The 127,826-nt window shown below is 50.2% G+C and overlaps 1 protein-coding gene across 1 annotated transcript; it reads left to right on the top strand.

Annotated features, from left to right (window-relative positions):
- The first annotated feature begins 6,316 nt into the window (after window positions 1–6,316).
- On the top strand, window positions 6,317–101,674 carry LOC142286281 (uncharacterized). The gene is made up of 7 exons (XM_075333340.1): window positions 6,317–6,406; window positions 56,210–56,359; window positions 87,480–87,656; window positions 87,733–87,924; window positions 88,036–88,197; window positions 89,902–90,025; window positions 96,489–101,674. Exons 2-7 carry the CDS (start codon window positions 56,282–56,284, stop codon window positions 99,053–99,055), a joined length of 3,300 nt encoding a protein of 1,099 aa, XP_075189455.1. The 5' UTR covers window positions 6,317–6,406; window positions 56,210–56,281; the 3' UTR covers window positions 99,056–101,674.
- The last annotated feature ends 26,152 nt before the right edge of the window (window positions 101,675–127,826 follow it).

Here is a 127,826-nt window from a genome sequence, read left to right as displayed (position 1 = left end):
ACACACACACACGGCCCCACACACACACACACACGGCCCCACACACACACACACACGGCCCCACACACACACACACACGGCCCCACACACACACACACACGGCCCCACACACACACACACACGGCCCCACACACACGGCCCCACACACACACACACGGCCCCACACACACACACACGGCCCCACACACACACACACGGCCCCACACACACACACACGGCCCCACACACACACACACACACGGCCACACACACACACACACACACACGGCCCCACACACACACACACACACACACGGCCCCACACACACACACACACACACACGGCCCCACACACACACACACACACACACGGCCCCACACACACACGGCCCCACACACACACACACACACAGGGCCCCCCTTTGCCCCCACCAAACGTGCAGCGTCACCCCTTGCCCAGTGCGACCCCAAGAGAGAGACTGCACGTCGGGGGGGTGGCTCGCAGGGAGAGAGAGGCTGCACGTCGGGGGGGTGGCTCGCAGGGAGAGAGAGGCTGCACGTCGGGGGGGTGGCTCGCAGGGAGAGAGAGGCTGCACGTCGGGGGGGTGGCTCGCAGGGAGAGAGAGGCTGCACGTCGGGGGGGTGGCTCGCAGGGAGAGAGAGGCTGCACGTCGGGGGGGTGGCTCGCAGGGAGAGAGAGGCTGCACGTCGGGGGGGTGGCTCGCAGGGAGAGAGAGGCTGCACGTCGGGGAGAGGCTGCACGTCGGGGGGGGGCTCGCAGGGAGAGAGGCCCCGCGAGAGCCCCCACAACACGCACCACTGCCCCGCGAGAGCCCCCACAACACGCACCACTGCCCCGCGAGAGCCCCCACAACACGCACCACTGCCCCGCGAGAGCCCCCACAACACGCACCACTGCCCCGCGAGAGCCCCCACAACACGCACCACTGCCCCGCGAGAGCCCCCACAACACACACCACTGCCCCGCGAGAGCCCCCACAACACGCACCACTGCCCCGCGAGAGCCCCCACAACACGCACCACTGCCCCGCGAGAGCGCACAACAACACGCACCACTGCCCCGCGAGAGCCCCCACAACACGCACCACTGCCCCGCGAGAGCGCACAACAACACACACCAATGCCCCGCGAGAGCGCACAACAACACACACCAATGCCCCGCGAGAGCGCACAACAACAAGCACCACTGCCCCGCGAGAGCCCACAACAACAAGCACCACTGCCCCGCGAGAGCCCACAACAACAAGCAGAACTGCCCCGCGAGAGCCCACAACAACACGCACCACTGCCCAGCGAGAACCCCCCAAACGTGCAGCGTCGCCCTCCGCGAGCCCCCCCCCCCTTAAACATGCAGCGTCACCCCCTGGCCACTGCGATTCCCCCAAACATGCAGCGTCACCCCCTAGCCACTGCGAGCCCCTCAAACATGCAGCGTCACCCCCTGGCCACTGCGAGCCCCCCAAACGTGCAGCGTCACCCCCTGGCCACTGCGAGCCCACCAAACGTGCAGCGTCACCCCCTGGCCACTGCGAGCCCCCCAAACATGCAGCGTCACCCCCTGGCCACTGCGAGCCCCCCAAGCGTGCAGCGTCGCCCCCTGCCCAGTGCCAGCCCCCCCAAACGTGCAGCGTCGCACCCTGCCCAGTGCCAGCCCCCCCCAAACGTGAAGCGTCGCCCCCTGCCCAGTGCCAGCCCCCCCCCCCCCCCCCCAAACATGAAGCGTCGCCCCCTGGCCACTGCAAGCCCCCCAAACATGCAGCGTCACCCCCTGGCCACTGCGAGCCACCCCAAACGTGCAGCGTCGCACCGCGGCCAGTGCGAGCCCCCCCAAACGTGCAGCGTCGCCCCCCGGCCAGTGCGTGCCCCCCCAAACGTGCAGCGTCACCCCCCGGCCAGTGCGAGCCCCCCCAAACGTGCAGCATCATCCCCCTGCCCAGTGCGATCCCCCCCAAAACGTGCAGCATCGCCCCCTGCCCAGTGCGATCCCCCCCAAACGTGCAGCATCGCCCCCTGCCCAGTACGAGCCCCCCCAAACGTGCAGCGTCACCCCCTGCCCAGTGCGAGCCCCCAAACATTCAGCGTCGTCCCGTGCTCAGTGCGAACCCCCCCAAAACCTGCAGCTTCGTCCCCTGCGATCCCCCCCCCAAACGTGCAGCATCGCCCCCGGCCAGTGCGAGCCCCCCCAAACGTGCAGCGTCACCAACCCGGCCAGTGCCATCCCCCAAACGTGCAGCGTCGCCCCCCGGCCAGTGCGAGCCCCCCCAAACGTGCAGCGTCGCACCGCGGCCAGTGCGAGCCCCCCCCCCAAACGTGCAGCGTCGCCCCCCGGCCAGTGCGAGCCCCCCCAAACGTGCAGCATCACCAACCCGGCCAGTGCCATCCCCCCAAACGTGCAGCATCGCCCCCCGGCCAGTGCGAGCCCCCCCCAAACGTGCAGCGTCGCCCCCCGGCCAGTGCGAGCCCCCCCAAACGTGCAGCATCATCCCCCCGGCCAGTGCGAGCCTCCCCAAATGTACAGCGTCATCCCCCCGGCCAGTGCGAGCCCCCCCAAACGTACAGCATCATCCCCCCGGCCAGTGCGAGCCACCCCAAACGTGCAGCGTCGCCCCCCCCCCGGCTAGTGCGAGCACCCCCAAACGTACAGCGTCATCCCCCCGGGCAATGCGAGCCACCCCAAACTTGCAGCGTATCCCCCCGGCCAGTGTGAGCCCCCCCAAACATGCAGCCTCACCCCCTGGCCAGTGCGAGCCCCCCAAACATGCAGCCTCACCCCCTGGCCAGTGCGAGCCCCCCAAACATGCAGCCTCCCCCCCTGGCCAGTGAGAGCCCCCCAAACATGCAGCCTCACCCCCCGGCCAGTGCGAGCCCCCCCCAAACGTGCAGCATCATCCCCCCGGCCAGTGCGAGCCTCCCCAAATGTACAGTGTCTTCCCCCCGGCTAGTGCGAGCCCCCCCAAACGTACAGCGTCATCCCCCCGGCCAGTGCGAGCCCCCCCAAACGTGCAGCGTCGCCCCCCGGCCAGTGCGAGCCACCCCAAACGTGCAGCGTCGCCCCCCGGCCAGTGCGAACCCCTCCAAACGTACAGCATCATCCCCCCGGCCAGTGTGAGTCCCCCCCAAACGTGCAGCGTCGCACCGCGGCCAGTGCGAGTCCCCCCAAACGTGCAGCGTCACCCCCCGGCCAGTGCGAGCCCCACCAAACGTGCAGCGTCACCAACCCGGCCAGTGCCATCCCCCCAAACGTGCAGCGTCGCCCCCCGGCCAGTGCGAGCCCCCCCAAACGTGCAGCGTCGCCCCCCGGCCAGTGCGAGCCCCCCGGCCAGTGCGAGCCCCCCCAAACGTGCAGCGTCACCAACCCGGCCAGTGCCATCCCCCCAAACGTGCAGCGTCGCCCCCCGGGCCAGTGCAAGCCCCCCCCAAACGTACAGCGTCGCCCACCGGCCAGTGCGAGCCACCCCAAACGTGCAGCGTTGCCCCCCGGCCAGTGCCATCCCCCCCAAAAGTGCAGCGTCGCACCCCGGCCAGTGCGAGCCCCCCCCAAACGTGCAGCGTCGCACCCCGGCCAGTGCGAGCCACCCCCAAACGTGCAGCGTCGCACCGCGGCCAGTGCGAGCCACCCCCAAACGTGCAGCGTCGCCCCCGGCCAGTGCGAGCCCCCCCAAACGTGCAGCATCGCCCCCGGCCAGTGCGAGCCCCCCCAAACGTGCAGCGTCACCAACCCGGCCAGTGCCATCCCCCCAAACGTGCAGCGTCGCCCCCCGGCCAGTGCGAGCCCCCCCAAACGTGCAGCGTCGCACCGCGGCCAGTACGAGCCCCCCCAAACGTGCAGCATCGCCCTCCGGCCAGTGCGAGCCCCCCCCAAACGTGCAGCGTCGCCCCCCCGGCCAGTGGGAGCCCCCCCAAACGTGCAGCATCACCAACCCGGCCAGTGCCATCCCCCCAAACGTGCAGCGTCGCCCCCCGGCCAGTGCGAGCCCCCCCAAACGTGCAGCGTCGCCCCCTGGCCAGTGCGAGCCCCCCCAAACATACAGCATCATCCCCCCGGCCAGTGTGAGCCCCCCCAAACATGCAGCGTCGCACCGCGGCCAGTGCGAGCCCCCCAAACGTGCAGCGTCGCACCGCGGCCAGTGCGAGCCCCCCCAAACGTGCAGCGTCACCAACCCGGCCAGTGCCATCCCCCAAACGTGCAGCGTCGCACCGCGGCCAGTGCGAGCCCCCCCAAACGTGCAGCGTCGCACCGCGGCCAGTGCGAGCCCCCCCAAACGTGCAGCGTCGCACCGCGGCCAGTGCGAGCCCCCCCAAACGTGCAGCGTCGCACCGCGGCCAGTGCGAGCCCCCCCAAACGTGCAGCGTCGCCCCCCGGCCAGTGCGAGCCCCCCCCAAACGTACAGCATCATCCCCCCGGCCAGTGCGAGCTCCCCAAACGTGCAGCGTCGCCCCCCCGGCCAGTGCCATCCCCCCCAAACGTGCAGCGTCGCCCCCCGGCTAGTGCGAACCCCTCCAAACGTACAGCGTCATCCACCCGGCCAGTGCGAGCCCCCCCAAACGTACAGCATCATCCCCCCAGCCAGTGTGAGCCCCCCCCAAACGTGCAGCGTCGCCCCCCGGCCAGTGCGAGCCCCCCCAAACGTACAGCATCATCCCCCCGGCCAGTGCGAGCTCCCCAAACGTGCAGCGTCGCACCGCGGCCAGTGCGAGCCCCCACAAACGTGCAGCATCGCCCCCCGGCCAGTGCGAGCCCCCCACAAACGTGCAGCGTCGCCCCCCGGCCAGTGCGAGCCCCCCCAAACGTGCAGCATCACCAACCCGGCCGGTGCCATCCCCCCAAACGTGCAGCGTCGCCCCCCGGCCAGTGCGAGCCCCCCCAAACGTGCAGCGTCGCCCCCCGGCCAGTGCAAGCCCCCCTAAACGTACAGCATCATCCCCCCGGCCAGTGTGAGCCCCCCCAAACGTGCAGCGTCGCACCGCGGCCAGTGCGAGCCCCCCAAACGTGCAGCGTCGCACCGCGGCCAGTGCGAGCCCCCCCAAACGTGCAGCGTCACCAACCCGGCCAGTGCCATCCCCCCAAACGTGCAGCGTCGCCCCCCGGCCAGTGCGAGCCCCCCCAAACATGCAGCGTCGCACCGCGGCCAGTGCGATCCCCCCCAAACGTGCAGCGTCGCACCGCGGCCAGTGCGAGCCACCCCAAACGTGCAGCATCGCCCCCCGGCCAGTGCGAGCCCCCCCAAACGTGCAGCGTCGCCCCCCGGCCAGTGCGAGCCCCCCCAAACGTGCAGTGTCACCAACCCGGCTAGTGCCATCCCCCCAAACGTGCAGCGTCGCCCCCCGGCCAGTGCGAGCCACCCCAAACGTGCAGCGTCGCCCCCCGGCCAGTGCGAGCCCCCCCCAAACGTGCAGCATCATCCCCCCGGCCAGTGCGAGCCTCCCCAAATGTACAGTGTCTTCCCCCCGGCCAGTGCGAGCCCCCCCAAAACGTACAGCGTCGCCCCCCCGGCCAGTGCGAGCCCCCCCAAACGTGCAGCGTCGCCCCCCCGGCCAGTGCGAGCCACCCCAAACGTGCAGCGTCGCCCCCCCGGCCAGTGCCATCCCCCCCAAACGTGCAGCGTCGCCCCCCGGCTAGTGCGAACCCCCCCCAAACGTGCAGCGTCGCCCCCCGGCCAGTGCGAGCCCCCCCCAAACGTGCAGCATCGCCCCCCGGCCAGTGCGAGCCCCCCCCAAACGTGCAGCGTCGCCCCCCCGGCCAGTGCGAGCCCCCCCAAATGTGCAGCATCACCAACCCGGCCAGTGCCATCCCCCCAAACGTGCAGCGTCGCCCCCTGGCCAGTGTGAGCCCCCCAAACGTGCAGCGTCGCACCGCGGCCAGTGCGAGCCCCCCAAACGTGCAGCGTCGCACCGCGGCCAGTGCGAGCCCCCCCCAAACGTGCAGCGTCGCCCCCCGGCCAGTGCCATCCCCCCCCCAAACGTGCAGCGTCGCACCCCGGCCAGTGCAAGCCCCCCCAAACGTACAGTATCATCCCCTGCTCCGTGTAACCCCCCATAAGACACTTACCTTATTGAAGCCTGAGACATACACGAGCTGCAGCCCCCAACACAGACAGGAGACACTGCTCTGTGCCCCCAACATCCAGCCTGACACCCCAGAGCTATAACTAATGAGGAAACGCTGACTCTTCTCCACCTCAGGGTCAGGATCCTCCGCTCTGCACTGAGGAGTCCAAGCACTGCCGCTTCCCGCCCACAGATCAGCACGGCACTGAGAAAGCCCCGCCTTTTCCGGTGACATCATGATTTCATGAAATCACTCCTCCCACCTCAAAAAATCAACTCCGATCTAGCCTCTACCCTGGTGTCAGCCGCAGTACAGAGGACATCTACACACGCTGCGGCTCCTGTGGTGCGGTATGAGGTGAGGTGAAGCTCCCCGGTCACACAGTGCGGTGTGGTATCTGTAGTTGTATAGTGATTTCCTCGCATTCTGTGACCGCAGACGTCTAATCCCCCGGAGCGCGCACAGCACACACTGTCAGCACTCTGCTGTAGTCATGTGACCATAAGGATGTTATTTACATTTTATTGCCGACATTCTGTCTCCAGGTGGAGGGACGGCCCCCTTGTCTCTTCTGGAGATTGTACCTGTCTGTCTCCAGGTGGAGGGACGGCCCCCTTGTCTCTTCTGTAGATTGTACCTGTCTGTCTCCAGGTGGAGGGACGGCCCCCTTGTCTCCTCTGTAGATTGTACCTGTCTGTCTCCAGGTGGAGGGACGGCCCCCTTGTCTCCTCTGGAGATTGTACCTGTCTGTCTCCAGGTGGAGGGACGGCCCCCTTGTCTCCTCTGGAGATTGTACCTGTCTGTCTCCAGGTGGAGGGACGGCCCCCTTGTCTCTTCTGTAGATTGTACCTGTCTGTCCCCAGGTGGAGGGACGGCCCCCTTGTCTCCTCTGTAGATTGTACCTGTCTGTCTCCAGGTGGAGGGACGGCCCCCTTGTCTCTTCTGTAGATTGTACCTGTCTGTCTCCAGGTGGAGGGACGCCCCCTTGTCTCCTCTGGAGATTGTACCTGTCTGTCTCCAGGTGGAGGGACGGCCCCCTTGTCTCCTCTGTAGATTGTACCTGTCTGTCTCCAGGTGGAGGGACGGCCCCCTTGTCTCTTCTGTAGATTGTACCTGTCTGTCTCCAGGTGGAGGGACGGCCCCCTTGTCTCTTCTGTAGATTGTACCTGTCTGTCCCCAGGTGGAGGGACGGCCCCCTTGTCTCTTCTGTAGATTGTACCTGTCTGTCTCCAGGTGGAGGGACGGCCCCCTTGTCTCTTCTGGAGATTGTACCTGTCTGTCTCCAGGTGGAGGGACGGCCCCCTTGTCTCTTCTGTAGATTGTACCTGTCTGTCTCCAGGTGGAGGGACGCCCCCTTGTCTCCTCTGGAGATTGTACCTGTCTGTCTCCAGGTGGAGGGACGGCCCCCTTGTCTCCTCTGTAGATTGTACCTGTCTGTCTCCAGGTGGAGGGACGGCCCCCTTGTCTCTTCTGTAGATTGTACCTGTCTGTCTCCAGGTGGAGGGACGGCCCCCTTGTCTCTTCTGTAGATTGTACCTGTCTGTCCCCAGGTGGAGGGACGGCCCCCTTGTCTCTTCTGTAGATTGTACCTGTCTGTCTCCAGGTGGAGGGACGGCCCCCTTGTCTCTTCTGTAGATTGTACCTGTCTGTCCCCAGGTGGAGGGACGGCCCCCTTGTCTCTTCTGTAGATTGTACCTGTCTGTCTCCAGGTGGAGGGACGGCCCCCTTGTCTCTTCTGTAGATTGTACCTGTCTGTCTCCAGGTGGAGGGACGGCCCCCTTGTCTCTTCTGTAGATTGTACCTGTCTGTCTCCAGGTGGAGGGACGGCCCCCTTGTCTCCTCTGTAGATTGTACCTGTCTGTCCCCAGGTGGAGGGACGGCCCCCTTGTCTCCTCTGTAGATTGTACCTGTCTGTCTCCAGGTGGAGGGACGGCCCCCTTGTCTCCTCTGGAGATTGTACCTGTCTGTCTCCAGGTGGAGGGACGGCCCCCTTGTCTCTTCTGTAGATTGTACCTGTCTGTCTCCAGGTGGAGGGACGGCCCCCTTGTCTCTTCTGTAGATTGTACCTGTCTGTCTCCAGGTGGAGGGACGGCCCCCTTGTCTCTTCTGTAGATTGTACCTGTCTGTCTCCAGGTGGAGGGACGGCCCCCTTGTCTCTTCTGTAGATTGTACCTGTCTGTCTCCAGGTGGACGGACGGCCCCCTTGTCTCTTCTGTAGATTGTACCTGTCTGTCTCCAGGTGGAGGGACGGCCCTCTTGTCTCCTCTGTAGATTGTACCTGTCTGTCCCCAGGTGGAGGGACGGCCCCCTTGTCTCCTCTGTAGATTGTACCTGTCTGTCTCCAGGTGGAGGGACGGCCCCCTTGTCTCCTCTGTAGATTGTACCTGTCTGTCTCCAGGTGGAGGGACGGCCCCCTTGTCTCCTCTGTAGATTGTACCTGTCTGTCCCCAGGTGGAGGACGGCCCCCTTGTCTCCTCTGTAGATTGTACCTGTCTGTCTCCAGGTGGAGGGACGGCCCCCTTGTCTCTTCTGTAGATTGTACCTGTCTCCAGGTGGAGGGACGGCCCCCTTGTCTCCTCTGTAGATTGTACCTGTCTGTCTCCAGGTGGAGGGATGACCCCCCTGTCTCTTCTGTAGATTGTACCTGTCTGTCTCCAGGTGGAGGGACGGCCCCCTTGTCTCCTCTGTAGATTGTACCTGTCTGTCTCCAGGTGGAGGACGGCCCCCTTGTCTCCTCTGTAGATTGTACCTGTCTGTCTCCAGGTGGAGGGACGGCCCCCTTGTCTCCTCTGTAGATTGTACCTGTCTGTCCCCAGGTGGAGGACGGCCCCCTTGTCTCCTCTGTAGATTGTACCTGTCTGTCTCCAGGTGGAGGGACGGCCCCCTTGTCTCTTCTGTAGATTGTACCTGTCTCCAGGTGGAGGGACGGCCCCCTTGTCTCCTCTGTAGATTGTACCTGTCTGTCTCCAGGTGGAGGGATGACCCCCTTGTCTCTTCTGTAGATTGTACCTGTCTGTCTCCAGGTGGAGGGACGGCCCCCTTGTCTCCTCTGTAGATTGTACCTGTCTGTCTCCAGGTGGAGGATGACCCCCTTGTCTCTTCTGTAGATTGTACCTGTCTGTCTCCAGGTGGAGGACGGCCCCCTTGTCTCCTCTGTAGATTGTACCTGTCTGTCTCCAGGTGGAGGGACGGCCCCCTTGTCTCTTCTGTAGATTGTACCTGTCTGTCTCCAGGTGGAGGACGGCCCCCTTGTCTCCTCTGTAGATTGTACCTGTCTGTCTCCAGGTGGAGGGACGGCCCCCTTGTCTCTTCTGTAGATTGTTCCTGTCTGTCTCCAGGTGGAGGGACGGCCCCCTTGTCTCTTCTGTAGATTGTTCCTGTCTGTCTCCAGGTGGAGGGACGGCCCCCTTGTCTCCTCTGGAGATTGTACCTGTCTGTCTCCAGGTGGAGGGATGGCCCCCTTGTCTCCTCTGGAGATTGTACCTGTCTGTCTCCAGGTGGAGGGACGGCCCCCTTGTCTCCTCTGTAGATTGTACCTGTCTGTCTCCAGGTGGAGGGACGGCCCCCTTGTCTCCTCTGGAGATTGTACCTGTCTGTCCCCAGGTGGAGGGACGGCCCCCTTGTCTCCTCTGTAGATTGTACCTGTCTGTCTCCAGGTGGAGGGACGGCCCCCTTGTCTCCTCTGTAGATTGTACCTGTCTGTCCCCAGGTGGAGGACGGCCCCCTTGTCTCCTCTGTAGATTGTACCTGTCTGTCTCCAGGTGGAGGGATGACCCCCTTGTCTCTTCTGTAGATTGTACCTGTCTGTCTCCAGGTGGAGGACGGCCCCCTTGTCTCCTCTGTAGATTGTACCTGTCTGTCTCCAGGTGGAGGGACGGCCCCCTTGTCTCTTCTGTAGATTGTTCCTGTCTGTCTCCAGGTGGAGGGACGGCCCCCTTGTCTCCTCTGTAGATTGTACCTGTCTGTCTCCAGGTGGAGGGACGGCCCCCTTGTCTCTTCTGTAGATTGTTCCTGTCTGTCTCCAGGTGGAGGGACGGCCCCCTTGTCTCTTCTGTAGATTGTTCCTGTCTGTCTCCAGGTGGAGGGACGGCCCCCTTGTCTCCTCTGTAGATTGTACCTGTCTGTCTCCAGGTGGAGGGACGGCCCCCTTGTCTCCTCTGTAGATTGTACCTGTCTGTCTCCAGGTGGAGGGATGGCCCCCTTGTCTCCTCTGGAGATTGTACCTGTCTGTCTCCAGGTGGAGGGACGGCCCCCTTGTCTCCTCTGTAGATTGTACCTGTCTGTCTCCAGGTGGAGGGACGGCCCCCTTGTCTCCTCTGGAGATTGTACCTGTCTGTCCCCAGGTGGAGGGACGGCCCCCTTGTCTCCTCTGTAGATTGTACCTGTCTGTCTCCAGGTGGAGGGACGGCCCCCTTGTCTCCTCTGTAGATTGTACCTGTCTGTCCCCAGGTGGAGGGACGGCCCCCTTGTCTCCTCTGGAGATTGTACCTGTCTGTCCCCAGGTGGAGGGACGGCCCCCTTGTCTCCTCTGTAGATTGTACCTGTCTGTCTCCAGGTGGAGGGACGGCCCCCTTGTCTCTTCTGTAGATTGTACCTGTCTGTCTCCAGGTGGAGGGACGGCCCCCTTGTCTCCTCTGTAGATTGTACCTGTCTGTCCCCAGGTGGAGGGACGGCCCCCTTGTCTCCTCTGGAGATTGTACCTGTCTGTCTCCAGGTGGAGGGACGGCCCCCTTGTCTCTTCTGTAGATTGTACCTGTCTGTCTCCAGGTGGAGGGACGGCCCCCTTGTCTCCTCTGTAGATTGTACCTGTCTGTCCCCAGGTGGAGGGACGGCCCCATTGTCTCCTCTGTAGATTGTACCTGTCTGTCTCCAGGTGGAGGGACGGCCCCCTTGTCTCCTCTGGAGATTGTACCTGTCTGTCCCCAGGTGGAGGGACGGCCCCCTTGTCTCCTCTGTAGATTGTACCTGTCTGTCTCCAGGTGGAGGGACGGCCCCCTTGTCTCCTCTGGAGATTGTACCTGTCTGTCTCCAGGTGGAGGGACGGCCCCCTTGTCTCCTCTGTAGATTGTACCTGTCTGTCTCCAGGTGGAGGGACGGCCCCCTTGTCTCCTCTGTAGATTGTACCTGTCTGTCTCCAGGTGGAGGCACGGCCCCCTTGTCTCCTCTGTAGATTGTACCTGTCTGTCTCCAGGTGGAGGGACGGCCCCCTTGTCTCCTCTGTAGATTGTACCTGTCTGTCCCCAGGTGGAGGGACGGCCCCCTTGTCTCCTCTGTAGATTGTACCTGTCTGTCTCCAGGTGGAGGGACGGCCCCCTTGTCTCCTCTGGAGATTGTACCTGTCTGTCTCCAGGTGGAGGGACGGCCCCCTTGTCTCTTCTGTAGATTGTACCTGTCTGTCTCCAGGTGGAGGGACGGCCCCCTTGTCTCTTCTGTAGATTGTACCTCTCTGTCTCCAGGTGGAGGGACGGCCCCCTTGTCTCCTCTGTAGATTGTACCTGTCTGTCCCCAGGTGGAGGGACGGCCCCCTTGTCTCTTCTGGAGATTGTACCTGTCTGTCTCCAGGTGGAGGGACGGCCCCCTTGTCTCCTCTGTAGATTGTACCTGTCTGTCTCCAGGTGGAGGGACGGCCCCCTTGTCTCTTCTGTAGATTGTGCCTGTCTGTCTCCAGGTGGAGGGACGGCCCCCTTGTCTCCTCTGTAGATTGTACCTGTCTGTCTCCAGGTGGAGGGACGGCCCCCTTGTCTCCTCTGGAGATTGTACCTGTCTGTCCCCAGGTGGAGGGACGGCCCCCTTGTCTCCTCTGTAGATTGTACCTGTCTGTCCCCAGGTGGAGGGACGGCCCCCTTGTCTTTTCTGGAGATTGTACCTGTCTGTCTCCAGGTGGAGGGACGGCCCCCTTGTCTCCTCTGTAGATTGTACCTGTCTGTCTCCAGGTGGAGGGACGGCCCCCTTGTCTCTTCTGTAGATTGTACCTGTCTGTCTCCAGGTGGAGGGACGGCCCCCTTGTCTCTTCTGTAGATTGTTCCTGTCTGTCTCCAGGTGGAGGGACGGCCCCCTTGTCTCTTCTGTATATTGTACCTGTCTGTCTCCAGGTGGAGGGACGGCCCCCTTGTCTCCTCTGTAGATTGTACCTGTCTGTCTCCAGGTGGAGGGACGGCCCCCTTGTCTCCTCTGTAGATTGTACCTGTCTGTCTCCAGGTGGAGGGATGACCCCCTTGTCTCTTCTGTAGATTGTACCTGTCTGTCTCCAGGTGGAGGGACGGCCCCCTTGTCTCCTCTGTAGATTGTACCTGTCTGTCTCCAGGTGGAGGGATGACCCCCTTGTCTCTTCTGTAGATTGTACCTGTCTGTCTCCAGGTGGAGGGACGGCCCCCTTGTCTCCTCTGTAGATTGTACCTGTCTGTCTCCAGGTGGAGGACGGCCCCCTTGTCTCCTCTGTAGATTGTACCTGTCTGTCTCCAGGTGGAGGGACGGCCCCCTTTTCTCCTCTGTAGATTGTACCTGTCTGTCTCCAGGTGGAGGGATGACCCCCTTGTCTCTTCTGTAGATTGTACCTGTCTGTCTCCAGGTGGAGGACGGCCCCCTTGTCTCCTCTGTAGATTGTACCTGTCTGTCTCCAGGTGGAGGGACGGCCCCCTTGTCTCTTCTGTAGATTGTACCTGTCTGTCTCCAGGTGGAGGACGGCCCCCTTGTCTCCTCTGTAGATTGTACCTGTCTGTCTCCAGGTGGAGGGACGGCCCCCTTGTCTCTTCTGTAGATTGTTCCTGTCTGTCTCCAGGTGGAGGGACGGCCCCCTTGTCTCTTCTGTAGATTGTTCCTGTCTGTCTCCAGGTGGAGGGACGGCCCCCTTGTCTCCTCTGGAGATTGTACCTGTCTGTCTCCAGGTGGAGGGATGGCCCCCTTGTCTCCTCTGGAGATTGTACCTGTCTGTCTCCAGGTGGAGGGACGGCCCCCTTGTCTCCTCTGGAGATTGTACCTGTCTGTCTCCAGGTGGAGGGACGGCCCCCTTGTCTCCTCTGGAGATTGTACCTGTCTGTCCCCAGGTGGAGGGACGGCCCCCTTGTCTCCTCTGTAGATTGTACCTGTCTGTCTCCAGGTGGAGGGACGGCCCCCTTGTCTCCTCTGTAGATTGTACCTGTCTGTCCCCAGGTGGAGGACGGCCCCCTTGTCTCCTCTGTAGATTGTACCTGTCTGTCTCCAGGTGGAGGGACGGCCCCCTTGTCTCCTCTGTAGATTGTACCTGTCTGTCTCCAGGTGGAGGGATGACCCCCTTGTCTCTTCTGTAGATTGTACCTGTCTGTCTCCAGGTGGAGGACGGCCCCCTTGTCTCCTGTGTAGATTGTACCTGTCTGTCTCCAGGTGGAGGGACGGCCCCCTTGTCTCTTCTGTAGATTGTTCCTGTCTGTCTCCAGGTGGAGGGACGGCCCCCTTGTCTCCTCTGTAGATTGTACCTGTCTGTCTCCAGGTGGAGGGACGGCCCCCTTGTCTCTTCTGTAGATTGTTCCTGTCTGTCTCCAGGTGGAGGGACGGCCCCCTTGTCTCTTCTGTAGATTGTTCCTGTCTGTCTCCAGGTGGAGGGACGGCCCCCTTGTCTCCTCTGTAGATTGTACCTGTCTGTCTCCAGGTGGAGGGACGGCCCCCTTGTCTCCTCTGTAGATTGTACCTGTCTGTCTCCAGGTGGAGGGATGGCCCCCTTGTCTCCTCTGGAGATTGTACCTGTCTGTCTCCAGGTGGAGGGACGGCCCCCTTGTCTCCTCTGTAGATTGTACCTGTCTGTCTCCAGGTGGAGGGACGGCCCCCTTGTCTCCTCTGGAGATTGTACCTGTCTGTCCCCAGGTGGAGGGACGGCCCCCTTGTCTCCTCTGTAGATTGTACCTGTCTGTCTCCAGGTGGAGGGACGGCCCCCTTGTCTCCTCTGTAGATTGTACCTGTCTGTCCCCAGGTGGAGGGACGGCCCCCTTGTCTCCTCTGGAGATTGTACCTGTCTGTCCCCAGGTGGAGGGACGGCCCCCTTGTCTCCTCTGTAGATTGTACCTGTCTGTCTCCAGGTGGAGGGACGGCCCCCTTGTCTCTTCTGTAGATTGTACCTGTCTGTCTCCAGGTGGAGGGACGGCCCCCTTGTCTCCTCTGTAGATTGTACCTGTCTGTCCCCAGGTGGAGGGACGGCCCCCTTGTCTCCTCTGGAGATTGTACCTGTCTGTCTCCAGGTGGAGGGACGGCCCCCTTGTCTCTTCTGTAGATTGTACCTGTCTGTCTCCAGGTGGAGGGACGGCCCCCTTGTCTCCTCTGTAGATTGTACCTGTCTGTCCCCAGGTGGAGGGACGGCCCCATTGTCTCCTCTGTAGATTGTACCTGTCTGTCTGCAGGTGGAGGGACGGCCCCCTTGTCTCCTCTGTAGATTGTACCTGTCTGTCTCCAGGTGGAGGGACGGCCCCCTTGTCTCCTCTGGAGATTGTACCTGTCTGTCACCAGGTGGAGGGACGGCCCCCTTGTCTCCTCTGTAGATTGTACCTGTCTGTCTCCAGGTGGAGGGACGGCCCCCTTGTCTCCTCTGGAGATTGTACCTGTCTGTCTCCAGGTGGAGGGACGGCCCCCTTGTCTCCTCTGTAGATTGTACCTGTCTGTCTCCAGGTGGAGGGACGGCCCCCTTGTCTCCTCTGTAGATTGTACCTGTCTGTCTCCAGGTGGAGGCACGGCCCCCTTGTCTCCTCTGTAGATTGTACCTGTCTGTCTCCAGGTGGAGGGACGGCCCCCTTGTCTCCTCTGTAGATTGTACCTGTCTGTCCCCAGGTGGAGGGACGGCCCCCTTGTCTCCTCTGTAGATTGTACCTGTCTGTCTCCAGGTGGAGGGACGGCCCCCTTGTCTCCTCTGTAGATTGTACCTGTCTGTCTCCAGGTGGAGGGACGGCCCCCTTTACTCCTCTGTAGATTGTACCTGTCTGTCTCCAGGTGGAGGGACGGCCCCCTTGTCTCCTCTGGAGATTGTACCTGTCTGTCTCCAGGTGGAGGGACGGCCCCCTTGTCTCTTCTGTAGATTGTACCTGTCTGTCTCCAGGTGGAGGGACGGCCCCCTTGTCTCTTCTGTAGATTGTACCTCTCTGTCTCCAGGTGGAGGGACGGCCCCCTTGTCTCCTCTGTAGATTGTACCTGTCTGTCCCCAGGTGGAGGGACGGCCCCCTTGTCTCTTCTGGAGATTGTACCTGTCTGTCTCCAGGTGGAGGGACGGCCCCCTTGTCTCCTCTGGAGATTGTACCTGTCTGTCTCCAGGTGGAGGGACGGCCCCCTTGTCTCTTCTGTAGATTGTGCCTGTCTGTCTCCAGGTGGAGGGACGGCCCCCTTGTCTCCTCTGTAGATTGTACCTGTCTGTCTCCAGGTGGAGGGACGGCCCCCTTGTCTCCTCTGGAGATTGTACCTGTCTGTCCCCAGGTGGAGGGACGGCCCCCTTGTCTCCTCTGGAGATTGTACCTGTCTGTCCCCAGGTGGAGGGACGGCCCCCTTGTCTTTTCTGGAGATTGTACCTGTCTGTCTCCAGGTGGAGGGACGGCCCCCTTGTCTCCTCTGTAGATTGTACCTGTCTGTCTCCAGGTGGAGGGACGGCCCCCTTGTCTCCTCTGTAGATTGTACCTGTCTGTCTCCAGGTGGAGGGACGGCCCCCTTGTCTCTTCTGTAGATTGTACCTGTCTGTCTCCAGGTGGAGGGACGGCCCCCTTGTCTCCTCTGTAGATTGTACCTGTCTGTCTCCAGGTGAAGGCACGGCCCCCTTGTCTCCTCTGTGGATTGTACCTGTCTGTCCCCAGGTGGAGGGACGGCCCCCTTGTCTCCTCTGGAGATTGTACCTGTCTGTCCCCAGGTGGAGGGACGGCCCCCTTGTCTTTTCTGGAGATTGTACCTGTCTGTCTCCAGGTGGAGGGACGGCCCCCTTGTCTCCTCTGTAGATTGTACCTGTCTGTCTCCAGGTGGAGGGACGGCCCCCTTGTCTCCTCTGTAGATTGTACCTGTCTGTCTCCAGGTGGAGGGACGGCCCCCTTGTCTCTTCTGTAGATTGTACCTGTCTGTCTCCAGGTGGAGGGACGGCCCCCTTGTCTCCTCTGTAGATTGTACCTGTCTGTCTCCAGGTGAAGGCACGGCCCCCTTGTCTCCTCTGTGGATTGTACCTGTCTGTCCCCAGGTGGAGGGACGGCCCCCTTTACTCCTCTGTAGATTGTACCTGTCTGTCTCCAGGTGGAGGGACGGCCCCCTTGTCTCCTCTGTAGATTGTACCTGTCTGTCTCCAGGTGGAGGGACGGCCCCCTTGTCTCTTCTGTAGATTGTGCCTGTCTGTCTCCAGGTGGAGGGACGGCCCCCTTGTCTCCTCTGTAGATTGTACCTGTCTTTCTCCAGGTGGAGGGACGGCCCCCTTGTCTCCTCTGGAGATTGTACCTGTCTGTCTCCAGGTGGAGGGACGGCCCCCTTGTCTCCTCTGGAGATTGTACCTGTCTGTCTCCAGGTGGAGGGACGGCCCCCTTGTCTCCTCTGTAGATTGTACCTGTCTGTCCCCAGGTGGAGGGACGGCCCCCTTGTCTCCTCTGTAGATTGTACCTGTCTGTCTCCAGGTGGAGGGACGGCCCCCTTGTCTCTTCTGTAGATTGTGCCTGTCTGTCTCCAGGTGGAGGGACGGCCCCCTTGTCTCCTCTGTAGATTGTACCTGTCTGTCTCCAGGTGGAGGGACGGCCCCCTTGTCTCCTCTGTAGATTGTACCTGTCTGTCTCCAGGTGGAGGGACGGCCCCCTTGTCTCCTCTGGAGATTGTACCTGTCTGTCCCCAGGTGGAGGGACGGCCCCCTTGTCTCCTCTGTAGATTGTACCTGTCTGTCCCCAGGTGGAGGGACGGCCCCCTTGTCTTTTCTGGAGATTGTACCTGTCTGTCTCCAGGTGGAGGGACGGCCCCCTTGTCTTCTCTGTAGATTGTACCTGTCTGTCCCCAGGTGGAGGGACGGCCCCCTTTACTCCTCTGTAGATTGTACCTGTCTGTCTCCAGGTGGAGGGACGGCCCCCTTGTCTCTTCTGTAGATTGTGCCTGTCTGTCTCCAGGTGGAGGGACGGCCCCCTTGTCTCTTCTGTAGATTGTACCTGTGTGTCTCCAGGTGGTGAGACGGCCCCCTTGTCTCCTCTGTAGATTGTACCTGTCTGTCTCCAGGTGGAGGGACGGCCCCCTTGTCTCCTCTGTAGATTGTACCTGTCTGTCTCCAGGTGGAGGGACGGCCCCCTTGTCTCCTCTGTAGATTGTACCTGTCTGTCCCCAGGTGGAGGGACGGCCCCCTTGTCTCCTCTGGAGATTGTACCTGTCTGTCTCTAGGTGGAGGGACGGCCCCTTTGTCTCCTCTGTAGATTGTACCTGTCCCCAGGTGGAGGGACGGCCCCCTTGTCTCCTCTGTAGATTGTACCTGTCTGTCTCCAGGTGGAGGGACGGCCCCCTTGTCTCCTCTGGAGATTGTACCTGTCTGTCTCCAGGTGGAGGGACGGCCCCCTTGTCTCCTCTGTAGATTGTACCTGTCTTTCCCCAGGTGGAGGGACGGCCCCCTTGTCTCTTCTGTAGATTGTACCTGTCTGTCTCCAGGTGGAGGGACGGCCCCCTTGTCTCTTCTGTAGATTGTACCTGTCTGTCCCCAGGTGGAGGGACGGCCCCCTTGTCTCTTCTGGAGATTGTACCTGTCTGTCTCCAGGTGGAGGGACGGCCCCCTTGTCTCTTCTGTAGATTGTACCTGTCTGTCTCCAGGTGGAGGGACGGCCCCCTTGTCTCTTCTGGAGATTGTACCTGTCTGTCTCCAGGTGGAGGGACGGCCCCCTTGTCTCTTCTGTAGATTGTACCTGTCTGTCTCCAGGTGGAGGGACGGCCCCCTTGTCTCCTCTGTAGATTGTACCTGTCTGTCCCCAGGTGGAGGGACGGCCCCCTTGTCTCCTCTGTAGATTGTACCTGTCTGTCACCAGGTGGAGGGACGGCCCCCTTGTCTCTTCTGGAGATTGTACCTGTCTGTCTCCAGGTGGAGGGACGGCCCCCTTGTCTCTTATGTAGATTGTACCTGTCTGTCTCCAGGTGGAGGAACGGCCCCCTTGTCTCCTCTGTAGATTGTACCTGTCTGTCTCCAGGTGGAGGGACGGCCCCCTTGTCTCTTCTGTAGATTGTACCTTTCTGTCCCCAGGCGGAGGGACGGCCCCCTTGTCTCTTCTGTAGATTGTACCTGTCTGTCTCCAGGTGGAGGGACGGCCCCCTTGTCTCTTCTGTAGATTGTACCTGTCTGTCCCCAGGTGGAGGGACGGCCCCCTTGTCTCCTCTGTAGATTGTACCTGTCTGTCCCCAGGTGGAGGGACGGCCCCCTTGTCTCTTCTGGAGATTGTACCTGTCTGTCTCCAGGTGGAGGGACGGCCCCCTTGTCTCTTCTGGAGATTGTACCTGTCTGTCTCCAGGTGGAGGGACGGCCCCCTTGTCTCCTCTGTAGATTGTACCTGTCTGTCTCCAGGTGGAGGGATGACCCCCTTGTCTCCTCTGGAGATTGTACCTGTCTGTCTCCAGGTGGAGGGACGGCCCCCTTGTCTCCTCTGGAAATTGCACCTGTCTGTCTCCAGGTGGAGGGACGGCCCCCTTGTCTCTTCTGTAGATTGTACCTGTCTGTCTCCAGGTGGAGGGACGGCCCCCTTGTCTCTTCTGTAGATTGTACCTGTCTGTCTCCAGGTGGAGGGACGGCCCCCTTGTCTCCTCTGTAGATTGTACCTGTCTGTCTCCAGGTGGAGGGACGGCCCCCTTGTCTCTTCTGTAGATTGTACCTGTCTGTCTCCAGGTGGAGGGACGGCCCCCTTGTCTCTTCTGTAGATTGTTCCTTTCTGTCTCCAGGTGGAGGGACGACCCCCTTGTCTCCTCTGTAGATTGTACCTGTCTGTCTCCAGGTGGAGGGACGGCCCCCTTGTCTCTTCTGTAGATTGTTCCTTTCTGTCTCCAGGTGGAGGGACGACCCCCTTGTCTCCTCTGTAGATTGTACCTGTCTGTCCCCAGGTGGAGGGACGGCCCCCTTGTCTTTTCTGGAGATTGTACCTGTCTGTCTCCAGGTGGAGGGACGGCCCCCTTGTCTTCTCTGTAGATTGTACCTGTCTGTCCCCAGGTCGAGGGACGGCCCCCTTTACTCCTCTGTAGATTGTACCTGTCTGTCTCCAGGTGGAGGGACGGCCCCCTTGTCTCTTCTGTAGATTGTGCCTGTCTGTCTCCAGGTGGAGGGACGGCCCCCTTGTCTCTTCTGTAGATTGTACCTGTGTGTCTCCAGGTGGTGGGACGGCCCCCTTGTCTCCTCTGTAGATTGTACCTGTCTGTCTCCAGGTGGAGGGACGGCCCCCTTGTCTCCTCTGTAGATTGTACCTGTCTGTCTCCAGGTGGAGGGACGGCCCCCTTGTCTCCTCTGTAGATTGTACCTGTCTGTCCCCAGGTGGAGGGACGGCCCCCTTGTCTCCTCTGGAGATTGTACCTGTCTGTCTCTAGGTGGAGGGACGGCCCCTTTGTCTCCTCTGTAGATTGTACCTGTCCCCAGGTGGAGGGACGGCCCCCTTGTCTCCTCTGTAGATTGTACCTGTCTGTCTCCAGGTGGAGGGACGGCCCCCTTGTCTCCTCTGGAGATTGTACCTGTCTGTCTCCAGGTGGAGGGACGGCCCCCTTGTCTCCTCTGTAGATTGTACCTGTCTTTCCCCAGGTGGAGGGACGGCCCCCTTGTCTCTTCTGTAGATTGTACCTGTCTGTCTCCAGGTGGAGGGACGGCCCCCTTGTCTCTTCTGTAGATTGTACCTGTCTGTCCCCAGGTGGAGGGACGGCCCCCTTGTCTCTTCTGGAGATTGTACCTGTCTGTCTCCAGGTGGAGGGACGGCCCCCTTGTCTCTTCTGTAGATTGTACCTGTCTGTCTCCAGGTGGAGGGACGGCCCCCTTGTCTCTTCTGGAGATTGTACCTGTCTGTCTCCAGGTGGAGGGACGGCCCCCTTGTCTCTTCTGTAGATTGTACCTGTCTGTCTCCAGGTGGAGGGACGGCCCCCTTGTCTCCTCTGTAGATTGTACCTGTCTGTCTCCAGGTGGAGGGACGGCCCCCTTGTCTCTTCTGTAGATTGTGCCTGTCTGTCTCCAGGTGGAGGGACGGCCCCCTTGTCTCCTCTGTAGATTGTACCTGTCTTTCTCCAGGTGGAGGGACGGCCCCCTTGTCTCCTCGGGAGATTGTACCTGTCTGTCTCCAGGTGGAGGGACGGCCCCCTTGTCTCCTCTGGAGATTGTACCTGTCTGTCTCCAGGTGGAGGGACGGCCCCCTTGTCTCCTCTGTAGATTGTACCTGTCTGTCCCCAGGTGGAGGGACGGCCCCCTTGTCTCCTCTGTAGATTGTACCTGTCTGTCTCCAGGTGGAGGGACGGCCCCCTTGTCTCTTCTGTAGATTGTGCCTGTCTGTCTCCAGGTGGAGGGACGGCCCCCTTGTCTCCTCTGTAGATTGTACCTGTCTGTCTCCAGGTGGAGGGACGGCCCCCTTGTCTCCTCTGGAGATTGTACCTGTCTGTCCCCAGGTGGAGGGACGGCCCCCTTGTCTCCTCTGTAGATTGTACCTGTCTGTCCCCAGGTGGAGGGACGGCCCCCTTGTCTTTTCTGGAGATTGTACCTGTCTGTCTCCAGGTGGAGGGACGGCCCCCTTGTCTTCTCTGTAGATTGTACCTGTCTGTCCCCAGGTCGAGGGACGGCCCCCTTTACTCCTCTGTAGATTGTACCTGTCTGTCTCCAGGTGGAGGGACGGCCCCCTTGTCTCTTCTGTAGATTGTGCCTGTCTGTCTCCAGGTGGAGGGACGGCCCCCTTGTCTCTTCTGTAGATTGTACCTGTGTGTCTCCAGGTGGTGGGACGGCCCCCTTGTCTCCTCTGTAGATTGTACCTGTCTGTCTCCAGGTGGAGGGACGGCCCCCTTGTCTCCTCTGTAGATTGTACCTGTCTGTCTCCAGGTGGAGGGACGGCCCCCTTGTCTCCTCTGTAGATTGTACCTGTCTGTCCCCAGGTGGAGGGACGGCCCCCTTGTCTCCTCTGGAGATTGTACCTGTCTGTCTCTAGGTGGAGGGACGGCCCCTTTGTCTCCTCTGTAGATTGTACCTGTCCCCAGGTGGAGGGACGGCCCCCTTGTCTCCTCTGTAGATTGTACCTGTCTGTCTCCAGGTGGAGGGACGGCCCCCTTGTCTCCTCTGGAGATTGTACCTGTCTGTCTCCAGGTGGAGGGACGGCCCCCTTGTCTCCTCTGTAGATTGTACCTGTCTTTCCCCAGGTGGAGGGACGGCCCCCTTGTCTCTTCTGTAGATTGTACCTGTCTGTCTCCAGGTGGAGGGACGGCCCCCTTGTCTCTTCTGTAGATTGTACCTGTCTGTCCCCAGGTGGAGGGACGGCCCCCTTGTCTCTTCTGGAGATTGTACCTGTCTGTCTCCAGGTGGAGGGACGGCCCCCTTGTCTCTTCTGTAGATTGTACCTGTCTGTCTCCAGGTGGAGGGACGGCCCCCTTGTCTCTTCTGGAGATTGTACCTGTCTGTCTCCAGGTGGAGGGACGGCCCCCTTGTCTCTTCTGTAGATTGTACCTGTCTGTCTCCAGGTGGAGGGACGGCCCCCTTGTCTCCTCTGTAGATTGTACCTGTCTGTCCCCAGGTGGAGGGACGGCCCCCTTGTCTCCTCTGTAGATTGTACCTGTCTGTCACCAGGTGGAGGGACGGCCCCCTTGTCTCTTCTGGAGATTGTACCTGTCTGTCTCCAGGTGGAGGGACGGCCCCCTTGTCTCTTATGTAGATTGTACCTGTCTGTCTCCAGGTGGAGGAACGGCCCCCTTGTCTCCTCTGTAGATTGTACCTGTCTGTCTCCAGGTGGAGGGACGGCCCCCTTGTCTCTTCTGTAGATTGTACCTTTCTGTCCCCAGGCGGAGGGACGGCCCCCTTGTCTCTTCTGTAGATTGTACCTGTCTGTCTCCAGGTGGAGGGACGGCCCCCTTGTCTCTTCTGTAGATTGTACCTGTCTGTCCCCAGGTGGAGGGACGGCCCGCTTTTCTCCTCTGTAGATTGTACCTGTCTGTCCCCAGGTGGAGGGACGGCCCCCTTGTCTCTTCTGGAGATTGTACCTGTCTGTCTCCAGGTGGAGGGACGGCCCCCTTGTCTCTTCTGGAGATTGTACCTGTCTGTCTCCAGGTGGAGGGACGGCCCCCTTGTCTCCTCTGTAGATTGTACCTGTCTGTCTCCAGGTGGAGGGATGACCCCCTTGTCTCCTCTGGAGATTGTACCTGTCTGTCTCCAGGTGGAGGGACGGCCCCCTTGTCTCCTCTGGAAATTGCACCTGTCTGTCTCCAGGTGGAGGGACGGCCCCCTTGTCTCTTCTGTAGATTGTACCTGTCTGTCTCCAGGTGGAGGGACGGCCCCCTTGTCTCCTCTGTAGATTGTACCTGTCTGTCCCCAGGTGGAGGGACGGCCCCCTTGTCTCTTCTGGAGATTGTACCTGTCTGTCTCCAGGTGGAGGGACGGCCCCCTTGTCTCTTCTGGAGATTGTACCTGTCTGTCTCCAGGTGGAGGGACGGCCCCCTTGTCTCCTCTGTAGATTGTACCTGTCTGTCTCCAGGTGGAGGGATGACCCCCTTGTCTCCTCTGGAGATTGTACCTGTCTGTCTCCAGGTGGAGGGACGGCCCCCTTGTCTCCTCTGGAAATTGCACCTGTCTGTCTCCAGGTGGAGGGACGGCCCCCTTGTCTCTTCTGTAGATTGTACCTGTCTGTCTCCAGGTGGAGGGACGGCCCCCTTGTCTCTTCTGTAGATTGTACCTGTCTGTCTCCAGGTGGAGGGACGGCCCCCTTGTCTCCTCTGTAGATTGTACCTGTCTGTCTCCAGGTGGAGGGACGGCCCCCTTGTCTCTTCTGTAGATTGTACCTGTCTGTCTCCAGGTGGAGGGACGGCCCCCTTGTCTCTTCTGTAGATTGTTCCTTTCTGTCTCCAGGTGGAGGGACGACCCCCTTGTCTCCTCTGTAGATTGTACCTGTCTGTCTCCAGGTGGAGGGACGGCCCCCTTGTCTCTTCTGTAGATTGTTCCTTTCTGTCTCCAGGTGGAGGGACGACCCCCTTGTCTCCTCTGTAGATTGTACCTGTCTGTCCCCAGGTGGAGGGACGGCCCCCTTGTCTTTTCTGGAGATTGTACCTGTCTGTCTCCAGGTGGAGGGACGGCCCCCTTGTCTTCTCTGTAGATTGTACCTGTCTGTCCCCAGGTCGAGGGACGGCCCCCTTTACTCCTCTGTAGATTGTACCTGTCTGTCTCCAGGTGGAGGGACGGCCCCCTTGTCTCTTCTGTAGATTGTGCCTGTCTGTCTCCAGGTGGAGGGACGGCCCCCTTGTCTCTTCTGTAGATTGTACCTGTGTGTCTCCAGGTGGTGGGACGGCCCCCTTGTCTCCTCTGTAGATTGTACCTGTCTGTCTCCAGGTGGAGGGACGGCCCCCTTGTCTCCTCTGTAGATTGTACCTGTCTGTCTCCAGGTGGAGGGACGGCCCCCTTGTCTCCTCTGTAGATTGTACCTGTCTGTCCCCAGGTGGAGGGACGGCCCCCTTGTCTCCTCTGGAGATTGTACCTGTCTGTCTCTAGGTGGAGGGACGGCCCCTTTGTCTCCTCTGTAGATTGTACCTGTCCCCAGGTGGAGGGACGGCCCCCTTGTCTCCTCTGTAGATTGTACCTGTCTGTCTCCAGGTGGAGGGACGGCCCCCTTGTCTCCTCTGGAGATTGTACCTGTCTGTCTCCAGGTGGAGGGACGGCCCCCTTGTCTCCTCTGTAGATTGTACCTGTCTTTCCCCAGGTGGAGGGACGGCCCCCTTGTCTCTTCTGTAGATTGTACCTGTCTGTCTCCAGGTGGAGGGACGGCCCCCTTGTCTCTTCTGTAGATTGTACCTGTCTGTCCCCAGGTGGAGGGACGGCCCCCTTGTCTCTTCTGGAGATTGTACCTGTCTGTCTCCAGGTGGAGGGACGGCCCCCTTGTCTCTTCTGTAGATTGTACCTGTCTGTCTCCAGGTGGAGGGACGGCCCCCTTGTCTCTTCTGGAGATTGTACCTGTCTGTCTCCAGGTGGAGGGACGGCCCCCTTGTCTCTTCTGTAGATTGTACCTGTCTGTCTCCAGGTGGAGGGACGGCCCCCTTGTCTCCTCTGTAGATTGTACCTGTCTGTCTCCAGGTGGAGGGACGGCCCCCTTGTCTCTTCTGTAGATTGTGCCTGTCTGTCTCCAGGTGGAGGGACGGCCCCCTTGTCTCCTCTGTAGATTGTACCTGTCTTTCTCCAGGTGGAGGGACGGCCCCCTTGTCTCCTCGGGAGATTGTACCTGTCTGTCTCCAGGTGGAGGGACGGCCCCCTTGTCTCCTCTGGAGATTGTACCTGTCTGTCTCCAGGTGGAGGGACGGCCCCCTTGTCTCCTCTGTAGATTGTACCTGTCTGTCCCCAGGTGGAGGGACGGCCCCCTTGTCTCCTCTGTAGATTGTACCTGTCTGTCTCCAGGTGGAGGGACGGCCCCCTTGTCTCTTCTGTAGATTGTGCCTGTCTGTCTCCAGGTGGAGGGACGGCCCCCTTGTCTCCTCTGTAGATTGTACCTGTCTGTCTCCAGGTGGAGGGACGGCCCCCTTGTCTCCTCTGTAGATTGTACCTGTCTGTCTCCAGGTGGAGGGACGGCCCCCTTGTCTCCTCTGGAGATTGTACCTGTCTGTCCCCAGGTGGAGGGACGGCCCCCTTGTCTCCTCTGTAGATTGTACCTGTCTGTCCCCAGGTGGAGGGACGGCCCCCTTGTCTTTTCTGGAGATTGTACCTGTCTGTCTCCAGGTGGAGGGACGGCCCCCTTGTCTTCTCTGTAGATTGTACCTGTCTGTCCCCAGGTCGAGGGACGGCCCCCTTTACTCCTCTGTAGATTGTACCTGTCTGTCTCCAGGTGGAGGGACGGCCCCCTTGTCTCTTCTGTAGATTGTGCCTGTCTGTCTCCAGGTGGAGGGACGGCCCCCTTGTCTCTTCTGTAGATTGTACCTGTGTGTCTCCAGGTGGTGGGACGGCCCCCTTGTCTCCTCTGTAGATTGTACCTGTCTGTCTCCAGGTGGAGGGACGGCCCCCTTGTCTCCTCTGTAGATTGTACCTGTCTGTCTCCAGGTGGAGGGACGGCCCCCTTGTCTCCTCTGTAGATTGTACCTGTCTGTCCCCAGGTGGAGGGACGGCCCCCTTGTCTCCTCTGGAGATTGTACCTGTCTGTCTCTAGGTGGAGGGACGGCCCCTTTGTCTCCTCTGTAGATTGTACCTGTCCCCAGGTGGAGGGACGGCCCCCTTGTCTCCTCTGTAGATTGTACCTGTCTGTCTCCAGGTGGAGGGACGGCCCCCTTGTCTCCTCTGGAGATTGTACCTGTCTGTCTCCAGGTGGAGGGACGGCCCCCTTGTCTCCTCTGTAGATTGTACCTGTCTTTCCCCAGGTGGAGGGACGGCCCCCTTGTCTCTTCTGTAGATTGTACCTGTCTGTCTCCAGGTGGAGGGACGGCCCCCTTGTCTCTTCTGTAGATTGTACCTGTCTGTCCCCAGGTGGAGGGACGGCCCCCTTGTCTCTTCTGGAGATTGTACCTGTCTGTCTCCAGGTGGAGGGACGGCCCCCTTGTCTCTTCTGTAGATTGTACCTGTCTGTCTCCAGGTGGAGGGACGGCCCCCTTGTCTCTTCTGGAGATTGTACCTGTCTGTCTCCAGGTGGAGGGACGGCCCCCTTGTCTCTTCTGTAGATTGTACCTGTCTGTCTCCAGGTGGAGGGACGGCCCCCTTGTCTCCTCTGTAGATTGTACCTGTCTGTCCCCAGGTGGAGGGACGGCCCCCTTGTCTCCTCTGTAGATTGTACCTGTCTGTCACCAGGTGGAGGGACGGCCCCCTTGTCTCTTCTGGAGATTGTACCTGTCTGTCTCCAGGTGGAGGGACGGCCCCCTTGTCTCTTATGTAGATTGTACCTGTCTGTCTCCAGGTGGAGGAACGGCCCCCTTGTCTCCTCTGTAGATTGTACCTGTCTGTCTCCAGGTGGAGGGACGGCCCCCTTGTCTCTTCTGTAGATTGTACCTTTCTGTCCCCAGGCGGAGGGACGGCCCCCTTGTCTCTTCTGTAGATTGTACCTGTCTGTCTCCAGGTGGAGGGACGGCCCCCTTGTCTCTTCTGTAGATTGTACCTGTCTGTCCCCAGGTGGAGGGACGGCCCCCTTGTCTCCTCTGTAGATTGTACCTGTCTGTCCCCAGGTGGAGGGACGGCCCCCTTGTCTCTTCTGGAGATTGTACCTGTCTGTCTCCAGGTGGAGGGACGGCCCCCTTGTCTCTTCTGGAGATTGTACCTGTCTGTCTCCAGGTGGAGGGACGGCCCCCTTGTCTCCTCTGTAGATTGTACCTGTCTGTCTCCAGGTGGAGGGATGACCCCCTTGTCTCCTCTGGAGATTGTACCTGTCTGTCTCCAGGTGGAGGGACGGCCCCCTTGTCTCCTCTGGAAATTGCACCTGTCTGTCTCCAGGTGGAGGGACGGCCCCCTTGTCTCTTCTGTAGATTGTACCTGTCTGTCTCCAGGTGGAGGGACGGCCCCCTTGTCTCTTCTGTAGATTGTACCTGTCTGTCTCCAGGTGGAGGGACGGCCCCCTTGTCTCCTCTGTAGATTGTACCTGTCTGTCTCCAGGTGGAGGGACGGCCCCCTTGTCTCTTCTGTAGATTGTACCTGTCTGTCTCCAGGTGGAGGGACGGCCCCCTTGTCTCTTCTGTAGATTGTTCCTTTCTGTCTCCAGGTGGAGGGACGACCCCCTTGTCTCCTCTGTAGATTGTACCTGTCTGTCTCCAGGTGGAGGGACGGCCCCCTTGTCTCTTCTGTAGATTGTTCCTTTCTGTCTCCAGGTGGAGGGACGACCCCCTTGTCTCCTCTGTAGATTGTACCTGTCTGTCCCCAGGTGGAGGGACGGCCCCCTTGTCTCTTCTGTAGATTGTTCCTGTCTGTCTCCAGGTGGAGGGACGACCCCCTTGTCTCCTCTGTAGATTGTACCTGTCTTTCTCCAGGTGGAGGGACGGCCCCCTTGTCTCTTCTGTAGATTGTACCTGTCTGTCTCCAGGTGGAGGGACGGCCCCCTTGTCTCCTCTGTAGATTGTACCTGTCTGTCCCCAGGTGGAGGGACGGCCCCCTTGTCTCTTCTGTAGATTGTTCCTGTCTGTCTCCAGGTGGAGGGACGACCCCCTTGTCTCCTCTGTAGATTGTACCTGTCTGTCTCCAGGTGGAGGGACGGCCCCCTTGTCTCTTCTGTAGATTGTACCTGTCTGTCTCCAGGTGGAGGGACGGCCCCCTTGTCTCCTCTGTAGATTGTACCTGTCTGTCCCCAGGTGGAGGGACGGCCCCCTTGTCTCTTCTGTAGATTGTACCTGTCTGTCTTCAGGTGGAGGGACGGCCCCCTTGTCTCCTCTGTAGATTGTACCTGTCTGTCTCCAGGTGGAGGGACGGCCCCCTTGTCTCCTCTGTAGATTGTACCTGTCTGTCTCCAGGTGGAGGGACGGCCCCCTTGTCTCCTCTGTAGATTGTACCTGTCTCCAGGTGGAGGGACGGCCCCCTTGTCTCCTCTGTAGATTGTACCTATCTGTCCCCAGGTGGAGAGACGGCCCCCTTGTCTCCTCTGTGGATTGTACCTGTCTGTCCCCAGGTGGAGGGACGCCCCCCTTGTCTCCTCTGGAGATTGTACCTGTCTGTCCCCAGGTGGAGGGACGGCCCCCTTGTCTCCTCTGGAGATTGTACCTGTCTGTCTCCAGGTGGAGGGACGGCCCCCTTGTCTCCTCTGTAGATTGTACCTGTCTGTCCCCAGGTGGAGGGACGGCCCCAATGTCTCCTCTGGAGATTGTACCTGTCTGTCCCCAGGTGGAGGGATGGCCCCCTTGTGTCTCCTCTGTAGATTGTACCTGTCTGTCTCCAGGTGGAGGGACGGCCCCCTTGTCTCTTCTGGAGATTGTACCTGTCTGTCTCCAGGTGGAGGGACGGCCCCCTTGTCTCCTCTGGAGATTGTACCTGTCTGTCTCCAGGTGGAGGGACGGCCCCCTTGTCTCTTCTGTAGATTGTACCTGTCTGTCTCCAGGTGGAGGGACGGCCCCCTTGTCTCCTCTGGAGATTGTACCTGTCTGTCCCCAGGTGGAGGGACGGCCCCCTTGTCTCCTCTGTAGATTGTACCTGTCTGTCTCCAGGTGGAGGGACGGCCCCCTTGTCTCCTCTGGAGATTGTACCTGTCTGTCTCCAGGTGGAGGGACGGCCCCCTTGTCTCCTCTGTAGATTGTACCTGTCTGTCTCCAGGTGGAGGGACGGCCCCCTTGTCTCCTCTGTAGATTGTACCTGTCTGTCTCCAGGTGGAGGCACGGCCCCCTTGTCTCCTCTGTAGATTGTACCTGTCTGTCTCCAGGTGGAGGGACGGCCCCCTTGTCTCCTCTGTAGATTGTACCTGTCTGTCTCCAGGTGGAGGGACGGCCCCCTTGTCTCCTCTGTAGATTATACCTGTCTGTCTCCAGGTGGAGGGACGGCCCCCTTGTCTCCTCTGTAGATTGTACCTGTCTGTCTCCAGGTGGAGGGACGGCCCCCTTTACTCCTCTGTAGATTGTACCTGTCTGTCTCCAGGTGGAGGGACGGCCCCCTTGTCTCCTCTGGAGATTGTACCTGTCTGTCTCCAGGTGGAGGGACGGCCCCCTTGTCTCTTCTGTAGATTGTACCTGTCTGTCTCCAGGTGGAGGGACGGCCCCCTTGTCTCTTCTGTAGATTGTACCTCTCTGTCTCCAGGTGGAGGGACGGCCCCCTTGTCTCCTCTGTAGATTGTACCTGTCTGTCCCCAGGTGGAGGGACGGCCCCCTTGTCTCTTCTGGAGATTGTACCTGTCTGTCTCCAGGTGGAGGGACGGCCCCCTTGTCTCCTCTGTAGATTGTACCTGTCTGTCTCCAGGTGGAGGGACGGCCCCCTTGTCTCTTCTGTAGATTGTGCCTGTCTGTCTCCAGGTGGAGGGACGGCCCCCTTGTCTCCTCTGTAGATTGTACCTGTCTGTCTCCAGGTGGAGGGACGGCCCCCTTGTCTCCTCTGGAGATTGTACCTGTCTGTCCCCAGGTGGAGGGACGGCCCCCTTGTCTCCTCTGTAGATTGTACCTGTCTGTCCCCAGGTGGAGGGACGGCCCCCTTGTCTTTTCTGGAGATTGTACCTGTCTGTCTCCAGGTGGAGGGACGGCCCCCTTGTCTCCTCTGTAGATTGTACCTGTCTGTCTCCAGGTGGAGGGACGGCCCCCTTGTCTCCTCTGTAGATTGTACCTGTCTGTCTCCAGGTGGAGGGACGGCCCCCTTGTCTCTTCTGTAGATTGTACCTGTCTGTCTCCAGGTGGAGGGACGGCCCCCTTGTCTCCTCTGTAGATTGTACCTGTCTGTCTCCAGGTGGAGGCACGGCCCCCTTGTCTCCTCTGTAGATTGTACCTGTCTGTCCCCAGGTGGAGGGACGGCCCCCTTTACTCCTCTGTAGATTGTACCTGTCTGTCTCCAGGTGGAGGGACGGCCCCCTTGTCTCCTCTGTAGATTGTACCTGTCTGTCTCCAGGTGGAGGGACGGCCCCCTTGTCTCTTCTGTAGATTGTGCCTGTCTGTCTCCAGGTGGAGGGACGGCCCCCTTGTCTCCTCTGTAGATTGTACCTGTCTTTCTCCAGGTGGAGGGACGGCCCCCTTGTCTCCTCGGGAGATTGTACCTGTCTGTCTCCAGGTGGAGGGACGGCCCCCTTGTCTCCTCTGGAGATTGTACCTGTCTGTCTCCAGGTGGAGGGACGGCCCCCTTGTCTCCTCTGTAGATTGTACCTGTCTGTCCCCAGGTGGAGGGACGGCCCCCTTGTCTCCTCTGTAGATTGTACCTGTCTGTCTCCAGGTGGAGGGACGGCCCCCTTGTCTCTTCTGTAGATTGTGCCTGTCTGTCTCCAGGTGGAGGGACGGCCCCCTTGTCTCCTCTGTAGATTGTACCTGTCTGTCTCCAGGTGGAGGGACGGCCCCCTTGTCTCCTCTGTAGATTGTACCTGTCTGTCTCCAGGTGGAGGGACGGCCCCCTTGTCTCCTCTGGAGATTGTACCTGTCTGTCCCCAGGTGGAGGGACGGCCCCCTTGTCTCCTCTGTAGATTGTACCTGTCTGTCCCCAGGTGGAGGGACGGCCCCCTTGTCTTTTCTGGAGATTGTACCTGTCTGTCTCCAGGTGGAGGGACGGCCCCCTTGTCTCCTCTGTAGATTGTACCTGTCTGTCTCCAGGTGGAGGGACAGCCCCCTTGTCTCCTCTGTAGATTGTACCTGTCTGTCTCCAGGTGGAGGGACGGCCCCCTTGTCTCTTCTGTAGATTGTACCTGTCTGTCTCCAGGTGGAGGGACGGCCCCCTTGTCTCCTCTGTAGATTGTACCTGTCTGTCTCCAGGTGGAGGCACGGCCCCCTTGTCTCCTCTGTAGATTGTACCTGTCTGTCCCCAGGTGGAGGGACGGCCCCCTTTACTCCTCTGTAGATTGTACCTGTCTGTCTCCAGGTGGAGGGACGGCCCCCTTGTCTCCTCTGTAGATTGTACCTGTCTGTCTCCAGGTGGAGGGACGGCCCCCTTGTCTCTTCTGTAGATTGTGCCTGTCTGTCTCCAGGTGGAGGGACGGCCCCCTTGTCTCCTCTGTAGATTGTACCTGTCTTTCTCCAGGTGGAGGGACGGCCCCCTTGTCTCCTCGGGAGATTGTACCTGTCTGTCTCCAGGTGGAGGGACGGCCCCCTTGTCTCCTCTGGAGATTGTACCTGTCTGTCTCCAGGTGGAGGGACGGCCCCCTTGTCTCCTCTGTAGATTGTACCTGTCTGTCCCCAGGTGGAGGGACGGCCCCCTTGTCTCCTCTGTAGATTGTACCTGTCTGTCTCCAGGTGGAGGGACGGCCCCCTTGTCTCTTCTGTAGATTGTGCCTGTCTGTCTCCAGGTGGAGGGACGGCCCCCTTGTCTCCTCTGTAGATTGTACCTGTCTGTCTCCAGGTGGAGGGACGGCCCCCTTGTCTCCTCTGTAGATTGTACCTGTCTGTCTCCAGGTGGAGGGACGGCCCCCTTGTCTCCTCTGGAGATTGTACCTGTCTGTCCCCAGGTGGAGGGACGGCCCCCTTGTCTCCTCTGTAGATTGTACCTGTCTGTCCCCAGGTGGAGGGACGGCCCCCTTGTCTTTTCTGGAGATTGTACCTGTCTGTCTCCAGGTGGAGGGACGGCCCCCTTGTCTTCTCTGTAGATTGTACCTGTCTGTCCCCAGGTCGAGGGACGGCCCCCTTTACTCCTCTGTAGATTGTACCTGTCTGTCTCCAGGTGGAGGGACGGTCCCCTTGTCTCTTCTGTAGATTGTGCCTGTCTGTCTCCAGGTGGAGGGACGGCCCCCTTGTCTCTTCTGTAGATTGTACCTGTGTGTCTCCAGGTGGTGGGACGGCCCCCTTGTCTCCTCTGTAGATTGTACCTGTCTGTCTCCAGGTGGAGGGACGGCCCCCTTGTCTCCTCTGTAGATTGTACCTGTCTGTCTCCAGGTGGAGGGACGGCCCCCTTGTCTCCTCTGTAGATTGTACCTGTCTGTCCCCAGGTGGAGGGACGGCCCCCTTGTCTCCTCTGGAGATTGTACCTGTCTGTCTCTAGGTGGAGGGACGGCCCCTTTGTCTCCTCTGTAGATTGTACCTGTCCCCAGGTGGAGGGACGGCCCCCTTGTCTCCTCTGTAGATTGTACCTGTCTGTCTCCAGGTGGAGGGACGGCCCCCTTGTCTCCTCTGGAGATTGTACCTGTCTGTCTCCAGGTGGAGGGACGGCCCCCTTGTCTCCTCTGTAGATTGTACCTGTCTTTCCCCAGGTGGAGGGACGGCCCCCTTGTCTCTTCTGTAGATTGTACCTGTCTGTCTCCAGGTGGAGGGACGGCCCCCTTGTCTCTTCTGTAGATTGTACCTGTCTGTCCCCAGGTGGAGGGACGGCCCCCTTGTCTCTTCTGGAGATTGTACCTGTCTGTCTCCAGGTGGAGGGACGGCCCCCTTGTCTCTTCTGTAGATTGTACCTGTCTGTCTCCAGGTGGAGGGACGGCCCCCTTGTCTCTTCTGGAGATTGTACCTGTCTGTCTCCAGGTGGAGGGACGGCCCCCTTGTCTCTTCTGGAGATTGTACCTGTCTGTCTCCAGGTGGAGGGACGGCCCCCTTGTCTCCTATGTAGATTGTACCTGTCTGTCTCCAGGTGGAGGGACGGCCCCCTTGTCTCTTCTGTAGATTGTGCCTGTCTGTCTCCAGGTGGAGGGACGGCCCCCTTGTCTCCTCTGTAGATTGTACCTGTCTTTCTCCAGGTGGAGGGACGGCCCCCTTGTCTCCTCGGGAGATTGTACCTGTCTGTCTCCAGGTGGAGGGACGGCCCCCTTGTCTCCTCTGGAGATTGTACCTGTCTGTCTCCAGGTGGAGGGACGGCCCCCTTGTCTCCTCTGTAGATTGTACCTGTCTGTCCCCAGGTGGAGGGACGGCCCCCTTGTCTCCTCTGTAGATTGTACCTGTCTGTCTCCAGGTGGAGGGACGGCCCCCTTGTCTCTTCTGTAGATTGTGCCTGTCTGTCTCCAGGTGGAGGGACGGCCCCCTTGTCTCCTCTGTAGATTGTACCTGTCTGTCTCCAGGTGGAGGGACGGCCCCCTTGTCTCCTCTGTAGATTGTACCTGTCTGTCTCCAGGTGGAGGGACGGCCCCCTTGTCTCCTCTGGAGATTGTACCTGTCTGTCCCCAGGTGGAGGGACGGCCCCCTTGTCTCCTCTGTAGATTGTACCTGTCTGTCCCCAGGTGGAGGGACGGCCCCCTTGTCTTCTCTGTAGATTGTACCTGTCTGTCCCCAGGTCGAGGGACGGCCCCCTTTACTCCTCTGTAGATTGTACCTGTCTGTCTCCAGGTGGAGGGACGGCCCCCTTGTCTCTTCTGTAGATTGTGCCTGTCTGTCTCCAGGTGGAGGGACGGCCCCCTTGTCTCTTCTGTAGATTGTACCTGTGTGTCTCCAGGTGGTGGGACGGCCCCCTTGTCTCCTCTGTAGATTGTACCTGTCTGTCTCCAGGTGGAGGGACGGCCCCCTTGTCTCCTCTGTAGATTGTACCTGTCTGTCTCCAGGTGGAGGGACGGCCCCCTTGTCTCCTCTGTAGATTGTACCTGTCTGTCCCCAGGTGGAGGGACGGCCCCCTTGTCTCCTCTGGAGATTGTACCTGTCTGTCTCTAGGTGGAGGGACGGCCCCTTTGTCTCCTCTGTAGATTGTACCTGTCCCCAGGTGGAGGGACGGCCCCCTTGTCTCCTCTGTAGATTGTACCTGTCTGTCTCCAGGTGGAGGGACGGCCCCCTTGTCTCCTCTGGAGATTGTACCTGTCTGTCTCCAGGTGGAGGGACGGCCCCCTTGTCTCCTCTGTAGATTGTACCTGTCTTTCCCCAGGTGGAGGGACGGCCCCCTTGTCTCTTCTGTAGATTGTACCTGTCTGTCTCCAGGTGGAGGGACGGCCCCCTTGTCTCTTCTGTAGATTGTACCTGTCTGTCCCCAGGTGGAGGGACGGCCCCCTTGTCTCTTCTGGAGATTGTACCTGTCTGTCTCCAGGTGGAGGGACGGCCCCCTTGTCTCTTCTGTAGATTGTACCTGTCTGTCTCCAGGTGGAGGGACGGCCCCCTTGTCTCTTCTGGAGATTGTACCTGTCTGTCTCCAGGTGGAGGGACGGCCCCCTTGTCTCTTCTGTAGATTGTACCTGTCTGTCTCCAGGTGGAGGGACGGCCCCCTTGTCTCCTCTGTAGATTGTACCTGTCTGTCCCCAGGTGGAGGGACGGCCCCCTTGTCTCCTCTGTAGATTGTACCTGTCTGTCACCAGGTGGAGGGACGGCCCCCTTGTCTCTTCTGGAGATTGTACCTGTCTGTCTCCAGGTGGAGGGACGGCCCCCTTGTCTCTTATGTAGATTGTACCTGTCTGTCTCCAGGTGGAGGAACGGCCCCCTTGTCTCCTCTGTAGATTGTACCTGTCTGTCTCCAGGTGGAGGGACGGCCCCCTTGTCTCTTCTGTAGATTGTACCTTTCTGTCCCCAGGCGGAGGGACGGCCCCCTTGTCTCTTCTGTAGATTGTACCTGTCTGTCTCCAGGTGGAGGGACGGCCCCCTTGTCTCTTCTGTAGATTGTACCTGTCTGTCCCCAGGTGGAGGGACGGCCCCCTTGTCTCCTCTGTAGATTGTACCTGTCTGTCCCCAGGTGGAGGGACGGCCCCCTTGTCTCTTCTGGAGATTGTACCTGTCTGTCTCCAGGTGGAGGGACGGCCCCCTTGTCTCTTCTGGAGATTGTACCTGTCTGTCTCCAGGTGGAGGGACGGCCCCCTTGTCTCCTCTGTAGATTGTACCTGTCTGTCTCCAGGTGGAGGGATGACCCCCTTGTCTCCTCTGGAGATTGTACCTGTCTGTCTCCAGGTGGAGGGACGGCCCCCTTGTCTCCTCTGGAAATTGCACCTGTCTGTCTCCAGGTGGAGGGACGGCCCCCTTGTCTCTTCTGTAGATTGTACCTGTCTGTCTCCAGGTGGCGGGACGGCCCCCTTGTCTCTTCTGTAGATTGTACCTGTCTGTCTCCAGGTGGAGGGACGGCCCCCTTGTCTCCTCTGTAGATTGTACCTGTCTGTCTCCAGGTGGAGGGACGGCCCCCTTGTCTCTTCTGTAGATTGTACCTGTCTGTCTCCAGGTGGAGGGACGGCCCCCTTGTCTCTTCTGTAGATTGTTCCTTTCTGTCTCCAGGTGGAGGGACGACCCCCTTGTCTCCTCTGTAGATTGTACCTGTCTGTCCCCAGGTGGAGGGACGGCCCCCTTGTCTCTTCTGTAGATTGTTCCTGTCTGTCTCCAGGTGGAGGGACGACCCCCTTGTCTCCTCTGTAGATTGTACCTGTCTTTCTCCAGGTGGAGGGACGGCCCCCTTGTCTCTTCTGTAGATTGTACCTGTCTGTCTCCAGGTGGAGGGACGGCCCCCTTGTCTCTTCTGTAGATTGTTCCTTTCTGTCTCCAGGTGGAGGGACGACCCCCTTGTCTCCTCTGTAGATTGTACCTGTCTGTCCCCAGGTGGAGGGACGGCCCCCTTGTCTCTTCTGTAGATTGTTCCTGTCTGTCTCCAGGTGGAGGGACGACCCCCTTGTCTCCTCTGTAGATTGTACCTGTCTTTCTCCAGGTGGAGGGACGGCCCCCTTGTCTCTTCTGTAGATTGTACCTGTCTGTCTCCAGGTGGAGGGACGGCCCCCTTGTCTCCTCTGTAGATTGTACCTGTCTGTCCCCAGGTGGAGGGACGGCCCCCTTGTCTCTTCTGTAGATTGTTCCTGTCTGTCTCCAGGTGGAGGGACGACCCCCTTGTCTCCTCTGTAGATTGTACCTGTCTGTCTCCAGGTGGAGGGACGGCCCCCTTGTCTCTTCTGTAGATTGTACCTGTCTGTCTCCAGGTGGAGGGACGGCCCCCTTGTCTCCTCTGTAGATTGTACCTGTCTGTCCCCAGGTGGAGGGACGGCCCCCTTGTCTCTTCTGTAGATTGTACCTGTCTGTCTTCAGGTGGAGGGACGGCCCCCTTGTCTCCTCTGTAGTTTGTACCTGTCTGTCTCCAGGTGGAGGGACGGCCCCCTTGTCTCCTCTGTAGATTGTACCTGTCTGTCTCCAGGTGGAGGGACGGCCCCCTTGTCTCCTCTGTAGATTGTACCTGTCTCCAGGTGGAGGGACGGCCCCCTTGTCTCCTCTGTAGATTGTACCTGTCTGTCCCCAGGTGGAGAGACGGCCCCCTTGTCTCCTCTGTAGATTGTACCTGTCTGTCCCCAGGTGGAGGGACGCCCCCCTTGTCTCCTCTGGAGATTGTACCTGTCTGTCCCCAGGTGGAGGGACGGCCCCCTTGTCTCCTCTGGAGATTGTACCTGTCTGTCTCCAGGTGGAGGGACGGCCCCCTTGTCTCCTCTGTAGATTGTACCTGTCTGTCCCCAGGTGGAGGGACGGCCCCAATGTCTCCTCTGGAGATTGTACCTGTCTGTCCCCAGGTGGAGGGATGGCCCCCTTGTGTCTCCTCTGTAGATTGTACCTGTCTGTCTCCAGGTGGAGGGACGGCCCCCTTGTCTCTTCTGGAGATTGTACCTGTCTGTCTCCAGGTGGAGGGACGGCCCCCTTGTCTCCTCTGGAGATTGTACCTGTCTGTCTCCAGGTGGAGGGACGGCCCCCTTGTCTCCTCTGTAGATTGTACCTGTCTGTCTCCAGGTGGAGGGACGGCCCCCTTGTCTCTTCTGTAGATTGTACCTGTCTGTCTCCAGGTGGAGGGACGGCCCCCTTGTCTCCTCTGGAGATTGTACCTGTCTGTCTCCAGGTGGAGGGACGGCCCCCTTGTCTCCTCTGTAGATTGTACCTGTCTGTCTCCAGGTGGAGGGACGGCCCCCTTGTCTCCTCTGTAGATTGTTCCTGTCTGTCTCCAGGTGGAGGGACGGCCCCCTTGTCTCCTCTGTAGATTGTACCTGTCTGTCTCCAGGTGGAGGGACGGCCCCCTTGTCTCTTCTGTAGATTGTACCTGTCTGTCTCCAGGTGGAGGGACGGCCCCCTTGTCTTCTCTGTAGATTGTACCTGTCTCTCCAGGTGGAGGGACGGCCCCCTTGTCTCTTCTGTAGATTGTACCTGTCTGTCTCCAGGTGGAGGGACGGCCCCCTTGTCTCTTCTGTAGATTGTACCTGTCTGTCCCCAGGTGGAGGGACGGCCCCCTTGTCTCTTCTGTAGATTGTACCTGTCTGTCCCCAGGTGGAGGGACGGCCCCCTTGTCTCCTATGGAGATTGTACCTGTCTGTCTCCAGGTGGAGGGACGGCCCCCTTGTCTTCTCTGTAGATTGTACCTGTCTCTCCAGGTGGAGGGACGGCCCCCTTGTCTCTTCTGTAGATTGTACCTGTCTGTCTCCAGGTGGAGGGATGGCCCCCTTGTCTCTTCTGTAGATTGTACCTGTCCCTAGGTGGAGGGACGGCCCCCTTGTCTCCTCTGGAGATTGTAACTGTCTGTCTCCAGGTGGAGGGACGGCCCCCTTGTCTCCTCTGTAGATTGTACCTGTCTGTCTCCAGGTGGAGGGACGGCCCCCTTGTCTCCTCTGGAGATTGTACCTGTCTGTCTCCAGGTGGAGGGACGGCCCCCTTGTCTCCTCTGTAGATTGTACCTGTCTGTCTCCAGGTGGAGGGATGGCCCCCTTGTCTCCTCTGTAGATTGTACCTGTCTTTCTCCAGGTGGAGGAACGGCCCCCTTGTCTCCTCTGTAGATTGTACCTGTCTGTCTCCATGTGGAGGGACGGCCCCCTTGTCTCCTCTGGAGATTGTACCTGTCTGTCTCCAGGTGGAGGGACGGCCCCCTTGTCTCCTCTGGAGATTGTACCTGTCTTTCTCCAGGTGGAGGGACGGCCCCCTTGTCTCCTCTGGAGATTGTACCTGTCTGTCTCCAGGTGGAGGGACGGCCCCCTTGTCTCCTCTGTAGATTGTTCCTGTCTGTCTCCAGGTGGAGGGACGGCCCCCTTGTCTCCTCTGTAGATTGTACCTGTCTGTCTCCAGGTGGAGGGACGGCCCCCTTGTCTCTTCTGTAGATTATACCTGTCTGTCCCCAGGTGGAGGGACGGCCCCCTTGTCTCCTCTGGAGATTGTACCTGTCTGTATCCAGGTGGAGGGACGGCCCCCTTGTCTCCTCTGGAGATTGTACCTGTCTGTCTCCAGGTGGAGGGACGGCCCCCTTGTCTCTTCTGTAAATTGTACCTGTCTGTCTCCAGGTGGAGGGACGGCCCCCTTGTCTCTTCTGGAGATTGTACCTGTCTGTCTCCAGGTGGAGGGACGGCCCCCTTGTCTCCTCTGTAGATTGTACCTGTCTGTCTCCAGGTGGAGGGACGGCCCCCTTGTCTCCTCTGTAGATTGTACCTGTCTGTCTCCAGGTGGAGGGACGGCCCCCTTGTCTCCTCTGTAGATTGTACCTGTCTGTCTCCAGGTGGAGGGACGGCCCCCTTGTCTCCTCTGTAGATTGTACCTGTCTGTCTCCAGGTGGAGGGACGGCCCCCTTGTCTCCTCTGTAGATTGTACCTGTCTGTCTCCAGGTGGAGGGACGGCCCCCTTGTCTCTTCTGGAGATTGTACCTGTCTGTCTCCAGGTGGAGGGACGGCCCCCTTGTCTCTTCTGGAGATTGTACCTGTCTGTCTCCAGGTGGAGGGACGGCCCCCTTGTCTCCTCTGTAGATTGTACCTGTCTGTCTCCAGGTGGAGGGACGGCCCCCTTGTCTCCTCTGTAGATTGTACCTGTCTGTCCCCAGGTGGAGGGACGGCCCCCTTGTCTCCTCTGTAGATTGTACCTGTCTGTCCCCAGGTGGAGGGACGGCCCCCTTGTCTCTTCTGGAGATTGTACCTGTCTGTCCCCAGGTGGAGGGATGGCCCCCTTGTCTCTTCTGTAGATTGTACCTGTCTGTCCCCAGGTGGAGGGATGGCCCCCTTGTCTCCTCTGTAGATTGTACCTGTCTGTCCCCAGGTGGAGGGACGGCCCCCTTTTCTCTTCTGGAGATTGTACCTGTCTGTCCCCAGGTGGAGGGACGGCCCCCTTGTCTCTTCTGTAGATTGTACCTGTCTGTCTCCAGGTGGAGGGACGGCCCCCTTGTCTCCTCTGTAGATTGTTCCTGTCTGTCTCCAGGTAGAGGGACGGCCCCCTTGTCTCCTCTGTAGATTGTTCCTGTCTGTCTCCAGGTGGAAGGACGGCCCCCTTGTCTCTTCTGTAGATTGTACCTGTCTGTCTCTAGGTGGAGGGATGGCCCCCTTGTCTCTTCTGGAGATTGTACCTGTCTGTCCCCAGGTGGAGGGACGGCCCCCTTGTCTCCATTAATGATTGTACCTGTCTGTCCCCAGGTGAAGGGACGGCCCCCTTGTGTCTTCTGTAGATTGTACTTGTCTGTCCCCAGGTGGAGGGACGGCCCCCTTGTCTCTTCTGTAGATTGTACCTGTCTGTCTCCAGGTGGAGGGACGGCCCCCTTGTCTCCTCTGTAGATTGTACCTGTATGTCTCCAGGTGGAGGGATGGCTCCCTTGTCACCTCTGGAGATTGTACCTTTCTGTTCCCAGGTGGAGGGATGGCCCCCTTGTCTCCTCTGGAGATTGTACCTGTCTGTCTCCAGGTGGAGGGACGGCCCCCTTGTGTCTTCTGTAGATTGTACCTGTCTGTCCCCAGGTGGAGGGACGGCCCCCTCTTCTCTTCTGGAGATTGTACCTGTCTGTCTCCAGGTGGAGGGACGGCCCCCTTGTCTCTTCTGTAGATTGTACCTGTCTGTCTCCAGGTGGAGGGACGGCCCCCTTGTGTCTTCTGTAGATTGTACCTGTCTGTCCCCAGGTGGAGGGATGGCCCCCTCTTCTCTTCTGGAGATTGTACCTGTCTGTCTCCAGGTGGAGGGACGGCCCCCTTGTGTCTTCTGTAGATTGTACCTGTCTGTCTCCAGGTGGAGGGACGGCCCCCTTGTCTCTTCTGTAGATTGTACCTGTCTGTCCCCAGGTGGAGGGACGGCCCCCTTGTCTCTTCTGTAGATTGTACCTGTCTGTCTCCAGGTGCAGGGACGGCCCCCTTGTCTCTTCTGTAGATTGTACCTGTCTGTCTCCAGGTGCAAGGACGGCCCCCTTGTCTCTTCTGTAGATTGTACCTGTCTGTCTCCAGGTGGAGGGACGGCCCCCTTGTGTCTTCTGTAGATTGTACCTGTCTGTCCCCAGGTGGAGGGACGGCCCCCTTGTCTCTTCTGTAGATTGTACCTGTCTGTCTCCAGGTGGAGGGACGGCCCCCTTGTGTCTTCTGTAGATTGTACCTGTCTGTCTCCAGGTGGAGGGACGGCCCCCTTGTGTCTTCTGTAGATTGTACCTGTCTGTCCCCAGGTGGAGGGATGGCCCCCTTGTCTCCTCTGTAGATTGTACCTGTCTGTCTCCAGGTGGAGGGACGGCCCCCTTGTCTCTTCTGTAGATTGTACCTGTGTGTCCCCAGGTGGAGGGACGGCCCCCTTGTGTCTTCTGGACATTGTACCTGTCTGTCTCCGGGTGGAGGGACGGCCCCCTTGTCTCTTCTGGAGATTGTACCTGTCTCCCGGTGGAGGTACGGCCCCCTTGTCTACTCTGTAGATTGTACCTGTCTTTCTCTAGGTGGAGGGATGACCCCTTGTCTGTTCTGTAGATTGTACCTGTCTGTCCCCAGGTGGAGAGACGGCCCCCTTGTCTATTCTGGAGATTGTACCTTGTCCCTGTTTCTTCTGGAGATTGAACCTTATTGGTTTTCCTCAGCACCTATACTTATCCAGCCTGATGATGTTTCACAGTCTTTTATTGTAGAGCGGGGTCCACAACTTTTTTACCTTGAGAGACACATTGTAGAGATGAAGACGCAGATAAAGCCAGTTTAGCTGTAGAAAAGAGGAAACAACTGGAAACGAATGTGTAGAACTTCAACAATGCAGTGAAGCTTGAAAATGTGCAACTTCATAATTCAGTGTGAAATCTGACATTGCATGTGCTCTGCCAGACTTTCAAAATATGGGTTGTAACTAGAAGAGAACCCTACGCATGCAGTCATCCAGGTGTTTATCAGCACATGAATGCAGCACCAGAGCCAGCATCAGCTCATGAATGCAGTGTCACAACCACCACCTGCACATGAATACAGTTTCAAAACCACCACCAGCACATGAATGCAGCGCCAGAAGCACGATCAGCACATGAATGCAGTACCACAGACACCATCAGCACATGAATGCAGCACCAGAGCCAGCATCAGCTCATGGATGCAGTGCCAGAACCACTATCAGCACATGAATGCAGTACCACAGACACCATCATCACATGAATGCAGTACCAAAGACACCATCAGCACATGAATGCAGTACCACAGACACCATCAGCACATGAGTGCAGTACCAGGGACACCATGAGCACATGAATGCAGTACCACAGACACCATCAGCACATGACTGCAGTACCACAGACACCATCAGCACATGAATGCAGTACCACAGACACCATCAGCACATGAATGGAGTACCACAGACACCATCAGCACATGAATGCAGTACCACAGACACCATCAGCACATGAATGCAGTACCACAGACACCATCAGCACATGAATGCAGTACCACAGACACCATCAGCACATGAATGCAGTACCACAGACACCATCAGCACATGAATGCAGTACCACAGCCACCATCAGCACATGAATGCAGTACCACAGACACCATCAGCACATGAATGCAGTACCACAGACACCATCAGAACATGAATGCAGTACTATAGACACCATCGGCACATGAATACAGTACCAGAGCCATCATCGGCACATGAATGCTGTACCACAGACACCATCGGCACATGAATGCAGTACCACAGACACCACCAGCACATAAATGCAGGTTCAATACCACCATCAGCACATGAATGCAGTACCACAGACTTCATCAGCACATGAATGCAGTACCACAGACACCATCAGCACATGAATGCAGTACCACAGACACCATCAGCACATGAATGCAGTACCACAGACACCATCAGCACATGAATGCAGTACCACAGACACCATCAGCACATGAATGCAGTACCACAGACACCATCAGCACATGAATGCAGTACCACAGACACCATCAGCACATGAATGCAGTACCATAGACACCATCAGAACATGAATGCAGTACTATAGACACCATCGGCACATGAATACAGTACCAGAGCCATCATCGGCACATGAATGCTGTACCACAGACACCCATCAGCACATGAATGCAGTACTACAGACACCCATCAGCACATGAATGCAGTACTACAGACACCCATCAGCACATGAATGCAGTACCACAGACACCATTAGCACATGAATGCAGTACCACAGACACCATCAGCACATGAATGCAGTACCACAGACACCATCGGCAAAAGAATGCAGCACCAGAGCCACCATCTGCACATGAATGCAGTACTATAGACACCATCAACACATGAATACAGTACCAGAGCCATCATCAGCACATGAATGCAGTACCACAGACACCATCAGCACAAGAATTTAGCACTGGAGCCACCATCGGCAGATGAATGCAGTACCAGAGCCATTATCCGCACATGAATGCAGTACCACAGGCACCATCGGCACAAGAATGCAGCACCAGAGCCACCATCGGCAGAGGAATGCAGTACCACAGACACCATCGGCACAAGAATGCAGCACCAGAGCCACCATCGGCACAAGAATGCAGTACCACAGACACCATCGGCACAAGAATGCAGCACCAGAGCCACCATCGGCACATGAATGTAGTGCCAGGACCATCATCAGCACATGAATGCAGTACTATAGACACCAACGGCACATGAATACAGTACCAGAGCCATCATCAGCAGATGAATGCATTGCCAGTACCACCATTGGCACATGAATGCAATACCAGAGCCACCATCAGCACCTGAATGTAGTGCCAGGACCATCATCAGCACATGAATGCAGTACTATAGACACCATCGGCACATGAATACAGTACCAGAGCCATCATCAGCAGATGAATGCATTGCCAGTACCACCATTGGCACATGAATGCAATACCAGAGCCACCATCAGCACATGAATGCAGCTTCAAAACCACCACCAGCACATGAATGCAGCGCCAGAACCACCATCAGCACATGAATGCCACACCACAACAACAGTCAGCACATAAATGCAGCGTAAAAACCACCGTCAGTACATGAAGAAATCACCATGCTTAGCCACATGTTAAAATTTGTTTTGCATGAACCTACAACTCCCAGTTTGTCCTTAACAATGGTGAGGAGATGCTGGGAGTTGTTGTTATCAGACTGCGGACCGTACAGGAACCACAATACTGATAAGACGCAGGCAATATCACAAATAATCATTTACATCCAGCTACCTTATAGGTGACATCTTCTCTGATCTGAGTTGATCCCATCCCTTTTGTCTCCCCATAGTACAGAGGCCATGATGAGGTTTCGTGCCCCCCGCTCGTCTCTGCAGACCTCCCTCTTTATTCTTCAGCAGCACTTCCCCACACAGCACCTTTACAAATAAAAGTATCATTATACTGCCCCATAAATATAAATATCTCCCATGCTGTGCCCCTGAATAAAGAACTGCTGTGCTTCCTTCACGAGATATCTCCAACCACATACACACTGCCCTTATCCAAAATATCTCTCCACACTGCCCCTCTTTAAAATATCCCCCATGCTGCCACTGTCCTTAATATCCCACCACACTGCCCCTCTGCAAAATATCCCCCCCCACACTGCCCCGTTTTAAAATATCCCCCATGCTGTCACTCTTCTTAATATCCCACCACACTGCCCCTCTGCAAAATATCCCCTCTATATTGTCCCTCTCCCCACTCCATTATATTCCCCAATGCTGCCACTCTCCTTAATATCCCACCACAGTGCCCCTCTGCAAAATATCCCCTCTATATTGCCCCTTTCTATAATATCCCCCCTACACTGCCCCTCTTTAAAATATCCCCCATGCTGCCACTCTTCTTAGTATCCCACCACACTGCCCCTCTGAAAAATATCCCATAATATCCCCCCTACACGGTACCTCTTCAAAATATCCCCCCACACTGCCCCGCTCCATAATATTTTCCCATGCTTCCACTGTCCTTAATATCCCACTACACTGCCCCTCTGGAAAATATCCCCCCTATATTACCCCCTCCATAATATCCCCCCTACACCGCACCTCTTCAAAATATCCCCCCACACTGCCTTTCTCCAAAATATTCCCCCTCACCCTGCAATTTTGTAAAATATACCCCTCACACACACTGCCCCTCTGAATAAAGTACCCCCCCCCCCCACACACTGCCTCTTACAAAGCTGTGGCCCTTTCAGATAGTGCCCCATTATGTGCCCTAATCTCCTCCTCACTGATCCACATTGATTAAACCTTGCCTCTTCGGCTCCTCCATGGAGCCCTTACCTCTGCCCGCAGCAGTGTGATGATGTCAGCAAGGTGCTGATCTCATCACGCTGATGTACACTGAGGCCCTAATGCCGGCAATTCACTGTTCAAATGTATTTACAGCTGAGAGGCACAAATACTTTTGATCACGAAGGAGGGAGCTGCAGTCACCGCAACCACCGCTCTCCTCAGCAGCATGGACGCCGGGCTCAGGATTGCACAGAACAGTGCGCTGCCTCCTGGGCCTGCTGTGTCAGCTGTGCAGTGTGCGCAAGTGAAGGTAATGCTGCGCGGTGTGCAAACTACTCAGGAGAGCGGTGGTGACCGCAGATGTAGCGACCCACTACAGAACCAGCCGGTCCGAGTCTGCTGCTGGCTCCCTCCAGGAGTTATCATCGCTGTCATATTTGTGCTGCAGACTAGTGAAGGTGGTGTTAACACATGAAGGAAGCCGTGCAGGTGACTGCTTGGAAGTTTGCGGCGTGGCTGTGCAGCTCCCTGAGGAGTTAACAAACAATTCCACTGTCTTCTCTCCGGTGACCGACAGCGAGCCACATGTCAGGAGCAGGCGAGCTACATATTAGGAGCAGGCGAGCCACGTGTCAGGAGCAGGCGAGCCACGTGTCAGGAGCAGGCGAGCCACGTGTCAGGAGCAGGCGAGCCACGTGTCAGGAGCAGGCGAGCCACGTGGCAGGAGCAGGCGAGCCACGTGTCAGGAGCAGGCGAGCCACGTGTCAGGAGCAGGCGAGCCACGTGTCAGGAGCAGGCGAGCCACGTGTCAGGAGCAGGCGAGTCACGTGTCAGGAGCAGGCGAGCCACGTGTCAGGAGCAGGCGAGCCACGTGTCAGGAGCAGGCGAGCCACGTGTCAGGAGCAGGCGAGCCACGTGTCAGGAGCAGGCGAGCCACATGTCAGGAGCAGGCGAGTCACATGTCAGGAGCAGGCGAGCCACATGTCAGGAGCAGGCGAGCCACATGTCAGGAGCAGGCGAGCCACATGTCAGGAGCAGGCGAGCCACATGTCAGGAGCAGGCGAGCCACATGTCAGGAGCAGGCGAGCCACATGTCAGGAGCAGGCGAGCCACATGTCAGGAGCAGGCGAGTCACATGTCAGGAGCAGGCGAGTCACATGTCAGGAGCAGGCGAGCCATATGTGGCTAGTGAACCACAGGTTGGGAACCCCTGTTGTAGAGGTTGATGCATCAGAGGTGGGGGTGGGGGCTGTGATGTCACAAGGTCTGTCTTCTGATAAATGGCTTCCATGCACTTTCTTTTCCAAGAAATTGTCTTAGGAAAACTGAAGTTGGCAATTGAGAATTCTTCATGATTAAGTTAGCTTTCGAGGAATGGCGTCATTGGCTAGAGGAGGCAGTCCATCACATTACCGTAATCACAGACCATCAAAACCTGCCAAATCTCGAGTCTGCCAAACCTCTCATCCCCCGGCAGACGAGATGACCTTTATTTTTTACTAGGTTTAATTTTACTGTGGCTTACCATCCAAGGGTTAAAAATATCACGGCAGATGCTTTATCCCGGAGCTTCCCTGGTGGTAGTCATCATGTGAACCCCGTCCCCAGTTTGCAGGAGGGGGGGGTCGACGCAGCCTTATGCCCCGACCTGGAGGGGGGTGTCGGAGGCTCGAGAGGACGAAACAATCTCAACGTATCAGAAAATTCCGTTAAAAAATAACGTTTAATAAATATATCTAAAATGAGAGCCCCCAAAACAGACGCACATATAAGTAAGAGTCGTGTAAATATAGTAAGGTAATAGGTCCGGGGGTGTGTATATATATATATATATGTATATGAAGATACCTCCACAGCCAGCCCTGCTGAGCTCTAGAGGTCCCCACCTATCAATGGAGGGTATGACGCTGTTAGGCTATGTGCGCACTGAGCATTTTTCGGGTCCGTTTTTGGGTTCAAAACTGCATGACTTAGCTTCCCCAGCAAAGTCTGTAACTTTTCATTTTTGCTGTCCGCACACGACTTTTTATTTAGCTGCGTTTTTGAGCTAAAAAAAAAATGGACATGTCAATTTTTTCCTGTGTTTTACTGCGTTTTTCACCCATACAATGCATTGGAAAAACGCAGAAATCAAAAACGCACCAAAACGCGGTAAAAACGCATGCATTTTTTTACCAGTGCATTTTTGCTGCGGGTGTGTTTTTGTGCGTTTTTTTGCGGCTAAAAACGCAGTGTCAAAAAAACGCTGTGTGCGCACATAGCCTAAATGTTTTGGGCGCCCTCATTTACTGTCGGGAAGCCCTAAAGCGACCCTAAGATGACCCTACAGAGTAAAGCACCTAACACCAGAGATATGAAAAATTCAAGGTACTTAACTATTGATAGGTCGGGATCTCTAAGGCTCATCAGGGCTAGTTGTAGAGGTATCTATATATCTAATATATAAAGCTGAATGTATGTATGTCCGGGATTGGCATCTGCACCGTCGCAGCTACAGCCACAAAACTTTGCACACTCACACGTTTGGACCCCGAGAGCGTCATAGGCTATGTTTTGAGGGGAAATTTTAACCCCACGCTTTACAGTTATTCACCAAAAAACCTGCCTCCATTAAAGTGAATGGATCTGGGAGCCACAGTGCAGCCAGAACTTCAGAAGAATGCGCAGCCACGCCCTTATATGGAATGTTGGCGTGTCACAATGCAGCCAGGGAAAGAGACAGACGCAGACACAGACAGGGTAAGAAACAGACATAGACAGGGTAAGAGATAGACACAAAGAGACATACACAGACAAAGAGACAGACAGACGGGGAAAGAGACAGACGGGGAAAGAGACAGACGGGGAAAGAGACAGACGGGGAAAGAGAGAGAGACAGAGAGATATATACAGAGGGGGAGACAGACATTATAATTACATTTATATCTATTTGTTTTGTGTTTTTTGTGTGCAGAATACATTTTTGTTAATACATTCTATTTTGTTAACTGCAGTTATTAACCCGGGCGAAGCCGGGGAGTACAGCTAGTGTGTGTGTGTATGTATGTGTGTGTATATATATATATATATTCTTTTCTCGCCTTTTCATTGGGGGACACAGACCGTGGGTTATATGTTGTCTCCAGGGAAGGCTTGACACTAAATTTAAAAAAGAGTTAGCTCCTCCCCCCACATCATATAACCCCAGCTAGGCGGGGACTAGCTCAGTTCTTTTTAGTGTCAGCAGGGAGGCTGATACGTCTGGCCTGAGCCCCAGTTCATGTTTTTTGTTTATTTATTTCTTTTCTTTGTGATTTTATTTATTTTGACTATGGGGCAATACCAGGGTGTGCTCACCCCCGTTCCCCCCGTGTACGGACAGAGGAAACCTGGCGTGCAAAAGCCGTCAGTCTTCCCTCGCGCCCAAGTGGTCGGGTCTGCGTACCCCTCCACGCTCCCTGGAAGCACCTCATAGAGGTAGCTCCAGAGGGCAAGGCAGAGCCGAGAGCCTGCTAGCCTTGAGCCGAAGATGCGTCCCCAAGATCCCCGCATCCCAGGACCGACGCGTCTTCAGACTGAGCAAGAGCAGGTAGGGAGACGACGTGTACTCGTCCCCTGCATCCAAACCGCCGCCTGAGGAGGCGCCAGTGGGGCGATGCAGGCCGTGATCCCGGGGAAGCAGCATTAATTTAGCTCCCGGCGTCGGCCTGCATTCTAGCAACGCCCCCTCCACTGTTCTAGAAGCCGCTCCCTCTAGTGGGCCGTCTCTCCCCTCCATGCTGCCAGAGAACACTGGACGCCATTACATGTGGGGAGCAGACACAGGTGAGATCGCCTCCTTGGCTCTGCAACTCTGCAGCACTATATACCGCTCTGCTCAGTGGTATATCGCTGTCTTCCTAGCGGTGTGTGTCTGCTGGCTGGCGGTGTATATCAGCTTTCAGCGGTATATACTAGCTGTGCCTGCAGGTATATACTGACTGTTTGGCAGTGTGTGCCACTTTACTATTGGTATATACCAGCTCTGTATAGCAGTCCCTTTCTAATACTGCTACTAGCTCCTCACCCACAGTAGTGTAATACTGCTAAAGGCTCACAGTATAATTGTACGTTTGTTGCTGACATGCGTAACCGCAAGGGTGATAAAGCTTCCCAGGCATCCTCTATGGACCTGTACTATGCTTGTACCACCTGTAGAAGCTCGTTTCCCAATGGTCGAAGCTATCCACTCTGCCGAGGCTGCGATGCCCCTACTACAATGTCACAACAGGCGTTGCCGGACCAGGGGGTCGTGCAATCTGTGGGTTCGGCCCCGGCCACCATTCAGGCAGCACCCCCGTCTGATGAGGCTATCCCGATGTCTAAAAGGTTAGATGACCTGGCCGCTAAGATATCTCAGCCTTCCACAGGGTCCCACAGCCTCCCCCCGGCTCAGCTCCCTCAGAGGAGCCCGCCTTCGTCTGGTGTATCATCCCCAGTACGTAAAAAGGCTGTCTCCAAAAGACGCCATTGCGACCGCTCCGCCTCGTCTGACTCACACGATGGTCAGTCTGACTCAGGCTCCGTGACCTTTAGTAGTCACGATTCCCGAGACTCTGATTCAGATGTCCCTTCTGAGTCTAGGCATATGGAAGACACTCTGATAGCGGCTGTCAATCACTGTCTGTCGATTTCTGATCAGCCCACGGACCCGACTTCTCAGTCGGCAATCAAGCGAGCCAAGAAGCCTCCTAAGTCCTTTGCCCAGGATCCGATTTTTCATCAAATCGTATCTAAACGGTGGGATCACCCTGATAGGAGGTTTAATAAAAAATCCTCCTCTTCATTCGCTTATCCCTTTCCCCCGGAAATGGTTAAGCCCTGGTCGGTACCCCCCGTTGTGGATCCGCCAGTATCCAGACTGGCTAAACACACGGTTATGTCTGTTTCAGACAGCACGTCTCTTAAGGACTCGTCCGGCCGTGCAGTTGATGCTGCGGTCAAATCTATTTTTCAGGCTTCGGGCTCCTCTCTGCGCCCCCTGTTTGCCATGACATGGGTGGCAAGAGCTATGAGCGTGTGGAGTAGGAATCTGCGCAAGTTGCTTTGCCCTTGCAATATTCCTCTGGAGGCTCTTGAGATTCTTGATTTGTTCTCTCTCGCCTCTAAGGGTATGTGCGCACGTTGCTTTTTACCTGCTTTTTACCTGCTTTTTTGCTGCTTTTTCTTCTGCGCTGTTTAATGCCAAAATGGATGTGTTCTTCTATTCAAGCAAAGTCTATGGGAATTTGGGTTTCTTGTTCACACTATGTTGTTCAAAATGCTGCCTTTTTGTGGCAGAATTTTGGTCAAAAACTCAGCTTTTCAAAGAAGCAACATGTCAATTGTTTTTGCCATTTGGGTTTTGCACTGCAAAGCTGAGTTTTTGACCAAAGTTCTGCCACAAAAAGGCAGCATTTTGAACAACATAGTGTGCACAAGAAACCCAAATTCCCATAGACTTTGCTTGAATAGAAGAACACATCCATTTTGGCATTAAACAGCGCAGAAAAAAAAGCAGGTAAAAAGCAGGTAAAAAGCAACGTGCGCACATACCCTAATTATCTTCTTCACGGCTCTCTAGATGCAGCCAGCTGGTCAGCCCTAACGGCAGCCAATGCACAGGGTTCTGTGGCTAAATATCTGGAATGCGGACAGTGCCTCTAAGAAGTCCCTGTCCACACTTCCCTTCCAGGGTATTCGTCTATTTGGTGAATCCCTGGACAAGCTCATATCTGAGGCGACGGGTGGTAAAAGTACCATTCTACCACAAAAGCGGCCTGTAGCCAGAAATTTAAAAAAAATCTTCTTGGCGCAGGCAGTCCTTTCGGCCTGCCCCCCAAAAGCCATCGCCCCAAGGACCGTCCCAACGCTCAGATCGAGGATCCGGTCCCTCAAGAGGCTCGTCTTGGCGTTCCCACTCCAAGCAGCCTAAATCCAAAGGACCTCGCTCTGTACAGGCCCCCTCAGCATGACGCCAGGTATCCCGCAGATCCGACTCCTGTGGGAGGGCGGCTTCTGCTTTTTCGGGATATCTGGCTGAACCACACTCACGATGCCTGTGTTCGAGAAATCGTCACCTCAGGTTACAAGATCGATTTCCATTCCCTGCCGGCCAACAGGTTTCTGCGTTCTCATCTCCCAAGGTCCGAAACGCAAAACCGGTCCTTATTTCAGGCCATAGCTTCTTTACAAAAGGCAAACGTTATCATTCCAATGCCCCTGGAACAGCGCGGCAAAGGTTTCTACTCAAACCTTTTTGTCGTTCCCAAAAAAGATGGCTCTGTCCGCCCTATCTTGCACCTCAAATGGCTGAACAAATTCGTACGGATTCGAACTTTCCGAATGGAATCTTTGAGAGCAGTGCTAGCCGCCATGGAACCTGGAGAAATCCTAGCTTCCATAGACGTTCAAGATGCTTACTTACACATTCCCTTATGTGTCTCTCATCAACGGTTCCTTCGCTTTGCCGTAGGACACCGTCATTTCCAATTCAGGGCCCTCCCCTTTGGGCTGGCCACTGCGCCTCGGGTCTTCACAAAGGTCATGGCGGCCATCATGTCCATTTTACACCCCAGAGGAATCCTGGTCGTTCCCTATTTGGACGACTTTCTTGTCAAAGGGAGCTCTCCTCACGTTTGCTCAGAAAGCGTGCAGATTTGCCTAGACACGCTGTCAAGGCTAGGGTGGCTTATTAACTTCAACAAGTCATCCCTCATTCCTCATCAGCGCATCACCTTTTTAGGTCGGCTGATAGACACGGCTCAGTCCCGAGTTTTCCTTCCAGAGGACAAGAGGTCTTCCCTGATCCGGGCTGCCCAATCCCTCCGCTCTCGCCGTCACACATCCCTTTGGAACGGAATGAGAGTGTTAAGGCTACTTTACACGCTGCGATATCGGTCCCGATATCGCTAGCGTGGGTACCCGCCCCCATCTGTTGTGTGACACGGGCAAATCGCTGCCCGTGCCGCACAACATCGCGCAGACCCGTCACACATACTTACCTGCCCGGCGACGTCGCTGTGACCGGCGAACCGCCTCCTTTCTAAGGGGGCGGTCCGTGCGGCGTCACAGCGACGTCACTGAGCGGCCGCCCAATAGAAGCGGAGGGGCGGAGATGAGTGGCCGGAACATCCAGCCCACCTCCTTCCTTCCTCATAGCGGCCGGGAGGCAGGTAAGGAGAGGTTCCTCGTTCCTGTGGCGTCACACATAGCGATGTGTGCTGCCGCAGGAGTGACGAACTACATCGTTACTGCTGCAGTAACGATTATCGAGAATGGACCCCCATGTCACCGATGAGCGATTTTGCACGTTTTTGCAACAATGCAAAATCGCTCATCAGTGTCACACGCAACAACATCGCTAATGCGGCCGGATGTGCGTCACAAATTCCGTGACCCCAACGACTCCGCATTAGCGATGTCGCAGCTTGTAAAGCCCCCTTTAGGCAAGATGGTGGCAGTCATAGAAGCCGTGTCCTTTGCCCAATTCCATCTGCGCCCTCTACAACTGGATCTTCTATCCTCCTGGGACACGAATCCAGCTTCCCTGGACCGGTCAGTCCGCCTGTCTCGGTCTGCGCTCAGCTCCCTCGTCTGGTGGACTTAAGCCTCATCCCTATCTCAAGGGAAGTCCTTCCGCCCGGTCCACTGGCAGGTAGTCACGACGGATGCCAGCCTGATAGGCTGGGGGGCGGTGTTTCTCCACCACACTGTTCAGGGACGCTGGTCTCCTTCCGAGCGCTCTCTGCACATCAATGTTCTGGAGATCAGAGCCATATTTCTGGCCCTTCAGAATCTTCAACCCTTTTTACTGGGCCTCCCTGTTCGGATCCAGTCAGACAATGCCACGGCCGTGGCTTACATCAACCGTCAGGGAGGAACTTGCAGCAAGGCAGCGATGAAGGAGGTATCCAGAATTCTTCTTTGGGCAGAGAAGCACATCCTGATCATTTCAGCTGTCCATATCCCAGGGGTAGACAACTGGGCCGCAGACTTTCTCAGCAGGCAGGGTCTAGCGGCAGGAGAATGGTCTCTCCACGACGAAGTGTTCCATCAGATCACTCTACGTTGGGGACTCCCGGATGTGGACCTCATGGCGTCTCGAATGAATGCCAAGATACGTCCCTTCATATCTCGGTCGAGAGACCCGCTAGCGCTCGGCTCCGACGCTCTAGTCTTTCCATGGTCGCAGTTCTGACTACCCTACATCTTCCCTCCGTTTCCTCTCATTCCGAGAATAATCAAGAAAATCAAAGAGGAGGGAATTCCGGTGATCCTCGTGGCCCCGGACTGGCCCAGGAGAGCCTGGTACCCAGAGCTCCTCCAACTTCTCAGCGACACTCCCTGGCGTCTTCCCGACCGCCCGGATCTTCTGTCGCAAGGGCCAATATTCCACCAGAATACAGCACAGCTGCATTTGACGGCGTGGCGCTTGAATCCCTGATTCTAGCCAGATCGGGTTTTTCTTCCAGGGTAGTTCATACCATGCTTAATGCTCGAAAGCCTTCCTCCGCCAGCATTTACCACAGGACCTGGAAGACCTATCTTTCCTGGTGTGACCGTCATAATCGGTCACCCCTGACCTTTTCAATCCCTAATGTTCTTGCCTTTCTGCAAGATGGTCTGGACTCGGGTCTTGCTCTCAGTACCCTTAAAAGACAAGTTTCTGCCTTGTCGATTTTTTTCCAGATGCAGCTGGCTTCTCGCCCTCAGGTCCGTACCTTTCTTCAAGGGGTAGCGCATTTGGTCCCTCCTTATCGCCACCCCTTAGATCCATGGGATCTGAATCTGGTTCTAGGAGTCCTTCAACTTCCTCCTTTCGAACCTCTGAGAGAAATCTCTCTCCAGCAACTGTCTTGGAAAGTTGCCTTTTTGGTCGCTATCACCTCTATCAGGTGAGTGTCCGAACTGGCAGCTATTTCCTGTCGTTCACCTTACTTGATATTCCATCATGATAAGGTGGTCCTTTGGCCTTCCCCCGCCTTCCTTCCGAAGGTCGTATCCTCTTTGCATCTGAACGAGGACATTGTGTTGCCGTCATTCTGCCCGGCCCCGCTCCACTCCTTTTGAGAAAGCCCTTCACAATCTCGACCTTGTCAGGACTCTGCGGATCTCCATCTCCAGAACAGCGGCGTTGCGCAAGTCCGATGCCCTTTTCGTCCTCCCAGTAGGACACAAGAAGGGCGACCCGGCGTCTAAATCCACGATTTCTCGATGGATCAGGACCGCCATCTGTGAGGCATACAAAGCACGAGGTGCCGTTCCCCCTCAATCTGTGCGGGCCCACTCTACACAGGCAGTGGGTGCCTCCTGGGCTATCCGCCATCAGGCCTCGGCGGCCCAACTTTGCAAGGCCGCTACCTGGTCCAGTGTGCACACGTTTACAGAATTCTACAGAGTGCATACGCATGCCTCCGCGGATGCTGCTCTTGGAAGACAAGTCCTTCAGGCGGCAGTGGCCCATTTATAAGTGGCCACTGCTCGGTTCTTGACAGTGTTGATATGTGTTCCCTGCAGTTGCAGTCGTTAGGCAGCTCTTAGTCTGATGTTATACACTGTTAATAGTTCAGTTCCCACCCAGGGATTGCTTTGGGACATCCCAATGTGTGTGTCCCCTAATGAAAAGGCGAGAAAGGAAAGGACATTTTTGTGTACTTACGGTAAAATGTCTTTCTTGGAGCCTTTCACAATCAAACTACATAATCAAAATGACTGCTGGAACACCATTGTAAATGTGAACAGGGTGCTAGCCAAAAATACACAATCTATATGAAGTGAAAGCTGCACACCAAATTCAGAGAAATATGAACAAGCAGAACTGCCTTCACTGGCTTCCCATCACCCAACGACTCCAGTTCAGAACATTAACCATGACCTACAAAGCCATCCACAACCTGTCTCCTCCTTACATCTGTGACCTAGTCTCCCGGTACCTACCTGCACGCAACCTCAGATCCTCACAAGATCTCCTTCTCTGCTCCTCTCTTATCTCCTCTTCCCACAATCGCGTACAAGATTGCTACCGTGCCTCCCCCATACTCTGGAATGCTCTACCACAGCATATCAGACTCTCCCCTACCGTGGAAAGCTTCAAGAGGAACTTCAAGACCCACCTCTTCCAACAACTACCTTCAATAGCCCTCAGTCCAGAAGACCACTGCGCAACCAGCTCTGTCCTCACCTATTGTACCATCACCCATTCCCTGTAGACTGTGAGCCCTCGCGGGCAGGGTCCTCTCTCCTCCTGTAGACTGTGAGCCCTCGCGGGAAGGGTCCTGTCTCCTCCTATACCAGTCTGTTTTGTACTGTTAATGATTGTTGTACGTATACCCTCTTTCACTTGTAAAGCGCCATGGAATAAATGGCGCTATAATAATAAATAATAATAATAATAACTGCTTTATAATACATCAGGAATGAAAAATACAACTAGCCATATGAAAAATGGAAAACAAAATTTGCACACAAGCAGGTTTTAACCGCATATAGAGGTAACATTTGGTTAGGGACCCCATAAATAAGAGATTACCGTGAAGTGGTTATGGGGCAGTAATAAATTGATCAATACATTAGCTAAAGATCTCTTTTTTTCAAATGATCCTCAGCAGTTATGCAATGTCACATTTCAATTTTTCATATGGCTAATTGTATTTTTCATTCCTTATGTATCATATAGCAGTTATGCTTGTTCATATTTCTCTGAATTTGGTGTGCAGCTTTCACTTCATATAGATTGTGTATTTTTGGCTAGCACCCTGTTCACATTTACAATGGTGTTCCAGCAGTCATTTTGATTATGTATTTTTTTTCTGTCTGAGAACGCAGTCCCGCCCTTTAGCCATGATTATTCAACTTCCTATATAGCCAGGTCCCTAGCTTCCCATACACAAGCAGGTTTCAACCGCACATAGAGGTAACATTTGGTTAGGTACCCATGCACACAAGCAGGTTTTAACCGCATATAGAGGTAACATTTGATTAGGGACCCCATAAATAAAAGATTACCGTGAAGTTGGTTGTGGGGCTGTAATGAATTGATCAATACATTAGCTAAATACCTCTTTTTTTTCAAATAATCCTCAGCATTTATGCAATGTCACATTTTCAATTTTTAAAATTTTTCATATGGCTAGTTGTATTTTTCACTCCTTATGTATTATAAAGCAGTTCTGCTTGTTCATATTTCTCTGAATTTGTTGTGCAGCTTTCACTTCATATAGATTGTGTATATTTACTGTCATTTACAGGTTTGTGTGATGCAGGTATCTGATAGACACCTGTGCCATCACTAACCTAGGGTTTAGTAGCAGCCGTGCGCTGTTAATATCCCCTGCTATTACCCCAATTGGCACCACACCAGTCCCCCGGGAAGAGCTGGTATCGCACCGGGATTGTCACATCTAATAGATGCGACACTGGGCGGCTGTGGGCTGGAATACCAGCCCCCAGCCGGTGTTATCTTGGCTGTGGATGAAAATTAGGGAAAACCGCACGTCGGTATTTTTTAATTTCTTATTTAAATTAAAAAAAAAAAAAGAAGCTGCATGCGGTTTCACCAGAATCACACATGCGAGGGACTCAGCGAGTCTGCCATGGCATCACCCGGCAGCCTCGCACATGTGACTGGATACACAGCACAGATGCAGCCCGACAGCTGGGGCTGCAGCCGCAAGCTATATCTGTGCTGCTGATTGTTTATTTTTTCCACGATACTGACCCGCAGATACTTGCACTGCTTACCCCGCCCACCGGTCATCCTGGCACCTGTGATTGGTTGCAGTCAGCTGACACGCTGCCTTTCAGGGTGGGGGCGCGTCTAGCTGCAACCAATTACATGCGCCGGTGGGCAGGGAAAACAATGAATATTGAATTGTCGGCTCCGGAACGTAAAAGCGTGACCCAAAAGGAGTGTGCTGCCATGACAGCGCCTCGGTGAGTATGTCGCGCTCGCTCCTACCACCCTATCCCTCCACAAACGTTTTTAATCTCCGGATTCCGGTCCCCATTGACATATATGCGCACCGGATTCCAGAGCGGATCGGACTCTTTAAAATCTGGCAGTGATCCGCCGGTCCCGGGTTTTTGGGCGTTCGATCAGCTCTACTAAGGAATAATAGTCTGCATATCCCAATGTGTAAAAAGTTCAGTTCTGGATGTGACTAATGATGACGTCCTTGTATTATTGACAGACCCTCCTATCCTAACGACACAGAAGAACCAGACACCTTCACCACCTAGTTTTCTCCCCGGAATTACCAAACATGGAGGAGAACAAGAATAACCTATCCAGAGGAATAATAGACATCGCCTTGAAGATTATCTCTGTACTAGGCGGAGAGGTAAACTCCTGTATATTTCTATATTATCTGCTGAGTGGAGGGTAAACTCCTGTATATTCTATATTATCTGCTGAGTGGAGGGTAAACTCCTGTATATTCTATATTATCTGCTGAGTGGAGGGTAAACTCCTGTATATTCTATATTATCTGCTGAGTGGAGGGTAAACTCCTGTATATTCTATATTATCTGCTGAGTGGAGGGTAAACTCCTGTATATTCTATATTATCTGCTGAGTGGAGAGGTAAACTCCTGTATATTCTATATTATCTGCTGAGTGGAGGGTAATCTCCTGTATATTCTATATTATCTGCTGCGTGGAGGGTAAACTCCTGTATATTCTATATTATCTGCTGAGTGGAGAGGTAAACTCCTGTATATTCTATATTATCTGCTGAGTGGAGGGTAATCTCCTGTATATTCTATATTATCTGCTGAGCGGAGAGGTAAACTCCTGTATATTCTATATTATCTGCTGAGTGGAGGGGTAAACTCCTGTATATTCTATATTATCTGCTGAGTGGAGAGGTAAACTCCTGTATATTCTATATTATCTGCTGAGTGGAGAGGTAAACTCCTGTATATTCTATATTATCTGCTGAGTGGAGAGGTAAACTCCTGTATATTCTATATTATCTGCTGAGTGGAGAGGTAAACTCCTGTATATTCTATATTATCTGCTGAGTGGAGGGTAAACTCCTGTATATTCTATATTATCTGCTGAGTGGAGGGGTAAACTCCTGTATATTCTATATTATCTGCTGAGTGGAGGGGTAATCTCCTGTATATTCTATATTATCTGCTGAGTGGAGGGGTAAACTCCTGTATATTCTATATTATCTGCTGAGTGGAAGGGTAAACTCCTGTATATTCTATATTATCTGCTGAGTGGAGGGGTAAACTCCTGTATATTCTATATTATCTGCTGAGTGGAGGGTAAACTCCTGTATATCTCTATATTATCTGCTGAGCCGGAGGGTAAACTCCTGTATATTCTATATTATCTGCTGAGTGGAGGGGTAAACTCCTGTATATTCTATATTATCTGCTGAGGGGAGAGGTAAACTCCTGTATATTCTATATTATCTGCTGAGTGGAGGGGTAAACTCCTGTATGTTCCATATTATCTGCTGAGCGGAGGGTAAACTCCTGTATATTCTATATTATCTGCTGAGGGGAGAGGTAAACTCCTGTATATTCTATATTATCTGCTGAGTGGAGGGTAAACTCCTGTATATCTCTATATTATCTGCTGAGCGGAGGGTAAACTCCTGTATATTCTATATTATCTGCTGAGTGGAGGGGTAAACTCCTGTATATTCTATATTATCTGCTGAGTGGAGAGGTAAACTCCTGTATATTCTATATTATCTGCTGAGTGGAGGGTAAACTCCTGCATATTCTATATTATCTGCTGAGTGGAGGGTAAACTCCTGTATATTCTATATTATCTGCTGAGTGGAGGGTAAACTCCTGTATATTCTATATTATCTGCTGAGTGGAGGGTAAACTCCTGTATATTCTATATTATCTGCTGAGTGGAGGGTAAACGCCTGTATATCTCTATATTATCTGCTGAGCGGAGGGTAAGCTCCTGTATATTCTATATTATCTGCTGAGTGGAGGGGTAAACTCCTGTATATTCTATATTATCTGCTGAGGGGAGAGGTAAACTCCTGTATATTCTATATTATCTGCTGAGTGGAGGGTAAACTCCTATATATTCTATATTATCTGCTGAGTGGAGGGTAAACTCCTGCATATTCTATATTATCTGCTGAGTGGAGGGTAAACTCCTGTATATTCTATATTATCTGCTGAGTGGAGGGTAAACTCCTGTATATTCTATATTATCTGCTGAGTGGAGAGGTAAACTCCTGTATATTCTATATTATCTGCTGAGTGGAGGGGTAAACTCCTGTATATTCTATATTATCTGCTGAGTGGAGGGTAAACTCCTGTATATTCTATATTATCTGCTGAGTGGAGAGGGTAAACTCCTGTATATTCTATATTATCTGCTGAGTGGAGGGTAAACTCCTGTATATTCTATATTATCTGCTGAGTGGAGGGTAAACTCCTGTATATTCTATATTATCTGCTGAGTGGAGGGTAAACTCCTGTATATTCTATATTGTCTGCTGAGTGGAGGGTAAACTCCTGTATATTCTATATTATCTGCTGAGTGGAGGGTAAACTCCTGTATATTCTATATTATCTGCTGAGTGGAGGGGTAAACTCCTGTATATTCTATATTATCTGCTGAGTGGAGGGTAAACTCCTGTATATTCTATATTATCTGCTGAGTGGAGGGGTAAACTCCTGTATATTCTATATTATCTGCTGAGTGGAGGGGTAAACTCCTGTATATTCTATATTATCTGCTGAGTGGAGGGGTAAACTCCTGTATATTCTATATTATCTGCTGAGTGGAGAGGTAAACTCCTGTATATTCTATATTATCTGCTGAGTGGAGAGGTAAACTCCTGTATATTCTATATTATCTGCTGAGTGGAGAGGTAAACTCCTGTATATTCTATATTATCTGCTGAGTGGAGAGGTAAACTCCTGTATATTCTATATTATCTGCTGAGTGGAGGGTAAACTCCTGTATATTCTATATTATCTGCTGAGTGGAGGGGTAAACTCCTGTATATTCTATATTGTCTGCTGAGTGGAGGGTAAACTCCTGTATATTCTATATTATATGCTGAGTGGAGAGGTAAACTCCTGTATATTCTATATTATCTGCTGAGTGGAGGGTAAACTCCTGTATATTCTATATTATCTGCTGAGTGGAGGGGTAAACTCCTGTATATTCTATATTATCTGCTGAGTGGAGAGGTAAACTCCTGTATATTCTATATTATCTGCTGAGTGGAGAGGTAAACTCCTGTATATTCTATATTATGTGCTGAGTGGAGGGTAAACTCCTGTATATTCTATATTATCTGCTGAGTGGAGGGTAAACTCCTGTATATTCTATATTATCTGCTGAGTGGAGGGGTAAACTCCTGTATATTCTATATTATCTGCTGAGTGGAGGGGTAAACTCCTGTATATTCTATATTATCTGCTGAGTGGAGGGGTAAACTCCTGTATATTCTATATTATCTGCTGAGTGGAGGGGTAAACTCCTGTATATTCTATATTATCTGCTGAGTGGAGGGGTAAACTCCTGTATATTCTATATTATCTGCTGAGTGGAGAGGTAAACTCCTGTATATTCTATATTATCTGCTGAGTGGAGAGGTAAACTCCTGTATATTCTATATTATCTGCTGAGTGGAGGGGTAAACTCCTGTATATTCTATATTATCTGCTGAGTGGAGGGTAAACTCCTGTATATTCTATATTATCTGCTGAGTGGAGAGGTAAACTCCTGTATATTCTATATTATCTGCTGAGTGGAGGGGTAAACTCCTGTATATTCTATATTATCTGCTGAGTGGAGGGTAAACTCCTGTATATTCTATATTATCTGCTGAGTGGAGAGGTAAACTCCTGTATATTCTATATTATCTGCTGAGTGGAGAGGTAAACTCCTGTATATTCTATATTATCTGCTGAGTGGAGGGTAAACTACTGTATATTCTATATTATATGCTGAGTGGAGGGTAAACTCCTGTATATTCTATATTATCTGCTGAGTGGAGGGTAAACTCCTGTATATTCTATATTATCTGCTGAGGGGAGGGGTAAACTCCTGTATATTCTATATTATCTGCTGAGTGGAGGGTAAACTCCTGTATATTCTATATTATCTGCTGAGTGGAGGGTAAACTCCTGTATATTCTATATTATCTGCTGAGTGGAGGGTAAACTCCTGTATATTCTATATTATCTGCTGAGTGGAGAGGTAAACTCCTGTATATTCTATATTATCTGCTGAGTGGAGGGTAAACTCCTGTATATTCTATATTATCTGTTGAGTGGAGGGTAAACTCCTGTATATTCTATATTATCTGCTGAGTGGAGAGGTAAACTCCTGTATATTCTATATTATCTGCTGAGTGGAGGGTAAACTCCTGTATATTCTATATTATCTGCTGAGTGGAGGGGTAAACTCCTGTATATTCTATATTATCTGCTGAGTGGAGGGTAAACTCCTGTATATTCTATATTATCTGCTGAGTGGAGGGTAAACTCCTGTATATTCTATATTATCTGCTGAGTGGAGGGTAAACTCCTGTATATTCTATATTATCTGCTGAGTGGAGGGTAAACTCCTGTATATTCTATATTATCTGCTGAGTGGAGAGGTAAACTCCTGTATATTCTATATTATCTGCTGAGTAGAGAGGTAAACTCCTGTACATTTCTATATTATCTGCTTGAAATACTATATCCCAAGAATGACAAAAATATTTTAGGAGTGATACCTTTATAGGCTAACCAGAAAAATTATATTAGCAAGCTTGATTTTTCTGGCTAACACGGTACCACAATATTACCCTGTATTGTATATTATCTGCTGAGTGGAGGGGTAAACTCCTGTATATTCTATATTATCTGCTGAGTGGAGGGTAAACTCCTGTATATTCTATATTATCTGCTGAGTGGAGGGTAAACTCCTGTATATTCTATATTGTCTGCTGAGTGGAGGGTAAACTCCTGTATATTCTATATTATCTGCTGAGTGGAGGGGTAAACTCCTGTATATTCTATATTATCTGCTGAGTGGAGGGTAAACTCCTGTATATTCTATATTATCTGCTGAGTGGAGGGGTAAACTCCTGTATATTCTATATTATCTGCTAAGTGGAGGGTAATCTCCTGTATATTCTATATTATCTGCTAAGTGGAGGGTAAACTCCTGTATATTCTATATTATCTGCTGAGTGGAGGGGTAAACTCCTGTATATTCTATATTATCTGCTGAGTGGAGAGGTAAACTCCTGTATATTCTATATTATCTGCTGAGTGGAGAGGTAAACTCCTGTATATTCTATATTATCTGCTGAGTGGAGAGGTAAACTCCTGTATATTCTATATTATCTGCTGAGTGGAGAGGTAAACTCCTGTATATTCTATATTATCTGCTGAGTGGAGGGGTAAACTCCTGTATATTCTATATTATCTGCTGAGTGGAGGGTAAACTCCTGTATATTCTATATTATCTGCTGAGTGGAGAGGTAAACTCCTGTATATTCTATATTATCTGCTGAGTGGAGAGGTAAACTCCTGTATATTCTATATTATCTGCTGAGTGGAGAGGTAAACTCCTGTATATTCTATATTATCTGCTGAGTGGAGGGTAAACTACTGTATATTCTATATTATATGCTGAGTGGAGGGTAAACTCCTGTATATTCTATATTATCTGCTGAGTGGAGGGTAAACTCCTGTATATTCTATATTATCTGCTGAGGGGAGGGGTAAACTCCTGTATATTCTATATTATCTGCTGAGTGGAGGGTAAACTCCTGTATATTCTATATTATCTGCTGAGTGGAGGGTAAACTCCTGTATATTCTATATTATCTGCTGAGTGGAGGGTAAACCCCTATATATTCTATATTATCTGCTGAGTGGAGAGGTAAACTCCTGTATATTCTATATTATCTGCTGAGTGGAGGGTAAACTCCTGTATATTCTATATTATCTGCTGAGTGGAGGGTAAACTCCTGTATATTCTATATTATCTGCTGAGTGGAGGGTAAACTCCTGTATATTCTATATTATCTGCTGAGTGGAGAGGTAAACTCCTGTATATTCTATATTATCTGCTGAGTGGAGAGGTAAACTCCTGTATATTCTATATTATCTGCTGAGTGGAGAGGTAAACTCCTGTATATTCTATATTATCTGCTGAGTGGAGGGTAAACTCCTGTATATTCTATATTATCTGTTGAGTGGAGGGTAAACTCCTGTATATTCTATATTATCTGCTGAGTGGAGAGGTAAACTCCTGTATATTCTATATTATCTGCTGAGTGGAGGGTAAACTCCTGTATATTCTATATTATCTGCTGAGTGGAGGGGTAAACTCCTGTATATTCTATATTATCTGCTGAGTGGAGGGTAAACTCCTGTATATTCTATATTATCTGCTGAGTGGAGGGTAAACTCCTGTATATTCTATATTATCTGCTGGGTGGAGGGTAAACTCCTGGATATTCTATATTATCTGCTGAGTGGAGGGTAAACTCCTGTATATTCTATATTATCTGCTGAGTGGAGAGGTAAACTCCTGTATATTCTATATTATCTGCTGAGTGGAGAGGTAAACTCCTGTACATTTCTATATTATCTGCTTGAAATACTATATCCCAAGAATGACAAAAATATTTTAGGAGTGATACCTTTATAGGCTAACCAGAAAAATTATATTAGCAAGCTTGATTTTTCTGGCTAACACGATACCACAATATTACCCTGTATTGTATATTATCTGCTGAGTGGAGGGGTAAACTCCTGTATATTCTATATTATCTGCTGACTGGAGGGTAAACTCCTGTATATTCTATATTATCTGCTGAGTGGAGGGTAAACTCCTGTATATTCTATATTATCTGCTGAGTGGAGGGTAAACGCCTGTATATTCTATATTATCTGCTGAGTGGAGGGGTAAACTCCTGTATATTCTTTATTATCTGCTGAGTGGAGGGTAAACTCCTGTATATTCTATATTATCTGCTGAGTGGAGAGGTAAACTCCTGTATATTCTATATTATCTGCTGAGTGGAGGGGTAAACTCCTGTATATTCTATATTATCTGCTGAGTGGAGGGTAAACTCCTGTATATTCTATATTATCTGCTGAGTGGAGAGGTAAACTCCTGTATATTCTATATTATCTGCTGAGTGGAGAGGTAAACTCCTGTATATTCTATATTATCTGCTGAGTGGAGAGGTAAACTCCTGTATATTCTATATTATCTGCTGAGTGGAGGGTAAACTACTGTATATTCTATATTATATGCTGAGTGGAGGGTAAACTCCTGTATATTCTATATTATCTGCTGAGTGGAGGGTAAACTCCTGTATATTCTATATTATCTGCTGAGGGGAGGGGTAAACTCCTGTATATTCTATATTATCTGCTGAGTGGAGGGTAAACTCCTGTATATTCTATATTATCTGCTGAGTGGAGGGTAAACTCCTGTATATTCTATATTATCTGCTGAGTGGAGGGTAAACCCCTGTATATTCTATATTATCTGCTGAGTGGAGAGGTAAACTCCTGTATATTCTATATTATCTGCTGAGTGGAGGGTAAACTCCTGTATATTCTATATTATCTGCTGAGTGGAGGGTAAACTCCTGTATATTCTATATTATCTGCTGAGTGGAGAGGTAAACTCCTGTATATTCTATATTATCTGGTGAGTGGAGAGGTAAACTCCTGTATATTCTATATTATCTGCTGAGTGGAGAGGTAAACTCCTGTATATTCTATATTATCTGCTGAGTGGAGGGTAAACTCCTGTATATTCTATATTATCTGTTGAGTGGAGGGTAAACTCCTGTATATTCTATATTATCTGCTGAGTGGAGAGGTAAACTCCTGTATATTCTATATTATCTGCTGAGTGGAGGGTAAACGCCTGTATATTCTATATTATCTGCTGAGTGGAGGGGTAAACTCCTGTATATTCTATATTATCTGCTGAGTGGAGGGTAAACTCCTGTATATTCTATATTATCTGCTGAGTGGAGAGGTAAACTCCTGTATATTCTATATTATCTGCTGAGTGGAGGGGTAAACTCCTGTATATTCTATATTATCTGCTGAGTGGAGGGTAAACTCCTGTATATTCTATATTATCTGCTGAGTGGAGAGGTAAACTCCTGTATATTCTATATTATCTGCTGAGTGGAGAGGTAAACTCCTGTATATTCTATATTATCTGCTGAGTGGAGAGGTAAACTCCTGTATATTCTATATTATCTGCTGAGTGGAGGGTAAACTACTGTATATTCTATATTATATGCTGAGTGGAGGGTAAACTCCTGTATATTCTATATTATCTGCTGAGTGGAGGGTAAACTCCTGTATATTCTATATTATCTGCTGAGGGGAGGGGTAAACTCCTGTATATTCTATATTATCTGCTGAGTGGAGGGTAAACTCCTGTATATTCTATATTATCTGCTGAGTGGAGGGTAAACTCCTGTATATTCTATATTATCTGCTGAGTGGAGGGTAAACCCCTGTATATTCTATATTATCTGCTGAGTGGAGAGGTAAACTCCTGTATATTCTATATTATCTGCTGAGTGGAGGGTAAACTCCTGTATATTCTATATTATCTGCTGAGTGGAGGGTAAACTCCTGTATATTCTATATTATCTGCTGAGTGGAGGGTAAACTCCTGTATATTCTATATTATCTGCTGAGTGGAGAGGTAAACTCCTGTATATTCTATATTATCTGGTGAGTGGAGAGGTAAACTCCTGTATATTCTATATTATCTGCTGAGTGGAGAGGTAAACTCCTGTATATCCTATATTATCTGCTGAGTGGAGGGTAAACTCCTGTATATTCTATATTATCTGTTGAGTGGAGGGTAAACTCCTGTATATTCTATATTATCTGCTGAGTGGAGAGGTAAACTCCTGTATATTCTATATTATCTGCTGAGTGGAGGGTAAACTCCTGTATATTCTATATTATCTGCTGAGTGGAGGGGTAAACTCCTGTATATTCTATATTATCTGCTGAGTGGAGGGTAAACTCCTGTATATTCTATATTATCTGCTGAGTGGAGGGTAAACTCCTGTATATTCTATATTATCTGCTGAGTGGAGGGTAAACTCCTGTATATTCTATATTATCTGCTGAGTGGAGGGTAAACTCCTGTATATTCTATATTATCTGCTGAGTGGAGGGGTAAACTCCTGTATATTCTATATTATCTGCTGAGTGGAGGGGTAAACTTCTGTATATTCTATATTATCTGCTGAGTGGAGAGGTAAACTCCTGTATATTCTATATTATCTGCTGAGTGGAGGGTAAACTCCTGTAAATTTTATATTATCTGCTGAGTGGAGGGTAAACTCCTGTATATTCTATATTATCTGCTGAGTGGAGGGTAAACTCCTGTATATTCTATATTATCTGCTGAGTGGAGGGTAAACTCCTGTATATTCTATATTATCTGCTGAGTGGAGGGGTAAACTCCTGTATATTCTATATTATCTGCTGAGTGGAGGGGTAAACTCCTGCATATTCTATATTATCTGCTGAGTGGAGGGGTAAACTCCTGTATATTCTATATTATCTGCTGAGTGGAGAGGTAAACTCCTGTATATTCTATATTATCTGCTGAGTGGAGAGGTAAACTCCTGTATATTCTATATTATCTGCTGAGTGGAGGGTAAACTCCTGTATATTCTATATTATCTGCTGAGTGGAGGGGTAAACTCCTGTATATTCTATATTATCTGTTGAGTGGAGGGTAAACTCCTGTATATTCTATATTATCTGCTGAGTGGAGAGGTAAACTCCTGTATATTCTATATTATCTGCTGAGTGGAGGGTAAACTCCTGTATATTCTATATTATCTGCTGAGTGGAGGGGTAAACTCCTGTATATTCTATATTATCTGCTGAGTGGAGGGTAAACTCCTGTATATTCTATATTATCTGCTGAGTTGAGGGGTAAACTCCTGTATATTCTATATTATCTGCTGAGTGGAGGGGTAAACTCCTGTATATTCTATATTATCTGCTGAGTGGAGGGTAAACTCCTGTATATCTCTATATTATCTGCTGAGCGGAGGGTAAACTCCTGTATATTCTATATTATCTGCTGAGTGGAGAGGTAAACTCCTGTATATTCTATATTATCTGCTGAGGGGAGAGGTAAACTCCTGTATATTCTATATTATCTGCTGAGCGGAGAGGTAAACTCCTGTATATTCTATATTATCTGCTGAGCGGAGAGGTAAACTCCTGTATATTCTATATTATCTGCTGAGTGGAGGGGTAAACTCCTGTATATTCTATATTATCTGCTGAGTGGAGAGGTAAACTCCTGTATATTCTATATTATCTGCTGAGTGGAGGGTAAACTCCTGTATATTCTATATTATCTGCTGAGTGGAGGGGTAAACTCCTGTATATTCTATATTATCTGCTGAGTGGAGGGGTAAACTCCTGTATATTCTATATTATCTGCTGAGTGGAGGGTAAACTCCTGTATATTCTATATTATCTGCTGAGTGGAGGGGTAAACTCCTGTATATTCTATATTATCTGCTGAGTGGAGGGGTAAACTCCTGTATATTCTATATTATCTGCTGAGTGGAGGGTAAACTCCTGTATATTCTATATTATCTGCTGAGCGGAGAGGTAAACTCCTGTATATTCTATATTATCTGCTGAGTGGAGAGGGTAAACTCCTGTATATTCTATATTATCTGCTGAGTGGAGAGGTAAACTCCTGTATATTCTATATTATCTGCTGAGTGGAGGGTAAACTCCTGTATATTCTATATTATCTGCTGAGTGGAGAGGGTAAACTCCTGTATATTCTATATTATCTGCTGAGTGGAGGGTAAACTCCTGTATATTCTATATTATCTGCTGAGTGGAGAGGGTAAACTCCTGTATATTCTATATTATCTGCTGAGTGGAGAGGTAAACTCCTGTATATTCTATATTATCTGCTGAGTGGAGGGTAAACTCCTGTATATTCTATATTATCTGTTGAGTGGAGGGTAAACTCCTGTATATTCTATATTATCTGCTGAGTGGAGAGGTAAACTCCTGTATATTCTATATTATCTGCTGAGTGGAGGGTAAACTCCTGTATATTCTATATTATCTGCTGAGTGGAGGGTAAACTCCTTTATATTCTATATTATTTGCTGAGTGGAGGGGTAAACTCCTGTATATTCTATATTATCTGCTGAGTGGAGGGGTAAACTCCTGTATTTTCTATATTATCTGCTGAGTGGAGGGGTAAACTCCTGTATATTCTATATTATCTGCTGAGTGGAGAGGTAAACTCCTGTATATTCTATATTATCTGCTGAGTGGAGGGTAAACTCCTGTATATTCTATATTATCTGCTGAGTGGAGGGTAAACTCCTGTATATTCTATATTATCTGCTGAGTGGAGGGTAAACTCCTGTATATTCTATATTATCTTCTGAGTGGAGGGGTAAACTCCTTTATATTCTATATTATCTGCTGAGTGGAGGATAAACTCCTGTATATTCTATATTATCTGCTGAGTGGAGGGGTAAACTCCTGTATATTCTATATTATCTGCTGAGTGGAGGGTAAACTCCTGTATATTCTATAATATCTGCTGAGTGGAGGGTAAACTCCTGTATATTCTATATTATCTGCTGAGTGGAGGGTAAACTCCTGTATATTCTATATTATCTGCTGAGTGGAGGGTAAACTCCTTTATATTCTATATTATTTGCTGAGTGGAGGGGTAAACTCCTGTATATTCTATATTATCTGCTGAGTGGAGGGGTAAACTCCTGTATATTCTATATTATCTGCTGAGTGGAGAGGTAAACTCCTGTATATTCTATATTATCTGCTGAGTGGAGGGGTAAACTCCTGTATATTCTATATTATCTGCTGAGTGGAGGGGTAAACACCTGTATATTCTATATTATCTGCTGAGTGGAGAGGTAAACTCCTGTATATTCTATATTATCTGCTGAGTGGAGAGGTAATCTCCTGTATATTCTATATTATCTGCTGAGTGGAGGGGTAAACTACTGTATATTCTATATTATCTGCTGAGTGGAGAGGTAAACTCCTGTATATTCTATATTATCTGCTGAGTGGAGGGTAAACTCCTGTATATTCTATATTATCTGCTGAGTGGAGGGGTAAACTCCTGTATATTCTATATTATCTGCTGAGTGGAGAGGTAAACTCCTGTATATTCTATATTATCTGCTGAGTGGAGAGGTAAACTCCTGTATATTCTATATTATCTGCTGAGTGGAGAGGGTAAACTCCTGTATATTCTATATTATCTGCTGAGTGGAGAGGTAAACTCCTGTATATTCTATATTATCTGCTGAGTGGAGAGGTAAACTCCTGTATATTCTATATTATCTGCTGAGTGGAGAGGTAAACTCCTGTATATTCTATATTATCTGCTGAGTGGAGAGGTAAACTCCTGTATATTCTATATTATCTGCTGAGTGGAGAGGTAAACTCCTGTATATTCTATATTATCTGCTGAGTGGAGAGGTAAACTCCTGTATATTCTATATTATCTGCTGAGTGGAGAGGTAAACTCCTGTATATTCTATATTATCTGCTGAGTGGAGAGGTAAACTCCTGTATATTCTATATTATCTGCTGAGTGGAGGGTAAACTCCTGTATATTCTATATTATCTGCTGAGTGGAGGAGTAAACTCCTGTATATTCTATATTGTCTGCTGAGTGGAGGGTAAACTCCTGTATATTCTATATTATCTGCTGAGTGGAGGGTAAACTCCTTTATATTCTATATTATTTGCTGAGTGGAGGGGTAAACTCCTGTATATTCTATATTATCTGCTGAGTGGAGGGGTAAACTCCTGTATATTCTATATTATCTGCTGAGTGGAGGGGTAAACTCCTGTATATTCTATATTATCTGCTGAGTGGAGAGGTAAACTCCTGTATATTCTATATTATCTGCTGAGTGTAGGGTAAACTCCTGTATATTCTATATTATCTGCTGAGTGGAGGGTAAACTCCTGTATATTCTATATTATCTGCTGAGTGGAGGGTAAACTCCTGTATATTCTATATTATCTTCTGAGTGGAGGGGTAAACTCCTTTATATTCTATATTATCTGCTGAGTGGAAGGTAAACCAGGGCTGTGGAGTCGGAGTCGGAGTCGTGGAGTCGGAGTCGGAGTCGGAGCTCATTTTGGTGGAGTCGGAGTCGGAGTCGGAGTCGGTATAAAATGCACCGACTCCGACTCCTAAAATATATAATAAATTGGGGACAGGAGTGCAATGCAGAATGTGCTGAATATTTTACTAAATAACAACATTTAGTATAATGCTTATATTTAAGTGAAAAATTTATTGTAGTACAATGTGAACATCAGACATTTAATTGTTTTTATGATACAATAATCAAGATATTTGGATAGAACATAAAATATTTATTGGAATACAACTTTAGAACACAAAAAAACTAATAAATTGTAAATATGTAATATATATAATATATATATATATATATATACAGTGTATATACACACACACAAGATATATATGTAATCTACTGTATATTACATAGTGTATTACATATTTACAATTTATTACAGTTTTTTGTGTTCTAAAGTTGTATTCCAATAAATATATTTTATGTTCTATCCAAATATCTTGATTATTGTATCATAAAAATTATTAAATGTCTGATGTTCACATACACATATTCATGTACTACAATACATTTTTCACCTAACTATAAGCAATATATGTAGGAGTCGGAGCCGGAGTCGGAGTCGGAGCCGGAGTCGGAGTCGGTGCAAGAGAATTTGAGGAGTCGGAGTCGGAGTCGAAGGTTTGGCTTACCGACTCCACAGCCCTGAGGTAAACTCCTGTATATTCTATATTATCTGCTGAGTGGAGGGGTAAACTCCTGTATATTCTATATTATCTGCTGAGTGGAGGGTAAACTCCTGTATATTCTATATTATCTGCTGAGTGGAGGGTAAACTCCTGTATATTCTATATTATCTGCTGAGTGGAGGGTAAACTCCTGTATATTCTATATTATCTGCTGAGTGGAGGGTAAACTCCTTTATATTCTATATTATTTGCTGAGTGGAGGGGTAAACTCCTGTATATTCTATATTATCTGCTGAGTGGAGGGGTAAACTCCTGTATATTCTATATTATCTGCTGAGTGGAGAGGTAAACTCCTGTATATTCTATATTATCTGCTGAGTGGAGGGGTAAACTCCTGTATATTCTATATTATCTGCTGAGTGGAGGGGTAAACACCTGTATATTCTATATTATCTGCTGAGTGGAGAGGTAAACTCCTGTATATTCTATATTATCTGCTGAGTGGAGAGGTAATCTCCTGTATATTCTATATTATCTGCTGAGTGGAGGGGTAAACTACTGTATATTCTATATTATCTGCTGAGTGGAGAGGTAAACTCCTGTATATTCTATATTATCTGCTGAGTGGAGGGTAAACTCCTGTATATTCTATATTATCTGCTGAGTGGAGGGGTAAACTCCTGTATATTCTATATTATCTGCTGAGTGGAGAGGTAAACTCCTGTATATTCTATATTATCTGCTGAGTGGAGAGGTAAACTCCTGTATATTCTATATTATCTGCTGAGTGGAGAGGGTAAACTCCTGTATATTCTATATTATCTGCTGAGTGGAGAGGTAAACTCCTGTATATTCTATATTATCTGCTGAGTGGAGAGGTAAACTCCTGTATATTCTATATTATCTGCTGAGTGGAGAGGTAAACTCCTGTATATTCTATATTATCTGCTGAGTGGAGAGGTAAACTCCTGTATATTCTATATTATCTGCTGAGTGGAGGGTAAACTCCTGTATATTCTATATTATCTGCTGAGTGGAGGGGTAAACTCCTGTATATTCTATATTATCTGCTGAGTGGAGAGGTAAACTCCTGTATATTCTATATTATCTGCTGAGTGGAGGGTAAACTCCTGTATATTCTATATTATCTGCTGAGTGGAGAGGGTAAACTCCTGTATATTCTATATTATCTGCTGAGTGGAGGGTAAACTCCTGTATATTCTATATTATCTGCTGAGTGGAGAGGGTAAACTCCTGTATATTCTATATTATCTGCTGAGTGGAGAGGTAAACTCCTGTATATTCTATATTATCTGCTGAGTGGAGGGGTAAACTCCTGTATATTCTATATTATCTGCTGAGTGGAGGGGTAAACTCCTGTATATTCTATATTATCTGCTGAGTGGAGAGGTAAACTCATGTATATTCTATATTATCTGCTGAGTGGAGGGTAAACTCCTGTATATTCTATATTGTCTGCTGAGTGGAGGGTAAACTCCTGTATATTCTATATTATCTGCTGAGTGGAGAGGTAAACTCCTGTATATTCTATATTATCTGCTGAGTGGAGGGTAAACTCCTGTATATTCTATATTATCTGCTGAGTGGAGGGGTAAACTCCTGTATATTCTATATTATCTGCTGAGTGGAGAGGTAAACTCCTGTATATTCTATATTATCTGCTGAGTGGAGAGGTAAACTCCTGTATATTCTATATTATCTGCTGAGTGGAGGGTAAACTCCTGTATATTCTATATTATCTGCTGAGTGGAGGGTAAACTCCTGTATATTCTATATTATCTGCTGAGTGGAGGGTAAACTCCTGTATATTCTATATTATCTGCTGAGTGGAGAGGTAAACTCCTGTATATTTCTATATTATCTGCTGAGTGGAGAGGTAAACTCCTGTATATTTCTATATTTTCTGCTGAGTGGAGAGGTAAACTCCTGTATATTTCTATATTATCTGCTGAGTGGAGAGGTAAACTCCTGTATATTTCTATATTATCTGCTGAGTGGAGAGGTAAACTCCTGTATATTTGTATATTATCTGCTGAGTGGAGAGGTGTGATCCCAATGTGATATGACTGAAAGAATGAGTGTGATTAGATAGGGATCATAATCAAAAGATATAATGATCCCAGATATTATTTGATCCATCCATAATTCAGTATCAGAGAGAGATGTCCTCTGGCTGACCCATTTTCACCATGACCAAAGCGTACGTGTTAGCAGATCTTGAACAAACCACGATTATGTGGAAGTAACGTTTACAGTTCAACAGTCAGGAAACTCGTGGGTAGTTGACAACAGGTGTAAGGAAACTGGCATGTAAAATTCTCGGCTACTTGCAATATCTCCAGGAAACTGTGGTCGGCCAGTGGTCAACTGGCAAAATGTGCAGGAAGCTACTGGTGCCCACAGCAGCTTGTGGTCAAGTTACATGAACATGACTCAGCTGTCACATGCTGGTCACCAATTCACCACTCAGTGCACACGACGTACAAAGTTTCCTATAATAAGACCGGACTCGCTTAATGAGATGGGGACAATTCCAGGACGCTAAAGTGGACGCACCGCTCCTGTGATGTAGAGGCCGGATTGTTTTTCCTTCTCACTACTCGAGTCCCTCCGATGAGAAAAAGAATGCTACAACAAACGGTAATGTTGATGCATATTTCTGTTATTGTATAAGATTCTATGACTATAAAGTAGTTCTAATGCCTATGTACCATTGATTATTCATGTGTCATTAAAATAAATAGTATCTTGCTTAAAGAATCTTAGTATTCGTGCCTGATTAGGATATCAATGAGCGCTTCGTAAGTATGGGCTTTCAACCCCCTTTTTAGTAGAGTTTAGCAAGACATAAATTGGCGTAGTCGGCAGGGTTACTTCTATAAGAAGTAATTAACGAATTTTTGTAATTTAGAAATTGAAAACATATATTTGGCAAATTTCCAGATTTTTTCAATCTTTTTGCATAGTGTTACTTACAGCAAGGTGGAATTGCAGCTGTATATTGCTCAGGCCAAAAAACTACTACTACTCCAGCAGGATACAGCTAAACCCCCACTAGGTGGAGGCATCACAGGTGCAGGGGGAGCTATTCACACTCACTTCCAAATATGGAGGAGGTAATGGCTGGATGGTAAAACTGCACACTAGTGGCTTGCATAGAGCACTGTTCACACTAGCAGACGCACAGTCACAAACCCGCAGCCTATTAGGTGACGCCCATACTATTAGATCAGGCGGGCTGCCAAGCCGTACCCCCACTGCGCGCTACTTAGGGACAAAAACTCTAATGGCATGGCCGAACAAAAAGGGGCCTGGCTGTATCCTGTACAAAAAAATATATGAGGTTTTTTGTTAGCGTTATGGCCATAAGACGTATGCCTACAACCCTCGTCACGGGAACCTCATGCTTGTAGGTCCCTACACTATATATAATGCATAGTGTCAAAATGTTAAGAAAACGTAAGGATAATGTTAAGGAGGTTGTTATGGACATCCCCGGCTGGACTGAGGCTCCCTACAATCTTATAGCAGATGAATTGGTCAATTGTGGATTGGCAGAACAATGGCAGGATAAGCTCAAGGGTAGTGAGCCTACTGATGTTGTAAATGTACTCAGTAGTGTCCCTGTGAAAGCAGGTGATGTAGTGTCTTGTGGATTGGCAGAACAATGGCAGGATAAGCTCAAGGGTAGTGAGCCTACTGATGTTGTAAATGTACTCAGTAGTGTCCCTGTGAAAGCAGGTGATGTAGTGTCTTGTGGATTGGCAGAACAATGGCAGGACAAGCTTCAGGGTAGTGAAGCTACTGATGTTGTGAATGTACTCAGTAGTGTCCCTGTGAAAGAAGGTGATGTAGTGTCTTTAGGACGGCGCAACTGGATTTTGGCAAGTGCATATAGAGTGATGCATGATCGTAATCTAGAGATGCAGAAGAAATGTTCCCAGATGAAACAAAAGTTGATAGAATTAGGTGGCCAGAAAACAGTTCTGGAATGTGATACCCGACTGTTGAAGGATAAATTGGAACATTATCAGAATGTGGCAGAAAAAGCTGCCGTAAAACTTGCTCATCAAAATAAGTACAAGAAAAGAAGAGGAAAGGTAAATAAAACCAAAAGTGCTCAAAATAAGTACAAGAAAAGAAGAGGAAAGGTAAATAAAACCAAAAGTGCTCAAAATAAGTACAAGAAAAGAAGAGGAAAGGTAAATATATCCAAAGTACATAAAAATATCGCCTCAGTTTCTGTAAACTGGGATCTTGATACTTGGGATGGGGATGTGTGGGATTCATCTTCATCATCTGATGAGGAGGATTACCACAAAGGGAGTATTCAGGCTAACCCAGTAAGGAGGCGCCTAGAGAGGACAGAGAATGAGATCATCTGGGAACATGTCCGGGATGGTTAAAGAAATCTGCAATATGACGAAGATGGTAATGCCATCACAAATGAGAGAACGATTCCTCATGTAAAGAATCGAGTAACCATTGAAGATTGCTCTCAGGGAGAAGTGTATAGCATTTTAACACAGTATAGACAAAAACCAGGAGAAGGAGAAATTCCCTGGTTGGTCAGGGTGCACGATCTCGGAGGAGGTGAAGTGCACTTTGACGCCGGAGACGTGGCAAAATTTGTCACCATGTCTCGGGACCCAGTAATTCAGAGATCAATAAAAAATTATTTTGTTGATCATAATGAGCATGGTACTCAAAACTTAATCATGATCTTAGCCCATGCTTTTCTGGACAAATACCCATCAGAAGCAGACTTTCCTATCAATGATAAACCTTGGTATACCTTAAAAGATGGTATGGAGCGGCTGAAGGAAGAAGCAATGAGGAATGCTCTTCCTCTTTTGGGAATGGATGATGATTATCTCCAGTACCCATTGACAGCCAGCATAAGAAATAGGCTGGTTAAACATGCTCCTCCAGCATACAAAACAGTTATTTTAACCTTAACTGTAGCGCTGACTGGACAATCAATCGGTGTAGTGCTAGGGAGGATGAGGGAGTTACAGGATATGGTACAGTGGGATAAACCATCCCCTGGAGGCCATGTTGGTAACAGTAAGCCAATCAATCCTGATTGGAAAGAGAAATCAGTAGGGGAGGCCCCACGGGTGTCTCGCAAAGACATGTTCCAGGCTTTGCTTAAAGCCGGGATCAATAAGGAAAGGATTGATGGAAAGGAGACAGAAGAATTATGGAAGTTGTACAAACAAAGTTCTATCCGCAAAGAAAGTGACCACTACAAATGTGGAAGGGGGGCTCAAAAACCCCCAAGGTAAAGAAATCAGAAGGAAAAGGGGAAAACCCCCCAAAGAAAGTGTCTTGGGAAGATTTTCAGGGCAGTTTATCCATGGGAAGAACTGGCTGCAGACGTGGCCACAAAGGTCACGGAAGGAAGGGCTAATACACAGACTGAAGTCTATGTAAATGAAAGTTCAGAAGGAAGTGATTTACCATAGGTAGCCAGCCAAGCCCCCCTATTGATATAAAGGGACGAACGTCCCTACGTCAATCTTAGCATACATTGGAAAGGGGGAAATGTTCAAAGAGTCCCAGCTTTGATTGACACGGGGGCGGAGGCTACTTTAATTCATGGAAACCCAGAAAAAATAAAAGGCCCTCGAGTAAAAATTGCTGGACTAGGTGGTCAAGTGATCACCGGGGTTCAGACACAGGTAGCTTTGAAGATAGGTAATTTACCTATCAAGAAGTACACGGTGCTGGTAGTTCCTATACCAGAATATATTTTGGGAATTGATGTCCTAAAAGGGATGACTCTTAATCTAACAGAAGGAAAATTCTCCTTTGGGGTTAAGTCTTGTCATAAGGAAATGCGATCGGTGGTGGTGGGCAAAGTCAAAATGCCCCCTGTACATGTACCTCCAGCTACAAAACTGGTAGCTATGAAACAATATCGAATACCAGGAGGTCACAGAGAGATAGGAGAATCCATTAAAGAATTGGTAGAAACTGGGGTAATGTGCCCTACTACTACCGCATGGAATAATCCTGTCTGGCCAGTTAAAAAGAGGGATGGCTCCTTGTTACGAGGGGGACCCGGGGAAGCGTGCCAAGATGGGGAATGGACAGCTTCCGCCGGTCAAGGTCCACTGTGCGGTGTAAGGGACCGCTGCTATGGTGGGTGAAGAGTGAGCGGGTTGCTGCTAGCGATCGTCTGGAATGTCACAGACGATCTATGTACACCGGTCTGCCCTAACCCGTGTGGGTTGTATGGCAGGGATCACACGGCTCGGTGTACCTGTTGCACGGGGAAGCACAGAGGTGCCCACGCACGTGTGCCAGTGGAAGTCACGAGAATATGGCACGAGGGTAGCACAGAGGTGCCCACGCACGTGTGCTTTCAATAACCAGGTGAGTCCAGTGGAGACTCGAGGAGCTCACCTGGGACAGGAACACGGCCTGTAGAAGGAGCTACTGCCAGAGCAGCAAGGCAGGGACACGGCCTGCAAACCAGGTGCTGCCTAAGCAGCAAGGGCCAAGCCCACAGAGGAAGATAATGCCTGAGCAGTGGCGTGGCAGCACGCTGCCAGACATCCAAACATAGAAGGACGGTCGCGCGCCGCCATGATGGCAGGAGGAGCTTTTAAGGAGGTGTAGCTCCAGCCAAGGGCGGGCGCGAGGCGGAGATGACGGACTTGACCCAATCAGGATCCACGACATCCCAGCCTGGCCAGTCAGGATTCACCACGTCACCAGCCTTGTCATCAAGCCGTGTGACGTCAGTGGGCGAATCAGGATCCACCAAGCATAGCACATGCTCACCCTCCTGCCTCTGGGAAATAGAGGCGGGATCCTCGGTCTCACAATGTGTAGAGATAACGGGAGTCTCACTGCTTCCCTGAGCAGAAAACCTCTGCACATTGCGCAACCTCACAGACCTTCGAGGCTGCTGAGCAGGAGGAGCTGCGGCAGGAAAGGAATGGGAGACCGCCTCATTTCTTGCAACAGGAGTACCACTAGGTGTCACCCTTGTGCTGCCTCTCTGAGGAGGTTTCTCCTGCACTCTGCGCAGTCTGGCAGACCTTCGGCGCTGCTGAGCAGGAGCACTCGTGGCAGGCAAGGAGACTGTCTCATTCCTTGCCACAGGAGAGCCACGAGGTGTAACAGCTCCTGGCGCCTGACAGTTGATTATAGGGCGTTAAACAAGAATACTCCTCCTTTGACAGCTGCAGTTCCGGATACAATAACGATTGTGGAAAATATTCACACTCACTCCGGAACTTGGTATGCAGTAATTGATTTGGCAAATGCTTTCTTTACTATACCTATAGAAGAGAAGGCTCAAGATCAATTTGCATTCACTTGGTTAGGAAGACAATATACCTCTACCAGGTTACCCCAAGGATGGCTACGTAGCCCCACAATCTGTTACCGGACGGTGGCAGAGCATTTGGATGGATTCTATCTACCATCAGAAATGCAGATCTCACATTATATCGATGATATAATGATACAAGGACAAGATGAGCAAAGTGTGAAAGATCAATTGACAAAACTGGTTGCTCATATGAGGAGTAAAGGATGGGAAATCAATGATGCCAAGGTTCAAGGACCGTCTCAGGTGGTAAAATTTCTAGGGATTCAGTGGAACAAGGGGCACAGAGAGATCTTGCCCAATGCCAGACAGAAAATTATTAATTTTCCGGTCCCTAAATCCAAACAGGAGACTAAAGCCTGCTTTACACGGGATGACCGATCGTGCGATTTCACGATCGATCGTACCCGCCCCCGTCGTTTGTGCGTCACGGTCAAATCGCTGCCCGTGTCGCACAAAGTCGTGAAACCTTTGTCACACGTACTTACCTGCTGAGCGACCTCGCTGTGGGCGGCGAACGTCCACTTCCTGAATAGGGAGGGACGTTCGGCGTCACAGCGATGTCACACAGCCGCCAGCCAATAGAAGCGGAGGGGCGGAGATGAGCTGGATGTAAACATCCCGTCCACCTCCTTCCTTCCGCATTGCCGGCGAGAGCTGTGGGACGCAGGTAGGCATAGTTCATCGCTCCCGTGGTGTCACACGGAGTGACGTGTGCTGCCATGGGAACGATGAACAACCGACACAAGTAAAAATAAACGATATTATGAAACTGAGCAACGAGTATACGACTCACGATTTGTGAGGGATACTGCGTCGCTCAGAGGTTTCACATAAGACGACGTGTATGATGCCTGATGTGCGTCACGAAAACCATGACCCCGACGATGCATCGCACGATCGGTCGTCTCGTGTAAAGCACCCTTCAGTCTTATATTGGATTGTTTGGTTTTTGGAGACAACATATCCCTTATTTGGGGCAAATGTTGGCTCCTTTGTACAAAGTAACGAGGAAAAAATATGAGTTCCACTTGGGAGAGGAACAGCAAAATGCGTTTGAGATGGTCAGGGAAGTGTGGCAAGAGATTGAAGAGATTATTCAATCTACCAAGACCACTGTATTTCATGTTGATGCTCATGTCCCTACTAACTCACTTGAACGTTTGTTTAATTCAGAAGCAGATAAAGTAGCAGCCATCAGACAAGTCAGTCCAACAGTTGACAACGAAATAAGAGGCATGGTTGCAAGGTACAGCTGTTTGGGCACACCAGAAAGAGCGACCCCTTATTCCGCAGGTTTAGACCTCAGTACATTGGAAACTGTCGTGATACCCCCAGGTAAGGTAAAACCAATTTCAACAGGATTGTGTTCCAGATGCCAGATTATCAGAGAGAAATCAAGGTACTGATGCTAAATTTGGGAAATGAACCTTTGATCTTGGTGAAACACCAGAAGGTGGCTCAGATGTTGATAATTCCAATAAACTTGTCTGAGATAAGAGAAGGAACTGCCCCGGCAGAATTAACAATACTAAAGGTTTTGGATCCTCTAATATTACAAATGTAGGAGCAAAAATATGGATTCAAAACCTCCAAGGACCGCCCTCAGAGGCAGAAGTAATAGCGGTCAGAAAAGATCGTACTCTCCTTATAATGAGACCAGGAGTGGAGAAGTGGGAATATGTTCCACAAGAAAAATGTTGTTCCTTTCTCGCCTTTTCATTGGGGGACACAGACCGTGGGTTATATGTTGTCTCCAGGGGAGGCTTGACACTAAATTTAAAAAAAGAGTTAGCTCCTCCTCCCACAGCATATAACCCAGCTAGGCGGGGACTAGCTCAGTTCTTTTTAGTGTCAGCAGGGAGGCTGTTACGTCTGGCCTGAGCCCCAGGCCAGCTCAGGTTTTTTTGTTTATTTATTTCTTTTCTTTGTGATTTTATTCTATTTTTGACTATGGGGCAATACCAGGGTGTGCTCACCCCCGTTCCCCCCGTGTACGGGCAGAGGAAACCTGGCATGCAAAAGCCGTCAGTCTTCCCTCGCGCCCAAGTGGTCGGGTCTGCGTACCCCTCCAGGCTCCCTGGAAGCACCTCATAGAGGTAGCTCCAGAGGGCTAGGCAGAGCTGAGAGCCTGCTAGCCTTGAGCCGAAGATGCGTCCCCAAGATCCCCGCATCCCAGGACCGACGCGTCTTCAGATGGAGCCAGGAGCAGGTAGGGAGACGACGTGTACTCGTCCCCTGCATCCAAACCGCCGCCTGAGGAGGCGCCGGTGGGGCGATGCAGGCCGTGATCCCGGGGAAGCAGCATTAATTTAGCTCCCGGCGTCGGCCTGCATGGTTAGCAACGCCCCCTCCACTGCTCTAGAAGCCGCTCCCTCTAGTGGGCCGTCTCTCCCCTCCATGCTGCCAGAGAACACTGGACGCCATTACATGTGGGGAGCAGACATGGGTGAGATCGCCTCCTTGGCTCTGCAACTCTGCAGCACTATATACCGCTCTGTTCAGTGGTATATCGCTGTCTTCCTAGCGGTGTGTGCCTGCTGGCTGGCGGTGTATATCAGCTTTCAGCGGTATATACTAGCTGTGCTTGCAGGTATATACTGACTGTTTGGCAGTGTGTGCCACTTTACTGTTGGTATATACCAGCTCTGTATAGCAGTCCCTTTCTAATACTGCTAGTAGCTCCTCACCCACAGTAGTGTAATACTGCTAGCAGCTCCTCACCCACAGTAGTGTAATACTGCTAGAGGCTCACAGTATAATTGTACGTTTGTTGCTGACATGCGTAAAAACCGCAAGGGTGATAAAGCTTCCCAGGCATCCTCTATGGACCTGTACTATGCTTGTACCACCTGTGGAAGCTCGTTTCCCAATGGTCGAAGCTATCCACTCTGCCGAGGCTGCGATGCCCCTACTACAATGTCACAACAGGCGTTGCCGAACCAGGGGGTCGTGCAATCTGTGGGTTCGGCCCCGGCCACCATTCAGGCAGCACCCCGTCTGATGAAGCTATCCCTGCATGGGCTCTTCTGATGTCTAAAAGGTTAGATGACCTGGCCGCTCAGATATCTCAGCCTTCCACAGGCTCCCACAGCCTCCCCCCGGCTCAGCTCCCTCAGAGGAGCCCGCCTTCGTCTGGTATATCATCCCCAGTACGTAAAAAGGCTGTCTCCAAAAGGCGCCATTGCGACCGCTCCGCCTCGTCTGACTCACGCGATGATCAGTCTGACTCAGGCTCCGTGACCTTTAGTAGTCACGATTCCTGAGACTCTGACTCTGATTCAGATGTCCCTTCTGAGTCTAGGCATATGGAAAACACTCTGATAGCGGCTGTCAATCACTCTCTGTCGATTTCTGATCAGCCCTCGGACCCGACTTCTCAGTCGGCAATCAAGCAAGCCAAGAAGCCTCCTAAGTCCTTTGCCCAGGATCCAATTTTTCATCAAATCGTATCTAAACAGTGGGATCACCCTGATAGGAGGTTTAATAAAAAATCCTCCTCTTCATTCACTTATCCCTTTCCCCCGGAAATGGTTAAGCCCTGGTCGGTACCCCCCGTTGTGGATCCGCCAGTATCCAGACTGGCTAAACACACGGTTATGTCTGTTTCAGACAACGCGTCTCTTAAGGACTCGTCCGACCGCGCAGTTGATGCTGCGGTCAAATCTATTTTTCAGGCTTCGGGCTCCTCTCTGCGCCCCCTGTTTGCCATGACATGGGTGGCAAGAGCTATGAGCGTGTGGAATAGGAATCTGCGCAAGTTGCTTCGCCCTTGCAATATTCCTCCGGAGGCTCTTGAGATTCTTGATTTGTTCTCTCTCGCCTCTAATTATCTTCTTCACGGCACTCTAAATCCAGCCAGCTGGTCAGCCCTAACAGCAGCCAATGCTGTCTTCACCCGCAGGGTTCTGTGGCTAAAGATTTGGAATGCGGACAGTGCCTGCAAGAAGTCCCTGTCCACACTTCCCTTCCAGGGTCTTCGTCTATTTGGTGAATCCCTGGACAAGCTCATATCTGAGGCGACGGGTTTCAAAAGTACCATTCTACCACAAAAGCAGCCTGTAGCCAGAAATTTCAAAAAATCTTCTTGGCGCAGGCAGTCCTTTCAGCCTGCCCCCCAAAAGCCATCGTCCCAAGGTCCCAACGCTCAGATCGAGGATCCGGTCCCTAAAGAAGCTCTTCTTGGCGTTCCCACTCCAAGCAGCCTAAATCCAAAGGACCTCACTCTGTACAGGCCCCCTCAGCATGACGCCAGGTATCCCGCAGATCCGACTCCGGTGGGAGGGCGGCTTCTGTTTTTTCGGGATATCTGGCTGAACCACACTCACGATGCCTGGGTTCGAGAAATCGTCACCTCAGGTTACAAGATCGATTTCCATTCCCAGCCGGCCAACAGGTTTCTGCGTTCTCGTCTCCCAAAGTCCGAAACGCAAAACCGGGCCTTATTTCAGGCCATAGCTTCTTTACAAAAAGCAAATGTTATCATTCCAGTGCCCCTGGAACAGCATGGCAAAGGTTTCTACTCAAACCTTTTTGTCGTTCCCAAAAAAGATGTCTCTGTCCGCCCTATCTTGGACCTCAAGCGGCTGAACAAATTCGTACGGATTCGAACTTTCCGAATGGAATCTTTGAGAGCAGTACTAGCCGCCATGGAACCTGGAGAATTCCTAGCTTCCATAGACATTCAAGATGCTTACTTACACATTCCCATATGTGTCTCTCATCAACGGTTCCTTCGCTTTGCCGTAGGACACCGTCATTTCCAATTCAGGGCCCCCCCTTTGGGCTGGCCACTGCGCCTCGGGTCTTCACAAAAGTCATGGCGGCCGTCATCTCCATTTTACACCCCAGAGGAATCCTGGTCGTTCCCTATTTGGATTACCTTCTTGTCAAAGGGAGTTCTCCTCACGTTTGCTCAGAAAGCGTGCAGATTTGCCTAGACACGCTGTGAAGGCTAGGGTGGCTTGTCAATTTCAACAAGTCATCCCTCATTCCTCATCAGCGCATCACCTTTTTAGGTATGCTGATAGACCCGGCTCAGTCCCGGGTTTTCCTTCCAGAGGACAAGAGGTCTTCCCTGATCCGGGCTGCCCAATCCCTCTGCTCTCGCCGTCACACATCCCTTCGGAACGGAATGAGAGTGTTAGGCAAGATGGTGGTGGTCATAGAAGCCGTATCCTTTGCCCAATTCCATCTGCGCCCTCTACAACTCGATCTTCTATCCTCCTGGGACAAGAATCCAGCTTCCCTGGACCGGTCAGTCCGCCTGTCTCGGTCTGCGCTCAGCTCCCTCGTCTGGTGGACTCAAGCCTCATCCCTATTTCAAGGGAAGTCCTTCCGCCCGGTCCACTGTCAGGTAGTCACGACGGATGCCAGCCTGATAGGCTGGGGGGCGGTGTTTCTCCACCACACTGTTCAGGGACGCTGGTCTCCTTCCGAGCGCTCTCTGCACATCAATGTTCTGGAGATCAGAGCCATATTTCTGGCCCTTCAGAATCTTCAACCCTTATTACTGGGCCTCCCTGTTCAGATCCAGTCAGACAATGCCACGGCCGTGGCTTACATCAACCGTCAGGGAGGAACTCTCAGCAAGGCAGCGATGAAGGAGGTATCCAGGATTCTTCTTTGGGCAGAGAAGCACATCCCCATCATTTCAGCTGTCCATATCCCAGGGGTAGACAACTGGGCCGCAGACTTTCTCAGCAGGCAGGGTCTAGCGGCAGGAGAATGGTCCCTCCACGACGAAGTGTTCCATCAGATCACCCTACGTTGATGTGGACCTCATGGCGTCTCGAATGAATGCCAAGATATGTCCCTTCATATCTCGGTCGAGAGACCCACTAGCGCTCGGCTCCAACGCTCTAGTCTTTCCATGGTCGCAGTTCCGCCTACCCTACATCTTCCCTCCGTTTCCTCTCATTCCGAGAATAATCAAGAAAATCAAAGCGGAGGGAATTCCGGTGATCCTCGTGGCCCCGGACTGGCCCAGGAGAGCCTGGTACCCAGAGCTCCTCCAACTTCTCAGCGACACTCTCTGGCGTCTTCCCGACCGCCCGGATCTTCTGTCGCAAGGGCCAATATTCCACCAGAATACAGCACAGCTGCATTTGACGGCATGGCACTTGAATCCCTGATTCTAGCCAAATCGGGTTTTTCTTCCAGGGTAGTTCATACCATGCTTAATGCTCGGAAGCCTTCCTCCGCCAGCATTTATCACAGGACCTGGAAGACCTATCTTTCCTGGTGTGACCGTCATAATCGATCACCCCTGACCTTTTCAATCCCTAATGTTCTTGCCTTTCTGCAAGACGGTCTGGACTCGGGTCTTGCTCTCAGTACCCTTAAAGGACAAGTTTCTGCCTTGTCGATTTTTTTCCAGAAGCAGCTGGCTTCTCGCCCTCAGGTCCGTACCTTCCTTCAAGGGGTAGCGCATTTGGTCCCTCCTTATCGCCACCCCTTAGATCCCTGGGATCTGAATCTGATTCTGGGAGTCCTTCAACTTCCTCCTTTCGAACCTCTGAGAGAAATCTCTCTCCAGTGACTGTCTTGGAAAGTTGCCTTTTTGGTCGCTATCACCTCTATCAGGCGAGTGTCCGAACTGGCAGCTCTTTCCTGTCGTTCACCTTACTTGATATTCCATCATAATAAGGTGGTCCTTCGGCCTTCCCCCGCCTTCCTTCCGAAGGTCGTATCCTCTTTCCACCTGAACGAGGACATTGTGTTGCCGTCATTCTGCCCGGCCCCGGTCCACTTCTTTGAGAAAGCCCTTCACAATCTCGACCTTGTCAGGGCTCTGCGGATCTACATCTCCAGAACAGCGGCGTTGCGCAAGTCCGATGCCCTTTTTGTCCTCCCAGTAGGACAAAAGAAGGGCGACCCGGCGTCTAAATCCACGATTTCTCGATGGATCAGGACCGCCATCTGTGAGGCATACAAAGCACGAGGTTCTGTTCCCCCTCAATCTGTGCGGGCCCACTCTACACGAGCAGTGGGTGCCTCATGGGCTATCCGCCATCAGGCCTCGGCGGCCCAAATTTGCAAGGCCGCTACCTGGTCCAGTGTGCACACGTTCACAAAATTCTACAGAGTGCATACGCATGCCTCTGCGGATGCTGCTCTTGGAAGACAAGTCCTTCAGGGGGCAGTGGCCCATTTATAAGTGGCCACTGCTCGGTTCTGACAGTGTTTTCATATGAGTTCACTGCAGTTGCAGTTGTTAGTCAGCTCTTAGTCTGATGTTATACACTGTTAATAGTTCAGTTCCCACCCAGGGACTGCTTTGGTCTGTGTCCCCCAATGAAAAGGCGAGAAAGGAAAGGACATTTTTGTGTACTCACCGTAAAATGTCTTTCTTGGAGCCTTTCATTGGGGGACACAGCTCCCACCCTTGTGGTTTTGGTTATCCTTTTCCTACTGCTTTTACACCAAACTGAGCTAGTTCCCGCCTAGCCGGGGTTATATGCTGTGGGAGGAGGAGCTAACTCTTTTTTAAATTTAGTGTCAAGCCTCCCCTGGAGACACCATATAACCCAATGTCTGTGTCCCCCAATGAAAGGCTCCAAGAAAGACATTTTACGGTGAGTACACAAAAATGTCCTTTTACGAGAATAATAGTGTATCTTTATTTGCAGATGGTGTTGTAAATAAGCGGAATCCATGGTATTGGTTACTGGGAAGAGCTCGATAGTGATGAGATGGAGAAATTCCTGTGTTTGATGTTCGCCTCTTTGGTCGTTGGATGGACAAGTCTACATCAGGAGGAACCTATGGCGAATACATTTCTGATGCACCATCACATTTTAACTGATGCGCTGAACAGTAGCCAACAGACAGATTGCTGGATCTGTACACATTCTCCGGTTACAGCCACCAGTATCCCTTATCTGGCTTTTAAGGGAGGAATTTGGGTACCAAGAAATAAGACTGGACTGACTAACCTGGGATTCCTCCCTATGGGGAATATAAAAATAAGTTTTGGGACAGCTATAAATACTGTAGATGCTTTTAAACCCAGCTTAGTGGAAAGGACAATTCATGATATGTCATGGCCTTATGCCAATATGTTCATAAATGGGAATAGTGAAACTTGTAGTAACATGTCGGGAAATTTAATGTGTAATGATTCCTCTGAATATCGAGCAAATGCCAAAACACATGACATTCAAGGGAGCTTTTCAGATAATATTGCTTTTAGTTTTAATATACATAGTAGTGAAAGTGATTATATTTGTGATTCATTGTTTATCCAAATACACCAAAAAAATCAAAATTTGTGGCAAAGTCAATGATGGTGTCCTATTAAAAGCGATACTTCTTGGTCATGGTATGGTGTTTTCCGAGTGATCTTCCTCTAGTGGAATACTGATGATGGAAAATAATCCCTCGGATCAAGGACCGATTGTGATACCAATGTGATATGACTGAAAGAATGAGTGTGATTAGATAGGGATCATAATCAAACGATATAGTGATCCCAGATATTATTTGATCCATCCATAATTCAGTATCAGAGAGAGATGTCCTCTGGCTGACCCATTTTCACCATGACCAAAGCCTACATGTTAGCAGATCTTGAACAAACCACGATTATGAGGAAGTAACGTTTACAGTTCAACAGTCAGGAAACTCGTGGTTAGTTGACAACAGGTGTAAGGAAACTGGCATGTAAAATTCACGGCTCCTTGCAATATCTCCAGGAAACTGTAGTCGGCCAGTGGTCAACTGGCAAAATGTGCAGGAAGCTACTGGTGCCCACAGCAGCTTGTGGTCAAGTTACATGAACATGACTCAGCTGTCACATGCTGGTCACCAATTCACCACTCTGCACACAACGTGCAAACTTTCCTATAAAAAGACCGGACTCGCTTAATGAGATGGGGACAATTCCAGGACGCTAAAGTGGATGCACCGCTCCTGTGATGTAGAGGCCGGATTGTTTTTCCTTCTCACTAATCGAGTCCCTCCGATGAGAAAAGGAATGCTACAACAAACGGTAATGCTGATGCATATTTCTGTTATTGTATAAGATTCTATGACTATAAAGTAGTTCTAATGCCTATGTACCATTGATTATTCATGATTGTTCCTCTGTATTATTCTGTGTAGAGCATTAATTACATTAGCTCAGTTGCCATCTGCAGTCTGGATGTGTCTGGATGTGTCTCTGCCTCTTGATGATCTTTGCTGACATTTCCTGAGTCCATTCATGAATCCTGTGCTCTCGAAATAATGACAATCACCCCCTTTAGTGCCTCTTTCCCTAGTCGAAGAGGGGGGGGCTGAAAACCATCCTACCTTTCCCGCCTACCCCTGGATATGGGAATTGGGCCTGAGCAGGACAAGGAGGCAGTAAGATTCATCCTCTATGGGACACTGATGCACCCCAGAGAGACTTGGAGAAACTCTAGTTACAGTGGAAAAAAAAATTATCTTATCTCAGTGAAAATTACCCAGACACGCAGGTATTTCACATTTCACATGGTCCATTTGTGTTACGGAGGTATCACAGCCGGCTGACCGTCCAGTGGCAGCGAGTATTAGAAAATCCCAGAGATTGGCAACACGTGGTGTTATCTGACAGTTCTCTGTTTCTGCAGCCAGTTTACTCTAGGACCCTGGAGAACTTTCTTCTTGCCTCTCAGTTGCTATCCTCTGACTTCCTTTATTATCCTCACCTTGGGTTGGTTTGGGTGCAGCTTATAGTTTGCTCCTTGTTGTGGTCTATAGTAGTTGTCTCCTGTTTCTCCAGAGACTTCTGTAGTTGTTGCTGGTCAGATAAGTATTGCATTTTGCTATCTACCTGGGCTCAGGTGATAGCATTTGTGTTTCCCCTGTATTGTTTCCTTGTGTCTTCCTTTAATGTTAGTGATGTTGACTAGTGCTCATACCCGCCATCCTTACTTAGGGCCCTTTTGCCTAGATAAAACAGGGCCCCAGGTATCCAGCTCAGCAACAGGTGCGGAACCTGTATAGGGTCGGTGAGGGCATTGAGGGTGAGCTGCAGATTATTGTCAGAGGTCATCACTTCCCCCTTTCCCTAGTAATAATGCATTCCTTCCTGTGTGTTGTCCTATAGGGCTGGTATGGCCTCTCTCCCTATACGTGATATTGTGTAAACATGGAGGTGTGAAGATCTCTATTGACTTCACTTAGTATACATGTGACCGTGTCACTGGTAGGTGTGACAATGGCCTCCACACACTGGAGACAGGCAGGTGTGAAGGAGGCCTAATACTCACCAGCACCTCTCCTTACACAGGATTACACAATAGTGGAGAAGACAACAGATGACTGTGCGGCCCCCATCATTCATTTCCACGTATCCGGAGGACGGAGCAGTAATGAGCGCCCCATCACAGACGCCCCGCACCCCCCGATGCCTGAGAAGAAGATCCTAGACCTCACCAGAGAGATGACGGAGCTGCTGACCGGAGAGGTGAGTGCAGGGAATGCTGGGAAATTCTACAGTATACACTGGAGGATTCTGGGTAATGTCGGTATATGTCTGTCAGGTTCCTATCAGGTGTCAGGATGTCGCTGTCTATTTCTCCATGGAAGAGTGGGCATACATGGAGGGGCAGAAGGATCAGGACCAGGACGTCAGGAGGAAAAATGACCCCACAAGGGTAGACGAGGACAAAAGCAACATGGCTGCACGGATATGGCTCCTCACCCTAGAGATGATCGACTTGTTAAAGGGAAAGGTGAGAATCTCCCGAGAGATCACACTTATCTCTATTACTATAACAGGAATGACTGAAAGATGGCGGATTATTAGAATCTATGTGGTGATCACCGTCTCTCACTGTATACAGGAGCAAATGGTGGTGAAGACGACGTCTGGGGAGTGTGTGACCCCCCATCTGTGTGGAGGACGGAGCGAGATCCAGAGCCGCAACACAGGAGCCCCGCACTCCCCGACACCTGAGAAGATCCTCCACCTCACCAACAAGATCACCGAGCTGCTGACCGGAGAGGTGACTGCTGGGAGATTATACAGTGTACACTGGAGGATTCTGGGGGATGAGAGGAGACTGCTGGGAGATTATACAGTGTACACTGGAGGATTCTGGGTGATGAGGAGACTGCTGGGAGATTATACAGTGTACACCAGAGGATTCTGGGGGAGGAGAGGTGACTGCTGGGAGATTATACAGTGTACACCGGAGGATTCTGGGGGATGAGAGGAGACTGCTGGGAGATTATACAGTGTACACTGGAGGATTCTGGGGGATGAGAGGAGACTGCTGGGAGATTATACAGTGTACACTGGAGGATTCTGGGGGATGAGAGGAGACTGCTGGGAGATTATACAGTGTACACTGGAGGATTCTGGGGGATGAGAGGTGACTGCTGGGAGATTATACAGTGTACACTGGAGGATTCTGGGGGATGAGGAGACTGCTGGGAGATTATACAGTGTACACTGGAGGATTCTGGATGATGAGAGGAGACTGCTGGGAGATTATACAGTGTACACTGGAGGATTCTGGGGGATGAGAGGTGACTGCTGGGAGATTTTACAGTGTACACCAGAGGATTCTGGGGGATGAGAGGAGACTGCTGGGGGATTATACAGTGTACACTGGAGGATTCTGGGGGATGAGGAGACTGCTGGGAGATTATACAGTGTACACTGGAGGATTCTGGGGGATGAGAGGAGACTGCTGGGAGATTATACAGTGTACACTGGAAGATTCTGGGAGATGAGAGGAGACTGCTGGGAGATTATACAGTGTACACCAGAGGATTCTGGGGGATGAGAGGAGACTGCTGGGGGATTATACAGTGTACACTGGAGGATTCTGGGGGATGAGGAGACTGCTGGGAGATTATACAGTGTACACTGGAGGATTCTGGGGGATGAGAGGAGACTGCTGGGAGATTATACAGTGTACACTGGAAGATTCTGGGAGATGAGAGGAGACTGCTGGGAGATTATACAGTGTACACTGGAGGATTCTGGGGGATGAGAGGTGACTGCTGGGAGATTATACAGTGTACACCGGAGGATTCTGGGGGATGAGAGGAGACTGCTGGGAGATTATACAGTGTACACTGGAGGATTCTGGGGGATGAGAGGAGACTGCTGGGAGATTATACAGTGTACACCAGAGGATTCTGAGGGATGAGAGGAGACTGCTGGGAGATTATACAGTGTACACTGGAGGATTCTGGGGGATGAGAGGAGACTGCTGGGAGATTATACAGTGTACACTGGAGGATTCTGGGAGATGAGAGGAGACTGCTGGGAGATTATACAGTGTACACCAGAGGATTCTGGGTGATGAGAGGTGACTGCTGGGAGATTATACAGTGTACAGTGGAGGATTCTGGGTGATGAGAGGAGTCTGCTGGGAGAGTATACAGTGTACACTGGAGGATTCTGGGGGATGAGAGGAGACTGCTGGGAGATTATACAGTGTACACTGGAGGATTCTGGGGGATGAGAGAAGACTGCTGGGAGATTATACAGTGTACACTGGAGGATTCTGGGGGATGAGAGGAGACTGCTGGGAGATTATACAGTGTACACCGGAGGATTCTGGGGGATGAGAGAAGACTGCTGGGAGATTATACAGTGTACACTGGAGGATTCTGGGTGATGAGAGGAGACTGCTGGGAGATTATACAGTGTACACTGGAGGATTCTGGGTGATGTTGGTCTCGTTGGTTGTCAGGTTCCTCTCCGGTGTCAGGACGTCGCTGTGTATTTCTCCATGGAGCAGTGGGATTATGTAGAAGGACACTGGGATCTGTACTCGGACGTTGTGGTGGAGGAGCACCGTCTGTCTGTATCGCCAGGTTAGTAGAAACCGCCGTTCTTTCTTCTTGGCTATTGTTTTTTGTGGTCGGCATTAGCAGATGTCATCGAGCCGTACCACTACAGGTCACACACATGTCTACAATCACCTGTTTTCTTGTTTGGAAATATGGTGTTAATGTCTTCCGCCTGGGACCTCCAGGGGTGAAGATATCCTTAAAATCAGCAACGTCATCAATTTTGGTACCTGAGCCGCCACCAGCTGAACTCCTCTGGCGAGCTAGGTGGGAGCAACTGGTACCTGGTAAAAAGGGGATCATGGCCCAGAGCCAGGGTTCAGTTCTGGGAGATTCAGCGTGCTGTAAGTACTGTACCATGTTCCAAACGGAGTTCTCCTCCTCGCAAGAGCTCTGCCATTCCTATGACCACACGTCTAGTAACTTTCTTTAGTTTTTCCTTTTTATTTTGATGTGCCTTGTCTCCTTTGTAACTTTTCTTCTATATTTTTAGAAGCACTGCCTAATTATTTGCTTAAATATATATCATGTAATAGCTTCATCCTCTTGCTCTATAAAATGTATACTTGAAGCCTTGTGAGGCCAAACGTTACCAGTAATGGGCGTCCAATCGGCCTGTATTAACGATTGGTAGTGGCAGCTAGTTTTTCTTGGGTTATTGCAGAGCTTGGCAGTGACCGAAATATATATATCTACCCAGATGTTGGAATCAGGTGTGTATATACTATACATTAACTATACATTAACTCAGAAAGCATCCAATCACCAGCCTAGAAGCGAAAGCCGCCTCGTCCATCAATCTTCAGTCAATCTCCCTTCCCAATCTCCCTGACAATTGGAGGCAGTGGAGTGCGGTTTCATGACATTTCTAATTTATGTTAAGCCAATGGGGCATTACTAGAGATCTTTCTCTGGGGACATGTACTTCTTCACTTGTATGAAATTGACCAATCATAATCAGGCAGCATCACACAGGAGAAAAGAAAACACCCTAAAAATAGCCCAGAGCAGATTTCTCAGTGTCAGACATGTACTGACTGACTGTCTGCTCTGCTCATTTCTCTCACTGCAGAGACTATAAGTGCCTGGAGTAGAGAAGTGATTGCTTACACTTTTCAGCTTCCATCTCCTGGCGCTTAGTGTAAGGGAAGGCAGTATTATACTGTGTGATGAACGTTTAACTACCCATACACAGTATGATGTCCCCTGTATACTGTGTCCCCACCGATTCTTACAGTGACAGGCCTGCACATCATACATTGTGGAAAGGGGCGGTGTGGGGGTGATCTTTTGTGCAGGAAGCAAAGTGAGGTGCAGCAGAGGAGATATATATGTACTGTCGGTGGTTTTGGCGCTGCTTTCATGTACTGACGGTGGTACTGGTGCTGCATTTATGTGCTGAGATATTGTACACATGTAACAATCCGTAATGTGCTTTGGTTACCTGAAAAATGCCCACAGGAAAAATGCCCACAGGAAAATTGCCCACATGGAAAATTGCCCACACAGAAAATTGCCAGTTGCAGCATCATAAAGTTTCACATCTATGATATTTGAGGTGTGGGTGAAGATGTTCACATGATAGGTGATCAACTTGTGACTTACAGTTGACCTAGTGCAAAACTGAAAAAATGATGATAGATAGATCCAGTCTGCTCTCATCTCACTGATTCTGCCTTACTCCTCCCTCCAGCCCAAAACAGCAGCACATGCAGAACCAGCAGCAGTGTGATCCAGAGGAGCAATCACTACTATCTGTACTCACAAAAGTATCACTGTATTACCTGTTGAGCTACATGGGACTGCAGCTCACAGCTAATACATTATCATCTCAGTGCAAGCCCACCAAAAGCAGGGTGCTGCTGGCAGAGATAGTTGGTCCTGGAAGCCCAGAAGGCACAGCAGAAAGGTGAGACTGTCGCTTGTAGCACCTGGTGTTCTTGTTGGAAATGTATGATATGTTTTATGCAGTGGTGTAACTATAGTCCAAGGGGCCCCAGTGTGAAATTTGGACCTGCTCCCCTCCCCTAAAAGTGTATTTTGAGTTTATCTAAAGTATTCTATTCCTTCTTGTAGTGCAAACAATGGAGTTTTCAAGAAGCCAGAAGAACAACAAAGTTCTGATTTACTTGGGATTTGAATATCTTGCATGTCATATCAACGCAGTGTTGACTCAGAGATGCCGATCGCATCGCTCTTCAAAGTGTCATTCAATTCTCAAAACAAAAGATGACAACGTAGTGCAAGAACCAACAGAACGTTGTTGTGACTCCTGCCCTCAAAAATCCGAAGCAAACGTTGCCAGAAGCAAAATGAGAGAAGACATGAGGGCAATAAGTGCTACTCCTCGCAACGTGATGGGAAAGGTGTTGTCTGTGTTGAGTAATGATATTTTGGCCTATATGCCAACACAATCATCAGAAGCCTGGCATATCATAGAACAGATGGTAATTTGCCTAACCCAAAAACTATACATTTTTGCATTCTGGAAAAGTTTAGTCAACTGATACTTCATGATTCAGGAAAGGCTGATCGAAACAGAATTCTGATTTTAGGAGATCTCTATCTTATGCTTGAACTGAACAGATACAATCTATAGAGATGGCGCCTTTGATAAAGTGCCCAATGTGTTTTACCAACTGTACACTTGGCATGCCAAAGTGGGTAACTCATATCCGCCATGTTTGTACATTTTACTACAAGGAAAGGACATGAACACGTATAAGAGAATGTCTGAAATAATGAAGCTATCGATTCCAAATCTGGCACCTCAGAAGCTTTTAGTGGATTTTGTGAAGGCTTGTATGACTGCAGTAAGGGTTGCCTTTCCACATGCTGATGTTAAAGGGTGTTAATTTCATTTTTGTCAGAGTCTCATTAGAAAAATAAAAAAATGTTGGTTTGGAAACAGAATATGAATCTAATATCAACATATAAATGACCCTGAAGTCTCTTGCTGCATCAGCCTTTGCGCCACTTGAAGATGTGAGATGAGTTTTTGACAAGCTTGCGCCACATTCCCACATGAAGAATGCTAGAATGAGGGGCTCACATACTTTTTTGTTTATACATATATTAAGGGTGCAGCTGGTAGAGATCCTCCATTTCCTATAAGAATATGGAATCATCATAATGCAGCCCTAGAGCAGTCACCAAAATCCACAAACTGTTGTGAGGGATTTCACAATGCACTTAATTCCATGTTCCACTGCAGTCACCCCAGCTTGTGGTTTCTCCTTTATGCATTGCTCAAGGACCTGGCTTACCACAAATTAACACTGGCTAGTGCACAGGTAGGTCGCCTTCAGATAAAAAAGAAAGTATGAGGCGCTGTATAACACGATTGCAACTTGTGTACAGGACTATCACCAGGTGGAAGATAAACTAAAGTACTTAAGGAGAATAGCTGTACAATGGCTAATTTGCAGTATGCAATGATTGTTATTAGTCCTCATTAATAAACCGTTCCTGTTCAGGACTATCACCAGGTGGCTAATTATTTGCAGGTGTGCAATGACTGTTTAATAAACTGAAGTTATTGTTATTAGACCTCTTTAATAAACTGGTCTTATAAACTTGTGGGCAATTTTCTGTGTGGGTAATTTTCGGCAACATTCTTCTGTACTGCAGCGCATCTCACCTATAATTCTATATTATTGTACTGCCCTGCAGAGCATCTCACATATACGTGCATACTATCCCCCTGTCCTGCAGAGCATTTAATGTATAATTCTATACTATTCTCCATCCTGCAGAGCAACTCATCTATAACGCTATACTGTATTCCTGTGGGCATTCAGATGTGGGCATTCATATCTGTGGGCATTTTTCTCATATCACGTGAACATCCTCACCTTGCACCGCAAATATAGATCTGAAACTTTGTGATGCTGCAATTGGCAATTTTCTGTGTGGGCAATTTTCCTTCGGGAATTTTCTGGTCATCGGCAGATGCAATATATCAAATGAGCTCTGGAGCTTTGGCTCAAAAACCTGCATAAAAAATGATGTGTGTTATTCCAGTCTAACAGAAATGTTTCACAGAGAAGCAGACGAGGACGTTATACCATTAAAAAATGTATTCTAATATCATTTAAAATCTCATGGTTGATGCAATAGAACATCACTACATATATAAAAATATATAGTAAATTAACCATACAATGTAATGTGAGGTGACGTCTCTACAGCCTCTACGCACGGTTCCATGTTTCATCTGCATCAGGAGGCGCCAGTAAGTACACGTTTAAATGTGTTTGTAAGGGAATCCCTTAGATGTAGTCCGTATATATATATATATACAGTTAGGTCCAGAAATATTTGGACAGTGACACAAGTTTTGTTATTTTAGCTGTTTACAAAAACATGTTCAGAAATACAATTATATATATAATATGGGCTGAAAGTGCACACTCCCAGCTGCAATATGAGAGTTTTCACATCCAAATCGGAGAAAGGGTTTAGGAATCATAGCTCTGTAATGCATAGCCTCCTCTTTTTCAAGGGACCAAAAGTAATTGGACAAGGGACTCTAAGGGCTGCAATTAACTCTGAAGGCGTCTCCCTCGTTAACCTGTAATCAATGAAGTAGTTAAAAGGTCTGGGGTTGATTACAGGTGTGTGGTTTTGCATTTGGAAGCTGTTGCTGTGACCAGATAACATGCGGTCTAAGGAACTCTCAATTGAGGTGAAGCAGAACATCCTGAGGCTGAAAAATAAGAAAAAATCCATCAGAAAGATAGCAGACATGCTTGGAGTAGCAAAATCAACAGTCGGGTACATTCTGAGAAAAAAGGAATTGACTGGTGAGCTTGGGAACTCAAAAAGGCCTGGGCGTCCACGGATGACAACAGTGGTGGATGATCGCCGCATACTTTCTTTGGTGAAGAAGAACCCGTTCACAACATCAACTGAAGTCCAGAACACTCTCAGTGAAGTAGGTGTATCTGTCTCTAAGTCAACAGTAAAGAGAAGACTCCATGAAAGTAAATACAAAGGGTTCACATCTAGATGCAAACCATTCATCAATTCCAAAAATAGACAGGCCAGAGTTACATTTGCTGAAAAACACCTCATGAAGCCAGCTCAGTTCTGGAAAAGTATTCTATGGACAGATGAGACAAAGATCAACCTGTACCAGAATGATGGGAAGAAAAAAGTTTGGAGAAGAAAGGGAACGGCACATGATCCAAGGCACACCACATCCTCTGTAAAACATGGTGGAGGCAACGTGATGGCATGGGCATGCATGGCTTTCAATGGCACTGGGTCACTTGTGTTTATTGATGACATAACAGCAGACAAGAGTAGCCGGATGAATTCTGAAGTGTACCGGGATATACTTTCAGCCCAGATTCAGCCAAATGCCGCAAAGTTGATTGGACGGCGCTTCATAGTACAGATGGACAATGACCCCAAGCATACAGCCAAAGCTACCCAGGAGTTCATGAGTGCAAAAAAGTGGAACATTCTGCAATGGCCAAGTCAATCACCAGATCTTAACCCAATTGAGCATGCATTTCACTTGCTCAAATCCAGACTTAAGACGGAAAGACCCACAAACAAGCAAGACCTGAAGGCTGCGGCTGTAAAGGCCTGGCAAGCATTAAGAAGGAGGAAACCCAGCGTTTGGTGATGTTCATGGGTTCCAGACTTAAGGCAGTGATTGCCTCCAAAGGATTTGCAACAAAATATTGAAAATAAAAATATTTTGTTTGGGTTTGGTTTATTTGTCCAATTACTTTTGACCTCCTAAAATGTGGAGTGTTTGTAAAGAAATGTGTACAATTCCTACAATTTCTATCAGATATTTTTGTTCAAACCTTCAAATTAAATGTTACAATCTGCACTTGAATTCTGTTGTAGAGATTTAATTTCAAATCCAATGTGGTGGCATGCAGAGCCCAACTCACCAAAATTGTGTCACTGGCCAAATATTTCTGGACCTAACTGTATATATATATATATATATATATATATATATATATATATATATATATATATAATGGCCTGATATTGTTGGTGCATAGGATTAAATTTTCCCTACAGGTAATTTGGATTCTAGTGATTACAGAGGAATCTAAAGCACTTGCTCAGATATACTGACATTTTTTGCAGGCCTGGCTAGTGCTTGCTGATCAAGTGCAGTAATATATGGTGTATTTTCTCTGCTTTTTGTCAGCAAGTTTTTTTATTCTGTTTTGTTGTTCATTTTTTGAAATTTTTGTATGATTAATTTATTTACTATATTTTTTATATATGTAGTGATGTTCTATTAAATCAACCATGAGATTTTAAATGGTTTTAAAATAAAAAAAAGTTATGATATAATTTACTCGTATCCTTCTCTATGTGACATTCACTTTTCAGTTTAAATACTATTACTCTGTCATACTGTGGGTATCTTGATGAATTGATAGAAATGTTTGTAAATTTGTCTAAGCTGTGATTTAAAAGAAATAATGAAATCTATTTTTAACTCCAACAGAAAATGCAAGTGATCATTCTGGAGGAAATGTGATGTTATCACCAGAATGTAATGTCAAAGATAACCTGTGTCAGTCCTCAGGAGAAAACCTCATTACCATTAATGTACATGGAGAAGATCCTGTTAAATGCAATAGAAATCACACAAGAGAGGAGCCATACTCATGTACAGAATGCGGGAAATGTTTTAAAGTAAAATCAAATCTTATTACACATCTAAGAATTCACACAGGGGAGAAGCCGTATTCATGTTCAGAATGTAAGAAATATTTTTCAATCAAACATCATCTAATTAGACATCAAAGAATTCACACAGGAGAGAAGCCGTTTTCTTGTTCAGAATGTGCAAAACCTTTTTCAAACAAACATCATCTTATTAGACATCAAAGAATTCACACAGGAGAGAGGCCATTTTCATGTTCAGAATGTGAGAAATGTTTTTCAAAAAAATCTAACCTTGTTAAACATCAGAGATTTCACACAGGAAAGAAGCTGTTTCCATGTTCAGAATGTGAGAAATGTTTTCTAAATAAATCAGATCTTGTTAGACATGTGAGAATTCATACAGGAGAGAAGCCGTATTCATGTTCAGAATGTGAGAAATGTTTTTCACTCAAAGTTCTTCTTATTAGACATCAGAGAATTCATACAGGAGAAAGGCCGTTTTCATGTTCAGAATGTGGAAAAGGTTTTATAGATAAATCAGATCTTTCTAAACATGAGAAAATTCACAAAGTGAAGCCATATTCATGTTCAAAATGTGGGAAATGTTTTCTAAATAAATTAGATCTTGTTAGACATGAGCAAATTCATACAGAAAAAAAGCCGTATTCATGTTCAGAATGTGGGAAATGTTTTATTATAAAATCACGTCTTGTTAGACATCAGAGAATTCACATAAGAGAGAAGTTGTATTCATGTTCAGTATGTCAGAAAAGTTTTACAGATAAATCAAGCCTTCTTAAACATGAGAACGTCCACACAGTAGAAAAGCCATATTCATGTTCAGAATGTGGGAAATGTTTTAAAGAAAAATCAAATCTTATTCAGCATAAAAGACGTCACACACCAGAGAAGCCATATTCATGTTCAGAATGTGGGAAATGTTTTATTATAAAATCTCGTCTTGTTACACATAAGAGAATTCACACTGGAGAGAAGCCGTATTCATGTTCAGAATGTGGGAAACGTTTTATTATTAAATCTCATCTTGTTACACATAAGAGAATTCACACAGGAGAGAAGCCGTACTCATGTTCAGAATGTGGGAAATGTTTTTCTGTAAAATATCGTCTTGTGCGACATGAGCGAATTCATACAGCAGAGAAGCCGTATTCTTGTTCAGAATGTGGGAGACAGTTTAAAGAAAAGACAAACCTTGTTACACATGAGAGAAGTCACACAGGAGAGAAGCCGTATTCATGTTCAAAATGTCATAAAGTTTTTAAACATAAATCAAGTCTGACTGTGCATGAGAGAATTCATACAGGAAATACATACTCATGTTCCGATTGTGGAAAATATTTTTTTAATAAAACAAATCTTCTTTCTCATGTGAAAATGCACACAGAGGAGAGGCCATATTCTTGTTCAGAATGTGGGAAATGTTTTATGTTAAAATCACATCTCATTGCACATCAGAGAATTCACATAGGAGAGAAGCCGTTTTCATGTTCAAAATGTCATAAAGTTTTTAAACATAAATCAAATCTGACTGTGCATGAGAGAATTCACAAAGGAAATACATACTCATGTTCCGAATGTGGAAAATGTTTTTTGAATAAAGCAAATCTTCTTTCTCATGTGAAAATGCATACAGAAGAAAAGACGTATTCATGTTCAGAATGTGGGACATGTTTTATGTTAAAATCACATCTCATTGCACATCAGAGAATTCACACAGGAGAGAAACCATATTCATGTTCAAAATGTCATAAAGTTTTTAAACATAAATCAAGTCTGACTGTGCATGAGAAAATTCACATAGGAAATACATACTCATGTTCCGAATGTGGAAAATGTTTTTTGAATAAAGCAAATCTTCTCTCTCATGTGAAAATGCACACAGGGGAGAGGCCGTATTCATGTTCAGATTGTGGGAAATGTTTTATGTTAAAATCATATCTCATTGCACATCATAGAATTCACACAGGAGAGAAACCGTATTCATGTTCCGAATGTGGAAAATGTTTTTCGAGTAAAGCAAATCTTCTTTCTCATGTGAAAATGCACACAGAAGAAAAGACATATTCATGTTTTGAATGTGGGAAACGGTTTAATACTGAAGCCCTGCTAAGTGATCATCAAAGAGATCACACTGGAGAGAAGCCATTTACATGTAGTGAATGTGGGATATGTTTTATATATGAATCAAGTCTTCTCAGACATAGGAAAGTTCACGATCAGAGTATGGAAGATGTTTCTTTAAACAAATCATTTCAGGTAAAACATCCAAGAAGTTACACCGTAGAGAAGCCGTATTCATGCTCCAAATGTGGAAAATGCTTTATTAGCAAAGACAAACTTCATACTCATCAGAGAAGTCACACACAGGGAAAGCTGTTTTGATGTTTAATATGGAAAAAATGTTTTACAAAAATATTTTTGCTTTAATTTCATCTATTTTATAAGTCAATAATGTTATTTGTAGACATTAAGCTTTTTTATTGCATACAATGAAGCTGCAGAGAACCTAAATTTCATTTACCTGGTGTCATCTGTGACATGGATCCTTTTGGGGACAATAATTGTGGACATAAGGATAAAATAATCATGTATGTAACTATGTATGTATCCGTTTTTATCTTCATTCACATGGTGTATAACAAGTGATGAAATTGAGCAAAAAAACCCAACAAACCTGAAATTAGCAATTAATTATATTCCGTATCCTGCATTAGTGTGTGTAAGCCGCCCAAGCTAGGAGCAAGTCCAAAACATGAAGATGTGCAAATGTTTTATTATACGTCGCTCATGTTTTTTCTACTGTTGGTTTCCAAATACTAATTTAAGATGTTGTCTAAAATATGCATAAATAAGTCCACATTTGTCCTCTCTGATGATCTATGGGGGATTTTGTTTCCTTCTTTCCCATCGATATCATGCACAGGAAATCTTACATCGAGCCAATGCATCTTTATGGGATTTAGGATAAAGCTTTGTCCTAGTCTAGCAAAGGTCTTTCATTTCAGCTTTCCCCAGCCATTGATTAGTGGATTTACAGGTATGTTTAGGGTCATTGTCATAGTGCAGGGCTTAGAGTAATCTGAGTGTCAATACTCCCAATGGGCTCTATGATTAGATTCCCAAGGGCTCGTTCAGATTAGCGCATTATACGTATTGGTGCTGTTCCTATGCCCCACGAAGAGCACATGGAACCACTGCAGCCAGTGTGCCGGTACAGTACACAAGGCAGATTTTCCAAATGGTTTAAGAAAAAAACTTGTAGCAAGTGTTATGCTGGTCAGGTGATATAATTGCTGGGTGAGCTGACAATTCTTTTCTATATAATTGTTGAACTGTGTTCTTTTTTTCTGTGCTCCTCGAAAAACTGTTATGCATTAAGGACTATACATTGATTTTTCTGCAGTAATTCGGCCCGAGTCCTTGTTTTATTTACAGAATTGTGAATCTACAAGCTAATTCTAATAGTTTAATAATAAACTAATTCATGTGTAATGGTTATTCCCTTTCAGGACACAGGTATTTTTTTATCTTGATAATGTTGACAGACTTAAGGCCCCGTCACACACAACATGACACCTACCAGCGATCAGGCTCCTGCTGTGAGATCGCTAGTCGTTGATGAATGGTTGGGACCATTTTCTTCAAAGGCGATGTCCTGCTGGGCAGGACGCATTGCTGTGTTTGATGCCTACCAACAACCTCCTAACACAGTCCCAACGCCCGCCGAGATCGTTACACAGGTCACTGATTGTTACTGCGTCGTTGGTAATATCTGCCTGTGTGACATCTCACCAGCGACCTCCCAGCGACTTACCAGCGATCCTTTTAGGTCACATCGTTTTCGGGATCGCTGGTAAGTCGTTAAATGTGACGGGGGCTTTAGTAAAGCTGCAGTGATCTTTTCCACTGATAAAAGCACGGGTGATAGAGTAGTTGGGACTAAGAGAGTGTATGCCACAACTAGAAAAACCTCATGGTATCCCGTTTGCGCACTTGGTGGGATCGCACCATGTTACAAAAATATATTGAAAATGCTATGATTCCATGGGGTTTGTGAATTAAAAAAAGACATGAGACCTGAGAAGTGACTTTCTCACACATCAGCACTCACTGATCAGACTCACCCTTCATTTGCATTTGGCTGGAGGAGATCAGTGGGAAAGGCCAGAGCTCCGGGTTCTGCTCCCCTTAGTGGATGGGTGCATTTTTTTTTATATAATTTGAAAGGATAATACTATGTGTGACACAGATGCCTTACCATTAAGCTATAGGTTCATTATTTATTGGATTTCATATTTAGGTAGTAATATATCATAGGAAAAAAAATGTCAGAAGTCGGTGATCAGGTGTCAGTGGTCAATTGTCAGTGGTCAGGTGTCAGTGATCAGTAGTCAGTTATCAGATGTGTTATGGCAATCAGCCAAGCCATGTGCCCAATGAATGGTTCGTTGACGGGCGGAAGCCAGCCAGAAACGTCAATCGTGTGGTTCCCCAACTGAGCAAATTCCCAGGGGGAATGAAGGGATGAAGCGGTACCCACAGTGGTAATATCTATCCTGCGAAACGTACGTTGGAGGTTATAGGGGGATTTCCTCTATGGGGGTCTCCCTACCTGGGGATCTTGGCTTCTTGTTTGCAACCAGCATTTTGCAAGCAGCCTTCTGTACATTGTTATACATTGCACTATGTTGATGGCAGGTGATATAGTGGATTCCACACATGTATTGTGCTTATAGCAGCTTTACTATTTCATGTTTGCACTTGGCACTTTATAATCTTTGTATGCTGCTATCTTTTGCACTGAATCCACTTATGCACTTAGCACTTTATGACTATTTATTTATTACATGCTGTCATGTTGGTGTTTTGTCTGTAATAACTGCCAGCCAGGTTAATAAACTGACATCTTATGATTGTTTCTATATATGCTGCTGCTTCTTCCCCTGGGGTCACCATCTACTCCCACCCCCCCATTTTATTGTGTTTACATGGCCATTCCCTTCCCCTCTTTTTTGTGTCTTATTTTCATATAACTGAATAAAATTTGTTACTATTTTTGCACTATTTATTACTCCATGTTTCTTTTGTTTTTTGACATTGTATAGGAGTATGTGCTAGGCACATGTTTTGCCCCATTGAGGGCAATTGTGCCTTATATTGTGATAAGTGATGGTTATGAGGTATAGTTTTCTAGTTACTAAGCCATTATACTAGCAAACACTGAGTGAACTTAGTGTCATCCTAAACGTGGCTGTTGGACTTCTGTATAGTCCCAGTAGTGCACAGATATTTGCAGCACGTCTGCCTGCATTGCACACTCAAACTGATAGTTACTAAGCCATTATACTAGCAATTTATGCTGCCAGTTTAAGGGCCGTAGTTGCATTGTCAGGGATATTTATTCTTTATTATTCTGCTGTTAATAAAGCTAGACCACCGCTGCAATCTACACCACCTCTCAATTTTTACTACCACATTTTCAGTGCACAATCTTGTCGCAATCAACATGAGTGGCAAAATGACAGATGCTGGTGGAAAGGGGAAGAGGCGTGGTGGAAAAGGAAAAAAAGGGTTTGTCCGTGGGGAAGGTGGCAAAGCTCCATTATCATCTGCTGAAGATAGACCATCTACCAGCAAAAGTAAGATGTCTACTACTTACCATGGACAATCCGATGTGCTCCCTTTTTTACGGACACGAACAACAGGAACAACGGTAGATGATGGCCAAAAAAGGAAAATGCTTGAATGGATCTCAAGTGGTCCAACAAGTGCCCTCTCAGCCACTTCAAGTACCGCATCCAAAAAACACCAGTCCTCTGAGTTGTCAGGCCAATCACACTTGCATTCTCCCAGCTCTGAAGTCTCCATCCGCCCTGCACAGTATGGTGGAACTGAGATGGCTGAGTCTGCAGAGCTGTTCAGTCACAGTATAGCCTGGGAATCAGAGGTCTGCTCCCAAGCTACAGTGAGTACAGAACAGGAAATGGTCTGCAGTGATGCCCAGAACCTTTGTGACTCTGATTCAGGCCGTGAGGACCAAGTTTCAGAGCATAATGTTGACCCTTTGTCACAAACTGTAACACCTGTGGTTATAGACAATGAGGAACATACTGATGAGGATGAGACGCAGATACCCGATTGGGATGACAACTTAAATATTCGGTCAGGGCAAGAAGAGGCTCGGTCTGAGGGGGAGGGGAGTGCAAACACAACAATTGATGATGAAGTTCTAGATCCCACCTACTGTCAACCCACAGTCAGGCACTCGAGGAGGTCAACAGAGGTGGTGGAGGAGGATGCAACTGATGACGAAGTTACCTTGCGCCTTCCTGGACAGAGTTGGAGTACTGGTAGCACGTCTACAACTGCATCCTCAGCCACCACTCTGCCTCTGAGCACTAGTCGGGGTGGATCAACAGGTCGCATGCCCTCTAAGCCTTGCCTAGCCTGGTCCTTTTTTGACATAGCAAAAGATCGCCCAAATTATGTGATCTGTAAAACTTGTCATGGTTCTCTTAGTAGAGGTCAAAACCTCAGCAGTTTGACAACTTCTTCCATGAATCGTCACATGAATAAATATCATACAGTTAGGTCCAGAAATATTTGGACAGTGACACAAGTTTTGTTATTTTTGCTGTTTACAAAACATGTTCAGAAATACAATTATATATATAATATGGGCTGAAAGTGCACACTCCCAGCTGCAATATGAGAGTTTTCACATCCAAATCGGAGAAAGGGTTTAGGAATCATAGCTCTGTAATGCATAGCCTCCTCTTTTTCAAGGGACCAAAAGTAATTGGACAAGGGACTCTAAGGGCTGCAATTAACTCTGAAGGCGTCTCCCTCGTTAACCTGTAATCCATGAAGTAGTTAAAAGGTCTGGGGTTGATTACACGTGTGTGGTTTTGCATTTGGAAGCTGTTGCTGTGACCAGACAACATGCGGTCTAAGGAACTCTCAATTGAGGTGAAGCAGAACATCCTGGGGCTGAAAAACAAGAAAAAATCCATCAGAGAGATAGCAGACATGCTTGGAGTAGCAAAATCAACAGTCGGATACATTCTGAGAAAAAAGGAATTGACTGGTGAGCTTGGGAACTCAAAAAGGCCTGGGCGTCCACGGATGCCAACAGTGGAGGATGATCGCCGCATACTTTCTTTGGTGAAGAAGAACCCGTTCACAACATCAACTGAAGTCCAGAACACTCTCAGTGAAGTAAGTGTATCTGTCTCTAAGTCAACAGTAAAGAGAAGACTCCATGAAAAAAAATACAAAGGGTTCACATCTAGATGCAAACCATTCATCAATTCCAAAAATAGACAGGCTAGAGTTAAATTTGCTGAAAAACACCTCATGAAGCCAGCTCAGTTCTGGAAAAGTATTCTATGGACAGATGAGACAAAGATCAACCTGTACCAGAATGATGGGAAGAAAAAAGTTTGTAGAAGAAAGGGAACGGCACATGATCCAAGGCACACCACATCCTCTGTAAAACATGGTGGAGGCAACGTGATGGCATGGCCATGCATGGCTTTCAATGGCACTGGGTCACTTGTGTTTATTGATGACATAACAGCAGACAAGAGTAGCCGGATGAATTCTGAAGTGTACCGGGATATACTTTCAGCCCAGATTCAGCCAAATGCCGCAAAGTTGATCGGACGGCGCTTCATAGTACAGATGGACAATGACCCCAAGCATACAGCCAAAGCTACCCAGGAGTTCATGAGTGCAAAAAAGTGGAACATTCTGCAATGGCCAAGTCAATCACCAGATCTTAACCCAATTGAGCATGCATTTCACTTGCTCAAATCCAGACTTAAGACGGAAAGACCCACAAACAAGCAAGACCTGAAGGCTGCGGCTGTAAAGGCCTGACAAAGCATTAAGAAGGAGGAAACCCAGCGTTTGGTGATGTCCATGGGTTCCAGACTTAAGGCAGTGATTGCCTCCAAAGGATTCGCAACAAAATATTGAAAATAAAAATATTTTGTTTGGGTTTGGTTTATTTGTCCAATTACTTTTGACCTCCTAAAATGTGGAGTGTTTGTAAAGAAATGTGTACAATTCCTACAATTTCTATCAGATATTTTTGTTCAAACCTTCAAATTAAACGTTACAATCTGCACTTGAATTCTGTTGTAGAGGTTTCATTTCAAATCCAATGTGGTGGCATGCAGAGCCCAACTCGCGAAAATTGTGTCACTGTCCAAATATTTCTGGACCTAACTGTATGTCCCGGTGGGAAGCTCACCGTGCTGCAATGCGGAGCGAACCATCCACCGCCTGCCCCTTCCAGTGCATCCGCGCGCTCTTCATCTTCTAGGACTGTGGGGACAGCTGTCACACCTGTTTTTCCACGCACAACTTCCACCACTGTAACCGCAACAGGCAGTTTGCTTGGTAGGTCGTCAGTTGTTTTGGAAGGGGAAACAAGTGAGTGTGTACAGCTCTCTCAGACAGCGTTAGCACCAACGTTGGATGAAGGCAACATCATGTCTCCGCCTGCACTTTCCTCACAAACCTGCATTTTTCCAGGGACACCCTACTCAACACCGTCTACACACAGCAGCCAGATCTCTGTCCCTCAGATGTGGTCAAATAAAAGGCCACTTCCTGCGACCCATGACAAAGCTAAGAGGTTGACTCTATCCCTCTGTAAGCTCTTGGCTACCGAAATGCTGCCTTTCCGCCTAGTGGACACACAGGATTTTAGAGACCTTATGTCTGTCGCTGTGCCCCAGTACCAGATGCCTAGTCGCCACTACTTCTCTAAGAAAGGTGTGCCCGCGCTACACCAGCATGTCGCACACAACATCACCGCTTCCTTGAGAAACTCTGTGTGTCAACGGGTGCATTTCACCACCGATACTTGGACCAGTAAGCATGGACAGGGACGTTACATGTCGCTGACTGGGCACTGGGTAACTATGATGATAGATGGTGAAGGGTCTGCTGCACAAGTCTTGCCGTCCCCACGACTTGTGTGTCAATCCTCTGTCTGTCCAAGTTCCGCCACTGCTTCTGCCTCCTCCACCTCATCTGGGTCCTCCACCTCTGCCCCAAGCCTGCCTGGTCAGGCCACCAGCGTTCTCACTGCGCAGAAGGAATCACGCACCCCTCATTACTATGCTGGCAGCAGAGCGCAACAGCATCAGGCGGTCTTTAGCTTGACATGTCTTGGGAATAAGAGTCACACAGCTGAGTTGTGGTCAGCTCTGCGGTCCGGGTTTAATAAATGGTTGTCTCCACTCAACCTGCAGCCTGGTAAGGCCGTGTGCGACAATGCTGCAAACCTGGGTGCGGCCCTTCGCCTGGGCAAGGTGACACACGTACCTTGTATGGCTCACGTGTTGAACCTTGTCGTCCAGCAATTTTTAACACACTATCCCAGCCTAGATGGCCTTCTGAACGGGGCACGAAAACTGTCTGCTCACTTCCGCCGTTCAAGCGCCGCAGCTGAGCGACTTGCATCGCTCCAGAAGTCTTTCGGCCTGCCGGTTCATCGCCTGAAATGCGATGTGGCGACACGCTGGAATTCAACTCTCCACATGTTACAGCGACTGTGGCAGCACCGCCGAGCCCTGGTGCAATACGTCATGACGTATAGCCTGGGCCAACGAGATGCAGAGGTGGGGCAGATCACCCTGATGGAGTGGTCTCAGATCAAGGACCTATGCACCCTTCTGCACAGTTTCGACATGGCGACGAATATGTTTAGCGCTGACAATGCCATTATCAGCATGACAATTCCAGTCATTTACATGCTGGAGCACACGCTAAACACTATTCGGAGTCAGGGGGTGGGACAACAGGAAGTGGAGGAACTACAGGAGGATTCATATGCGCAAGGGACAACAACATCACCAAGATCCAGACGTTCATCATCACCAACGCAGCAGGCATGGGACCATGGGGGACAGGGATCAACAAGGGCGCATAGTAGCAGGCTAAATGTTGAGGAAGGTGCAGGAGAACATGAAGAAATGGAGGACGAACTGTCCATGGACATGGAAGACTCAGCGGATGAGGGAGACCTTGGTCAAATTTCAGTTGAAAGAGGTTGGGGGGAGATGTCAGAGGAAGAAAGAACGGTTAGCACCTCTATGCCACAAACACAGCGTGGACTTGGTCCGCATAGCTGCGCAAGACACATGAGCGCCTTCTTGTTGCACTACCTCCAACATGACCCTCGTATTGTCAAAATTAGAAGTGATGATGACTACTGGATTGCCACACTATTAGATCCCCGGTACAAGTCCAAATTTTGTGACATAATTCCAGCCATAGAAAGGGACGCACGTATGCAGGAGTATCAGCAGAAGCCATAGAAAGGGACGCACGTATGCAGGAGTATCAGCAGAAGCTGTTACTCGATCTTAGCTCGGCTTTTCCACCAAACAACCGTGCAGGTGCAGGGAGTGATTCTCCCAGTTGTAACTTGACAAACATGGGACGGTCTCGTCATCTTCAACAGTCTACCCGTACCAGTAGGACCGTATCTGGTGCCGGTAACAGCAATTTTATGGAATCTTTTCATAATTTTTTTAGACCCTCTTTTGCAAGGCCACCAGAGACAACAAGTCTGACACATAGTCAACGGCTGGAGAGGATGATACAGGAGTATCTCCAAATGAACATCGATGCCATGACTTTGCAAATGGAGCCTTGCTCCTTTTGAGCTTCAAATCTAGAAAAATGGCCAGAGCTCTCCACTTACGCCTTGGAGATTTTGTCGTGTCCAGCTGCCAGCCTTGTCTCTGAACGTGTCTTCAGTGCTGCTGGGTGTGTGCTGACAGATAAGCGCACGCGTCTGTCCAGTGACAATGTGGACAGACTAACGTTCATCAAAATGAACAAGTCATGGATCCAGAAGGAATTTACTACCCCTGTGTCATCCTGGGGAGAGTAAATGCTTGTGGATTTGGAATGTGCTTGATGCAAATCAAAACATCTTTTTTGCAACTAGGGCACAAGTGCTGCCACTGATGGGGTGTCTGTGTGGCCCAATTTTTGGAAAAAAGGGAGACTCCGCTTGGAGTAACCCTTGCTTGCTGTGTTTTTTAAAAATGATCCAAGATGAACAGAGCTGGGATCAGGAAAGACTTTATCTACCTACCCCGGTGTCATCCTGGGGACGGTTAAGAATAGCGTATTTTTGAATGTGCTTGATGCAAATCTAGCTGTGAAGTGTACAACTGGGGCACAACTGCGGCCACTGAAGGGGTGGGTGTGTGTGGGGCACAATTTTTGGAAAAAAGGAAGACTCCGCTTGGAGTAACCCTTGCTTACATTGTTTTTAAAAGAAGCCAAGATGAACGGAGCTGGGATCAGGAAAGACTTTGCTACCTACCCCGGTGTCATCCTGGGGACGGTTAAGAATAGCGTATTTTTGAATGTGCTTGATGCAAATCAAAACATCCTGTTTGCAACTAGGGCACAAGTGCTGCCACTGATAAGGTGTCTGTGTGGGGCCCAATTTTTGGAAAAAAAGGGAGACTCCGCTTGGAGTAACCCTTGCTTGCTGTGTTTTTTAAAAATGATCCAAGATGAACAGAGCTGGGATCAGGAAAGACTTTGCTACCAACCCCGGTGTCATCCTGGGGACGGTTAAGAATAGCGTATTTTTGAATGTGCTTGATGCAAATCTAGCTGTGAAGTGTACAACTAGGGCACAAGTGCTGCCACTGAATGGGTGGGTGTGTGTGGGGCCCAATTTTTGGAAAAAAAGGGAGACTCCGCTTGGAGTCACCTTGCGGTGTTTTACATGATTTTAGAAGGGCGTGCCATGCCTATATCTGTGTGTCCTCCTCTTTTTCCTTGTCCAGCTCTTTTGTTTTCAAATGAGTATATGTCCTTGTCACTTTCCCATGTGTTTGTGTTGTGTTGTGAGTTGTTTGTCACCTTTTGGACACCTTTGAGGGTGTTTTCTAGGTGTTTTTATGTGTTTGTGATTGCCTGCCATTGTTTCCTATGCAGTTCGAGTTCGGTTCGTCGAACGTTCGACGAGCTGAACTCGAACGGGACGTCCGTTCGGCGAACCGACCTCGAGCCAAACCGTGACTGGTTCGCTCATCTCTACTAAGGACTGCACCAAGTCCAACCTCTGATGCGTCTGTTTGTACAATGAATGGGTTGTCAAAGTTTGGACTTTGCAAAACCGGCTCTTTACACAAGATTTCCTTTACTTGCCTAAAAGCGAGATCACGTTCCTTTGTTCATACCACTTCCTCTTTCATGTTCTTTTTAGTTAGGGAAGCAACTACCTCAGCGAATTCAGGGATAAAACGCCCAAGACCTAAGAAGGATCTGACTTCTTTCTTCGTGGTTGGGATGCCTGCAGATTGGATGGCTTGTACTTTGGTAATTTTGGGTCTTACTTTACCATCACCCACAATAAATCCAAGGTACTTTGTTTCCTGAAATCCCAAAGCACATTTATGTGGATTAATGGTGAACCCAGCCTTCCCAATTTCCTCTACCACCTTTCCTCAGTGGTACAAATAGTCTCTCCATGATCTACTAAAGATAACCACATCATCTAAATAGACAGCACTATACCCTGTATGATCTTTTAAGAGTAGGTCCATGGGTCTCTGAAAAGTAGCTGGAGCACCATGAACACAAGATCTTAAACTGATATAAACCACTAGGCATCGTAAAAGCAGTTTTTCCTTTTGACTTTTCTTCAAGGGGAATTTGCCAATAACCCTTACATAAATCTAGGGTAGAGATATAAACAGCTCCGTCCAATCTATCAATTAGATCGTCAATGCGAGGCATAGGGTAGCTGTCAAACTGGGATATAGCATTAATTTTACGAAAATCTATACAATATCTTATTGTCCCATATTTTTTCCCAACCGTCACTACAGGTGAAGACCAAGGGCTTTTTGATGGTTCAATGACACCTAGTCTCAGCATTCCTTGACTTCATTTTCTGCTATGCTTTTTAGTTTTTCTGGTATTCGATAAGGTTTCTGTCTAATTGGAGCATGATTCCCTGTATTTATTTCATGACAAATGACAGATACACGCCCTGGCTGACTCCCGAAAACATGTGAACTTGATCTAATAAGGTTTCTCAAGTCGAAATGTTGCTCCTCGGATAACTTTGGATTAAAGATTACATCTGACCACTTTGCAGAATTATTTAAGAAAGGAAACATGTCCTCAGGCACATCTTGTGAAGACTCTGGAAGAACAGTACAAGCAATGTTACGTTCTGCACTGCCCTTTGGATCAAGCCACCCTTTCAATAAATTGACATGATAGACCTTCTTGTTTTTTTTATCTGGCATTTCTAGGGACCCTGCCACTTCGCCATCAATTTATTTTCGCTGCTAGGAAGTAAGAGGAGGACCTTATCCCCTACTTGAATGGATTTCTTTCTGGCATGCTGATCAGACCATTTCTTTTGATAGCATTTGGCTTTATGGACATTATCATGAGCTACCTGAGTCAGTTGTATTAGTTTATCTCTCATTTGTAACACATGTTTAACCACATTTTTCTGATGACCAGTTGTACCTTCCCATACTTCTCTGATAATATCCAAGAGTCCTCTGGGACGTCTCCCATATAACAATTCAAATGGGCTAAACCCTGTTGATTCTTGTTGGACTTCACGGTAGGCAAATAACAAAAATGGCAGTCATTTGTCCCACTGTTTTGGATCATTGTGTGAAAATTTCCTAAGCATATTCTTCAAGGTCTGATTATACCTTTCAGTCAACCCATCTGTTTGGGGATGATAAGGAGTAGTTTTGAGGGGCTGTATACCAAGAAGTTGATAAACCTCTGACATGAAAAAAGAGGTAAAGTTAGTACCTTGATCAGTCAGGATATGCTTAGGTAATCCCACCCTGCTAAACACTTTCAGAATTTCCTCTGCAACCCTTTTAGCAGTAACTGTTCACATTGGAATGGCTTCCGGGTACTTTGTGCCATAGTCTACAATGGTAAGGATAAAATGATTACCTTTAGAGCTCCTCTCTAATGGACCAATAACATCCATACCAACAGTATGAAATGGTTCATCGATTACTGGCAATGGTATAAGTTCCTCCTGAGGAGAGACAGAAGCCGTGTACTGGCATACTGGACACCTACGACAATATCTGGTTACTTCATCATAAACTCCAGGCCAATGGAACCGATACAGAACTCTGGCTAAAGTTTTTTTGTAACCCAAATGACCTGCAATAGGGACGTCATGTGCTAATTTCAAGATTTCTGATCTAAACCTTTTTGGCACAACCAACTGTTGTACTTGTTCCCCAGTTTTTGGATGAGTACACACTCTATACAAGATATCATTATCAATTGTGAAAAATGGTGCAGCCGGCTGTCTGCTATGTTCCCCCACCAATTCACAATTTCTTGACCCTTGCTCATATAATGCATACATATCAATGTCCTGCTTCTGCTCAAATGCAATGTCAGTGTCCCACAGTCCACTCTTAAGCGGGCTTTACACGCTGCGACATCGCTAATGCGGAGTCGTTGGGGTCACGGATTTTGTGACGCACATCCGGCCGCATTAGCGATGCCGTTGCGTGTGACACCGATAAGCGATTTTGCATCGTTGCAAAACCGTGCAAAATCGCTAATCGGCGACACGTGGGTCCATTCTCAATTATCGTTACTGCAGCAGTAACAAAGTTGTTCCTCGTTCCTGCGGCAGCACACATCGCTGCGTGTGACGCCGCAGGAGCGAGGAAGCTCTCCCTACCTGCCTACCGGCCGCTATGAGGAAGGAAGGAGGTGGGCGGGATGTTACGTCCCGCTCATCTCCGCCCCTCCGCTGCTATTGGGCGGCGGTTCAGTGACGCTTCAGTGACGTCGCTGTGACGCCGCACGGACCGCCCCCTTAGGAAGGAGGCGGTTCGCCCGTCACAGCGACGTCGCCGGACAGGTAAGTATGTGTGACGGCTGTTGTGCGGCACGGGCAGCGATTTGCCCGTGTCGCGCAACAGATGGGGGCGGGTACCCACACTAGCGATATCGAGACCGATATCGCAGTGTGTAAAGTAGCCTTTTGGCTATGTGCCCACGTTGCGTATTTGCATGCAGTTACGCAGCGTATTGCACTGCAGCGTAACGGCATGCGTCCTGCGTCCCCAGCACAATTTATGAAGATTGCGCATAATCCATGCACACATTGCGTTTTAGAACGCAGCGTTTTGGCTGCTGCCAAGACGCTGCATTCTAAAAAGCAACATGTCACTTCTTTTGTGCGTTTTGGTTGCAACGTCGGTCTCTCTGTCGGTCGGTCTCTCTCTGTCAATGTCGGTCTCTTTCTCTCTCTGTCGGTCATTCTTTCTGTCTGTCGGTCGGTCTCTCTGTCGGTCTATCCCTCTCCCCCCTCTCTCATACTCACCGATCACTGACCGATCACCGGTGCGTCACTGCACGGCTGTCACACTGCAGCGGCTTCTCCTGCTTTTGAAAATGCCGGCCGCTCATTACTCCATCTTGTATTCATGTTATGGGGAGCCCCCAGCCTAAAAATATCAGCCAGCAGCCGCCCGGAATTGCCGCATCGGTTAGATGCGACAGTCCCGGGACTCTACCCGGCTCATCCAGAATTGCCCTGGTGTGGTGGCAATCGAGGTAATAAGGAGTTAATAGCTGCCACTAAGTCCTACGTTAATCATTGCAGGCGTCTATGAGACACCCCCAATGATTAACCTGTAAGTGAAAGTAAATAAACACACACAACTAAAAATCCTTTATTTGAAATAAAAGACAAAAAAACACCCTCTTTCACCACTTTATTAAAATCCCCAAACACCCCTCCAGGTCCGTTGTAATCCTCACGAGGTCCCGCGACGCATCCAGCTCTGCTACATAAAGCTGACAGGAGCGGCCGTACAACACCGCCGCTCCTGTCAGCTCCACGCAGCAACTGAAGTGAGCCGCACTGTCAGCGGAGACGTCACTCAGATTACCCGCGGCCACAGGTCTCAGGTGGAGGACTCGAGTGACGGCACCGCTGATCACGCGGTTCACTGCAGTCACTCAGGGAATTTGCGGTCTCTGGTGAGTCCTTCACCTGTGATCGCAAATCAAGCCGCGGCACACAGACACAGCCGCGCGATCACAATGAAGTCGGGTGAAGTTCATCTGAGTTAATTCTGATCGCGCGGCAGTGTCTCGCAGCCAGCCATGCTCTTTTTGACAGTGCGGTCCCACTCGGCTCCGCTGCAAGTCTATGGGGATGCAGCAGAGCCGATTGGCACCGCACTGACAAAAATATGCGTTCTGGAAGCATCCAGAACGCAGGAATTCTGCAGTTACAATGCTTTTCGGCTACGTTTTGAGACGCACAAGCAGTGACTTACACGCTGCGTAATAGAACGCAACATGGGCACATAGCCTTAGGCTATGTGCGCACTTTGCGTTCAATTACTTGCAGTTGTAAACACATCCTCTGGCATAAATTGTCTTTGTCAAATTTGGTTTTGACCACAAAAACGCTAAAAATATGCGTGCGTTTTGACCGCATTTTACATGCTTTTCCATTGCTTAAAGTCAGATGCGTTTTCAATACAAATACACTGCTAAATAAAGTTTAAATATTCAAACACTATGAAAAAAAATGATAACAAATATCATGATTAAAATCATACACAAAATAGCTATTTTTGTTAAAATGGCTGATATTTTTTGTGTTTCTTTGTGAATAAAACAGAAACTTCACGAAAATTTTGAAAATTTTGTAATTTTCAAACTGAATTTTTATGCTCTAAAACCAATGAGACATATGACACAAAATAATTAATAAATAACATTTCCCACATGTCTACTTTACATCAGAACAATTTTGGGGAAAAAATGTTTAAGGAAGTTATAGGGTTTCAAAGTTTGAGTAATTTCTCATTTTTACAACAAAATTTGCAAAGCCACTTTTTTTAGGGACCACATCACATTTGAAGCGATTTTGAAAGGTCTACATGACACAAAACACCCAAAAGTGACACCATTCCAAAAACAGCACCCTTCAGGCTACTCAAAACCACATTCAAGAAGGTTATTAACCCTTCAGGTACTTCACAGCAACTAAAGCAATGTGGAAGAAAAAAATGAACATTTTACTTTTTGCAACAAAAATGTTAATTTAGCCTCAAATATTGCATATTCACAAGGGTAGCAGGATTAAATTAACCCCCAAAATTTGTTGGGCAATTTCTTCTGAGCACGCAGATACCTCATATGTGGCAAAAAAACACTGTTTGGGTGCACGGCGGGACTCAGAAGGGAAGGAGCGTGATTTCACTTTTTGAACAGAAAATTAGCTGGAATCGTTAGCCGCACCATGTTGCGTTTGGTGAGCCCCTGAGGTGCCGAAACAGTGGAGCTCCCCCACATGTGACCCCATTTTGGAAACTAGACCCCTCATGGAATTTATCTAGATGTTTATTGAGCACTTTGAACGTCTGGGGGCTTCACAAAAGTTAATAAAGTTGAGCTGTGAAAATAATAAAAAAAAAATTACCACGGAATTGTTACTTCAACCAGGTAGCTTTTTTTTCACAAGGGTATCAGGAAAAATTGCACCATAAAATGTATTGTGCAATTTCCCCTGAGTACACAGATACCTCATATGTGGTGGAAATCCAATGTTTGGGCACACAGCAGGGCTCGGAAAGCAAGGAGCGTCATTTGACTTTTCAAACGCAAAATTGTCTGGAATAATTAGAGTATTCCATGTTGTGTTTGGAGACCCCCTGAGGTGCCGAAACAGTGGAGCTCCCCCACATGTGACCCCACTTTGGAAATTGGACCCCATGGCATAAAAAAAAATCAGGGCGCACGCACGGATGTGCTGCAAAAAGGGGGGGGGGAACTAGGTGGAATGGAAAAAAAAAGTCCTGTCCAAAGTCGAGTATGACTGCAGGATGATTGCTGATCAGGTACCTAATTGTTCAAGTTTTGTCTTGTTTTTTTTATTTGGGGTGCACAAAAAAAGCAAACACTCGAGCAACAATTATGTACCTGATCAGGCAATCACGTAGCTGATCAGCACTTGGTGGCAGGCAGGTGGGGAGGAGGGGGGGGAGAGGGAGTGGGAGATGCGATTGGGGATAGTTAGAAAAGAGCCACGAACAATACTTACAGGATGGATCAGAACAGCAACAGATGGGGGGGGCGGCAGATAAAGGGAGCAGCGGTGGATGTGAGACGGCGGCGGCTGGGAAAGGGTGGCAGCGGATGGGAGAGGGCGCAGTGGATGCAGGAGCGGCGGCGAAGAATAGGGGGAAGGGGGGATGGGAGGACAGGATGGATTTAGGCAGCAGGATCACAGGAGATGAAGGAGGTAGCAGATCGGGGAGGGTGAGAGGTGGGAGAGGAGGCAGCAGATCACGGGGGTGAGAGGTGGGGGGAGAGCGGACAGCAGATCACGGGGGTGACAGGTGAGGGGGAGCGGACAGCAGATCACGGGGGTGAGAGGTGGGGGGAGCGGACAGGAGATCACGGGGGTGACAGGTGAGGGAGCACAGATCACGGGGGTGACAGGTGGGGAGCGGGCAGCAGATCACGAGGATGACAGGTGAGGGAGCACAGATCACGGGGGTGACAGGTGAGGGAGCACAGTTCACGGGGGTGACAGGTGAGGGAGCACAGATCACGGGGGTGACAGGTAAGGGAGCACAGATCACGGGGGTGACAGGTGAGGGAGCACAGATCATGGGGTGAGAGGTGAGGGAGCACAGATCACGGGGGTGACAGGTGAGGGAGCACAGATCACGGGGGTGACAGGTGAGGGAGCACAGATCACGGGGGTGACAGGTAAGGGAGCACAGATCACGGGGGTGAGAGGTGGGGGGAAGCGGCCAGCACATCACGGGGGTGAGGTGGAGGTCAGCCGATCACAGGGGTGAGGGGGAGGGGGCGGGAAGCACATCACGGAGGTGAGGGGGCGGGCAGCTAATCACGGGGGGGAGGGGGCGGGCAGCCGATCACGGGGGTGAGAGGTGGGGGTGCGGGCAGCAGATCGGGGAGAGCGGTGGCAGATGGAAGAGGGTGGCGGATCGGGAGGCTTTTCGCCGGTTTGATACAGTACAATGGCAGTGCTGCAACTTCCGGGTCCCATGCTCCGGTCACATAATAGCATGGAATCCAAAACGAATCTCCGGCACTCCAATTGGAAAAATAAGAACAAAGTCTGGGTTTCTTTGGTGCTTTTTTATTGTAAAGAAAATGAAAAAGTCTCAGAGACAGACTTTTTCATTTTCTTTACAATAAAAAAGCACCAAAGAAACCCAGACTTTGTTCTTATTTTTCCAATTGGAGTGCCGGAGATTCGTTTTGGATTTCAGTTGATTATTTTCTCCAGAGCACCCTATTATACTCAGTGAGCCAGGTCTATTCGATATATTGGACATAATAGCATGGGACTGGAGCTTGTCGCCCTGCCATTGTACTGTATACACTGTACTGGCATGCTCCAGGACCGACAAGTAAAGCTGAGGGGGGCGGACACCGGCAACAGGTCCACGGTGATTGGAGAGATCGGTCACAAGGCCGGTCTCTCCAATAAGAGCTGCTGGAGCTGGGGGAGGGTGATCCAGCTGAGGTCACCCAACTCCAGCCAATGGTCAGTGCTATAGCTGCACTGATCATGGCTGGATTTCAATGTTTTAGCCATTTTCAATGGTTGAAACATTACAGTGGCTGTGATTGGCTGACGAACGCCGCTCAGCCAATCACAGCCTCCATATGTAGGTAGGCACCACCCCTCCTGAGGTCAGGCACAGGTCCCCTCCTTCCCGAATGTGCTGTTTGTGTGAACCAATCGCAGTCACCGGGGCTCCGGTGCCGTGATTTCGCCATGACGGATACATCCGTCATAGGTCTTTAAGTACCAGGGCACCATGATGGATGTGTCCGTCAAAGGTCGTGAAGGGGCTAATATAAAGTAAAAAATGCATGCTTTTATTTTGTCAGAAAAGCATGCGTTTAGCATCAAAAAAGCATGTAAAACGCTGGGATTTTGATTTAGAATGCGTTTTGAAAGTTCTCATTGACTTTCATGTTAGCAAAACGCTGCCAAAATGGCAAAAACAATTGACGCGCTGCTTCTTCAAATGCAGGGATTTTGACAAATTTTCTGCAACTAAAACACTGCATTTTTAAAAGCATTGTGCGCACAAGAAAACCCTATGTCCCATAGACTTTGCTTGAAAATCAAAACGCATGCATTTTTGCATTAAAACGCTGCACTTGAAAACGCTGCAGAAACGCATGAAAAAACGCAACGAGCGCACACGGCCTTATACTTGCGATCCTGACGCTTAGGTGATGATGGCTGCATAATGTCCTCATGAAATGGAAACATTTCTTCCAAGGTTTCAGATTTCTCGAGTCTTCGCTTGCGCTCTAGTAGTAACAGCAGAGACATGAGATTCTCTCATAATCAAGTCCTTGAAACGTGGAGTAGTTCTGCCGAGGATCACTGGGACTTGCAGCTCAGGCACAACAACCGCCGACATGGTAAAACAGTTATTGTCCACTTGCAGTTCAATCTTTGAAGAGGAATACCTTTTTGTATCCCCATGATGTAACGTCCTGGAGGTGAATTCACGGGACCGTGCACCGACCTCCCCCAGAGAGGCAACCAAGAGCTAACCCCTATACAGGCACTGTCTGGTCACCCCACCAGAGGGCCTAAATGCATGGCAGCCGGAACACAGGGAGTACGGATCCTTCAGAGATCGGCACGGGAGATGCCTAATAGTCCAATGTGAACCGGAGGCAGGATAGATGACGGGAACCGGGTACAGGTGCCGAGTAGTTACAGCCGACGGGGTCCGGATCCAGCGGGACGTGCAGGCTGGAGCTTCCAAGTGAAGTCCAGTTCAGGCTGACGGGAGATGGCAGGATTCTCAGCAAACAGTCACCGGGACACCTCCTGGGTAATCGGCACTCTGGGGGACCAGATCAGGACGGCAGACGGGCTCTGCGGAAGAGACAGGGTTAATCTGGGTACAAGACACAGAGGGACCTGAACACCTAGCTATGGGAACACGTTCAACAGGCACCGCCCACAGGGAAAAGGAAGTGTTATATACCCAGTACCTGTAATTAGCCATATCCTGTTCCCGGGACGCTGGCCCTTTAAGAAGAGGTGAGTGAGCGCGCGCACGCCCTTATGCGCATGCGCGAGGCCCGAGTGCCGGAGACCAAAACAGACACAGAAAAAGACTTGGGTGTATGGGTGGATGGTAAACTTCACTTTAGTGGACAGTGTCAGGCAGCTGCTGCCAGGGCTAATAAAATAATGGGATGTATTAAAAGAGGTAGAAGTGTTCATGAAAAAAATATAGTTCTACCTCTGTACAAGTCACTAGTGCGACCGCACCTAGAATACTGTGTACAATTCTGGTCACCGATATATAAGAAGGACATAGCTGAACTGGAGAGGGTGCAAAGAAGAGCGACCAAGATTATTAGAGGAATGGGGGGGCTGCAATACCAAGACAGGAAAAACGAAGGCTTAGGGGGGATCTAATCACAATGTATAAATATATGAGGGGACAGTACAGAGACCTTTCCAAAGATCTTTTTACACCTAGGCCTGCGACTGGAACACGGGGGCATCCGCTACGTCTTGAGGAAAGAAGGTTTAATCATAATCACAGACGAGGATTCTTTACTGTACGAGCAGTGAGACTATGGAACTCTCTGCCGCATGATGTTGTAATGAGTGATTCACTACTAACATTAAGCAGAGCCTGGATGCCTTTCTTGAAAAATTTAATATTACCAGTTATGTATATTAGATTTTATGACAGGGTATTGATCCAGGGAACTAGTCTGATTGCCGGATGTGGAGTCAGGAAGGAAATTTTTTTCCCCATTGGAACTTGTTTGCCACATTGGGGTTTTTTTGCCTTCCTCTGGATCAACATGTTAGGCTACGGGTTGAACTAGATGGACTTAGAGTCTCCCTTCAACCTTAAAAACTATGATACTATGATACTATGATACCAGAGCAGGAAGCGGCGGGGAAGGTGGAGGAGAAGCAGGGGAGCCAGGAGGAGTGGCCGGGGTCGCAGGGGGACGCCGGGACCGGCTGACGGAGGGCACAGAGGACGTACAGGAGGGGGAGTGAGAGGAACCGCCGCGGGCAGGAGAACCGGAGACCGGAGCAGTGAGTGACAGGCGGCGACGGGACCCGGGGAGCGTGACACATGAACACAAGTAACAGCTATTCTGGAAGACTTTATCTTACGGGTTACCATGTTTTCCTGAATCCAGCAAAGCATCCACAGAATGTCCATTACTTAGCGCTGCCGGATAAAGTCACGGGAAGAACAGAACGACGTAGATGTGGAGCTCTCAGTGTTCTTCTTTGGACAAATCTTTGCAATATGGCCGCTCTTATGACGGATATAACACATTTTGTCACTTCTGGACGATTCCAATGATGTCCTCGTGTCTGAACTTCTCCCACCGAACAGTATTTTGGACGCTCTGAATGTTCTCCTTAAATCTTTTTTTGCAAAAAGAACGTCCTCTGCTAATGAAATAGCTTTGTCGGCACTTTTGGGTCTTTGTTTTTTAACCCATGCATTAACATCAGCTGGAAGAATGTGTAGAAACTGTTCAAGTATAATCTGTTCACCAACCTCTTTAATGGATTTAGTGTCTGGCTTCATCCATTTCATATATAAGACTTGCAGGCGGGTAAAGACCTCTCTTGGATTATCGGTGTAGCAATGTTTGAGATCCCTGAACCTCTGTCTCTACGTTTCCTCATTGATATCATAACGCATTAAGATCATTTCTTTCACCAAATGATAGTTCTTGGCATCCTGTATATTCAAGTGGCTTTATGCAAGCTGGGCTTGTCCAGTAAGATATGGTGCTAGTGTGACGCCCTGGCAAAAGCAGGTAGTCACAGAGGTTGTACAAATCTCTCAGGTACAATACTCCATCCTCCTTGACAGTCCAACACAAAAACCCACACCCAGGTACACAACACCAGCCAGTAAAGCCTAGTCACCCCCCATGACAATAGGGACACACCAGTGAGCAGGACCAGGCAGATGGGAGCGCCCACCTAGGGGTCCTGAGGTGTCAGGGGAGGGAACACAAGAGAACAGAACAGCCCAGACAGTGGAACAGTGCAGACAGTTGAGGAGTGTGAAGTGCACCAGAGTCAGGGGTAGAGGCCCCTGGACTACCAGACTAGGTGGCAGAAGGCAAGCAGGACCACAGGTGACGGAGATCCGGTCGTGGGAGACCTAAAGTCGACCGGGGCAGGGTTGTAGCCCGCCGGTGCAGACAGCGGGAATCTGGTATGGAGGCTGTGCATAGTCGGGGTGTGTTACGGGGGGCTGTCTGATAATAACCGAAAGGAGTATCAGACAGTCAGGGTCCACCGTGCAAAGACTCTGCTGCAGACTATGGCAGAGTGCAATACCTCTGTTAACTCACAGAAGGATATAATAAGTAAGTAAAGCAATTCCTCCCTTACTTGGAGGGTGTGTGGAATGATCTCTGTTAATAATCACAGAGACAAAGGCAATGTGTGCGAAATGGCACCTACCTAGGTCCGCTCTTCTAGTGGTGCAAAAGAGACGAACAGCAGCGTAAGCCGCACAAAGCTCCTACCTGCGTTCGCTCCACTAGTGTGCGAGGACACGAACCACTAGATATGGCACCTGCCTAGGTCCGCTCTTCTAGTGGTGCAAAAGAGACGAACAGCAGCGTAAGCCGCACAAAGCTCCTACCTCTGTTCGCTCCCCTAGTGTGCGAGGATACGAACAACTGCCAGACGCAGTATAAGGAACGTTACCCTAGCGGCAACGTCCACCTACGAGTAGAATCACAAGGCCCAGCCAGACCATGTGCCTCAGGCACCTGCCTATGTCCGCTCCCCTAAGAGGTAAGGATACGGACAGCAGCCGAAGCTGTAAGGTATAAGAACGCTACCCTGCCGGTAGCGCCCACCTAGCATAGACAGAGGAATGCCTAGAGGAACGCGCACAGAGCGTCTACTCTTATGCATGAACCAAGAGGACTGAGCACCATGCGGCGTGTGTCAGGGTCTTATATAGACTCTGTGCCTAATCCAAGATGGAGGACACCAGAGCCAATCCGCTGCCAGAACGACAGGAGTGACGTCATGCTGGCCTATCACCGAGCAATACGTCACAAGCACATGACCAGCGACCAATCGGCATAGAAGGTGTCAGAGACATGTGACCTCGTGTCAGCGATGATGTCACCCGCACATGTGCAATGGCTCCAAGATTGGACTTAGTCTCCGGCGCTCGCACATGTGCAGTAGCAAGAAATCTGGACTTAGTCTCCAGCGCTCGCACATGTGCAGTAGCAAGAAATCTGGACTTAGTCTCCAGTGCTCGCAGCAACCGTAACAGTGTGCCTGGACCCTAGGACGAGGAAGGTTGCAAGCCAAGCCCCTTGTTAATTAACCAGCAAAGGACGAGGTTTCAGGCATTGTTCTACAGAAAATAAAATTACCTAAGTCCAATACCTATACACACTTCAGTTGAACTGAACTACCACAACTTGGCACCGGAGTACCGACCAAGAAAGAAGTGAATCGATACAATTTACTATGAAATCTTATTTTATTTTCAATAAATTTATTCAATTATCAATATCAAACAAGAGAGCCACCTGGGGGGCACATGGTTCCAGAGTCTAAAACATCATTCCTATCCCGTGCAACATATGTAGAAATATCACGTAGGACAGTAAAGCCTAAACATTAATATATATCACACCATCTACTATCCTGCTACTTCAGTGTGACACATACTGGGACAGAAAAGGTCTATTTCCATCAAGGGCAATGATATATGGCCACAGGTCACAATTATATGGCTGGATCGGCTTACCTATTGCTTGTGACACTCGAGTGGCGAAACGTACGTCAGGGGTGGAGGGACGCATGGCCAGATAATTCATTGTATAATGTAAGTACTTTCTATCTATCTTCTTTGATGTTAAGCATTGTGTAATTAGCGGCATTGGTTCGCTGTGTTATTCCATATAGACAGTCTTATAATTGCTCAGCTGGATGATGGATATCCTCTTGCTAAATGAGTGTGACATGATGGGATGATTCACCCGGGGTGATGGAACGTGGTGTGGCATATAGGATGGCGGCATCGGCTATTACTATACAATATGTCAGCTTGTGCTGAGGATTCACAAGCAATAGGTGAGCCGATCCAGCCATATAATTGTGACCTGTGGCCATATATCATTGCCCTTGATGGAAATAGACCTTTTCTGTCCCAGTATGTGTCACACTGAAGTAGCAGGATAGTAGATGGTGTGATATATATTAATGTTTAGGCTTTACTGTCCTATGTGATATTTCTAACAACATATGTTGCACGGGATAGGAATGATGTTTTAGACTCTGGAACCATGTGCCCCCCAGGTGGCTCTCTTGTTTGATATTGATAATTGAATAAATTTATTGAAAATAAAATAAGATTTCATAGTAAATTGTATCGATTCACTTCTTTCTTGGTCGGTACTCCGGTGCCAAGTTGTGGTAGTTCTTGTTCTACAGAAGCCCAGAGAGCAAAACGGAAGCCCATCGCGGGGGATAGGGTGTCCGCCAGAACCCACAGAGATCCTAAGGGTCAGATTTCGCGGGCCACAGCTCCCAACATACAAAGTACCGGGAGTGGACTTCCCCGTTCCATGCGGAGTTGTCCCATTGAAGACACAAACACTGAGTGCAGGAGGAAGGGACCCCTGTTTGCTACACCCGGGTGTGGGACCCGAATACACCTGCCGGAGGCGACCGGTCACTGGTAATTTGGTTTACCTCTGGACTTTGTGTGCAATTCTTTGGAACTGTGAGTACACCATTCATCCCCAGTCCAAACCTGCACGTCATTCTCAGCAGTCATTGCTCCCGTACACCCTGGGCCCCGGGACTACACCTCCCCTACCCATGGATAGGATTCAATACTGCTGCCCTGCTCCATCAGCCCCGGGCGTCCATTACCAGGCAGCAGCGGTGCTACCAACTCTCACCGCAACCCATTGACAAAAAACTCTCTCCCCTGTAAATACCCCCCTTTCTAGGGTTGAGAGGATGGACGGCTCTACGAGCCTGGATCTGGTCACCACTCGAGCCGCAGTAACGAACCCGGATCCGAGCAGCCCCTGTGTGAAGCCCCACATGTACTGTATCGGTGCATACCTTCAGGGACTCCACGTAGCTGGTGCTGGTCACAGGTAGGGAATCTTCGGTTTTGATCGTGACGCCACTCTCAGTATTGCGGTCAGTGGGGACCGCCACTGCAGGTTAGGGGTGCCTGGGGCTGATGATATGTGCAGTCAGATGTAGTAGCCTCCTGAGAGTGAGGCATGCCCCAGGGTCCTGTGGAAGTATGTAGAACTACAAGTCGCAGAATGACTCACACAGGCAGAAATGTCTTTCAAGGGCTTTACTCACATTTGATGGCAGGGTGAGTAACCCGGGCGTAGCTGGGATGAACCAGGCAGGAACCAGGTATCCTTCCGGCTGACTTTATGAGGGTGACTACTGACTCGCCTTCCTTAGCCCGTGGTGGTTTGGGGTAACCCCGACTTTGAGTCCCTATGGGGGTCACCCAGGGAAGATGCTGCAGCCTCTCTCCCCTTCGTTTGCCGTGTGCTTGTCGCCTGGGCCAGGCCACTCCAGCTGCTTGCCTCCTGTGACCTATGGGCCCTAACTGTGGCTACGTGGCTGCGGCTTTTGTGGTGTTGTGGTGTGGGCTTTGAGAGCCCCACACCGGCAGGTTTAGCAAAAGAAAGCTGGATCTATCTTCGCTTCGGGATCTGCCGCCCGTTTGGGCCTGGTACTCTCTAGCAGTCTCCTTACTTCCCACTCCGTGCTCTCTCTCTAGCTGAAGCTGGATTTCGGGTAGCACTCCTAGTTGACCGTTCTCCCCCGTCAATAGCCACTGCGCGGGCGCTGTTAGACAGCAACAGCTCCACAGGTCTGCTCCTCACTGAGCCCTCTGGAGTTCTCTGCTCTAACTGACTCACTGCTCCTCCTCTCCTGTTCTTGCCTACGCCACCTAGCAACCAGACTCTCCACCACACCCCTTGAGTGGAGATGGAGGCTTTTGGCCCCCTCCACTATTCCAGTGGAGGTGAAGGCTTTTCCCCCTCCTGGGATCCCCAGGGGTCCTCTCAAAGGTACATGTGTGAGACCTGATCACTATGCGCCTGTGTACCACACCCCAGTCAGCCTTCTGGATTACCTGTGTTGTACTGTCCCAGCATGGGTGCAGTACTCAGTGGTGCCTGACCAGGTCAGGGGCGCCACATTCCCCCTTAGTTATCACCAGCACGTCCTCGGGCTGCAAGACAACATTTTAAAATGCATACAAACATTAAAACATATAAAACTTTAAAACCACCAGGTATCAGACATCACCACCCTCCACCCACAAGTCCGTTAACCCACCCAAACCCTCTTTCTCGTTGGCCGCGCCTTCAGCCACTTCTGGCAGGATGTAGAGGCGGCTTGCGTGGTCTGGTGGTTTTCAGGGCATACCTGGCCTGGTGGAGCCGCGCCTTCAGCCTCTTCTGGCAGGATGTAGAGGCGGCCTCCACAGTTGGTGCTGACCAGGTACCCTCTTTGTGGTGGAGAGCCAGGCCCCATAAACAGGCATGCTCTCTGGTTGCAGGCGAGCCAAGGCCCTATATACGGACGGGCCCCCTGGTTGCAGACGAGCCAAGCCCCTAAACAGGCTGGCTCTGGTGGTGGTGCCTCTGGTGTAACTATTTACACTGCGAGAGTTTGTGGCTATAGCCAGTTCATAGCCTTAAGGTTCATTTCTCACATGAGTTTATGTGGGCACATCTCTTAAACTTGGGAACGTTGCAAAACAAACTTTTCAAAACTTCAACTGGTAACTTCTTTCTTCACTTTACTTTACTCCTCCATACCAGGGCTTGGGCCTGTAGGGCAGCGGCACCTGTTGCTTTCTTGCTCTCTGTCGTCGTCTGTGGTAGTCTCATCCGTAGGTTCTTTTTCTCTGCTTTCTCTATCTTCATCTGTTTCTTTATCTCTGTCTTTTCTTTCTTCTCTTTCTTTAGGACATGGTGCTACGTCCAGGGCATACAATCCTCTTTCGCCTTGATGCATGGTAAACTGGACTGAATCTCCCATCTTTAGATTTCTGCCAGGGTGTCCTCTAGGCAGATGAGCTCTCACATCTCTTCGGTTGACAAATATCCCTTCCTTGATACCAGGTGCTACAATGAATCCATATCCACTTCTCAAATTGAAATCCTCCACTACTCCTCTACAAAGGGGTCCTCTGACCTGGGCTTTGGCCCTTCTCAGGAACCGTTTTTCTTGTAGGTCTCTGGCTGTGACTTCTCTCTGCTCTGGGGATGGCGGTGCAGGGGACAACTGGGTTCTGTTGCGGTGCCGTGTCTTACGGGCTGGATTCTGTAGGGTGCAGCTCACAAACTCCCAGGTGAGGCTTTTGGGCAGTTCTTCTTCTGCAGATGGTGTCAGGTCTTCCTCATCCCAGCGAGAATAAGGCAGCATCTCTGGCTCTGGGTATGGCTCTAGAGTCAGCTTCTCAACCTCCTGGCCTCCTCTCCCCCTTAGTTCTTCTTGGCACTCCCTTGGTGGCGGTGCCGGGGATGGGTGTTCTTCAGCCGGCCCAGGTGGGGGACTCTTTGGCGTGGTGGCTGCAGGAGTTGTCGGGATACCCTTTGGGGTGTGCGGAGGGAGCATGTACCGGTCCACCATCTCCCGTGGGAACTTAGCTTCCAGGTCAGCCTTCAGCTGCCAGTAGGCGGGGTCCTCACCTACCAGGGATTTCCTTGCAGGGACTTCCTGAGCCTGGGGAGCGTTGTCTGCTCTGGCCTTGCAGGCCGGGGTAAATGGTACGTCTGTCTTGTCTTGGCGGGCCGCGCCTTGTATGGCGGCGGCCTGGTCTTGGCGGGCCGCGCCCGATATGGCGGCGGCCTGATCTTGGCGGGCCGCGCCCGATATGGCGGCGGCCTGGTCTTGGCGGGCCGCGCCCGATATGGCGGCGGCCTGGTCTTGGCGGGCTGCGCCCTGTATGGCGGCGGCCTGGTCTTGGCGGGCCGGGCAGGGCATCGCTGCGGCGGCCGGGATCGGCGTCGCTGTTGCGGTGGGCTCCGTGCAGGCTGGGCTGGGCGTCGCTGCAGCGTTCGGGGCTTGGCGGGCCGGGCCTAGCATGGCGGCGGCCTGGGTCAGCGTCACCCCCGCAGCGTGGATGAGGGTCGCGGCAGCAGCCGGATCTTTTCGGGCCGTACGGGGCGTTGCTGCAGGGACCGGGTCTTCGTGGGCCGAGCAGGGCATCGCTGCGGCAGCTGGGGCTTGGAGGGCCGCACCTGGCGTGGCTGCGGCCTGCTTCAGCGTCGCCGCACCGGACGCCTCTTCGGGGACCGCGGACGTGGCAGCAGGGGTCGGGGCACTTGCGCTGGCCGGGGCATCACTCGACTCACCCATCGTTGGCAGCATCGGGGTCTGAGTTGTCACTTCCCGGTCCGGCACTCGGCGCGCGGCTCTCCCTTCATAAGCCTGAACCGCCGCGGTCATCCACAGGAACTCCGCCCGTCCCTCTCCGATCAGCCTTCCGACCCTGGCTTCCAGTTGGTCGCAGAACTCGGCCAGCTCCCGACACCACCAGGCAGCGGAGCCTGGCTCCGGGTGTCCGCTCTCAGACGCCATCTTCTCTAGCAAGCTGCTGGCTTCTCTTCTGATCCGCCGTCTCTGGACGCTTCCGCTCTCATAGCTGGCAAGGTCAGAACTCTGCAGGGGATCTCTGGGTAGCCACACCTCTTCGTGGGCGGTCTCTTCTTCCAGCGCGGGCTGCTGTTGTTTTTCAGCGCGCTTTTCATGGTGGCAATATGGCGGCGCTTCCAATTTTCCAAGCGGATCGCCTAGGCACATGGTCACCTGTCTGAACAGGTCTAGTCCTTATCCTGTTCGTGACGCCAGATGTGAAGCCCCACATGTACTGTATCGGTGCATACCTTCAGGGACTCCACGTAGCTGGTGCTGGTCACAGGTAGGGAATCTTCGGTTTTGATCGTGACGCCACTCTCAGTATTGCGGTCAGTGGGGACCGCCACTGCAGGTTAGGGGTGCCTGGGGCTGATGATATGTGCAGTCAGATGTAGTAGCCTCCTGAGAGTGAGGCATGCCCCAGGGTCCTGTGGAAGTATGTAGAACTACAAGTCGCAGAATGACTCACACAGGCAGAAATGTCTTTCAAGGGCTTTACTCACATTTGATGGCAGGGTGAGTAACCCGGGCGTAGCTGGGATGAACCAGGCAGGAACCAGGTATCCTTCCGGCTGACTTTATGAGGGTGACTACTGACTCGCCTTCCTTAGCCCGTGGTGGTTTGGGGTAACCCCGACTTTGAGTCCCTATGGGGGTAACCCAGGGAAGATGCTGCAGCCTCTCTCCCCTTCGTTTGCCGTGTGCTTGTCGCCTGGGCCAGGCCACTCCAGCTGCTTGCCTCCTGTGACCTATGGGCCCTAACTGTGGCTACGTGGCTGCGGCTTTTGTGGTGTTGTGGTGTGGGCTTTGAGAGCCCCACACCGGCAGGTTTAGCAAAAGAAAGCTGGATCTATCTTCGCTTCGGGATCTGCCGCCCGTTTGGGCCTGGTACTCTCTAGCAGTCTCCTTACTTCCCACTCCGTGCTCTCTCTCTAGCTGAAGCTGGATTTTGGGTAGCACTCCTAGTTGACCGTTCTCCCCCGTCAATAGCCACTGCGCGGGCGCTGTTAGACAGCAACAGCTCCACAGGTCTGCTCCTCACTGAGCCCTCTGGAGTTCTCTGCTCTAACTGACTCACTGCTCCTCCTCTCCTGTTCTTGCCTACGCCACCTAGCAACCAGACTCTCCACCACACCCCTTGAGTGGAGATGGAGGCTTTTGGCCCCCTCCACTATTCCAGTGGAGGTGAAGGCTTTTCCCCCTCCTGGGATCCCCAGGGGTCCTCTCAAAGGTACATGTGTGAGACCTGATCACTATGCGCCTGTGTACCACACCCCAGTCAGCCTTCTGGATTACCTGTGTTGTACTGTCCCAGCATGGGTGCAGTACTCAGTGGTGCCTGACCAGGTCAGGGGCGCCACACCTGCAGCGGCCCAGCCC

This window comes from Anomaloglossus baeobatrachus, unplaced genomic scaffold (genome assembly GCF_048569485.1).
Source record: "Anomaloglossus baeobatrachus isolate aAnoBae1 unplaced genomic scaffold, aAnoBae1.hap1 Scaffold_65, whole genome shotgun sequence".
NCBI classification, from domain to species: Eukaryota; Metazoa; Chordata; class Amphibia; order Anura; family Aromobatidae; genus Anomaloglossus; species Anomaloglossus baeobatrachus.
The sequence above is the reverse complement of the archived record's forward strand: the minus strand, read 5'-3'. Positions and strand labels throughout refer to the sequence as shown.

Excerpts from the sequence above, each read along its gene's own strand:
- LOC142286281 (XM_075333340.1), top strand. The coding sequence starts at position 56,282 with ATGGAGGAGAACAAGAATAACCTATCCAGAGGAATAATAGACATCGCC. Across the intron at positions 87,657-87,732 it reads CGGAGCTGCTGACCGGAGAG|GTTCCTATCAGGTGTCAGGA; the intron begins GTGAGTGCAGGG and ends TATGTCTGTCAG. Across the intron at positions 88,198-89,901 it reads CCGAGCTGCTGACCGGAGAG|GTTCCTCTCCGGTGTCAGGA; the intron begins GTGACTGCTGGG and ends GTTGGTTGTCAG.